The sequence below is a fragment of the Takifugu rubripes genome, chromosome 13, assembly GCF_901000725.2.
Source record: "Takifugu rubripes chromosome 13, fTakRub1.2, whole genome shotgun sequence".
Lineage (NCBI taxonomy): Eukaryota > Metazoa > Chordata > Actinopteri > Tetraodontiformes > Tetraodontidae > Takifugu > Takifugu rubripes.
In genome coordinates, this window is record NC_042297.1 from 9,178,545 (window position 1) to 9,319,046 (window position 140,502).

General features: G+C 42.2%; 1 protein-coding gene across 5 annotated transcripts; it reads right to left on the bottom strand.

Annotated features, from left to right (window-relative positions):
• Nucleotides 1–2,719: 2,719 nt before the first annotated feature.
• celf6 (CUGBP Elav-like family member 6) lies at nt 2,720–114,398 on the bottom strand. Of its 5 annotated transcripts, XR_003890496.1 has the most exons (14): nt 114,106–114,397; nt 106,314–106,396; nt 38,992–39,040; nt 30,030–30,158; nt 26,711–26,790; nt 19,340–19,513; nt 18,265–18,412; nt 17,008–17,157; nt 16,384–16,446; nt 15,719–15,799; nt 12,845–12,988; nt 9,075–9,222; nt 5,566–5,639; nt 3,362–3,418 (listed from the first exon to the last, which is right to left on the bottom strand). XR_003890496.1 is itself a non-coding variant. In XM_029846288.1 (13 exons), exons 1-12 carry the CDS (start codon nt 114,353–114,355, stop codon nt 9,095–9,097), a joined length of 1,479 nt encoding a protein of 492 aa, XP_029702148.1. In that variant the 5' UTR covers nt 114,356–114,396; the 3' UTR covers nt 2,720–3,418; nt 9,075–9,094. The 5 variants fall into 5 exon arrangements, 4 of the variants coding, with proteins under 4 accessions (XP_029702148.1, XP_029702149.1, XP_029702150.1 ...); XM_029846288.1 differs by lacking the exon at nt 5,566–5,639 and having other exon boundaries at nt 2,720–3,418; nt 114,106–114,396; XM_029846289.1 differs by lacking the exons at nt 3,362–3,418; nt 5,566–5,639 and having other exon boundaries at nt 9,085–9,222; nt 18,265–18,409; nt 114,106–114,398.
• Nucleotides 114,399–140,502: the final 26,104 nt, after the last annotated feature.

The window sequence follows — 140,502 nt, forward strand, 5'->3', positions numbered from 1 at the left end:
ACGTTGAGAGAAACAAAGACTGGATATGAGCTGCTCGTGGAACGTTTGATTGCCAATTGATTCTTTCAGCCTTGCACACATAGATAATAAACAGAAATGGTTGCAGAACATAGCTTTGTCTTTTAATTCACAAGAATTACTCTGAATTACGTGGAAGAAACAAGTGAATTGGATTTCAATGTGACGGTTATTAGTCAAGCTGTCCTATTGAAGGGTTGAATTTTGAATGCGACGACCTACTGTGCTTCGCAAAAATCCTTTAGCTTCGACCAATACTGTGCTTTACAGGTGTCCCAGCAGGGATTCAAGTCAGTTAAATAAAGCAGGAGCAAGCAATAGATAATATAGATTAAAAAAAAGACCTCTGTGGAGATAGTCGAAAAGAAGCACAGTAACACTACAACCCGCACCAGATGTTTCTCAAGATTTCCGTCATTACCAGCGAAATGAATGGGCATCAACCCACTTTTGAGCAACATTTGTTGCAATGTTTATGCTAATGGGAAAAAAAAAAAAAGGTTTCCTCAATGTCATCTTGTCCGCCTCTGTCTGTGAAATTAGTTTGCAAAATGAAACACCTAATATTAAAAACATTCCACCCCTCACCGTCTTCGCGTCTTCGAGTAAATTTTGCAGCATTATTGGTGCCAGGTCATCTGTCGACAGCCTTGCCAGGGAGTATCGGCACAAACATAATTCTCTCTAATCTTCCTTCTGTCACCCATGTGCATGCAGGGGACCATCTCTCCCATCGTTTGGTCCAAGTGATTATCGCAGTGATTTTTCACTTGGTTGCTGCTAATGTATAGAGGCTGGCGATTTCAGCATGATTAGCGGGAAAGGTGAAATAGCATGTCTAATACGGTGCAGGAGATAATTGAAGGGTAGTGAGCACAGACATTAACCAGGTTTGAAAATGGCGTTCCTAGGGGAGAGCCTTTGAATTGCTGGGCTTTGGAAAGGCATGGTTGACCTCTGGAAAAGGGGATGGAGGGAGGGGCTGACAGCCCAAATCAAGACCTTCTTATTTAATGAACAAAAGCACAACTCCAAAAAAAAAGAAAAAAGAATGGGACTAAAAAGAGTCTCATTGGCATAGAATAATTGGTTGTCAAGATTCCAATCAACAAAACGAACCATTTTGAAGCTGTTTTTTTTCCACAGATGAAGTCATTAGGTTTTGTCGTTGAAGCATCAGTTTAAAGGAAGTCAACATCTTATTTGGATGTTGCCTTCCTCACTTCACCTCCCCCCTCTCCTTCTTGCCTAGCCATGCCTCTCAATACCAGCTGTCAGTGCTCAAAGAGCTGGTGTACGGATGTAAGCTGGTTTTCAACAGAGAAAATTGGGAAGTGTTCAGAGTGCCGGAAGCAGATTCCCCCCCCCCCAGACTCATTCCAAACATATCGATCCTTTTTTTAAGAGCAGCCTATGTCTCAGGTTGTAGAAGAGTCAAAATAAAGGCTAGAGGCCTCTAAATCAAGACACGCTACTAGCGGAGCACTTGATTCCATTCGCCATGGCGGCGGTGTCACGAGATATATGCAAGCTGAAGGATGGTTGAAGTTAGACTGCCAAATCTAATTTAGATAAAGTATGTACGTATTTTAGTTCTCTCCTCCATAGGCTCTGTATTTATTATATGAAGAATGGATGTCAGGGAACATGTTAATAATGGGATTTCCATTATGTTTGACAGAGCTAAATTAGCTCTAAAAGCCTGCGCCCCTTTTCCATCAATACAACAAATTGAGTTTGTCTTCAGAGAAATGTTTGTTTGCATCTGCAAAGGCAGTTTTTCTCCATTTGGAGTTTCGCAGCAGCTCCAACAGACGCGTGTATCCTTGGCGTGTCCCTTGTACAAGTCCCGTTTCTTTACAATGGGTCTGCTTTGTTTTCTGACAGAATTCTGATGCCACGAGGAGCGATTCATCTGAATGCTGTTCATTCTGCTGGCAGTTTCAGTAGCTGTCCCCCCCCCCCCCCTTGATTCCATGCTGCATCATCCTTTTTGTCTCTTTGTAGAACCTTTCTCTTAAACAAGTTGAAGCTTCATATTTCACACCCCTTGTCACGATACAAAGGAACAAGGAAAGGAATCTGGAGTAGAACCTAAAGGAACGGGTCCATTTTGCTTGGTCTTTACAGTGGATTGTCGCTTCAACACAAAGGCCAGTCAGAAGCCAAAAAGATCTGCACCCTGTCCAGCGCAGACATTTTGAAAGTTCAGTCATTTTCCCCCATCCTCTTTCCTCCCCCCTTTGTCCTGATCAGTCTGTCCTTTGCCGTCAGAGTGCGGTGACTTGTGATGAGTGAGATATCCAGTGGCTGAACCTACATCCTGGAGACAGAGACTTGTTGCGTACAGGGGCAGATGAATGGTTTCTTCCCACCCTTTTTTGCCCTCCCCCCCACTTTCAGAACAACTTCAAGTATTTTTTTTTCTAATTTTTTTTTTAACAACAGCAAAGTTAGCAAATCTACATTATTTTTTTCTTTTAAGCTACTTGACTAACCTACAATCTGGTGCTAAATCAGCATCCAGAGCAAAATGTCTATACTACAATTCCATGTCCCCCCCCTCCTTTTTCCTCTTTTTTGTTTACACATTATTCCCATTTTCTTTTATTCTTACTTACAATAGGCCACTGGATATTGATTTAATTATTGTTTTTGACTACGAGTAACTTTTAATACTTGCAGCTACAAGGTAAGAGTTTTTAAATATATATTTATATATTTATATATTTATATTGATTTAAAAAGCGTTTAGTCCTTTGGTCCCTATTTCCTAAGGAATGATGCATGTAAATTATCCTGGATTCTCCTTTTCTCTTTGTCGTCGTGTTCTTCTTCTTTGATCCAGAGCTTGCCCTTTCACAGAGCACACCTGTGTAGGCACAAAAACCAAAATGGCAGCAGGCTGGTGTGTGTGTTTTGTGTGTTTAGTGTGTCTGCTTCAGTACTTGAGTCGGCATTTGCACGTATTTATACATGTACAAAGTTCCCCCCTCCCCTTTTTTTCCCCACCGCCCTTAATTGTGTGTGTTTGGTTTGTTATCAGTGTGTGTTTATCTACTGTATATCTTCTGTCAGTATGCATGCTTTGAGCATAATGAGTCTATAAAGGTTTTTTTTTCTCCCCATCATGTCTAAAAAACAGCAGCAAAAAGTTGGTCTCTGCAAAAACTCTTCTTCCACAGACGCCAAAGCAAAACAGGGAAAAAGAGGCATTTGCGAAGAAAGAAAGGAAGAAGTAAAATAAAAACAACTCTGGGATCCCTCGTCGAGTCACCCAATCTTCCAGCGGGTTTCCAGCAGGATCAAGGGACCACCCTTCCTTCATGATATGTAGCAGAGCAAGAAGTCTTTGTACTTTTACTGCACTTGTGGAAATAAGGTGTTGCGGCCCTTCATCCTGTGATGAAGAGAGAGAGAAGAGAAAGAGGGGAGAATAAAAGAGAGCAGATTCAGTGAGGCTGCAGCAAACATGCTCAGGGTTGCTGGCTCCTGGTGATTACACAGACTGACAGGCACAGCCAACAGCATGAGAAACAGACGGGGGAGAGGAAAAAAAGTGTGTCAATCAAAACCAGAAATAAGTGGGCTAAATGTGGGGTGAGAGATTTGTGTTTTAACCATATGGAACAGACACCGATACTGTGACAGCACTAATCCAAGGTGGAACTACTTTAAACTGATTAAAACTCTGCCAAGAAAAAGAAAAAAAAGAAAAAGAAATGCGCGCCCCCAAATTTTCCTAGGATGCCATTTATCTTATTGACTATTGAAAGAGAAACTGTAGAATTTACACTAAACGAAAAAAATAAAATCAAATGTCAATGAATGATTGGGACGTCCATGTTGTTTGTCCAATATGAGAGAAAATATAATTCCGCCCCCCCCCCTGCAAAAAGCCTCTAATTAAAACCCTATTCAGTCGGCCGTGCCTGTGTTGACTTAAATTGCTACCCTGTCGCTAAACGTGTCCACAATTTCCAAGCTTAAGAGCTTTGGATACAAAAGATACTTTACAGCCAATCCGCCCTAATATGTTGTGAGCTGTGATGTGGATGAAGAAAGACTACAAAATCACAGTAAATCACTCTCCTGGAGTGAACATGAAAGAGGCCTGACTTTGTGACAGGAACACACGCGTGAAAACTCTTTGTTCATCCTCTCTGTTGCTGTAAATGAGCCTGATACACTTTCATAATATCTGATTTTCCAACATGAGGCCCAAACATAGTAGGTGAAGTGTTGTTTATAAAGTGAGGACATATCCATCTCTCTCTTTCCATCTCTTTCTCTCTATCTATCTATCTATCTATCTATCTATCTATCTATCTATCTATCTATCTATCTATCTATCTATCTATCTATCTATCTATCTATCTATCTATCTATCTATCTATCTATCTATCTATCTATCTATCTTATTCTTGGAAAATGTTTATCCTTGTGAGAGGCTGAGACCCTTTTAAAAATGGACCTTTCTCAACGACTGTCAAAGCGGCACAAAGAGTCTGACGGTAACGCCAACAAAGAGGAAACTCGCTGCAGTTGTGTGAAAAAAGGTGCATTTCACACATGTGCTGCTTTTTGTAGTAAAGAAAAATGATTTCATTGGACTTTAAATAAATCTTGTGTTGTATCTTAATTTTGATAGATATGATGAGTATTTCACACGAACTCTGAAGCAAATCTGAGATAAATAACACTGGACTAGGCGATTCATTTACTCTGTTTCTGCCTTTAAACTGAAAGATTTTGAGTGTTCTCACAGAAGGAAACCCTGTCACGTGCACCCTGTCCGTCTGTCCCATGCTGATGTGCACCGTGTGGTTTTACGGTGGACAGATTTTGGCCATTTGGGGCTCCAGCGCTGCCAGCAGCTTTGCTTTTATGTTCCCTTTTGCGCCCTCATAAATAAATAAATGGGAAATGATTCCCATGTTAGACAAACAAAACAATCTTGCAGATGTACTCCCAGTGCAGATGGAACCACGGAAGGAGTGAAGTGTCAACATTTGCCTGTGCTATCTGCATGAACACTGAGATTTAATTGACTCCTTAAATACTGGGCCAGATCTTTGCTATGTTTATGAACTCCTATAAATACTGGATAGGTTTTGGACAAAAATTCAGATAAAAAAGACGGACAAAACAAAAAACAGCTGCTGTAAATTAACAGATGTGAATGCGAAGGAAGAGAGAAATAGACACTCCACTACATCCATACACATGAACCCCACAAGAGAAAGTAAAACATCACAAGGGCACACAGGACGATAGCACAAGGGTTAACGTCACTTCCAGTTAGAATCAAACCAACCAGTAAGCATGTCATTGACATTCAGTACAACAGGTAGCCAAGAGAGGCGTCGTTTTACTGCACAAACTGCCACTATTCAATAAGCAGCAGATATACATATATGTAAAGGAGGGCAGAATAGAAATAATGAGAGCTTTAGAGATATAAGTCAACGCCACGTCATGCAACGTAGTCACAGTCCCACCACATGACGTCATCCAAAAGAAAATGACACCATGGGTTCAACTTACAGCTGAGGGAACTTGGCCCCGTGACAGGTGTGTGTGGGGTGGGAGTGGCTATTGCGGAGAAAGGCCATCTCACACTGTGATTGGCCGTGTCAGGTTGCCAGGTTGGGGTGCAAAAGAAGGAGAGAAACAATTGGATTTTTTTTTTTTTCTGTTCCCCAAGTCATAATTCAAACCAGCCTCTCCATATTTGTTCCATACTCTCAGAATTGGCTCTACACTCAGGTTATTACAGTTCATTATCATGGAAACAAACCAAAGAAAAGACAAGTCAAACAGAAACGGCAGACAAATAATCTCAACGCAGCACGTGATGTATTTCCCCCCGCTCCTCTACGTCGTGTTGAAATGCTTTCAGGACGGAGACCTTCACAGGTTACAAAGTTCAGTTGATGTTTTTATGCTCTCCGCTGATAACCCTGAAGGCACAAATGCATATTTCAGAAACTTGTCCTGGCTACAATAATTGGATTTGCCTTCCATTGTTTGCTACGAGGGTGGCCCTACATTCAGCGGGGTTAGCCTTTTTGCATTAAGTTTATCTTTAAGACACAGAATGCAATTTCAAAGTAGCAAGGCTCCTGAGACCAGTGGAACAGAACGCTGTCTGATCATGTTTTTAATTCAAACTTCAAAGCAAAATTGTCTGAATTATGGAGAAAAAAAAAAAAGGGGGGGGGGGGGGGCTCAGGAGCTATCTATGTATTCAAGGAATCCACACAAAACAAAATCATTTCAACTTTCATTACTGTAATGTGATTGAATTTGGAAATTTGAAAAGTTACATGTGAACTTTTAAGTATAAAGCATTGAGAATGTGCAAAAACACTCTTTTTTTCAAATTTGTACCTATTTTCCAAGCCAGAAAACAGTTGAACCAATTTAGACCTGCTTTGCATGTAATGAGACAAGATTATTGTGAATCTTGAGAGGGTTAAAAATAATCTGAACCAGGGGCTTGATTTAAACCCTTCAGTTATTGTATCCTCACTTGTGCTTATTCAATAATGTTCTTGATTTTGGTATGTTGGCAAAAGGAAGTGATTTAGTAAGAGTAGAAAAACACTGAGATGGACCAAACTGACTTTAGACAAAGAAGACAGTAACAGACAGACAGGAACTCAAGCCCTCAATCGCACCTACAAACTCGTGGAAAAACTGAAAAAAAGCTGTTACTGAGGGAAAAGTCTGTGCACGGAAGCAGAGAAGGTCTCAGTGTCCTGTCACTCAGCACTATCACGTGATATTTCCCTTCACTGATGTGCTTAATCAAGCCAGGCCCATTTGGTTTTCTCCACAGGGTGTCTCCTTTGAAAGCTTCTCTTCAATTAGCAGAACATGACTCTATTCAAATGCTATCAGACGGGGGATAAAAGGGACATCTATCATTTGTATTGCACACCTCTTTCCTTTCACGGCCTTAACAGACTGCAATCTAAAACAAACAATTGATATTACCATGCTTTTATTTATGGAGGAAAATCCTCCGGGCTTCTGTGATTGTAATGAAAAGTTACTCCGGCAGTTGGGTGAAGAGAGCATCCATCTATATTTCACATTGGCAGCTACACTTTGTAACAGATGGGTACAGATTATTGGATGGATGGCGCCACGTGAAATAAAGCGCCTTTGCGGTATTTTGTATTAAATCTCTCTTTATCCAAACAACTATCTGGTGTGGGGTCCATTACACTCCCCTTCTTCATAAACACCCAGTCACTAAAACAGTTCCGTGACCCAGAAAAAGACACAGATCCATTGAATTTGCATTGACGACAACAGTTTCATGAGCAGTCACATGAATGTTTTGATGTGAAATTCTGACTTTTAACTGTTTGGGATCTCATTTGTTGGGGTTTCTATTTGATAGACATTTTCACAGGGTGCCTGTATGTATGTGCATGACATGGTTGGGCACTGGTTTGCCAAAAATTAGCTGACCTTCCATTAACAAGCCTTTATGCTTCTTTATTTTTTGCGTATGAATCAAACATAAAACTGCTTATATTCACGTAGGAAATCACTGTAACAATATTTGCTAGCTTAATAAAAATAAACGTCACTCCAGAAAGCTTCTTGGCTATGTTCTTATAGCCAATCACTTTTCAACCCTAAACGTCTTTGTAGTAATTCTTAAAACATTTTAGAATATTCCCAGTCCTTTGTTGCATCATCTCACCCTATATTTGAAATCTGTTTCTGGCATTTAATTCAAATGTTAAAGACTAAGAAATTTCAATGTTCAAGCTTGATAGCAGTGCTACTTTCAGTTATCATATCCTGCTTCTGTTTGAGGCATTTTTTATTTATTTATTTTTGTGGGAGAGTGATCAGGATGTTATGTTGCTAAGGCTAAGTGCAAACTAACAGGCCCACGGTAAAACCATCTGCAATATCATATTTTCACTCCGCGGGGATGTTAGCACCAAAAGTGAAAACGCTCTTTTCACATTTTAGTATAACTTTTCACACTGTTTCCCCAGTAGATTTGAGAAATCACTTTAATACTTAAAAAAAAAAAAATCTGTACATGTGCTAATTTTGGACACATAATTTCCAGTGATTCTGATAGTTGAATCTTAGCAACTGGACTGTTTGAATTGCTACAATTGAAGTACCAGAATTCCCATGACCTGGATGACTGAGAACCTTCACAGACAATTAAAGGTGATGTTTCCTTTTTAACAAAGGCTTTTGCTGTATGCTTTTTTTAAATTCTGATCAATGATGCTGAATATACTTTATTGTAACACACTTTGTTAGAACGCATCTCACTGCTTTCCCTTTTTATTGGGCAAAGAATGACATGACAGAAAAATGGGCTGAGGCTCTTGGCTTTTGACTTCAGTCAATTGTGGATGTTTCAATAACCAAATGATGCTCGTTATAGAGGCCCTTTTAGAGGTTTTTCAAAAAATCATTTTCACTCTGCACTTCGAAAACGGATACTTTGTTCAATCCCATTAGTGCCGATGCAGAAGGTCTCCTCAGCATCTTATTGAGATGCACAAGATTTTAAATTGATTTGTTATAATAATAATAATAATAATAATAATAATAATAATAATAATAATAATAATAATGTATTGGTAAGATGCAGTTATTAGGACATGAAAAACTGCTTATTCATCAAAATTCCTTTTAAACACATCCATGTTTGACACCCTGTGGTGAGAATAGGCGCATCCCCACCAAAAATTTGTGATACCGCCTCCGTGTTATGAACAAGTGATGCTCAATGTGCACTTTCCCATCATTACGTGACTGTTGGGCAGCATCTAAACGATGCGTCATGATTGAACTGCCTGGGTTGAGATCGGCCTCTCTAACATCGTTGGTGATGTTCCTCATACAACACAAAATTATTGATTTCATCTGAATTGAATGTCACGTGTAGGTGTGTTTATATGAAGTAGTCACGCTCTCTCTGACTGATTCTGAAGATTTTGCTGTAAACCCTGGCAATCTCATGGTCGGGAATTATTGGATCTGTTCTGTGAGAGTGACTGTACCTGGGTATACAGCAGAGGAGTCAGTAAGGTCTGTTGGCATCCTTTGGCCGCTTTAGCTGCACCTTCAGCCTCTTCATGCCTATCTGAAAGCCATTCATGGCCTGGATAGCGGCTTGAGCACTGGATGGGTTATCAAAACTCACAAAGCCTGAGAAAAGAACAAAGAACAGAAAGAGATGTAGACAAGGGAAAAATGGGAAAATGTAATAAAGGAATAACACATGGGAAGAGAAGAATAGGCAGAGATGAGAGAAAAGGCAAAGAAACGAAAGACAGGGAGAACAGACGGGCAAGATGACAGAAACCCAAAAAAAACAAAGGAAGAAAAGAGCCTTTTTAATACCCAACAATGACACAACAATAGACCTTTGTTTTCTCTTTTCAGCAGATTAATTAAAAACCTCTGACTTAGAAAGATTACAGAAAATATCACAAAGGCTCAAACACAGATATTAAAAATCAAACGCGGACGAGCTATTAGAGGCTGTGATGCTAGCTTCAACGGGGAACATGAAAGTGTGTAAAAAGGTATCAGATTAAAGAGCAGAAATGAGTCTCCTGGTTCGTGTGGATTTTCAAGACCAAAGCGATGTCTGTGCCACGCGAGGGTGCCACGGGTTTTCCTGTAGGTGCGCGTGAGCGTGTGACTGAGAGACGCGCCGAGGGCATGGGGGTCGTGACGGGATGCTGGAAGCAAGGTGTGCAGGACGGAGGTGCCTGCATCTCTGAGTTATCACTCGGGTGTCGGAGTGGAATGAGCCCACAGCTTTCCACATCAGGACTCCTTGCCTCCTCTTATCAGACACCTCTGTGATTGACGGCAGGAATTTTCCGCCTGCCAGCTGATTTGATCACACCGCTATGGGTCCAATTTAATTTGGGGGGAGAGGGCAGGCTTTTGTCAGTATGGGTGAGATAAGGCTGCTGCTTTTACAAACCCTTTAAACAAACTGAGCAGGGAACGGCCTGTCAGTTGGCAGTGATCCTCCTCCCATCGCTATCTGTGTCTTTAATGAATCTCCATACCTCACATTTACATCCACATGCCAAGAAGTGACGGTAGGGGTCAAACAAAAGGAGGGAAAATGGCATGCAAACCGCTTAATATTTGAAGCCACAGCCATTAATATAATGGTGAAAGATTGTGCGTTCACTTTAGCTGTGCTTTGATGACATGTTCTGCGCCTGTTGTTTCTCCTGATGGATTCGATAGCACGAGTTCAGAGTTTTACCCCAGCTGAAGGAGGTGCTGTCTCTATGACCAGGCTGCGGCCGTCTGGGTCTGCGGAAAGCCTATTTTTAACGTGTACATCTTTGAAATGACAGGCACAAACTTGCAGGCACTCTGTGCTAAAATTAAAGTAAAAATACAACTTAGAGCCACTCAAGCCTCAGAGGTTGTCAAAAAACACTCCTTTTGCTGCTAGAACCATAACAAGCTCTTCTCTTGAAGAAGCAAGTTGAGGTTCAGAGAGAAAATAATGCATCCAGGCATCGCAAGCAGAAATTACTTTAATAATAAATAGCAAAGAGCATAATTTTCACCCTATACTTTAGTTGCGGATACGTTTCCATATTCACAGAACTTTTGAAATTAACTTTCGGAAACCATATTAAATCAAATCTATCTATATGCTCCCAGATGAAAATAAATATAGTCTGAATGTAAATGCGGTATACAAAATTGCCAATAATACATTATGCATTTGTTTTGAGTAAACGATTTAATCATATTTCATTCATAGCCTTATTTTCATCCAAATCCAAGTGTGTAATATCACTGTTTTATCCCATTGCAAATAAATTCACTAGAGTGCTGCAGATATGTGTCGGAATATTAAATTGACAGTGATCCTTCCCTTAAGTCCTCCTCCAGTATATACCCTCTATAGGACTGTGAAGTGAGAGCTCCTCCGGGGAACTTTTTTAAAGATATACATCCTGTAAACACTTGTAACGTGATGTGTGATTATTGTCTGTTCTCAGAACCAGCCTGTTGTTCACTTGTTCTGCAGACATAAGGTGGTGGTAAAGTTAAGGTCTGCCAGGGTCATTTTACATAAACATTTCAACTTTCTGGACCCAGTGAAATACTGATTATGATGCATATAAAAACACCAACGGTAATTCAATTAGGGATTATTATTTTTAATGCAAGATAGTCATTAAAAATAATAATTGCTAATTCAATTGGCATTTTTTATTTGTAATGATTACATTGCATTTGCACTGTTCTGGGAGGCATTTCTTAGCTAAACTAAACATAAGGTCAGAGTACTGTTGGGAATACAGTCCTTTAACCAATAATTTAATGGTAGAAAAAACCCTAGCTATTATTTAAATTATTTATGTTCTTCTGCATGCTGATTATGAATTTGCATGTTGTGTATGCTCAATGGCAAAATCATGTTAATAAGACCAAAATTGCGCATATTTTTTTAAAAAAAGGAGGCCCCACTTCCTCCGAAGTCTGATAACTTATCCGTGTTCAAACGGAGTATCGTCTCCCTACTTTGTAACATCTTAAGCGTCTTAGCTAGCTTTTTATTAAACAGAGAGTAATGAGTAAAAAAATAAATAAAAAGGCACAAAAGATTCTTGGCTTTAATTGCCAAGATCTTCATTACTGAGCTTGAATAATAAACCGGTGAGACTGACGAGGTCACGTCCCTCCCTATTGTTGACTGACAATAATAGTGAGGGGCATATGTTTGGTGTAGAACGCACACAAAAGAGAGAGAGATGATCCTGAGATGGGTAGAATGAGATCTGTGAGCGATGAGGAAGCCTCATAGACAAGCCTTGTTGAAGAGAAACTGAAAGAAAGCCAATGCTGGGAGCCTCTGTCTCTCTTCTCGTCTGTCTCAAGGGTGTTGCTGTCCAACTGAATCAACTGCAAGGCCCACACCAGTCTATTATTATCTCTTTAAGCCCGTGGATTCCACCTGCACGCCTCCACCCTGATGAACTGGTTTGCTGTGTGGGAGGTAAAGGGATAGAATGGGGAGGGGTGCTGTGATGCTGCTGGGTTCCCCAGCCGGACCAGTAACATCATGGAGAAGATGGTAGATGAATATTGACTGTATTAGAACTGACAATAGGCCCACCTATGGACAGATGAATGAAGTGTGTATGTGTTGTCTATTTCACAGCTAAAATGGAGTTTTTAAAAGCAAAACTAATTTTGTTACATCCCGCCTACTGATTATTCTTTGCCTGCAGATCCAATAATAGTGTACAAAACAGGAATGTAAACTTTTACAGACTTCTGATTGGTCAGATAATTTGATATTGCCTCATTTCCCAACTTTTCATTCCAACCCCAGATGCAGATGGCCTCAATCACTAAACAATATTAGATCTAAAGTTAATTTAATCACAGCAACCTATGTTTTCCCTACTATACTCACTGTCTTTTTTTTTTTGTGTGTAAATAATATCCTCCGCTGTTCTGGCACAGATGACAAGTACAGCATTAATACAATAATCTTACCTGGATACACACAAATGAAGGGCATTTTTTAAGCATCGTTTTCTCAACTACTCAATACAGAACATTTAATGTGAAGTATTATATGTTACATCATCAACCTGTCGTGTAAATAAAATATTAATCAAAAAGTGTCATGACTTGCTTTGGAAAATGCTGCAAAAATTCCATTGCTATCACTAACATGATGTGTAAACACTATGCTAATGTGATGCAGTCCCCAAACATGTACACAAGACTGTTTAGATTGTGTATGCCTCCCCCCATCCATTTTACTCACCAAAACATTTGCTCTGATTAGTCGCTCGGTCCACAAAGACTTTGGCAGAGATGACGTTGCCAAAAGGCAGGAACATTTGCATGAGCTCTGCATCTCCGAACTCCTGGGGGAGGTGATAAATAAACAGGTTGCAACCTTCTGGCCCTGCCGATGAGACACAGAGAGCAAGAGATTGGAGCAGGAGTTGCCCAGTGAGATATGAATTGACCAATCAAAAAAGAAAAGAGAAAGCCGCTACAGCAACACAACAGCCACATAAACATACGATAATGATGGTGTAAATGCTGGCTGACATATATCTAATTATCCAGTGAGTTTGAACTAAAAAATACAAATAGAGTAGTTTTTCATTTCATAATACATATATAAGTGCAATCTGGCCTCATATATTAAGCTCACAGCATGCGGCCAAAAGTGCAAATATAAGGAAACAACAATCATGGATCAACACACAAAGGACCAGCAAAACAAAAGCTACTGAGTGAGAGTGCAGGAATACAGCAGTTATACTGAATAAGAGAAACTCTGAGACTGAGAAGAAGAGGCGAGGAGGAGGAGGAGGCAGAGCATACGCCAAGTCTTTGTCCCAATTACTGTGTGACAGTCGGCCTCTCTCCAATCTCTCTCCTTCCCTCCACACTCATCTACCCAGCTGCCACTATATTGTACAGGCCAATCTGGATAAAGGGGGAAAGGACTGAAAAGAGCGAGAGACCAAAGCATGAACGGCGAGAGGAAAAATGGGGGAAAGAGAGATGTGATGGACTTTGGGACAGTGTGCTCGCAGCTGGCTTCCTTGCTAGCCGTCTCTCCTGTCTCATTGCTCAGGGTGATAGCGTGACGAGATGAGACTGGCTGGTGAGAGCGCTGATAAGAAGGCTGCAGTGGCGTCTGGCTGTGTGCTGCTACGCCTTGGTGAGATAGAGGACACACGGGTTGAAACTGGGGAAAATTTATCTCTGTTTTATTAGGTGTAGGTTCGCGATAGATTCAGCGTTTAAGTGTGATTTGTTTGACAATACAAAATCAATCCGCTGCTGCGTTTCCACTAGTCTGGACTCTCCATACACATATTTAATACAAATGTGTGTGTTTGTGTGTGTTTCTATTTTCATTTCACAGCTGGAAAGTTTCAAAATGCACACCGATGATAAAACAATGACAAGAATTAATCTAGTTGCATTATTTATTGCTGTAATAAATAATATATCTGTGCAAGTCTACATACTTAATGTTTGTGTGCTTTAGGCTTTTGAGTCAAGGCTCAGTATGCTTTGAGAATACTTGATCTCTGAAGCACAGTAGGGATCAGACCTCTGGGTTATGCCATGTAATGAGCTACGTCTATAGTTCTTTATTTATTTATTTGTGTTCAACCAGGCTGTAATATATATACTTTGTGTGTTAAAACGAAAACTGTCTCGTTTAATAACTGCACCAATCAGGGAAACTTTGAATCCTCTGTTATTTATTAAATAAGTTACTTTTAAATGACACTGAAGCAGCGCACTGCTGACATCACTTGTGCACTCATACAGTCTGTTTCTTTAATAAAAGTAGAAGCCGCATACACAAGAGGATTATATGATCCTATTAAGTCGAGCTGGAGCTGTAATCAGGTGTTGATGTGGATGGTGGAAAAGAACATTAATGCAGGGTGAAAATAAAATGCTATTTACTGCAAAGTGATCTCTAAAAGCACTCTTGAAACCAGATGTTACTCAGGAGGTGATGTGTCAATCAAATATGTTGTGTTGCATTAATCATAAAGCATTTTATGTTTTAGTTTCATGTCAATATGTGTTTCAATTTGTTATTGTAGCACAATGTGGAATTTTTTGACCAAAACCTATATATGATGAGATGACATAAACCCAAAACGCCTATTCGGCTCACCAGTTTAGAGGAGTTTTTCTCGTCGCAGTCGCTTTGAGATGGTTGAAATTGTAAATTTCAGTGGGAGGTTGAAGCTGAGGTTTGAATGTGCCTGTTTATCCAGGTTTAGGTGTTGTTAAATGGCGAGGCTTTGGACTGCCAGTGGACTGAGACAGGCTGGGAAAGCAGCCAAAACCCAGAGGAGCCCACGACTCAGACAGGCCACAGGCTCGACCGAGAATAGCTCACTCCACTCGCTTGTCTGGGTGCGCCTGCATCCCCATGGCCTCTATTCTCTCTAATTATCAAAATGTTACAAGCAAGAAATAAGATTCAGGTTGTTAAATCCTGCTTTTGTCTTCTTTTTTCCTGAGCAAATAATGTGGTATGTGTGTTTTGGTTTGCTCCAGTTCTTTAGTACATTTCAACTTTTTGACCCTGACATGCACATTTTTGAAAAAAAGAGGAAAGCAACATTCCCTTCTAGGTAATCTCGAGTTTCAGCGTTCCTTTGTAGAATATTAATGCCAGTCCACACTGTCGCTTACAATCGTGTTGCTGAAAAATGGAGACTGACAAGTGGCGTCAAAAAGAGTGATTTACTATCATAGTATATCCTATGCTTTATTACATCTGATGCGGTGGCATAAGACAGAACACTACCCTAGGATTGGAAATAAATGATTATGCATGCGGCTAATTAATCTGATGAATATTTATAACCACTTAAACACATTGTAATGGACTGATTAAGCAGTCCAACACTGCAAGTTTGAATTAGTGCAGTTTTTGAATAATGACAGAGTAACTTTCCATCTCACTGCTAATGTTCTTCTCTTTAAATGGGGAACCTTTTTCTCACATTTTCCCCAGCCGCCCCCCCTCCCTCCCCCTCCCTCCCCCCCTCCCCTTGCTAATTCAAAGCAGCGCAGCTACATTAGAATGGAACATGGCAATTATCACCTTTTATCTTGGGTGGGCGCGCTTGCTCGCTCTTACCTTCCCTCTGTTGCTGGGGAATGATGGTTGGTTGCTGGGGGAACGCTTGGCTGATTGGCGCATAGGCGGCAGGGTAGGCTGCTGTTGCAAAGGGAGAACCACAGTAGAATATATCACATCTCCATTTTCATATTTGACTCAACAAATCTCAAATCGTTATTCCATTGTTCACTTTTCGTCCTCTACACGTTGCATAAATAAATGACATTATGAGTAGAAGCCGGCAGTCGCTTGGCTGTGAATCACTGCACAAAGAGTGCGGGAAAAGGGGAGTGGAGTGTGGTTCAATGAAGCAGGCACACAAAGAAAGAGAAGGAGACTTACAATGTGTTAATGAGAGCTGATGTCAGGCAGCAAGCCGTGGTTATGAGAGGTCTATGTCATCTCATGTGGGAGGCTATGACAGGTTCAGAGCCTCGGCCCTGGGTGACTTTTGGAATTACCGTTTATTTATTTATTTTTGTGGGAAGGTATATAATCGAGTCAACTGAAAATCCTTTTGCAATCCCAATGCAAAGTAGCCTAATCCATGAGGAAATTGGCTGGTCTGGCTATCTCTACCTGTCAAAGTGTCTACTGATGTGACAAATAGAAAGGCAGAGGGGAGAGGCAAAGGGACAGATGGAGGAAGTGAGAGAGAAAAGAAGATAGGAGAGACAGATCACCTGCGTAGTGTTGGACGCCAGCATAAGCCTGTTGGAGAGGGTCAGTCACTGTTGGACTCTGTGCTGCAGAGAGAAAGAAAGAGACAGAAGGAGTAACCAAAAAAATAGGAAAACAAAGGAGCAGGGGATGGTGGAGACAGAGGGATAGAGCACTTTAAAGAGCAAGAAAGAAACTGGCTTAGCTGTAAAGAGCTGATGGGGGTAAGATCACATAGGGAGCGGGGGAAATTTGATTTGTCATTTCTCAGTTGTTCGGAATGTCTGTTCACCCCAGATGTTTGCATTAAATATTAACAGCATGCCAAACAAACCACTTTGTAGTTCATTACAATTGCAGCTGCTTTTGCATAATGCAGGAGTGTGGAGTGAGTGCCTGTCAATTCTGCAAGAATCGGTCCCAGATAACATTAAGAAGCTGAGAACGACTCGAGAGCCATCACATAAACCATAATAGATTCATCATGATAATGGGCCTGAGCTGCTCAGAAATCTGCCAAAGACAATGTCGATTGACCCTTAAACCTTAAACACATCAGTTTCCATCAGCAAAGGATATTGTTAGAAGTTTGTAGAATGGTCGGATAATTCCTTTCCTCTCCCATTTTAAAGCTGTAATCTGCTCACCTGGATAAGGGTGAATGCCGTTGGTGTAAATGGGCTCAGAGGTGGGCTGCCCGTTACTTTGAGGTGGGAGGGCGCTGAATCCATTGACCCCAATAGGGGCAGCTATGCTGGGCACGGCTGCAGCGGAAATGCCCGGAGGTGTGCTGGTGCCTGCAAATACATACATAAATGCATAGATGCTGTATGTAAATGTTGGATTCCACGTTTCACATGCACAGTCAATCAAAAATACAGGTATAAATTAGCATGCACTCCCCCAGAGAGGGCTCACGAGCACAAAGGCACTCTGACCCCCCATTCAATGCCTCTTGTTACAGCTTGGTACCAATTCAAATTGAGCTAAAAGAACAGTTGGTGATTAAAATGAGATGTTGATGCAGGGGGAAAGGGACCCACCACACCACAATGAGGTGGCACTCCTAAAATAGTTGTACCAAATTGCATAAAAAAAAAAAAAAAAAAAAAAACTTAAGGGAAAAGGAGCCACAATGTTCAGCACAAGTGCTTCTTTCTTCCTCTGTGATTTCCTATGTCTGTCACCTTGTCTGTCTCCTTTTGGATTTTATTATTATCATTTTCCTTTCTAATCCGGGTGAAGGGCATTTAAATCAGGCAGGATTATAGCTGATACCTTGTATATGTAGGACCTGTGGATTACAAATGCCAGGTAGAGTGCCAAGCTTTTTTTTATTTAATACATTGCAATGACCTGCCTGCAAGCATTACGCCTACTTAGTGTCACACTATCAAAGCTCCTAGTGACACGGGCCAAAAAGATACTTCAGGATTATCGCAAACAAATCTTTGCTCCGGTATTGTATAAGTCAAGGACTCATCCATAGTCATCAAGTTGGCCTCGGTCCCAGAATACATACTTTCACAGAGGCATAGATGGAGAAACTAACAGAGGAAAAGAACCTAGAATAATGAGAGAGAGAGCAAGGGAGAGACTACACTGTGGTACCAATGAGTGTCAGTGAATTCAGTACATCTTTCTCCAATCATGCCTCACTCGGTACTCTGCTCTCGGCTTCCATTAATTCAACATTGGCACCATCTACTTCCTGGAGCCTACATCTTAAAAATGTAACAAGGGCAAAAGCAGAAATGTCCTGAATTATTATAGTACATGCAGCTTCTATAATTCTGCTAATGATGAAAATGTTCTAAGCCAGCATGGAGAAATGGGAAATGAATCCTCTATGTCTGTGTGTGTGTGTGTGTGTGTGTGTGGTTGTAATTTGTTCGTGTGTGTACCTGAGGATGGCGTCATAGGAGTGGCCACCAGCCCGTTGACATTGAATGCAGCCATTTGTTGCATTTGCGCGGCAGCAATGGCTGCCATGGGGTTCAGGTAGGACCCTTGTGTCGCTGCCATCAGAGCTGCTTGCTGTTGCATCATCTGCTGTAAAGTTCAAGAAAGGCGGGGAGATTCGAATGGGAGGAGCGATGGAGGGATAGACAGAGGAAAGAAGGCTGAAATAACAGGAGCAGAACATGTTTACACTCACATCTCTTTGATCGGCCCACTTCTTGTCCTTGGACAGAGTCGGCCTTTTGAAACTCTGTGCTCATACTGCTGCTTGTACAGCCAAAAGCAGGAGTTTGGGTGGTGAAAGTCTATTTTATTGACATAGTTTGAAAAGTGCTGGACAGAGTTAGCCCTAAACTCGTGCTCCACTGGGCTTCACACCTGTCAGTTTGAGTTGTTAGCTACTGGGAGAGTGCAAAGTCTCACTCACTTCTAGCTCCCGCTGTGACTTTCATGTGTAAATATATGAAATGCGGTTATGGGTTTGAAGGCTCACAGTGAAATGTGTAATAACCTCTTTTTAAAGCTGGATTTATCGTTACGTGTCCTCAAAACACATGGGGTCTTAAAGCCTACCTTGTGCACACACTGATGTCAAAATCCTTGTTTGTGAACATGCATTTAAGAAAGGTTTTACCTTCAGATGAGTTACAATAACGATTAACTGTTACAGAATAATATACTGTAGTTAATTAAGAACTAGGATATTTAGACATGTGTCTGTAGGTGAACGTCAGACAACATCCCTGGTGATGTGTAAGCATAACAGAACCCATGTTTATATGCATATGTGTCAGTAGAAAAAGAGTTTACAAACCAGTGCTGGGTATTCATGCATCGAAGACATAAAGATGATTTTGAATAGTGTTTGTACAGCATTTTCTCAAGCTTTATATTTTGAACAAAAAGGCTAATTTCTATGGCGATTCGCACAAGGATCAGGAGTATCACGCCTACAAGGAGAGATAGTGAGTTAAAATGTAAAATCACAACAGTTTTGTTTTCTTTTTTAAAGCTCACCGTCTCCTCCCCCGCCGGGCTGAGACTTACAGCATGAGAGTAGGCGCCATAGGCCCCAAACTGGATGGTCATGGGACTGAAAATGCCGAGCTGGCCCGCCATCTGGTGCATTCTGCGCAGGGTCCTTTCCTTATCGGTGTCTGCGAACTTCACCACCAGACTGGATGAGGCACCCTATGTGGACACATGATAACGAGGGGAGTTTGTGACTAATGCTGACATTTAAACTCTCAATATAATCTTTGCTGGTAGATGGGGGAGAAGAAGACAAAAAGAGCACAAGGCAACGTCAAATGTTCTGCAGGGAGTTGGTTAAGCTGGGATACATATATTTGAACTAACAAAAAACTTGTTCCAAAGATCTTTCTTACTATTTATGACCTGTCAAATGTGCCTAAACAAGTATGGCTGTTTTCGATGGTTTAAGTGCAACACTTAACACTATAAGGCTGATAATAACTGAAATGCAGATCATTTAGAAAAGCCCTGGCAATATGTTTTTGTGTATCTTGTTTCTCACACCACACAGATCATGTGTTTATTCATTGAATAGATCACTATGATCTGGTCTTCACCGCCCATTAAAAAGAAAAAAAAAAGATATGACAGATCTGTATCAGTATATCAGTCTTTTTTTTATTAAAACCATAAAAAACAACCTACATCAAAACAAACCATAAAAAGTGCTGATAAAGGGATTTGTTTCTCAAATAAGATGCATGACTTACATTACTTGCTATACCAGGGAGGCCGGTGGACAGGATTATGCATCACTCAAGATCACTATCATTGTTAAATAGAGTTGCTTATGTGAACTTTATTATTTCATTATATACACTGTGAACTGATTCAAACCAGTTCCCAAAAGAGTCCCAGTCCCTCACTGGTGAAGCTTGACTGAATACAGTACTGGGTAATTAGGTCCGACGTAAGCCTTTGGCATGTGCAGGGTGATGTATTGACTAATGGCTTTGCCTTAGAGCAGATACAGTTCCGTATTGATGTCCATGCTCCTGAGTTTGCATCCAATTAAATCATTTGTGAGACAAAGTCCAGAGTCAGTTCCTCATGTGACAGCCAGGCAAGATGAGATTGGGCGAGAATGTCCCTGAGTGAGTGAGAGACGGTGGGCTCGGGGGGTTGCCAGGCAGAGGAAAGTAGCCACAAACATCGCCAAGAAGACCAGGTTCCTATTTAATTACAGGTGGTGCATGCTGGGAAAGAGCGCAGGGCACTAACAGGCCTGAAGGACGCAAGTAGCCAGGAGCAGTCTGGATGTGATTAACATGATCATAAAAGCAATGACACAGCAAGCAAAAGAACTCGGTCATCAAAACCTGGACTTATCATTCACAAAATGTATCACCCCCAACAGGGTCAGTGAAAAATTCAGACTTTGATTTAGAATTTATTCAGTTCCTAAAACTCTGGGGGCTCAGTAACAGAGGGAACTTAAGCGTGGGTGCTCTTGTATTTATCTCTGTGTAAGAGAGTGAAATGGACAAAACCAGGACAACGGCAGGTCAACGTCTAAGCCCTAACAGGTGGTTGGAATATTGTTACCACAGAGAAGAAAAGCACAGAGAAAGAGACAAATGGTTGAGAACTGCACAATATTAGTGCCTAAGAACAGTTTGTCACTTCAAATCTTCCTCCATGCTGTTGCCCAGTAAACAATACACAGACTGTCCTGTTTTATTTATAAGTACCTCACAACACTTTACACAGGGACAAATAAGTCACATTCAGAGGGTGGAATTCCAGGGTGTTGTTGTGCTTTGTGGTTTGTTTAATTACCTCTATTTTATTTCTAACCAACCTTTGTAATATAGTTTAATGTCTCAGTGCCTGGAAATATTTTCCTCTCCAGGGTCGCTTAGGGAGGATTGTTGGTTCGTTTTATATATTGTATAGAAATAAATTAAGAATATTGTTATTTTTCCTACTTTTTATATTATTGACATGGTTTTATTACTGTTATAGTTGAAATGTAGTTCTTTAGAGATTTAGAATGATAATTTAACAAATATTTCAGTTGTAAGTAGGTCATATGACTAACCTGTGTGAAAGTTGCCTCGCAAATGTTCCATTAGGAGCATGTGCTGGGTGTACATAACTGTCAGGAGGAGGCTGGGGAATGAGGGAAGGCACCAGAATGGACCCCGGGGATCGTGCTTCTCAGATGGGATCCTATCAGAGTCAGTCAGCATCCCACCTCAGGCCAGTGGAGACCCATCTGGTTTTTTTCCCCTCAATGCCATTTCAATTAGTTAAATCAATACTCTGACATGGTGGTGTCTCAGTTTTCCCCCTTTTTTCATTTCATTTCCTCTCAACTCCAGACCCTTTCAAGCTCTTCCTCAACTTTGTGGACTGGCCAAAGATAATGTGCTGTTGATTTGATAAGGCTGGCACAGAGCAAAGTCAGCTCAAGGTGGGGTATCTTTGGGGTATCTGTATTTGTATAAGTTTATTTACAAGCTCATGAAGGACACATCATGAGGAATCAGCCTCTGAAGGCCTGAGGCTGGATGTACACACTGCAGATTGACTCAAGCGTTTCATTTTCACTGTCTGAGTTTTGTTCCTGCTGCAGCAACATCTAGGGAAGAGGCAAAAACTGCAACGCATACCACAGACGTAGCAACAGCAGCAGTGCTGCGAGTGCTACTGCTCACGTCAACATCTAGTACATTGATCAAAATATCCAAACTTAAAGAACAGAACCTACCCTTTTCCTCCGCCTGAGAATCTGACACCCTTTACACCTGGAGCCGATGTATTTTGAATAGATCGAAGGCCTTAACAGAGAAATCCTATTTCAGAGTGTGACACGCCTCACGGCTTGAGTTTCTACAGACAGAGTAATGTGTGGCCAGGTAATGAAGGGACAGGTGGCAGGAGACAACAGACACTGGATGCAAAGCAGCCACTCGTCAACGGTAGCAGAAAATCACAGGCTGACAAACAAACAGAATAATAACCTGTGCCAGCGTGACTCCTATACCTGGAGAGAAAATGAATTCACTGAATTTGATAAGGGCCAACAGGGAGCCTTCACTGTTGACAGGTACAACCAAGGAATTTGTCACAGGTTCAGAAAATAATCTAATTTCTTGCACAACACTTGACTTGTGTAAATCTCCGATATTGGATTTTATAGAGGCCACAAAATGCGCAGATGAGAAAATGCACAGTTGTAATTGAGGGATTAGAAGTCAACGGTATGAATAAAATGGCATTGGGCTTTCATCTCTCCTGCAGCACTGGCGTTAAGTGTGTGTAAACAGGTAAACAGGCACATTCTGATCATCCGAAGGGAGGATTAATTTATCCAAATTGAACATTAATAATGGAATGAAAATGCTGGTAACTGGACACATCTTCCAGCGGATTTCACTTTCCTGCATCCCTGCTAGCATCTCAGGGACAACGCAGCCTCTAGCTTGGGAAGCAGCAGTCAACAACTGTACGCTATGCTGGTCCAGACAGAGGCAGACCACTGGCACACATGCTCCCAACGAGACCTGCAGTTATTCAGCTGCAAGTCTGCTGAAATTTCAAAACCTTGTCCGGTGAGATGTTTGACGGTTATTTGATGTCATCTCATGTCACTCTGGAACTGCACCTTCAGGCACATGTGAGCTCGTGTTCCTGCCAGCGTGAGACGAGCTGCACTGCTCCCTGTCAGCGATGCTGCCACGCCAGACACAACACCGTCTGCAAGTTTGCCGTGTGTTGTCTGCCTGTGCCTCTGCCGTTTGAAGCTCCACCACCTGTGCCTCTGCAGCCTTACTGTAATTCAGCACCTGATCTATACCCAATCACCTTTTTAGCTAATTTTGGAACCACCTGCAATCTGCGATAAACATCAATTAAATCTATGGCCTGATCTATCGCCGTGCGCCCTTTGGCGGAGTCCTTTGCCCCGAGGCTTCATTGGAGTCTTTTATCTTGGACCAGCCATATTTTGTTGCAGGTTTTATTTATGACATGAGTATCTGTGCCAGGCAACACAGATGCTGCCGAGAGAACATTAAGAGTGAGAGAGATACCAGAGAGGGAACTCTTTGTTCCAGGGCTATCTAGACCTCACAGCTGGCGACAGGCAGTGAGCAAAGCAAGCCACCCTCTGAATCCTGCCTCCTGTTACTCTGTTGTGATGACATGTGGCTCTGATATGAACCAAATTAACTGCTTTCCCCATCGGTACCAAAGCCTTAGTTGGATACTAATGACCACCTTGCCTGTTAATCTAAGAGAAAGTTGGAGAGAGACATAACAGGTGCAAGGAGAGAGAGAGACCGATGCAGATGATAGAGATTACTCATGATCTTTTGGCTGGGCTTTGATCCGCCCCAGATCTATTTGAGGCCATTTATTGCCTCGGACAGTTTTTGACCATACGATCTAATCCAAGGGTATCTGAGTCTGCAGCAACAAAAATATACACTAAATGTGCAGAAACAACTTGAATTTGGCCATTTTAGATCAACACATGATAACAGCCCCAATGGAAATGAATAATGTAAATCTACTGGATGTAAACATAATTTGTTGATTGAGTCAATAAGATATTTGGAATTTTGTGCATTAATCTGTGAGCAACGTGATTATACTGTGGCTGTAGGCCACTGCTTATTAAACTTTGACCTGAGGTGTATTCCAAACTTGATTTAAAGTTTATTTTTTCCTTATTGAGCTCCACCATCACACAAACCGACTCCACCACTTTTTTTCCCTCCCATGCTACTTCAATGTAATGCAAAATGAAGTGGAATCAAAAAGATGTGTAAATTACATCCTGCTTCCAGGACACTATCTGGCTGCCAGGAAGCGTCTGTAAATATTTACTGCAGAACATCAGTGAAGTGTGTGAAGGTGTGGATGTTTGCCAGGGAGTGTGTGCTTGTGTGTGTCCAGCTGTAAAGTACTCAACACACACCCGGTGCTGACGGGGAAAAGATTCACAATTTATCAGTGATTTTACTAAAACATTTAAGTAGCCTTGTTTAAGCCTTGACATAAACATTTCTGATTGATAATTAAAGGTAATTTGACAGAAACTGCAGTTTTAGTGTCACAGCAAACATTGAAGGACTATTGTTATTCCACAAGTTCTGAAACCGCCTGTTTAAAATTTAGACAACAGCCTTATGAGCAAAGGTGTAAAGAACTCTAACCTTCTTTACACCTTTACTCATAACGCTTTTGTCGATTATCATCATCTATGAGTTATGGGATTTATACTGCGATTCTGTGGTTTCACTACAGCCATGAGAACAACAACATGAGTATTTTGTGTCCCTGTCTCTGAAAAATTAGATGAATAAGATAAATAAATACAATGAAAGCATTGTCAGCTGCAGTTGTCAGCCTGAGCATTTATTCTATAAAACCAGTTTATTACGGTTGCAGTGATATACCACTATAAGGAGCATCATCATAAAGCATATTTACAGCATATTGGAATAAATACTCCAGCTTTGGGTAGGGGGTCCCAAGCTATGAAGAACACATTTAGAAAAAGCTAAAAGTTAATGAGAGGCTGAAAACTGTCAGTGTGCCACATTATCCCAACGCACTGAGTGTAATGTGGGAATGAACAGTTAAGTGATCAAACGTGGTTTATTAATCTGACCTAATTTTGAAGATCCATCTTTGCTCTAGGGTGCTTTTCACTAATATCCACTCGTTAACCTCCCTTCTAGTCACTGTAATGAAGCCTCCTTTGATAAGTGTTTTCAAGCATTTCAGTGTTTCATACGTATTCTTTAACAAGGTTCTGCTTTGTCACTATCCTGGCCACGTTCATGTTGGGGATGTGAATGCAGTTTTCATTTCTGCTCTCACTCCTTGATGGTCATGAGCCTATGTTCAACATGCAACTTTGCACTTTCCCCCATCCCTTACAAATGTTCCACTTTCTTGAATATCATCTGCTGTATTATCGATGGTGCTATGGTTCGTTGTGCCATGCATTTTAATGCGTCGCTTTAAACCAGACTTCTTAAATATTAAAAAAAAATATTAGCTTTCCCCAGTCATCCATAGTATAATTCTGTATGATTTAATTTTAAATTAGTAAATTATGTTAAGAAGATATAAAATCATATGCGAGGAGTTTTTCATTGCCAACTGCAGCAGTTGTAAAGGGAATAAGCAACGCCACGATGAATGAAATCAGCCGTTAGTCACCTTGTAATTGTTGATGTTCCCAATGTTCTAGGCTGCACAGACGTGCACCTGTGTTTTAGTTTTTGCCTTACGAGCAGAAATGATTTACCACTCCCCTTTTTTCCCCCCTGTGGCTGAGAAAAACAGACCTGCGCTGCATCCAGACAGATGGAAATAGAACAGAATGTGTTACAAGTCCATGGCATTTAAATTGCTTCAGCATTAAGTTGACACACTGTCTTCCACTGTCAAGCCACCAATTTTACAGCAATTTTACTTTTCACGAGCAGGTAAAGAGAGCTTCTCAAAAGATTAATCCCTGCGACCTCCCTGCAATAGAAATATTTTAATCAAGTGATCGTAAGAGTCATTCTTTTTTTTTGTCCTCCTTCTTGGACTAAACTCTTCTGAATTTAAATGATTAATATCAATGGTAAATTGAATCACAGATGTTTGATGACATATTTTGTACGCATACAAGTTTTTCAAATTCCATGACTTTGGTTTGCACTTGATAGCGTTGTATTTACATATGCAGAACGTAGCATCCTGAAAACAATTTTGAGGATTTGCACGCGGTGCAAAGTAATCATATCATTATACGTCTGTAAATGTGTGCACTCTCGGTCTGTCTGCAGAACAAATTGGATACCAAGTGAAAAGACAGATACAGATACGCTGGGGTGCGCTGTACGGTACCAGATGCTGACTGCGGGAATCTTTTGTATGTGATAACGCTCGGAGAATATCAGCCAGGCTGTAGATTGACTTTCAAAAGAATCACTGTGCTGACTGCAAATATGTTCATTTCCACATACAATAGTAACTTATAAATATTATATTCATGATACAAAAACTGGATATTGCCAGTTTCTCTCTTACTTGTATGTTAGGCTTGAATTCTTGCAAAAAAGTATTCTCCCTCCAATGGCTCTGTGTGTGTGTGTGTGTGTGTGTGTGTGTGTGTGTGTGTGTGTGTGTGTGTGTGTGTGTGTGTAAAAGACAGCTTTAAAATGTAATTCTCTTAGTTGGACAGATAAAACAAGGGATTTTTGCTGTGAGCTTTAAAGTTCACAGTCAGCCTTGAAAAAAATCCCAAAAAATCCATCTGAGCTCTTTTTAGAAAAATGCATTCAAACAGCAAACGCAGCATCGCACTTGTTATTTGAAGCCTTGGAAAGTCCGGTTACTTACGGGCATAGTTTGTCCTCCGTGTAAGCTGTTGATGGCGGCCTGTGCTTCCCCGTGGCTGGAAAATTTGACAAAGGCGCAGCCTGTACACAGAGTTAAAGAGATAGATAGAAAGCAGAATGTCAGGCATTTCTTAAATGTGAACAGGAAACCTATTATTTACGGTAGTTTTCAATTGATGTGGTTTGTAATTATAATTCTGCCATTTGCATGTTCAACTGAATAAATCGGTCTAATTGTAGTGAAGGTTTTAGCTGCACAGAACATCCTGTCCCTCAGCCATCTCTAATTCTACCGCCTCCATAGTGGAGCAGAGAGCCAAGGCATTTACTATCCTGACTTGTTTGTGATTATTAATCTGTTTAATATTTACACATTGTGATTTGTGTGCAGTCACTCATAAAAGAGATTATGATGACAAAGTCGCAGTGTTCTAATCTGCCCATCTAACCAAATCTTTGCTGGCATGTAATTTCAGAAGGAAGGGGGGGCGTTTCTCAGGGGGCATTCAGATCATCTTAAAACTGTTGTATAACTAATGCACAAAAAGAAAAGTCAACATAAAAACTTGCCTGGAAGGAAATGGGTGTTGGCTGCAGTGTTCTGTTCACTTAACGAAGTAACGTTTGGGATTATGGGGAAGTGATTTAAGCACAATAATCATAATAATGCACATTTTTTGGAAGGTTACATTGTTTTAACACATGATTAAATGTGCATCCGAGCGTAGGCACAGATAGGCTCTAAAACAAAGACAAAGATTGTGAACTGAAATACGGCAGAAGTGAAGCCTAGTCATTTTCCAGAAACCATTAAATTAAACAGGAGCTATTTCTCTAAGCTTTATGGTCATCACAGACTGCATAAGGTATTCTGTTATATCCTATTCTTATCCTTGCCTTCAGGTAGCTCATGTGATAAGTCAAGAGATACCTAATTAACAAAGTCGTGGATATATTCTACCCCTTATTCATTAATTGAGGACCAGCAGTGTCTTGAGGACTCTTGACACAAAATGGTTGCATAATGTATAGTCCCCTGCATTTATTTGCACATCCCCAAAGGAGTCGCAGTGATCTGTTCGAATTACGTTCACTGATTGACCCATTCACTTCTACATCTCCCTAGTCAGCCTTTCAGGTCCCCAACAAACAAATTAACATTTTCCAGGATGAAAAAATCCTAAAGCCAAATCCAAGGGACACACGTTATGTCAGTGGAAGACAAAGTCGGGCTTTTCACCAGCATTCTAACCACGCAGTAAACCATAAGCAGCCGAACGTGTTCAGAAATGTAGCCGGGAGCAAAGGCCATGTGTCTTCTGTTCTGTCAAATGTCCTCCAAACATCTCGATCTACAGAGACAAACAAGTCAAAGAAGGCTTTGATTCTGTCACATCACTCCGGCACCCTTTCACTTCACTTGAACACCCCTCTGGGTAGAGGAAGGAAAGGTCTTCATTTGTTCAGCTGAAATGCGTTGGACTACTGTGTGCCGTTTGACTGCAAGTCTCCCTCTGAAGGAACAAACACGGTTAACCTTTGTAGTGGGAATTGCAAGGGGCCACTTTTTTCTCGCTAACACCTATTGCTTGTGTAAGGCTGTTGATTCCCAAACATGGCTATCAGATACCAGAGTCCTTGTGACCCTTGCATTTTGGCCCTCAGTCAGTTTGAATTTCAGGGCTGGGAATGCAGCGTTACGGCCGTCACGCCGGCCAAACAGCCACATCCAGTACAACATAATGCATGACTTTTGCTCATCCTGACCTAGAAAGAACTGTGGGACAGAGAACACAACATTTCAGAAGAATTGGAAATGCTACAGCCTCACAAATTACAGTGCAGCGAGTTGTTTTTTTCCTTCGTAAATTTGATAGCTTGGAATAAGTTGAAGAAAGAAAGACGGTATTGCTTTCAAGCGAATGGATATGCACTGCCTTTTGAATTCCCCGGGTAATAATATGTATGCATGAATTCCATCTCTCTGGATGGGTGACATTTATAACACAACTTAATTATAGACCTAAAAGCCATATCTCTATTTTTTTCTATCAATTTTTTGGGCTCTATTCTGCTCTGGCAGCAAGTGTTGCACTTTGAAACTACTTCGAGGAACAGCCCCATACAGACATGAATATTAAACTTCACTGACTGGAAAAGGTTGCTGAAAAGCCTCGAGGAGCTTAAATTTACATCAACAGGTATCAAAGCCTTCATTGTGGTGCTGCTGTCTCACTGAAATTAAGCAAACACCATCCCACTTGAGAAGGTTGGCAAAAAAATACCTCACAACAATGTGATACTTGCACTCCTCTGAAACGTATAAGGAGCCTGCGACATTAAAAATGCACTACGTTTTTCACAGCTCTAAAAAATAAAAAGAAGAAAAAGCAAAGCGTCATTTATAATCAGGACAAACACAACACTGTAAATGTATGGCATGTGCAAGCAGGAAACACAAGAGGACGAGGTGTTTGGTGAAGGAGTGAAAGCGTAAATGAGCGAGAAATCTAGTCCCTGTTTGACGCGACAGCGCTGACCTTATTCTATGTGCTTGTCAATCAGCTGGAGGCAGCTGAGCAGACAGGAAGAGAGGGAGGGAGAGACTATACAGGGGAAACAATCTAGAAAGGGGAGGGTGATGGGGGAGGGGGTCCATGGGCAGATGCAGAGCACGAGACCTGGGACTCAGAATGCCGGAACAGATGTTGACACAGATAGGTGTGCTGGTCGGCCTGCCTCATTCTTTGATGTACTGCTAGGTTTGCGCATTAACAGCGTGCCTTTCTCCATATAGAAGAGTACATTTTGTAGAACGCAAACTCAAGTAGAACTGACATGATCGGTGCTTGTACGGTGATAATGACGGACCACAGATATTATTAATTTAGGGGAAATCTCCAGTTGGGTGAGCGGTGGTGGCTGGTGGAGCCATAATCACACGGCGTGATTATGATGCAGCTAACGTTCAGATAAATGGTGTTGGTGGTGGATGAAGGTCTGAACGTGGAAGGAGTTTGTCATTTTTAGTTGGATATGTTTGGGCAGACAGTACAAAAAGGAGAGGTGGAGCAAGGACAAAATGTACCTGTGGCAAAAGTGGAGGGGTGTCAGAGGGAAGCAACAAGGACATTTGGAAGAAATAGAAGTGAGCATTGTAAAAAATAAATAAAAAATATGTGAATAACATCACAGATAGGCAGTGAAAAGCCTCATTTTAAATATTTCAGGAGAAAAAGAGAGAAAGGCATGCATAGAGAGAGGAATTATGACTGACAGACAAGGTGTAATAAAAGAGGCGGACGTGTGTGAGCTCTGACCCTTACTGGCCCCATCAGGCCCTCGCAGGACGGTGCACTCCTCAATCTGGCCGAAGGACTCAAATAGCCGTCGAACGTCATCCTCGCTCTGCTGCTTGCCCAGCATTCCCACAAACAGCTTCCTGTCTTCTGGATGTATCGGAAGAGGGGAGAAGGACAGAAAGAGAAAGGTGGAAGAGACCAGTCAGCAGTCTTCGGTGCAAAACTCGGCCCTTGGTGTTATTGCTGTCCATCTTAGTGTGGTGTGATGTGCCACCTCGCCTAAATTGTATTCCTGGTTTCAGTGAGCTTCTTGATTCGAGATGTGCTGTACTTTCACCTTAAAAGCACAGAGCTATCAGGCTACGTTACACAAGAAGACAAACCTTTAGATAGTCTGCATGCTTCACTGAGTCCCTGTGTGAAATGGGAGCACAGGACAGCACCAAGGCAATGGGTTTTCTCCTCTGAAGGTCAAAATTATTATCAGCAAGAATAACACCTGCTGCACATTCACTTCTCAATAAAGCGGCATTCTGCTTCACTCTGCATGTTTCATGCACACTAAGTCCAAAGGAAACCATACAAACTTAGTTATTTGACATGAATTACCTTGCAGCAACAGATTTTTAAAAATGCTGCGATGAAGCTCCACTGGAGCTTATCGACAAGAAACGTGGTCATTAATAGGCTACATAGCAACATACTAATGGACAATACCATTTTTGTGCCTGTTTAATTGTTTTACAAGACAGAAGTATTTGTTCTTCAAGAAAAGGAAGATGGGGGCAAAAGTAATAGCTTCTGTGCTGAGGTAATAGCTTCTGTGCTTGTCCTCTTACTAGCCATTTAGATTTACTAGACATCAGTAACATTGTGTTTTTTCTAATTTTACAGGCAAAGTGTTGCTCATATTTAAGTTTAAATGGCATCTCAACCCTGACCAATACACCAAAAACTGCATGCGGTCTCCTCCAGAGGGCACAGTGGCACAGACACATACTCCACCGAAAAGCTAAATTCTTGCAAGTAAGGAAACTGAACTTTTCTAATTAATCTTCCCAGTGCCCTGGCATTAGACAGAACATTCATCTTCTTAACATCTTCTGCATTATGCATCCCCTGTTCAACAGTGTTGTGGAATGAAATGGCTACTAGCACGAACCTATCGCCAGAGCTGATGGAATGTAGCAGGAAGAGGAAGAAGAGTTTATTGGAAATGACACTGTTGATCTTCAGTGTGAGTCATTCGACTGGTGGGGAATGGTGTGGAGCGGAGGGCGAGAGCATCACCTGGGTCTCGACAGATGTGACGCCTCCTGTACCTGCCAGGCCCCATTAGACGCAGCTGTTCTAAAAATAAAGCACCGGGGCTTCCGTTTTACAGCGAGGAAATGGGATCCTGTTTCATTCCTGTAAAGTTCAAATGAGACACGTGCCTGCTAGCCGCTTCGCCACACAAATGAGCACCTGCATAATCAATAAGGCCATGGTCTGTCAGGTCTCTGCTGCCGGAGTTGTAGCAGTCGTGTCAGTCCGTGTTCCTGTAGTCACGCCTCACACAGCAGGGATTCTCAAACTCACCAGCTGAGCCTGGTATTACTGCTCATTACAGTTCCTCTTCCCATGGAGCTCCAGGGTTGGAAGTGAATGAGAACCCCAAAGAGATCACCGTGGAGACAAACTGTTATACCGTCGACTGGAATCTTACAAAGAGTGACATGACCGCAGATGGATAGTGGGCATCAGCAGTGGAGCTGCATGGCTGTAAAGTCAGCTCTAAACAGCTGCTGGGACGAAATGAGCCTGACCCTTGTCCATGAAAGAAAAGGTGAAACATGAAATGAGGCCTGTTAAGAGCACACATGGCTGTAGCTCTTCCTTCCATCATTCAGGTGCTCGCAGGGGTGTTACTGTTACAACTTACAAAGGGGCTGAGTGCTTTTTTTACAAGCCTCCTGCAGTGTGTTAATGTTTTGGGACAGAAGTCTCATCGCAGCCCTGGCCCGAGGAGATCTAATGGTGGCTTTACAAGGCTAATTAACAACCCATGAGCAAAGTAATGAACTTTCCAAATGTGCTGGCAAACGCAAAAATAAATTACACCCGAGTGAAAGCATTAAAGGAAGTGTGCATATGCTAGGTAGTATTCCTGTGGGAGAGCCACGGTGAGAAAATGAATTTGGATCTGCTATCATTTCATTGCTTGACCTCAGTCTCCGTCGGCCCACTGCATGCCCCGGCCAGAGTATAGATTGCTATTAATTAGTTGTATCTTGCACCTGTGTCACGGCGGCTCTTTGTGGAATGAAGATCCTGTTCATTTCCTCATGGCCACTTCGTAACATTATGGTCATTTTATGAAGGTTAATAAATATCTTGTAATGCACCCTCTCCACAAAAGCACAAGTCCACCATTTGAAAGACTTATCCATTAAAAATTGGTAGAAGAGGGAAAAAAAACCTCAAGTACCTTCATGTATTTGTATTAAGAGGGGTGAGGACCCTCCTATGGAAAGATGAGGATGTAGAAATACAACAAAACTCATTAAGTTGACAGTTTGACCTCTTTGTACTTATCTCTCATTGAGAGGGGCTCATCTTATCCTTCTGCCAGTGCTTAGCCTCCCAGATGAGGAACATTGGAGCTCTGTAGCACTTCTCTGCTCTACTCTGAAGAGACCTTTCACATTCCAAACTTTCCAACCATGCTGGGGCTTTCAATAAAAAGCCCAGAGACTGTGTGTGGGTTCCAGCCATGAAAACTCCAGCACCTGCAATGAATATATGTCTAACATATTTCTGCGTCCTGCTTTAAAATGTCATAAGCAGATTCACAGATTAATTGAGGCCTATAGTAGCCCATTCACGAGAGTGGATGACAGCCTCAGCACACCTTCAACATCCCACCCTCTACATTAGATACCATTCAAGGCCATGGCAACAACCAGGGCATCCCCACCCTTCAAATCTCAAACCAATTGTGGATTTATCCAAATTATGGGATGTTTCAGGAACAATGCAATGTTGAAAAGACATGCTGTCTATAATAGTTTGGGAGCACATTTCTTTGCTGTTTTGTTTGCAACTCTGTCTATGTCTGATGTCCAGATATTCAATCCAACCAGATATTCAAAGGTAGAGTTTTATTCTGTAATAATAATATATATTAACTGTGCATCTGCACAAAGCATTTATATAATAAACTTGAAAATCTCAGTGCAGCACAAATGTATTTGAGTCTGGATCTTCTAATTTCCCATATCTCCATTGCTATTCAGTCCAGACTGCACACTGTTTATGTTTTTTTCATTTATTTTTAAGATAATGAGTCTATCTACTGTAGCCCCATGTTGATAAAAAAATATACATGATTAGTTCATATAAAATTAATTACAACAGGAACTCCTGGTAGACTACTGGGGATATTTAATCATTATAAACTAAAAAAAAAAGAAAGGTGATTATTAAACCTGGGCCTGAGTTCAGGTCCATGACAATCTTCCTTTCTTAACAGTGATAAGCATGCAAACTCACAGTTATGGCAGAAATTCTGTAAATTACATCTTTAGCCAATGCTCAGCTTTTCTTTTGCTGTATTTTCAACTTAAACATTACCTTGGCACAGTACTTGATATACTCAATGAGTCACATGTATATATCCGGTATCAACCGAGCCAATTAGCCTTTTATATTCAATAAACTATTTAATAGGCTGTGTCAATCAATCATCTTGCAAGAGGTAATTAAAATGTTGACTGTGCGACTCAGTTATCATTTATCTTAGTTAACGAAGGACGTGCAAACAAATGGTGGAAGGCTCAGTACGGCCAAAAGAGATACATGAATGGGAGCAATGGTTTTAAGTGGACCCAGTCATCAATATGTTTTTGTGTGTTTGCCATTGATACTTCCCTCCAGTGTAATCATAAGTTAGCTAAAACAAGAAATGCCTGGACAAAACTGTTTTTATCAATATTCCAGCTAAATAAATACCATGACATTGTACCATTGTTTAAATAGAAGAAAAATGCACATTTTCACTGAAAATTGATAGAGCTACTCCCATGAATGTGGAAACTGTAATTGATATCCTGCTTTGTGCTTGAAAATGATACAGGTTTAAAAAAATAAAATAAAATCAGTTGCTCCTTATAAAAATAGTGTTAAATATTTACAAGTATGGTGATTTTAACGTACTTTCCTTTAATTGCCCATTAGTTATGCATTCACTATTATCTGTTTTATGGAAGCACACTCTTCAGCACTGTAGTATAGCAGTAATGTTTGCATTTATCTTTTACACTGCACCAGATGAATAAATGAATGAATTTTACAGACTTGAACAGATAAAATGTCTGTGTAAAACTTTTCCCCTGGTGTGTCTTTGCTTCTCTGCGTTTACTTTGCAGGCACTGGAGCTCAGGCTGATGTTTGTTGAGGTTTCTTTCCATAAAGCTGTAGCCATCTGGCAGTATTTGTAATGCTTTAGTTGTTACCAGAGACGTACTCAACTTGTGTTTCTTCAAGTTGGTCCTCAAGTAACAGTAGAACAATTGGAATTGTGTGGAAGGAGGATAGCGCACGGTCGTATGAACTGTTTCTCAGCTGTAGGTGGTTCAAAGTGGCTTTTGGATGTTCTTTTTGTGTCTGTATTGGTTTTCTGCAGGTACTCCAGTTTCCTCCTACAGTAAAAAAAAATCAGTGTAGAGTGTAACTTGCCCCTGGCGGCAAGGTGTGTGTCCTGTGAAGGACTGGTGACCCATCCAGGAAAAAAAAAAAGCCTCCAAAAATGGCAGTAATCCTTAGAAAAATGATGCAGTTTGTAGGCTATGGTAAATCTGTTTTTACAGAAATGACTTAATCGCTAGAATCATTGACTCTACCCTTATGAGACACTCACATGTATTTAAATACTCTATTGTATTTGTAACTTGTGCTTAGTTCCTGCCCAGCTGACTGGAGTAATTAGGTTCCTTTCCAGTCAGATGGATGCAAACACTAAAAGTTTCTGCTAGTGGTCCCAATCTGTATGCACATGGGATATCCAATGTAGTGGGGGTGGTAAATGGAATCATAAGAGGAAAACCAGCCTTCGACTTGTCAGTTTATCACTCTTGATGAGAGGATTTAAGCTGCAGGCTGTTTACACCTTAGGGGGCATCCAGGCCATTGGCTCCAGCGTTGTTGAGAAGGTCTGAACTCTGGTATATATACCAGTACTTTAAAAAGAACATCAAAGAATTCCTGTGAGACTCTACCTATAGTGGCTGCTGACAAATATTTTAACTGCCTCTTTTATAGGAGAAATATGTGTGAGCTGGCAATCATGGAACTGTTTAATTTGAGTCACTGCCGTTAACCTTTAATTAACATCCCACATTGGTCATTGTTGGAAATCCCAAAATACTTTTGTCTGTCCTTGTAACCCCCCAGTCTTTATATTTCTCAGTGCATGCATATCAACTGCTTGAACGGCTCATTGTGACTTTCTGTCCGGAGGAACACAGGAATCTTTTGGCTTCATTTGCATGTAAAGTGAAGCATGCGCCACTGTGGGTGTGAGGCGCCTCCAGACAGCCCGTCCCCTGTGGCCTGCCAGACTTAGCCAGCCAGCAGCCCTCACTCTTTCCTACCTACTGGGGTGGGGCATACATATTGAGCACAGTGCTCAATATCTTGAAGTGCTGTCAATCTTTCCACTGTCCAACTGAGGTCAACCTTCTGAGGAGCAGCAGGTTGGCAAGGACAAATATGACCCATGCAGGAAGTCTCCCCTCAGCTAGACTGACAGACGAAAGGCACAAACAAGATATTAAAAGGCTCGAACTCAGCAGGCTTGCTGACTATTATATTCAGGGATTACAATTCTTATAAACAAGAAAGGTAGAGTAGTTGTTTGTAGAGAAATGCCCTGAGCATGTGAAAAAGACAATGTTGATGGAGAGGGCCAGGCATAGAGTGCTTTTCCATCTTATCAGAGTTAATAAAAGAAGAGGGTGTTACTGGCTGACCCACCATCTCCCTTCTCATCAGCGTGGGCTCCAATCTCACAGCAGTGGCTACAAGAGTGGGACCTAGCTCTAAGATTGTGTTTAGATAATGGCCATCTCCAATCATAGATAATCTGGCCTCATCTTTTCTTCACACTGACACAGCGCAGACAAGGTCAGGCGAAAAAAGATTCCTGGTGAGACGAGGAGGAGATAGGGATGAGTCGGCTCTGAGATGATTTACTACTGAGTTTCACTCAGCTGCCTCCATCACCCTCCGTTAACTTTCTCATCCTGTCGCCTCTTCCCCTCTCGCTCTTTTTGTCTTCCATCCCTCGCTTTCACATTTCTCCACGGGCCCGGTACTGAATCCTCGCGTCTCTCGCTCTATCATGCGCTTCATCTCTTCCTTTACAGCACACTGACATGAACATTGGACAGGGCTTGGGCCCATGGTGCAAACAGCTCAGCCATACCATCACAGCAGTGTTTATATTTGGAAAAAATACAACCTAAAGTGGAGACTACGTGGGTCAAAGCACAACAAACCAGTCTAAAACTCTAAGGATCAAGAAGGATTAAAAAGAAAAGTCTGAGAAGAAGCCAATGAGATGAATGCAAAAGTCAAGTACAGAAATTTTGAACCCCGGGGTAAGCGAGTTAATTTCCTCAAGAAATAAAGGTGAAATCAAAAATGAAAGAGAGATGTTCCAAGGAAGGGAAGTGTAAATTGCCTTAAACCCACCCACCCTCACCCCAAAAAAAGAAAAAAAAAAACACCATCAAACTAAAAGGAAAAACAAAGTAACAAATAAACTTCACACCAGAGTCAGAAAGATTGGATAGTTTAAAACAAATAAAAGATGAATAATTAAAAACTTTCAAAGTAACTAAAAAAAATAAATTAACATTTAAAAAAGGCAAATCATGCAACATGAAGTGTGAAATAGCCTTGAGAGATAGCAGAGGAGGAAAACAATTAGCTTGAAAATGTAGGCTTGCGACTCAAAAAAATAATACAATTAAAACATACTAACAATTAACAATTCAGAAATAATTAAAAAAAAACAACACATAACTGCACAGCATGTACACTACAAATAAGACAGACATATTCCAAAATGAAGAAAGCAAGGAATGTTACGTCCCACATCCCTGTCCCTTAGGTTTTGAGTAACTCTCGCGTTTGTCGCCGAGCAAGTGAGCAACAGATGAGCGTCTTTTGTTTGTTTTGAATCTCTAGATAGAGTTGGACATTGTTACCCATGTCCACAAAAAGAGCAGATGGAGAGAAGGTCAGCAGAGCCTGTAATAAAAATAGATGTAAAAGCTGTAAACCTCCCCTCCCATGCCCCATTCTCTCTTCGTAATCCCACAGAAAAATAAAATGCGATTTGATTCATGCTAATAGACACTGAGACATCATTCTGATCCACTTTGGCAAGACTGACACACTAGGCCCCAATCATTCTAGGAGCTCTGGTTTGATTCCTCCTATGTCCCCAGAGACTGTCTCTCAGGGCCGTTGTGACCAAAAGAAGGGGTACTAACATCGCCAAATAGAGTAATGTCTCTTGATACTTGTACAGGCATGCATTCAAGATCACTGCGCAGGTTCCCATGACAGGTAATTGCTGATTCCTGCTAGTGATAAATGTCACTCTTTTAATGGTACATATGCACCAGTTCAGACTGTGGTTTGACACCATAGAATCCCTCGTGAGACTGGTGTTCCTGACCAGTCCTCTGCCTCAAATTCAAAACTGAATCCCTCTCTTCCTTTTTTTCCTTAAGTCATCCTGCTAGGCTTTCTATTTTCCTTTAACCACCCTCCTTCATAGTAAATCTCATTCCATTGTCAGCTGTGATTGTAGTTTACTTCCCTGGCCCGTCTTCTGACTTCCTGTTGCCGTTAACACTCAATATCTCTGCTGGGGCCTGTCTGCTTGGTCTTATTTTATCCGGTGCTGTCCTCCTATATAGAAAGTTCGTCTGACAGAGTAGCAAGAGCTGTTCCAGCCGAACAACCCTCTGTATTTCATTCAAACTGGCTGTTCATCTCTCTTCTCCTCCTGCTGAAAAAAGGGGGTAGTAATTGATATCGGAACTCATCCATCGTCCCCTCTTAAGCCCCAAGATCCAATTTATCTTGGTGAGAATGCAGATTGGCTCTCACCAATGCCTTGTTGGTCAGACTTTGCCTGTTTTTAGATGGCTGGTAATTAAATGCCACCAAGACGAAAAAATAAGATCTGTGTGTGGGTGAGGAAAAGGACTGCCTGTATCCCACCCCATAAATCAGCTGTGTTGTGTCTCAGTCTGACCTAAGCGGTCTAAATCACCACTCTGAAACACAAGCACAAGGCAGACACAATGTGTCCAATTAGATGTAATTACTTTCATGTAAATCTTTAACTGGTTTAATCTGCAACAAAAGTGACCTTAGTCATAAACAACTCCTAAGATCCAGTCAATACTCACACCCTGCCGTCCACAGATGGAGGAAATAGGCCATGAGAATCCGAGCCTTTCTACGACCCAAAAATATGACTCTGACAATATTAAACCATATAAATTAGTATCTGACTTTGTAATTAAAGATAATTTATACCAGATGTGCCTCTTCCCCACTTTCACAAACACGGAACTAACTTCTATGGCTGTACCTCAATTAACTAAACTGCTTTTGGCATATTTACAGTAAAACTGATGTTTGAAGATTGTCGAATGGAGAGTCTCTTTCGCTCGTTTGTTCCTCTTGTCATTAAACCACCACCGGTAACTGTGAACTTGGGACAGTCGGCTGCTGGCACAGATGGTAAGTCAGTAGAAGCAAGTGACCTATATTACAGGCTACTCAACCAGCTCACAGTCTGTCTCAATTGAGAACCATATATTAGGCTGGAACAGATACAGTGTATTTGTATGTTTGTTTATATGCGTCATCTTAAAGGGGTGTGTACAGTGGAGACCAGGAGAAGGTTAATTACCTCCTCGTCCTTCGCTGTCAGCTGGCTTCACTTGGATGGGTCGGTTCATCTGGAGGAAGAGAAAGAAATGGGAGGACAGAAAAAGGAGAGAAGAAAGAGAAGGAAAGTCCAAGGTTAGCATAAAATGACAGCAAGAAGTGCTACAGTACTCAACTTAAAAGAAACCTTGAAATAAGGCAGCGGTCGTGATTCGTGAAAGTCCACAGTTTGGAGGGCTGTGTGAGCTCAACGCAAAAATCAAACAGTGGCGCCACAAAGGAGATAAATCTGTGCAGCAGTCCATGCCGGCGTGTTTAATTAATCCAGGGCAATGCCTCTAGAGATGCCTGAATTCCCCTCACAGTTCAGCAGTATTAGCACTCGCAATGACGGAGCCACACTGGGTGTCAGATGGCACTTGGAGATTAATGCCATTACATCAGCCACTCCCAGCTCCACTGGGAGAGGTCTGCTTAGGAGGACCCTTGGTATTCCTGTCCCTTCATGGCCCCAGACTCCGAGTCTCCAACTATTATTGTTCTTCTCCCTGACCCACAGAGATATCTCTTCTTATCCCTCTTTCCCATCCTCCTGTCAACCCCTTACACTGCAACTGGGAAGCCAAGCTGACCCGTCTCGTGCTTCTTCTTCCTCCTCCTCCTCCTCCTCCTCCTGTAAGCTATTGAGAATGACCAGAGAGTGGAGCAGGGAAACAGCTTGTGAAAGGTTAACAGTAAGGAATCAATAAACAACCTTTGCCGATCAATTCTTTGCTGAGGTGAAGGCAACACATCACCCAGCTAACAAATGAAAAAAAAAAAAACAACGGCAAAAACTACCCCGGTTATTTATATTTTTCTCTCCTGTAGATTTTGAACGTGAGATCATGAATACTTCTTATGCCACCTCCGAACAGAAATACCTCCTTTTTCCTGTGTCAAAGGTGAATGTTGAGAAACAGCCTCAATGACCCGTGGCTTCCCACACAATTTATATTTAAGCACGTTTTTCTGGCTTCACTCAGGGGTGAGTTTGTCTTTAACCGGGCTCCTCTACACTGGACCGTCATGAGGAATCCAGAGAAGATCAGTGAGTGTGTAACCCAGTGTGTGCTGAAGTCTCAAACGAGACAACGTTTGACAGCAGATGAGTGTGGCCAAGGACATGCAACATAAATGTTCAACATGTGTGTGTACATGGTGACAACCAGGAAATATATTAGGCTCATCTTGTTATATGCTCTGACACTGTAATGAAGCTCAGAGTGATGATGGGTGCATTGCAAAGACAAGTGCGTGAAGACTCTGAACACATGGCATAGACAAGTGCAATCCCACTCCTAGCTGCAATGTCCCTATAAATTTATCTGGTTTTTCAGTGGTAAAAAAATGGACCCATAAATAATCACAGTGAATACTTGAAACAGTATCTAAAAAAGCCTCAAACTTTGAATTGAAATGTTGCCGATAATTAACTTTCTGCTGACCTGAGGGTTTTCACCTTCATACAGTTGCTACCATGGAAACACACTAAAGCAAATTCATCATCTTACAAATTGGTACAAATTGGTACCACTGAACCACTGACTTGTGTGGAATATCCATACAGACATTATCCTTTCTCATGTTTCTGATAAACAGTCCTCAGAATTGTGCTTCATATGTCCGTTCGTGGGCCTTGACATTTGTGCAGAACATTAAAGACGGTTTGTAGGAAGTTAATGTTCGCTTTGTGTACATGCTCTGTGTTCAAATGTGACAGTCGAGGAGGATAGGCCAGGATGTGGCTCATGTTAGAGGTTTTAGGAGAGCCTGAAGTCCCTGTCCAGTGATCAGTCAGCTTCCAGGTCTTAAAGAGCAGTGGTCAGTTGGGAGGCTTCATTAGTAGCCCCTGAGCCACTGCAGCAACAAGAGTCATTAGACAACCCAAAAGTACACTCGGGGTTGCTAGGCAACAGACAGGCAAGGCAAGCTGGCCGTTGGTCTACGGGCTCTTAGCCAACCAATTGGCACTGCTTTTTCTTCTCCTTTATTTGGTCCAAGGAGGTCAAAGTGAAGAGAAAAAAACTCCCACATTCCCGCACATCCCACTTTCGGGTCTATGTTCAGCAAAGAGTGACAACGGGTTTGACTATTTAGTAAAGAGTAGTTCTGAGTTACATGATTTACGTGACTTTGCTGCACTTTTTAGACGTACTTTACCTACATTTTCTTGTGCAAACAGATCGACCTGGTGCTGGAATCTTACTTTTTACTTTTCTTTGAACTCCCACACTCGAAGTCCTCTCTTTCTCTCATTGACTCACAGAGGCACAAAAAGTCGAGGCTCAATAACAGCAGGTGGCTTAGGTGACATTTTAATCCCTTATTACTGAGTGCAGGATTAGCCAACAGATCAAGGCAAAGTTAATTATATGAATTCATCAGAGTCTGTGCGAGGAGGCACACTGCTCTCCCTGAGGGCTGCGACCCAACTACACAACCGCCACCCATCTCTCTGTGCACATGCACACATATTCTGCACACCAAGAGGACAAGTGACACCGTGTCCATCTCATAGGCCGGCCAGCTCCTCATTATCACTGCAATGACATAAAGCTAAGAAAACACATAGAGTAAAGCCTCCAGAGACATTGTAAAACAAATGACATCCACCAGGTTCCCATTGGCCCTGCAAAATGAAGTGGATAGACACTGGAGAGGAAGACTACAGGCTTTTTATCCCGCAGACATGTGGCTGCCGAGGCTGAAAGGAGTTCAACACCCCCCGTCTTACTTTATCTTTGTCTCTCTCTGCCCCTTTGGCCTCCAAAACCAATATGCTCCCACCACAGCCCCTTAATGGGTTGATCAATGCTGACAAATAGGCAGCTCATGCTGTCTTGCCCAGGAACTCACAGCTTTGTGTCTGCGTGCTGCTGCACTTAGAGAGGCCATCTCTCTTTCTCCTCATCACTTCCCCCTTTTTTGTCTCTCGACTTTCACTCACTTTTTTCATTCTCCATATATCCCCTCTCTTTCATGCTCTATTTCCGCAATGTCTATACATTCTTTTTTTTCAATCTCCACAGGCAAATCTATATTTTTCATTCTGTTATGATAAAGAAAAGTCAGTCGAAGTCAGAGAGGGGTGGAGGACCAACAGTGTGGAAGAGAGGACCTCGCTCACATTTCTCAGAGGAGGACTGTATATAACTTCACTTGAGTGTGTTTGCTTGAGCACATGTTCCACAAGCTGCAGAGAAAAAAAGGCAAGGACAATATTGGCCTTTGACCTTATTTTGCTATTTAATTTATAGATTATTTTTGAGACCTAGCTACTCAAGACCAAGAGGCAGTTCTGATGTACTCTATGCAGATGTTCATTAAAGGGACTTCCTGCACAAACTCACAATAGGCTGTTGTATTAATAGCTCTCAATATAACATTGGGGAATTTTATGGAAATTAGCTTCACTATAGTGTGGTTTTATGTTGAATACTATTATTTTAAGTACATCGTTTCACATGAAAGAAATATAGAGACAACCCTGCTCTGCTTCAGCCAGTGAGCATGTGTGTTGAGTGCAGTAAGATATTAATAGGTGGGTGTGGTGATGAATCATTACTGTGTGAGCCAGTCGCATTATTCATCTCATAACTTTGATCCCACAGCTGTGCCAATCGGACAAATATGGCTCAGCATGTAAAACCCAAGACAATAGCTCAGTTTGATGTAAAAAAAAATATAAATCTAATGTGGGAGGTCGATGGTGGCAAAGGCACAAATAACCAGTTTGTCCCTGTAAATAATTGCCAAAGGCAGATGATGAACTTTTCTAGGATATCACAAATGTACTTCATGTGTTAATCAGCAGCAAATCAAGTTGTGCATTCTGGTTGCTCTTTCGTTGTGCTTTGGTTGGAGATGCTGTAATTTAGCATTAATTTAGGAACAAACAACAATAGCCTTCCTGCCTTGTGAATGTCAAATTTTAGCCATAAGTCACTAATTTCATTTTACTACATGCTGACTTGTCTGTTGATGGGCAAAAAGTGGCTGAATGATGACCTTTTTTTGTTAATGCTAAGCTAACTGGAAACATTTGTTTTGAAGCAATGACCTTTTCAATACGAAATGTTGCAAAAAACAACCACACACAAAGAAATAATAATCATATCAGTTAATTAATTTCCCTGTTCTGAAGTTTCATCAGATGTTCTTTCATTTCACCTCACAAATAGAAAAGCAAATAGTTTTCAAGTCATCGGGAACCATCATCCTGATAAGCCAGCCATTGTTTGATGCCCTTCATTATCTTTTTGTGGTTTCTCTGCCTGTGAATTCACTGGAGCCGTTGATGCCATTTACTGCCTTTTAAGCCCAATTAAAGATTTTTAATGTAGACTGACTTTTTCAAAAGAGCCAAGGGGGATATATTATGCCAAAGAAACAAAGAAGCATAATTTCTGAAAGGGGCTGTAGGGACGCTTAAACCACCTGACCTTTGGCCACAGCAGAACTGTGCACTGACCCGTATCATTACCATCAGTGCCTTTGGAAAACTTGGGAGGTAATACGATTCCATTGAATGAAATTGACAATTCTGTCAATACTCCCTTAAAAGTGTTGCTCTTAGCTTGTAATTGGTTTAACTCTGTTTGTGGCTGCCTGGGTCATTATTTTAGGCCCTTTTTCATCGCCTATCCTCACATGCTTTCGCCCCCACAAATATGAAGGTACTAGCAAACACATAGAGGAGGCATATTCTTCATAAAGTGACAGTTTTCCATATGACTCGATTTAACGCTTAAATGAAAAAATACAGCAATTTGAAATACAATTACCGCACCCGCAAGCAAGCCATATCCTGGACAGCCTGCACTGTGCTATCCCATATTACTGTTCCTATCACCCATCGCTCAAATGTCAAGACATCCTACCCCTCAGTGATGTGTTCAAGAGAAACAGGGCCAGCACAGTAGGGATGAATCCTTCTCTCAAATTGCCGTGCGAGTTCACAGCAGCCCGTCTGCGAAGCTGGCAAGTGGGGAGAGGTTGGGCCTGCCATGTATTGGTGTAGATGGGATGGAGCTGGAGCGAGCGCATGCTGCACGTCTCCTTCGAAAACATATGAGGGAGAGCTGTGTCTTTCTCACTGCGAAGAACATGGAAAAGGGGCGCTGACAGCTCAGCGGAGGGTGGCTGATGGTGAAATGCAGCCTATTTTTAGCCTCCAGCCCGAGATCCTATTTTAGGACTTATTGTAGGAGGTTAGTTTGGGAAAGAGAGAAGAAAAACAACAACAAATGAACTGCTTGCTCGTATCCGGCTAACACAGTATTCCCCAATGTGATGCTGAGGTGTCACGAGGGAACTCTGTTTGTGTTTTTGTCTCTGTAATCTATGTCCCGTTCTATATAATTACCTGGCAGTTTATTCCCCCCAGAGCTGGATTTTGGCTTTTAATTTATCTCTTTGAATGCAGCATTGGCTTTATTGTCCACTGAGAGGACCAGCTGAGCACTTGTACTAAATTGCCCCACCCTGCGCCTCCCAGTCCAGACCAGTCTCATCCTGGGGACTGTATAGACCTGCCCGCATTCATAATAGCTGCTGCTATTTTTATTTTTACTTTACCGGTGCCCAGCAGTCCCTCTCAGAGGTGGGAACGGGGCAGACAAAGACAGAAAGTGGATGAGAAATCGAGCCATCATGCTATCCTCTGCTCCATAAAACCTCTGTTCTTCCTCTAACTAGAGATGGATTGCTGTGTAGATCACTGCAACCAATGGCCAGCACACTATATTACATTTATTGCCCCCATTTTTTCCTTCCCTATCTGCCTCCCTCCTCTTAGTGTGGATATAGAGGGGAGTAGGTTGGAAAGAAGGACAGGGGGTGCTGGGCTCGAGGTGCATCGGGGGAAGAGGGGGTGACGATTCGACACAGTGAGACAAGACTAACAAATTAGTCAAAGTGACAGGGAGTTTTATGAGGTCTGCTCTTGTGAGGCGACTGCTGCTCCCCCCTCCCTTCCTCGCTGTCTCTCTGCCTTTTTCTCCGGGCCGCAGGGACACCATGCCAGGGCAGGCTTATGTGTGTGTGTGGTACTGTAAATATGTGTGCGTTTGAAAATGAGGATAGCAAAGGAGACAGTGGAATAAGGGGAAACGGGGGTAAGTTCACACTATTTTCTTGAAAAGTGAGCTCAGAGTCCTGCTTTTTGGTGCCATTTCTGATGTGTATTAACAGCCATTGATAAGGAGACTGGGGACAGCTAAGAAAGGTACGGGAAGCGGGTCAGACTACAACTGTTCTGGAGTCAGGCTGGGTAAAAGGCTAAACTGGCTGCGAGTATAACAAGGACAGGGAGAATGATAATAAGTGGAGGGTAATGACACCTTGTGCATCTGTCAGATGTATGAGCACATCTCCTGCTTTGCTCCTCGCATAAACCTGGCGGCCGGGTCTGTGTTCCAGCCATAACACACCACAAATGTTGATGAGAGGAGTCAGCAGTGGGCAATCACAGAGCGAAGGAGAAGGGTGCCAGACCCACTCTGCTATGGGCAATGACATCATCTGAAAGCTGAGTGGCACACACACATGCAAACACTCAGTAACATATAGGGCAAAGAACCATAAAAGGGTGTGCAAGGAACAGGCAGCATCGTCGCTGATATGGAACTACAGGGAAAAGAATAACCAAATAAAGAGACGAGACGCATCTAAGTGAACGTTCAGAGACTTTTTTCTTCAAAGGGGTTCTAACTTTTATGCACTTGAATGCTTTAAAATAAAACATCACCAGAGGTAGAAGGAAAACAACACATTTGAACATTTTTGAAAGATAAATAAGTAAATAAAACAAGTCTTAAAAATGCTTTTACCAGCTAATGCATCTACTTTGTTCGAAGCGTTTGCATTTAGCGATGTTTCCATCGTAGACATGGGACAGCATTATATTTACAGCAAGCCATTGCCATCATCATAAGCACAGAATGTACATTTATTGATTACACCTATAAATACCCTCCAAACACACTGGCATAGGTTTATTAATTACTTTCAATGAAAATGCAATCCAAAATTATTTTCTCATATATTTTTCTCACTGCAATTTCATTGATTCCTCTCATGACATATCTGACATATACACTTCAAAAATAGTTTTATTTTGCCATTTATTGCTTGATATTTTGTATTCTGAAATATACGTTCTACATGCTCCACACAGCTCTTAAGCCTCTCAGCATTAAGATAACATCTCATGCCATACTCCGACTCAAGGACTGTTGATAATACGATACGCACACAGCATTACACACTCATCATGCGCACAACACATCACGCAGAGGAGCTGTGGATTGATAACCCTACACGCAAACACACTCTGACTGCAGATAGGAATGGAGGGCACAAGCATAAAGATGCTTATCAAGCAGACAGTATCACAGTGAAATGGTCTCATAAATAAATACAGCAGAACAAAGTAGGGGAAAAAAGATAACATGAGATGTATTATTGTTTCAAGCAATATTGGAGTCTTATAATGCACACGAGCCATGCGTGCTTGTTTGTTTGCAAAGACAAGTACATGTTCACACATGCACATACACGCACACACGCACAGGCAAGCAGTCCTGCAAGTATGCTCCGCGACGCTGTTAGCACAGAAGGCTGTTTGTGAAAATGATCACATCAATCGAAGTGATAGATAAAAGACTGGGAGCAATTGATAAAATGCCACAATTATTTGGAAGATAAATGGCTGAATTTGCTTTTGAAATTGGACTGGATCTCAGTGCAATGGAACAGAACTCATCATCATCAATGAGCCTGCCATTAGATTGCTTTCTGTCACGGGCCAATATGAGTCCGGACAATTGGATCCATCTGCTGAAAGGGATCAAATAGACCTACTCACACAATACCGGGGGTGATGTATAGTGACCACGTGTAAAACATATTACACTGCAAAAGCACAATTCATCATTGTGTTTGTTGTTGTGTGCACTTGGGTGTAACGGTAGCCATCACAGCATATGAGCATGCTCAATAGAAATGATTTGAGGCACAAGTGCGACATAAGAGGAAATAATAGTGCCAGTGATACAAAGGGGGGGTTGATACTTAACTGAAGCCATCATTTCATTTAATGTATTTGTGATGGTTGTAAAGAAAAATATGCTGTGAAGCTAAATCATTTTCTCACATTTTCAAAGACAGCATTCTTTCATTTGTTAGTGCTTAAAAACTATTTTGATAAGTTGCAAAAGAGAAAAATTGTGCTGATGTATCAGATGACAAATAGAGCTTATCAATATATATATATATATATATATATATACATATTTAGCTTTTTATGTTTGCTGTTGTCTGCCTCATAATAGCATGCTAATAACACAGCTGGAATGTTTGAGCAGAAAATACTTTAAGAAAGTATTGTGTTGACAGAGCTGTTTCTGCTGCCGGTGTCAGCGCATGATTGCGTCTGTGCACACGCCTGACTGTGTGTAAGAGGAGTCGAGAGGTATTACAGCAACTTGCACAGTCCTAAACCAACAAAAGCGTGCCTCATCAGAATGCGATGCATCTTTATCTGCAGGCCCATGCAAGAATGCAACAGCAGAAGGGGGGAAAACGCAGAAGAGTGTTGGAGGGGGACACATTATAAGAAGAATTGTGCTGGGAGGAAGGTGACAAGGGGTCCAGCGATTCAGAGGAAGTGTGTAAATTGTCTGCCATGAAGAGAAGAGAAGGCTGAATGATAGTTTATGGCCACTTATATGCCCGGAGAGAATATCAAATGATTTATTTATCTTTTCTCAATTCCTTGCCCATGGTATCAAAGGCATTTATTATGTCTTAATTTACATTTTAGCACTAATAATCATGAGCACATCTGCTTACAACTGTAGATCTGCCAGCAGGGATATTGTATTTTTGTCTATTTGGCTTTATTGTCATCATTGTGTTTGTTACGCTCCCTGACAGACCCTTTATCAGTTATTAGCTGCAGTTTCCTCAGTGTGCAGTACTCAGAGTATAGACTCTTCACTTTTGCTCCATAATGACAGAATTACAAACTAAATGTGCTCAACATTTTTGTCTCATCTACTTGTCAACTTCTTTCAGTTGTTTTTTTTCTGCTGGTTTAACTGTTCCCGGGTTGTTGTTGCAGAAGCTTGGGAACTAAAACACACAAGTAAAAAGACAAAAATACAATCAAACTTTCACAGTCCTAATTTGCCATAAGTAGGCTTCTGCTTTGATCTGGAAGCATGAGAATACAGTCTTTGTGTGTGATTTATAACCAGGTGGCATTGTCTTTTTCAGTCATGGGTCCACACCTCGCTACACTTGTGGTCAGAGAGGGTGGATGCTTCCACCTCATTTGCCCGTAGGGTCAGTATGTGGGGGCATTTATACTGGGACATGTGCTGTCAGAGGGCAGACCGCAGAGTGTTCCTGGTCCCTGCTGCGACAGCTAATTAGACTTGGACGCCATGGCTGGCCTGTCTGGGTGCATGTCACAGCAGGGCATGGCATTGGGTGTCAGTAGGACCGTGTGGCCGGCAGATCAGGTGCACCCACAGTGTTGTTCAGGGATATTCTGAAGCCAGGATCATTCACCATCACTGTGGCTCTCCTGTGGCCTCCTCTTTGGCCAGTAATTATGCTCTCTCACATCTATTAGTCCTCAATTTAAGCTAATCCACAAGTAGGGCCCTCCACCGACATCATGAGGTCTTATAACAAGCAGTGGTATTTGAGGAGGGGCCCTTTCAGAGCTCTGTGGGAACATCAACCCTACCTCACAGGTAATGCCAGCAGTTGTATGTTGTGTGAATCTCAGGGATTTTTTTTTTGTCTTGTACTTGTTGTCCAACTCTCTCTGGTCTCTTCTTCTTGCACTGATGTCATTAGGAGACTCAAGTAGCTCGTGCCAAAGCTTTAGTCGCTCCGGGCAGACAAGGAAGCTTAAATAGCATGGCAGGACGTTAACACTGCGAGGAGGAGGGATGGGGGCAAAATGTATTTTTGGGAGGGTTAGAGATCAAAGACACTAAGGAAATGGAATAAGACAGCCTAAGCCCTTTGGGGGTGTGTGTATTTTGTTGAAGCAGGTGACTCATACTAGATATGAGGAAAAGAAGGAAACTGAGGTTGGAGATGGTGACAGGGAGCTCAGCTGTTTGCCTGAACCAGCTGGGAGCACAGGACACCCCCCCCCCCATCCCGCCACGTGAAACCTTTCCAGTTTTGGGGATAATGTTTGAAATACAAAATAACACAGCCATGCACACAGAAGTGCGAGGACACAAACACCTGCATGACATCTTCCAAAATAACATGAGAACACTAAAATCCAATAGATTTTAATGGCTGTGATTCAGGACACCAAATGTAACACTAGCTTTAATGTAACTGCTGTTCCATGGGCGTTTATTAGACTCTGTGCTGGCACCTATCCAAGTTTAGATGCCTAAAGATTCACAAATCTATGCCATCATGTTTGCAAGTGACTCAAAACAAATCAGGATAAAATAAAGGCTTCATCTGCCAACATTATTCATATTTATTTCCAAAAGTGACCCATGTATGTTCACTGATGCATTTTTGTATTTGCTTTTATGTCTATTTTGCAAAATTATTCAGTTTCAATCAATAAGATCTTGATAAGATTTGATATTTTAGTGAAATTTCTTCCATGAATGATGATCAGATATTTTCTCTTTTACCTCTGCTTGGCAACTAAACTCTCATAACAATATAAAATGCTTCCAATCCCTCATTTATCGTTTTATACATCTTTGGTGACGAAGCACATAGCTAACTTTAATGACTAGAGACCACATAGTGGTAGTAGGGGGAAAGTATGTGAGAAACCTTCATTAGGATGGTGCAACACCAGCACAGTCCTGGCCAATTACTGCCCCCAAGAAGTGCTCGGGGCAGTGGGAGGCTTGTTCTGTGTTTAACAAAGACTGTTAGTGGATTATCAGGTCCAGTTGTGTTTAAACGTATTACCAGCACAAGAATGTTGGTGAGTTGCTTGTGAATTTAGTTAAATTAAGAAATTTGTTTAAGCCATTTAAGCACTATAGTTTTTCCCATGCCGCTCCAAGGCCAGTGAGCGTCACCCTTTAAAGACATTGTTACCCTAGGGTGAATGTGACAATATAACAATAGTAAATACAAAAGTGCAGTTAAAAGTTCATGGTCATGCTGGGAAGTTTACGTTTCACTTTAAATTTAGCAGCTTCGCTGCTGTACCCACAAGTTGCCAAGATCGCTTAGATTTAATCTAGACAATAAATTTCCTGGTTGACCTGTCATTGATTGACCATTGAAACACGAAAGAAAGCCTGAGTCACGACATTCACGGCCTAAAGAACACCATATGGACATATTAACAAGTTTTTACAAAGTGTCCTTATTTTGCACTTTAGAAATTTGGTTATGATGAGATCAAGAACTATGAAAAAAAGTGTTGAATGAAATGAGAGCTACGATTGGAGTGCATTTTTGTTTGTTTGTTTGTTTGTTTTGTCGACTTGCTGGCGTGTTTTCTTTGCAAACACATTCATGTATGTACGCATGCAATTTGTGTCAAGAGGTTTGGAAGAAAAAAGGGTTAATACACTATTTTCTCGCTCTTATCGGTGCTTGTAAAAGGATAAGGAGAGGAAAAGTGAGTGATTGGGGGGCGAGAAAATACCATTTGGGGGGTGAGCCAAGTGGGTCTGTTAAATGAGTGGATTCTCATGCAAATGAATGCTAATTTATGCACAGAAGGCAGTGGCAGCGCCTGAGGCCGCTTTGATTGGCAGTTGCAGGTCTGTGTGTGCTGAGGAGTGATGCTTGGCTCTGGGTGCTTCTGTGTAGTTGGGCACGGCTGCATCTCCATGTTCTACATGCTCTGGATCCACTGACTGCACACGTCTGTAGCCTAGCCTCTCCACCGGACTGGTCCCAGGGACCAGCAGGGCTCCCATCCAAGAAACTCTCCACACACCAAGAGCTCAGCTCAGCCAGTCTCTGTTCCTCCAGGGCCGGGAGCAGCCAGGGCATCATTATAAAATCAATGCCCCAGCTTCGTTGTGCCTGGCTCTGCGTCGGGGAGAAGGAGGGGCATCGTTCTGGGCTTGTTTGTGTTGATTCTAGGGAGTGTTTGTGAGAGGAAGAGGTGCCGAAGTGATGCTCTCCGTGCTCACTAATGGGCTGAGAGGGAGGCTCTAGGTCAGAGCCTTCCATTGCTTCAGGAGGCAAACTGACTAAAAGAACCTGCTCCTCACTCCCACACAGAGGGAATGTAAATGCCATTTGTTTCTGTGGCAAGGTATTGTCATGCAGAACAGGGTTGCATCTTGATAATGTAAACATAAATTCCTGAAAACAGCGATGCCAGAGTAATTGGGTGGTGGTTATTTATCTTTTTTTGGCATTTTTTGCCTGTTTTTTTATTTGCGAGCCAGAAGGAAGCAAAACAATTTTAGCTGGCCATGGATGGAGCCATTACTCTGTCTATTATTCATTCACACAGACCCCCAGGCCAATAGGAAAACACTTGGAAATCACAGACATAAAATAGAATATGTTCCCTAAAAATATATTGCCACATTTTCCACTAGCTCATAAATATACTCTCCTGTGATGAGGTTTCCTGGAATGAAGCATTCCTCCCCCCCTTCCAGTAACACACATGAACGATAGTCCTCATGCAAATGTGTTATCATTTCTACATCTCGCTCTACCGGGCAGCCACGCTGGTCCCACACATGTACACACACCCCTCATGTTCATTTGGCCACGTATACGAGGGTTCTCGCTTCACACGTGCCAAAGCAAAATGGGTATTTTTCAGGTCTGCAATTATACCCTCTGAGTGCAGGCGGCAAAATTACTCGGTTGGCACCCCAAGAACCCCAATCTCACACTCCCAGCACACCCCATCTCAACGGGAAATAAGGCAAAACCATTTAGACAGATCTGGAACAAACACATCCAAACCTTTTGTTTGTCACACCTGGGGACCACAAATGGATTCTCATCATATCGTAGATTGAAAATGTATGCTTATTTACACCAGCACCCCTTTCTCTTTCCCAATATTACATTCATTTTGCCAGCCGTAAAGTGCTCCGGTATCTACCCACGATTGTCCTCGCGCAACTAATCTCTCCGTTCCCAGCTGACTGCGGCGACCTGAAGTGATGTTCCCTCATCACCTGTCACATGTCGCATGGTGACACTGTTTTGGAATGGCGTGCTCTGCCTGCATATTTTATCTCCCCCCTTCGTCATTTTTGAAGCACTGAATAATACATCTTTTATTATATTATTGCAAGAGATTTGTAACACTTGAAACAGAATGCAATATGCAGTTTATCACCGTGCATGGTGTAGTCTGCTTCTGTGTCACTAGGCAAGAGGACAGGAAAAAAGGACAAGAGAGGAAACAAGCTCCTGTGACTACTGACAGTCCATCAGCCTCCCGGGGCAATTATTCTTTCATCTGAGGTTCTCAGATGCACAGGCTGGTGATGGCCTTGCTGTCTGTCGACACAATTAAACAGACAACACATCATTTTTAACATGCCTTTGTGCCTTTGGTATTTTTCAGTGCAACACGGTGATAGCGGCTCACTTGGCATTTGTTGGGTTTGAACATCGGTGGCCAAAATCCCGCGTAAGCACGTAACCTTCTGTGACATTTCTGTTATCAGACTGGTCGTCACATCACAGTTTTTGGTCATTTGTAGCAACGGCAACAGAAAGTGGCTCAAAAAGCTCATTAACCATAAGAGATAACATGGGTACCACAGTCTTTGAGCAATGCCATTTTGGGGGCTTTTTCCCCCCCCCCAAATTAGTAACCTTTGAAAACCTGGAAATTATTACTTTCATTTCCCATATTCTGCAGATTGGAGTAGAAAATCTAGTATTAGTAATAAAAAAACAAGCCTTAATCATCAACGCCTTTGTTTGCTGCCATAACTGTGGTGCATTTTGAAATTTAATTTCCTGAAGTACGGGGTCGAGAGCTGATGTCATTTTAAACTGAATAATTGAAGTGTTTTTTTTTCTCTCCCTATGTGTACGAGTGTCAGTGTTTGTCATTGACGATCCTTGTCCTAGAGATGGAAGGTGTAAAGCTCCTCTAAATGCCTGCAGAAAGCACTCCAGCCTCTATTGTTTAATTCGACGTGGAGGCGTGAGGTAAGCTAGGAGAGGAAATACATTTCACTGTTGGTGTATACCACTTGAGCTTATTCACTGCCTGGAGCTGTTGACCACATCATGTCAGGTTCTGTGCTAGAAAGGCGTCCCCACACAAGACTTAAATTGCATTTGGACCTTGGCTGGGGTGAGCAAACGCCTGGCCAGAAATCAATGGGAGAACACAAACCTCAGTGGATGCAGGAAAGTGTTGGCTTTCACTTTCACTGCTGATGAATGCCTGGTACAGTAATCAAACTACTGTAGCTCACTCAGCTTTTTCTTAGCTACTCTCAGGCAGATTTAGAATTTGAGAAGTCTAAAACACTTGAAATTTGCTCTGTAGTGTTCATTCTTTCTGCAACCAGGAGATGGGCGGTAGATTCCCAAAATTAATGAATATTCGGGATGAATGCAGATCTAAAAAGTATTTTGTTAACAGTCAAGATAATGGTAATGAATGCAGCACTAAGTTATTCATCAGAAATATTTTGGTTTTGCAAATGAACACATGGATTATAGCAGAAAATCGGAATTTACTCATCTGAATGAATGATCCACTTGAGGTAACCCTCCCCCCAAAAACTAGTTTTTAACATTTCATTAAAATCACTGTATTAATAGAAATGAGAGGTGTTTAGATTTTTTCAAGTGCTTCTCAATGTAATGACCGTATTAATACAACAAAACCAAATTATCTGATAATCTGAGCATCTGATTGGTTGGATGGATGAAAGGACATTAGCATGTTTTCACATGATGGCTGATATTTATTAAATGTGTTCCAGATGGCAGAGGTTACGTTTAAACCGTTGCGTTCTAGCTTCAGCTGAACTTTAAATGAAAACCTTTTTGTCTCAGAATTAAAAATAAATCAATGTAAATGGGAGCCAAAAATGTGAGTGGCAGCATGTGAAGCACGGGCTCAGTGGAGGAGAGCAGGCGATTCTCCTTCGAGAGGAGCGGCATCTGTTGCTCCCCTGCTCCAATGCTATTTACAGATAGCTGCCATTATTTACGCTTGATAAGATTCTATCCAATTTACCAATCCACGCTGTTCACAGACATCGATGCTGCAAACATTTAACAGGGAATTGAGGCTTGTCTGCTGGGGCATGAAGTTTCCGATTGAACATTTACTGAAACAAATATGAACATTTATTTCTGCTTCACAAACCCAAAGGAGTGGTTAACTATTGGCTTCTCAGAGTCAAAAGAAAATACCCAGAAAGGAAAACATGCAAATACCAACAAGATATATTTACATTACCTGTGATTAAGTTTTTAGTTACAGTGTAAGTTACAGTGTAAGTAACCTGTGATGTCTGCTTTTACTTAAGATATTTAAAATATTCACTTCTGAGTCACTTTGAGGACAAAAGCAAGGCCACCAAACTGAAGTGTCCCACAGGAGAGACAGCGTGCATAAGGAGATAAAGATTAAACAAAGCTTGCAGGCCAAAATTCCGCCCCCCCAGAATAATAGTCTCTCTTATTTCCTCTATCACACCTGAACTGCACACACCTCAAATGAATCCTTGTAGACTTTGGTGGCTGTCAGAGTGACGGAGTCGTGTTAGTCTACCTTCAATTATTCACAGTGAATATTCTCGGCTCGTGATTTTTGTAGATTTCGGAAATCACGCTTCTTTTTTCTGATTTCAGAAACTTCAGACAGAGGGAATTTCTTTGTGTATGTGAGAGAGGGAGAGAGAGAGAGAAAGAGACTATGAGAGAGCGAAGAAACAAAAGAAATAATAAAGAAATGACATTAAAGTGCTGCAGAAACAGGAAAGCGACAAGCAAACAAAGGAACAAAAAGGAGGAAGTGACAAAGGCGATGGGAATAGAATGAGGCAACAGAAAGATGGGTATTAAAGGAGGCACACTGAAAGCCAAATAAACACAGAAGAAAGAGAAAGCAGGAGAAAAGGGAGGACTCAGAGCAGCAAACAGGGAGAGAGAAGGAGGGGGATTGACTCTGGCAGCAAAAATGATCTCTATGATTGCAGTTCGCTTTGCAAATAACATATAGTGTCAGTCTGAGGCTGCTCCTAGCACCAGATGGATGGCTTTTTTTTCCACATAAGGGAGATTCAGATGCCAGCTGATGGGGAAGAAAACTAAATTGTCAGCTGTAAGAAAGATATAAGTTGACTTTTCAGACACACTAAACTGTCATATGTCAACCCGTCAGACTGAAGGGAGATTAAAACAAACAGCTATTTGCCTTTTAGGGGCAGAAATTCTGATGCACATTCCAGCACTGGCATCTGTCAGCGGGGTTCGAGGAGATGTCATCGAAGGCGCCTTCTTGGAGCTCTGTGGTTAAATGCATGCTGAGGAAACCCGAATACGTTTCAGAGGATTGGTGAAAGCTGGTCAGAGGTGTGCAAAAGAAAATACAAAACACAAAAAAGGAGGGCAATGGGAAGGACTGGGATCTTCAATACGGGTTAAATTATTCTTCCGTTGTTTTCTTCTACCACCACCAGTCCGCTGCCTACTGTCACTACGTTGTAGGAACAAAACACACACATAAGCCCCCCCCCTTTTTGTCTATTGAAGAAAAGCGTTCCACTCTGGTAGATTACGGTCGGCACGATTAAGATCTGTGCCTCACTGAATCAAAGAAAAGAGGGGGAAAAAAGGATGTGCTCTGTGTAACCTAAAAAGAGGAGACAGATAAAACAGATGAAATCCTTCCTTCACTCCAGAGCCCTGGGCTGCTCGGTGGGCGTGGCGATCCCAGTGCACGAGCAGCAACACTGGCTTCTCGCTCTTAGAATATCTCTGTCTTGCTCCATGTATGTTTTTTTCTTTTGTACCTCTCTCCCAGTGGGGAAGACAAACGTCTCTAGTGTCTCGCCGTTCCACGATGCTCATTCTTCAGTCAGATATTCAGAGTACAATGGTAGCAAAATGAATACATTTGTCAGCAATTTGCAAAGTATGCAACCAGCTAAAATGCCTCCATCCATGTTCAACTGCATGTTCACCCTTCATGTGGGACGTGTGGGGCCAGTCAATTTCTACCCAAAAATCTATTTACCAAACGCTTGTCTTTGGACTGTGGGGGGAAGTCAGAGTTCCCGAAAGAGAACCCATTCAAACCCGAAACCTCTCTGCGAGGCGACAGCAGCACGCGTCACGTATTTGAAACTGTATTTTTGTGTTTTACCTAGTCTGGTGGGGATGCAGTCTAACTACGTGTGAGCATATTGTAAGTTCAGTCACATATCAAAAATAAATAATGCAGCCCTTCCAGTTGGCAGAAACTGTTCAGACCTGCTGCTCTAGCTGATTTAAGTTATCTGATGACTGAATGTCAATTATTGAAATTTGTCATCCACATCAAGTGGTGGAATGTGCTGCATTGCTGTCAAAGCAAAGTTTCCACTAGTATCAACAGAGAAGGGGTCCTTAAGTAACCTCGTTATTACGCTGAATGCTAAAATCTCCAAGTCAAGAGGCGGTTGATTTTCACTCCCTCCCAAAAGAAACAACTCCTTTAAGGTTCTTTTATCCCTGCTCTGTAACTTCTTATTGAGTTGATTCCTATGATGAAATATGCCACTCAGTCAAGCCAACTTTGACCACAAAGACAGCATCATACAGCACGAGCAATAGAAGTGACTGCCTTGGTGCCTTGATCTGCCTTTGGTGTTCGGTGATGGTCAAAGTCACTTCAGGCTACATTGCGAAACGTCATTGTGCTGAAAGAAATAGTTCTGTTGCTCATATAACTGGGAAAAAAGGGATTTCATCCAACGAGGCTGGAGTTGGTGTACAAACACAGACTATTGTCACTGCTGTGATCTTCTGAAATGTTTTTAGGAAAGTAAGTAATTAATTTTGTTGGATTGGGAAGCAGAGGTTCTCCCCAAACCCTTTTTACCCAATTATCCTTCATCGCAGACTTTTATTTGGCTGCCAATCCTGCAACTGCTCCATATAACTTTTTATTCCTTTACTGTCTGCCTCTCTGTTTCTTCCTTAAAGCAAACACAATCCGCTTTCATTTTGTGTTAATATGTTTGTTTTTGTTCCTGATTCAATTCTTTTGGGGTTTGTTGCCAATTTTCAGCCAGCTTCTGCAAAATATCATTTAAAAAAACTACAAAATCTCAGAAGGATCTCCCGATGCTTCCATTCAACTGGCAAACCTGAGATTCTACTAAACTTGGCCAGAAGAAACACAACCGCTGGCTCTTCAGGATGGCGGCCGTTTGCTGCAGAGAATGGAAAGTAAATTTAAGTAAACTACACAAAGGTTGCCTTTTCCATCATCTAGTGTGCCTTTGCAGGTCATACAGAACCTTGATGATTAAATAGGGATAATTTCAGAACCAGTTAATTACTTGGGGAAGAATCAGTGACATTTCTGAGTATTTTGTGAACAATTTAGTGAAATGTCTCAGGCAGGAAAGGAAAGTTATCAGCCACCAAGCAGATAATTGTAAATCGTTAGTAAAATTATCCCCCTGCTCTGATTGCATTGCCATTGCCAATCACATGAACCTATTCCAAAAGGTCTAGTCTTGTAGAGCCCCCATTCTTCTCCCACTGCTTTATGGTTTATGCTTATGTTTATGGCTTTATGTACAGTCGTATTGTAAATATTTAATCTTCTGGCCATGTCCTTCATGAGCGTTAGAGATGTTGAGATAAACGCTGCACCCCTCAACTTACCTCCCATGTCCATACTACAAAGAAAAATGAAAAACAATCCTATTAACATTATCACTTATTAGCTGGAATACACTGCACGATTCTGGGTCTTCCCAGACACAAAATGACCGTCCTGGGAGAACTGTGGAGGCATCAGACATTTAGGATGACGACCTCACATTGTGACTGCATCCTCTAACCAACCAGTAGAGATGCAACAGGAAGTAAATGCTAAATACAATTACATGTGATTAAATACATACTTCCAACTCCCTTTGCAAAACATTCCAGTTCGAGATCTTTTCCCGAGCCAAGACAGAGTCCACATTGTCTTCTTTCTTCAGACTTTTTTTCTGTGCACATGAACGCATCTATAAAAAGGGTACGTGGCTTGTTCACGCACGCTGATGAGGTTGTGTATTGACTCACTACTATTCAGTAAGTCATCGTACAGTCCGTGCACATCAAACTAGATTTATGAGGTCCACGCCTGTCATGCAATGGTCTTATAAGAATAGATACATACAAGACGAGAATGACGTGTAATAATGTCTGATGATTTGTTTCTTCTTCAGTTGTTAACCAACCCCTTTCTTTGTCTGATTCTCCTCAGAATCTTAAAAAGCTGAAAGGAAAGTCAACACCTTTTCAAGGGGAAAAATTAAAACGCTTTCAAATTTATGGAAAACGATTCAACTTCATGTCCTTTTAGTGTATAAATGTTGAACATTTTGCAGATTTAGTTCTGTGCTTGTCGATAGTTCCTGCACTTTGGTCTTCTATTGAACACCGAGCTTGGAATCACGCTTCTGTAACATCTGCATTCCCTCCACCCACTTCCTTCTTCAGTCTCCACATACTCAATGCATACAGGGTAAAGGCTAAGTTAGCCTCGTCAATATTCTGGGTCCTGGTACATCTTGGACTAACAGGAACAAGCTTTTAATCAGCCTATCATGATTCACGATACATTTTTTTTTATTTGTCCTATTTATAACCATTTCTCTTCTCTGTACTTTTCCAGTTTGTGGACTTGTTTGTGTGCTGCTGGCTGCAAAGCAAATTTCCCTTGAACAATAATAATAATAATACAGACCATAAAGTTAAAGCACAGAGCAGAGGTGGTGATTGATGCATGAGTCTTAACTTCTCTGTTCGTCCTTCCTTTCACATTACTCTCCTTGTCTCTCACCAAACTCTCTTGATGGTGCTTTGACTCCACCCGAGAGGGTCAACTGAGAACTGTAATGTTTAGCATTTATTAAATTTCATACAAAACAAGACATTTGGGGGCCACTGATATTGTGCCTGCAATGTCAATAAAGATGCCCTGAAAGGTGTCTGGTAACAAAGTGTGACAGCACAAACCAAATGAAAGCGCTAAATATTTCCCATGTGCCAGCATATGCTTTGGTATTTAAATCAACTGAGATGATCCTAGCAGTTCATTAATGCACATTCAAAGGCTTTCTCATTCAGCAAGAAGTAAATACAAAAAAGTGCTCCTGGGTAAATACAATTATTAAAAAATGAGGAGAGTGAGTTTAGAGGTATACTCGGTCACCATTTTATCCTGGCTACAGAATTGCTTTCACCATTTGACTGGTAAAGTTATTTGGCTGAGCGATACTGTGAGGGCAATGATCTTCAATAAAGTCTACAGCTGTTTTACATGGAAAGTGACACTTGCCATTTACAGTGGGAGGTGCATCACATTCATGATGGTTTGACGAAAAAAAGAGAAGATATTCTGTAAGAACCTGGCAGATAAGAGCCCAAAGACAAAGGTGCTTTTATACCAAGACAGAAAATAGAACTCTCAGTAGCCAGATTATGGGTGGTTTATGCTTCATTTGGAAGTTAAATGGCATTTCACACTGAAAGAAACACAGCCACTGAATTAAGGCCAAGCGTGTGAGGATGATCATAATGTCCAAATAGCCAGAAAGTGCAGATGATGAGACAAATACAGCCTTGCCTTCAAGTAAGTTCTTATATGCCCTGCTTGTGCAGGAGTAGGATCGACTGTTCATGTTGTTTTTAGAATATTTACAGTTTATTGTAATTAAAGGTGCTGGGTTCTTTTTGGGTTTTTTTCCGACGCCAAAAACTCCCCAGCCCCCTTTTGGGCACTTCGGAAATGAGAATCCAGCATAGGATAGGGGATGGAGATAGAAGCAAAGATGAGGCTTTGCTCCCTAAAATGATGAAAGTGAAGGAGAATGCCAAGATGAAATAAGTAATAGAGGGGCCAGCAAAGGAACACCGGCTGTGGAGAGATTAGCCATTATTTGCCACACAAACACTCACGACTTGAGGCCAAGGTCAGACAAGCAGTCGGGCACAGCTGGAAGCAAAGGATGAACCATCCCAGCAGCAAATGGCCAGCCTTTGATCACGCCTGTCATTCCTGTCATGAAGGTGACCCACACGATCAGACCGTGGCGACTAGCCACAGCCGGACTGGATCCCTCAGCAGCAAATGATAGCTGGCATTCACTGTCTGTGTTATGTGGAAAGGTCCCGCTCTGAGAGAGATCAACTTTTTATACGATTATTAATATTAATTCTAACATAACAGTTTTCTTTCTTCTGTAGCATCACTTTGGTTCTGAGGACTCATCACAGCCACAGGCAGCATTAAAGCAGATATGGGCGGAACACAGCAGATCCACAGAAGTATGCTGGTGATCCTCCCATGGTTCCGTGTGCCACAGTTCCCTCTCCTCTTTAGTTTCCCCTTCTTTTCCTTTTCAACTATAGCAAAGCAGACTGACACTCAAGTTAATTAAGATTTTAATCCAGGGTGAGGGTGTCAGTGGAATACCACACAACAAAGACAAACTCAAGCCAATCAAGAGGGAACTAAAGAAAAAGGAGATTTGGATGTAGGCTGGATGACAATATCCATCTTTACTCACTGGGGTCAACAGAATCAGCCACTATGCTTAGGGATCAGAAGCCTTGAAAATCTGAGTCCATTTCACCAGTTCAATGCCCTCTACAGCTGAATATGACGAGTTCATTTCCAAACACAAAGGCATAATCAAAAGCCATGTCTGATGTTGTAAACAGGAGGAAACAAATTACCAAAGATGGTAGGGGAGCAACAATCCATGACTGACTCGAGGAAAAGGAGGATGAAATTGACTTGGAACCATTTGAATGGCTCAACTTCTTAAAAATTCTGTCACAACTCAACTCCGAAATAGGGCACTTTGATACAGCTGGTGTGTGTGTGCAGATGAAATGTGAGTGAGCACAAAAGCGGATTCATTTCCCGTGTTTTCCACTTATTTTTTAAATCAGATTTGAGAACCTTTATCTGTCAACATGGCCCCAGGTTCAGCGTAGCCAAGACAAAGACCTTCTGGGAAATGTGGCTGTGGTGAAAATACCAGCACAACTTCCCACTGGCCTGATATCAGATCAGGCGTCCTGCTGCAGGCGAGACAGGGCTCTATCCCATATTAGGAGGGTTCACCTAGGTAGCAGGGTGTGTATGGTGGAATAAGTGGGACAACTCCCAGCAGGCTGTGGGAACACTAGCCAATAAAGGATAAAAGAGAGAAACTAGTCCCCATGCTACCTTATTGAAGTTTACCTTTGTACCTTTACACTGAATTCCCAATTTGCTGCCCTCCCCATGTTTTATAACTCATACCATTTCCCCTCCACAAGTCTGGGGGCCACAAGAGGTTTTCCACATAAACATTTGGCACAGGGAGATAAAGGAGATCATGCTGACTGGTAGAAGAACCAAACGTCTGCTTTTCTTGGAAAATATGAACATATTCATTCGTGTTACAACCTTTTTTAGTTTCAACTACTCATCCAACTCCAAATAGAGATTGTACTCTTCATCCAAATTGTAACCCCACTTGCCCTGTGATTTACCTTTTATACCCTTGGGTAGTACGGAAAGCAAAAGCCATCTTAATGTAGTGTTGAATATGTGAAATGGACAAATTTGAGGACACGTTCCTCCCGGTTCATTAGACCTCAACAGACATAAGCCTGATAATACGCTGACCCACTCGGCTGACCTGAAAAACTCTAATCATATTTGCACTTCTTCCCAAACATAAGCACTTTAACTTTACTCAGATATGCAAATATAACTTCCTACCAGTCCCTACAAGACAAACCCTCACTGATGTCTTTTTTTCGCCTTCATACAGCCAGCTCAATACCTTTCCACTTAATATGCTGCCAAGTTAATCAACGTTGGTTGAATTCCGAGGGATCACAGACACTTTAGCTGCTGACGTGCCAGGCTTTCCTCAAAGGCAATGCCTGATGGATCTCCTGTGTTCATTATGGAGCGAAAGAGTTCTCTTTAATCAGCCTGGGAGTCACTTATCATAAGGATGCCTTGCCACACACATATGCCTGCGCTCGCGCACGGAGCCGCACGCTCATACGCAAACCCGCGCTGAAGAACTGTCATGGAGAGCAGCGCACGCGGTAATGTACATGCTGAAGGGCTGCGCACAGAGACAGTGCCAACCGGGCGTGTAAAGGAGGCAAAGGCTTCCAGTGTGATTACAGACCACAGATGTTCTGGTCCTGAATATACATCGCATTTTCCAGCCGTCAGGTGAAAAAGATAAATGTGGATGGATGGCACAGTGACTAATACGAAGAATCATTACAGCACTGTGGAAACACGCAAGCTACCATATCCAACCTCAACGAGACAGTCTGTGAGATTGTGATCTGGCGGCAGGCCGCGTTTAGGACTGAATAAATATTTGAAGTGTTGGGTACTAATGTTTGTCTGAGGGATGTAGATAATTTGCAAATCTTTATATTTGTCTGTATTGTGTGTATATCTGTCCATTTAGGTGACTGTAAGGGTGTGTGTTTATGCCAATCTCTTTGGATTGTGGACAGGCATACACTGATTTAATCATTCCCCAGGCAGCATGAGGGGAAAGCAGAGGAGGCTGTGAGGCAGATAGGAACAGACAAACACGACAAGGCAAAAAAAAGAGAAGCAGAGAGCATGCTTGCCCTGCGGCCAGCTCTGTTGCACATTAAACACCGACCTGTACTCTTACATTAAAGGTACGCATCAATGTGCGCATAAATACATAGAGTTAATATGTGCATGTGCTTTAACTTTCAGACATGCTTTGGATACAACTAAAACCCACACTGTGTATGTGTGCGCCACTCCAGTTACTGTTTGAACATATATGGTTCACTGCATGTAACCTTGCTGTTGTCAGTGTCTTTGTGCAGTTTGGATGGACATACTGTATACATCTACTCTCAGCCAGAGGTCACTAATGGAGAACTGGGTGGTAATAGGCCTGGCAGCTCAGGTTGTTCTGTAATCTCATCATGCTTAACTCAATAAAGTAAAGGTCAGTCTGCCCCCCCGGTAGAAGCTTGTCCCTGCTTTGACCTGCTGAGAGACAGAAGGCCTGGCACCACAAGCACAGGGCCTCTCGACGGAGACTTCTCTGAAGTTCTGTTTCTTTTTCTTGTCTTTGAAGCGGTACAGGCTCGATATAAAACACGCTTCCAGGTTGAGCTCAGTAATGATGTGCCAGGTATGTAGAAGTTGTTCTTAAACGAATGTTGAAGAATTTTCTGATTTTAGCTGCCTTTTAGGAGAAGGTTTCACATTCAGAAACTCCATTTTGAAATTCCATTTTGGTCAGCGACCAAATCATATCACTTCTTGCCCCACGGTTTAGACTGGTGCACTGAGTGTAACTTTCAAGTGAAAATTGTGACAGATAAAATGAAGGCTTTTATTGGTCCCCGCTGAACTTAACTAAAATCAGACAATTGATTAGAATTTTCTCTTTCTTCATTGTCTGTATCCATAGTTCAACAACAATTTTATTTCCCTCTGTTACAATGCTGGCTATAGTCAACAGATTGTTCTGAAAACGTCAGTTCTGCCGAAAGGTTTGATATGAGCTTTTCTTGTTGTTCCGCACCTCCTCCTTCACTCATCACGCGCAGTTCTGGCAGAACTAGATTTAGTGTTGTTGGGGAAACAGAGATCCATCCAGAAAGTAAAGTCTAATGTTCAAATGTGCCCATTTTATCCATGCAGTATATATTTTAGAAATAAAATAAATAAGTATAAAAACAGTTCCATGTATTTCCCAGTAATAAGCTGTGCTGGAGGCAGTTTTGACAGAAACAGTGTCAAGGATGAGTAATTCTCAAAAGCAATAGAGCTGTAAAAAAAATAAATACATTTAATAGTATTTTAAGGTATTTCCTCATGGGCTATGCCCCTGAATTATGAGTGTCTGACATGGCAGGCTTACAGGAGAAGGGACCAGCTTAAAGACTGACCTGAGTCTCCCAGTGAAATGCCTCTAATCAGCCCCGAGGGATAACATCCTCTCTGGGCTCAGGCTGAGCTGGGAGCCCAAGGCGGTCATGAGACTGACAGACTCTCTTTGCAGAGATCAATACCCCGTCTCCTTTTAAAGTGTGACACATGGAGAGCGGACATGGAATTTTTATCCAGCACTCCCCTTTCTTCTGTTTTTGGTGATATCTCCTGACATGCAGTGAAGGTGTGTGAGTATCAGTATGTGGATATGGGTGTTACTTTGGATTACATCAGCCTTATCTTCATTAGGGAGCACAGATGTGCAGGGCCGGCGTACATGTTCAATGTGTGCGGCATTAATGTGACGGGTTTGGGTTGGTTGGGTTCAACATTTGACAAATTACAGCAATTTGTTTGACAGATTTACTGCTTCTGCTGCATATGTTTGTTTCATCTGATTGACTCTCAAATGTCGCTTATTTAATGTATTAAGAGCTTAATTTCGTCCTGTTGCTGCCAAATATTAATATTAGAGAAGCTCCGGTCACATCTTAAAGCCTTTGTTGTTGTTTTTTTGCCCATTAGTCTGACATTGTATACAGAGAAGTTCCTGTTGGCATTACATTGTACAACTAAAAGGCCGTTGAGGTATCCATGACAATCGATAGCAGCTGTTTAGACAGTTCCCTAACAAACAGTAAATGTACAGCGTATTTGATTCCACAGTGTGTTTTATTCTTTAAAATTTCCCTGATACAAAGCCAATATCCTCCCACTAGTTATAGGGATGAATGGGTGTCTGGTTTTCACATGTAAATTAATGTAGCTACCTGATTTGACTGGAACCTCGACATTAACTACAGCGATTTTAAAGAGCAACTTATCAGCTTCTTACTCTTATTTATGACACTTCAAACATTTATGCTTTGGGCTGGTAGCTGAGGTTGGATTAAGTCTCAGCATTGATTACTTTAAACAGTTGTGTGTTAATGAAGAAATGGAAGAAGTTTTCTTTTTTCTCTTTCAATAAAACTTCTTGATCACGGAACAAGTTTGATGGAAATGCCTCAGCAACTTAGCAGTCCAGGCCAGATTCTGTTGCCTCCAGTTCCATCTGTCCGTCCCAAAGTCTCCACCCCGAATCAAAGAAATCTGAAATCTGCCTCTTTCATAACTAAAACTTTTCACTCTTGTTACAAGAAGTCACATCCATCTGGCCAAAAGGAAACTGGGTCCATCCGTAAATCACTCCAGACAAGGCAGCCAGAGAACATCAGGTCTAAATTAATAAATTGAAATGTTATTCGATTCATAGAGTAAAAACCAAATTTGCCCCAGACAAATGCAGTTTCTATGAAAAATGTAACTGCAATGAATCTTTTGATTTATCCACTTACTAAAATCAGGCCAACATTCTGACAGTCCTATTTGTTTTCTTTTGTATCAAACTGGCAACATCCCCTCTGGCTTTGCCACTAAGCCAGTTGTGTTAAAAAAATAAAAATAAAAAAAGTTCTGATGCCAATCTTCGTGTTACCTGAAGCAGGTTTGGTCGTTCCTCCTCTGCACAGCTATCTCTGCCATCCATCCCGTTACATCTGGCTCACTGAGCACAGCCCAGTGCAGTTCCATCGCTTGAGGGGAGGTCAGAATCTGAGTCCATCAGGGAAGGTGTTGTACATTCTGAGCAGCCTGGTTAGGCAAAGGAGCACTGAGGGACTTTAACTTGAGTCAACCACTGGTGGAGACATGTGTGACAGCACCCAGGCCTGGAGCTTTTCGGCTACCTATATCTGGGTGTCCAGTGACAATTCACAGACTGTTTCCTGGAACAAAACATTTGGTGAAAACTCTCCCTTTCCCTTTACTTTTCAATGTGCTCTAAAAAAATGCCGGTGGCAAAAAGTGGTAAAATGTGTGCTGCATGTCCATGTTGATAGACACACCACTGCATTAATTATAAATAATTTGGCTTAAGCTCTTGTCATCATTTTCCCCGTGGATGAAATCAACTTATAAAGATAATGAGCCCGCATGGAATGAGCCCTGCACAACTGACTGCCAAATGCGATGCTCTTGGTCCGAGTCCATGGACATAGCGACTGTGTTGCCATCACCAGTCCAACACCCCCAAATACAGGCTCAGGCACACTGTGGAAGCAAATGAGTGTTATCATAGCAAAAAGTGAAATCAGAATGATAAGTGAAGGCCTGAAGATAACGTGGCTACAGCACAGTCATGGGGACATTCAAAGCAGCTCCTCAGTGTTGACTGAATTACATTTTGATTCTCTCTGCCGTGACGTCACTCCCCACTACGGTGAACGTGAGACCTTGTCCATAAAGGCTGGTATGAAAACTGTTCAGCAAGTGGTTTCATTACATCATTATAAATTGTAAAAACTAGGTTGAGTTTAGTGTGGTTGCAGGTTTCAGGCCTTGCAGCAAATTTGCACATCCTGTTTTGATGCAGTTTAATGGTAAGTTTGAAAAATGCAATTTACAATTAGCACCCCAGAACGCAGAAATATTGGAAATTCTGTAAATGCCTTTTAAAAAGGAAAACTAAAATAAGGCACTGGTTTTAATATTTAGACCCTTTTTCTATGACCCTTCCATTTCTCTTCATCATCCTTGAAATATTTCTACAGCTTGTTGGGTCTCCGGTGGTAAATTCACACACATCTCTCCACATAAGGTCTCACAGCTGACAGAGTAAAAAAAAACAAAAAACAAGGCCTGGGGTAACCAGAACTGCCTCTAGAGCTCAAAGAATATACTATCGAGACACAAATCTAGGAATGGCTACAAAGTTTCTGCTGGGATCCCAAGGAAACAGTGGCCTCCATCAGCCTGTCATGGAAAAAATGTGGAACCACCAGGATTCCTGCCAGAGGTGAACATCTGACCAAACTAAGCAATGTGTGGAAAAGGGCCTTAGTAGGAGAAACAAATCATAGCTGTATAGATCCTGTGTCCAGATGGGACAAAGATCCAGGAGGTAAGCTCTCACAGTAGACAGAAGTCCGTCCTTACTGAAAGACTCTCTGTTCTGATGCATCCATGACTGAACTTCTCAGACTTCATTTTTAGCATTATGTTTTGAGGAAACCAGGCGTAATTTATCACCTGCTAAATACCATCCCTTCAATGGGAGCAGCATCTCTGGGGTTCTTTTTTTCTTTTATTTTTTTCCCAGCAGCTGTGACAGGGAGACTGGCCAGGGTTAAACAATAGCTGAATAGAGCAAAGTAATGAAAACCTGGTTCAGAGCACTCAGGACCTCAGACTGGACCAATGGTTCACCTGCCAGCAAGACAATGACCCAGAACACACAGGGGCGACTTAAGGGAGAAGTTTTTCAGTGGCTCAGTCAGATCCCTTACCTGAACCCAACTAAACCTTCCAACTGTGTATGTGAGAGGTCTGCTCTGTTGTATCCAAAATTATAGTTTGTCACATGAAATGGCAAAAACAGCTTGTAACACATAGTATTGTTTTAATGAATCACCTTAGTTAACTTCTATCATACAGTCACCACTTACATTTGACAAGATACACCAAGACATGTAATGGTAAAGCTAATCCTGGCTTCAAATGAAGGTTACTCCAACTGACTCATTATAAAAGAGCTTACATGGAATGGTTTATTTTTATAATGAAAAATAATCGGTTCATTTTTAAAATGCAATTAAAGTACACGTAGTAACTCTTCACATTAAGACTCTAGCTGATGGGTGCTGGAGCATGTAGGGGAGCGAAGTCGAGTGCAGCGATATGTAATAACAACAACAAGAAGAGCCCGCCGGCCCACTTGATGGGTTCGAGTGCAAGAAAAACAAAGAGGGACCTGTTAATAAGAACGGAGTGATTTGCTTACACTGCAGGAAGGAGTTTTTGCTTCAAGGAGACACTATGTGCTTGAAGCAGGGGCTTAAACTTTTGGTGTGACAGTTCACTAAATGTATACATATGCCTTTGATGTTTATTTTTCCATTCTCCAAACAACTAATAGAGAAAATTGGAATTTATCGGACACATTTTTTAATTGTGATTAATCCTACCCTGTTAATCTGATTAAACTGTTCAATCATTTAATCAGTCTAAAAAACCTAACAATTTCCATATCAAGAAGCAAGATCAACCATGCACGCTATAACGAAGGGAACCTGGGACCTGCATAAAAATGTGCATCTATGGATATACAGTATGTACCTGACTAATCGTGCATCATGCAAGAGGAAACGGGGAACCCAACTCCCTCTCTTGCTCTTGGCAAGAAAGAGTGAGCGCAAGAGAGGTAGAAGGGTCAACCATCCGCTGAGATGCTAATGAAAGAATAATAATACGGGATGAAATTACTGAGCTTTACCCACAATATCTTCTCTCATTAGCTCTCACACTAATGTTGCCATTTATGCTTGTGTTCTACACCAGCTCCCCCTAATTAGGCTTGGGCTTCTAAAAATAAACAGCGAACTAAATAGTGGCGTGAAAGTACATGCAAATCTGTTGATGTACAGGAATAATGGTGGGGGCTGCGGGGTGGGAGCAGAAGAGGGGTGGGGATTAGTGTTGCACTGTAGACTAAAGTAATTGAGTTGGGTGCTGTTGACAGCCAGGCACAGTCAGAATGCCCATGTTGTGGAACGCGATGCACGTATATGCTAAAAGTCGAAGGCGTCCTTTATTTTTGCGTACCATGTTACAGGTGTCTGTGGGGTGCTACTAATCTGCACCTGGGTGTGACAGATGCCCTCATGGATTTTCTCTCTGTGAAACAGTGTGGTCTATTGCAGCCGATATTCTTCCAAGGAAGAATACATGTTTTTGTTTTTTGTCTGTTGGTCGAGGGTGCTGGATAAAGGCTCCAGTCTCTTTCGGTGTGCTGGGTTCAAATCCCGCTTCTCCTATATGCTTCCCAACTTTTGTATTTCTTACATTTTCAATAATCACTTTCAACTTTTAGGTCTAAAATGAATAATGTTGTCCAAGGACGCTCTTCCCGGTACTTCCTGCTGCATATCTTTCAGAACACCCCAAGGTGACTATTTACAACAACACGAGAGGAATGAAAAGCAGCAGCACCTGAACCGTTAAGCTGTTGTTGATGTTTGCAGAGCGAAGTTCAGATTCGCCCCTCTTAAATGAAATCCCACATAAATGAAAATGGACAACATGTTGACAGTCACGATATGTGAGGGAGATATAGTGGAAAATACACTGGCTTAGAGCCGTTTTCTCAGCTAAGTGCTTGTTTAAGCAGGACAGGTGCAAAGCAGGGCCAGGCTCATCTTGATAATTCCTTTCTTAGCCTTGTCACCTCAGCTTTTCTACTTCAAGAATAACTTGATCTCTTGACATTGGCTTGACTTTTTTTTTCCTTTTCCTGCCTTCTATCATTTTAACCTTCACTGAAATTGAGTTTGTACCAGATAATTCTCAATGTGTTTATATTCAGTCCTTGGTTTATGCCTGTTGGCATATAAGAATTTGTCCGAAAGATTGGATTTACATATTTGACACTATTATTCAGGTTTGCATGTAATGTCCTTCACTGAAAATTCGAGTCAAGGTCTTAATACCGTAAAACAGGTACCCCATTTTATCAAATATATGGGTAATATAATAAAAATACTGAAGGCTCTGATGCTGACAAAGTTATGTGTTTACATCTTAGAAGTAAAAAATATAATGCGAGATCTAATGAGAGACTCTCTGGAACCACATTGTTAAGATACGTCTGTAGACAGGTTGCTTTTGCAGTCCTTTGCAGTGATTATGACACTACTCTTCTGATTTCTTTATCTTATCAGCTGAATTTCATCAAGCTGTCAACATTTCACAGTTCTTTCTATATTAGATCTCATTTGAGAGCCGTCGAGTTTGAATTTTGGTCTCTGAGCGGTTTCACCAGAGGACATCAAATCTTTGTTATGATAATTAGAGCTCGATGACATTATGTAGATGAAACAAAATGAATTCATGGGCCAAAGGAATGCACTTGGGAGGATGTCGGTATTTTCCGCTCTGAATGTTTAGCAGAACGAATGCAGCTAGATCAGAACTGGAATCAAAGCAAACTACAAAAGGCAAAACTCTAATTGACTAAAGATGGCTGTAAACTTATTTTCAAGGGACTCACACATCTATCATGGACAAAGACTGAGAATATGCTATTTAGGTGAATGTTTTAGAGGCTGAAACCTAAATTGTGCTTTGCTGATTCAACACTAGAATTACTCAACCCTCCATGCAACCAAGTAGTAACAAAGTTGTGGATGTTTTCAAAGAAAGATATGTGGTGAATAATTTCTGGACTGAACGCAGTCCATTTGGCATTGCTTTCAGCCCGGCTCTGTCCATTACTGCCGCTGAGTCACAAACCTCCACCCTGAGGCTGTCGGCACCAGTCACCCTTACGAGCATTCAAAACAACAGGGAATCATACTGCATAACTGCACACAAATGCACGCACGCTTTCTGTTGACTTCTCGCGCATAAAACCTGTGCACATACACCATTTGTGCTTTCGTTTTTCTTTCTGTAGCTCTATCGCTCACTCGCAAAGACACACAGGGATCCAGGCTTTTTATAGCGCTTCTGTGGGATGGTGTGGGCGGCACTATGGCAGCACTGCTTCACCGAGCTCAGACTGGATCTCAGATCAATATCCTGTCCCCTGCTGGCCGGCCAGTTCAGGCCGGACTGTCTGCCTCTGAGAGCCTCTCCCTGGGGTTCCATATAAGAAGAAAAGAACAGTGGCCAGCTTTAATTCAGCCTGTTGAAGAGCACAAATGAAATATCGTCTATCATTTGTGAATGACTATAATAAAGGAATAATGTTCCTTGTTTGTGTACTCGCTTGCCACGCCATTCAAACATACCAAATAGTCCATATAGTCAGAATAAACGTCATCCACACTTAAGGTGTACCATTGTACATCGTCTTTATGTATTATTATTAATTTATTCAGTATATAAAATGTGCATTTTTGTATTTTTTTTATCTAGGATGATGTTTTGACCACCTACAGAAACTCAGTTTGTTCTCAAAACATTTCAAGTTCTTGCCCTAATCTTGAAAACTACCAAACAGTCAAAACGTGCACCAAGACAAGGTGACACCATTCCTTTTTCACTCACGAAGATGATGTAGATGGTGTTGCCAACATTGCAGGTAAAGCTCTAACATCCTTTGTACAGCTAAGCTGAGCCAAGCTGTGGCGATCCCTAAAGCTAGTTGAACTCCTTTCACCACCCTGTCAACTTCTGATGGCCCTTCATGGTCAAGGTGACTTATGGGAACTGTCGGGCTCTGCGACATAGCGGCCAGGATTTTGCTCCCTGACAGATTACGGTGTTGGACAAGTTGCCACTCGCAGCAGTGTGGCTGTGATAGCTCTGATAATTGAAGTGCTCAAAGGTGGATGGGTTGAACAGATGAAGCCCTGTAACTCAATGGATCAATGGAATAATTGTGAGCTCCAGGTGATGCATCTAGATGAGCGGGGTGGAATGCTGGACCCCAATTGTTTTATTACTTTAACTCACCCCAATAGCGGGGAACAGTAAATACATTGTTTGATTTGGTACTGAAACATCTCATAAGATACTAGACTCATCGTCACCCTGGAATCTTTTTCGATTTCCCTGCTAATGGTCAATTCCAAACTTATTTCACAGATAGAACATTTCCGAGTCTTCCTGCTCAACATTCATTGAGTGACAGTAAACTGATTTCATAATTGTCACTCGTGCTGCTCGCAAGTCAATAGCTATGACTTTATCAGCAGGAAAACACACACTAGGTTTGTTCATGGGCCTAATTGAATTGGAATAGTGACACCCTGGTGCCATGCAAGCAAATTCATTTTTATCATTGCTCAAATGTCACCAGTCAATGGGGTGACAGGCTGGCCTGAGCACCTGCCAAGCCCCAACCCCTCTGAAAAATAGGAGCACGCACATCCTGGTGTTTAAAAATGATTTTGGTTCAGATATACCCCACCGAATCTCTACATTTACCGACATAACGAACGCGTTTACGACACTCTGTGTCATATACCGGTAGATACATAGGTTCTTGTCTCTCTGGAAATGGGCAGAATAGGACAAACAATATATTGTAAATGATAAACATCTATGTACAAACATGTCACTCAATCAGGAGGTGCACTGGGGCGGGACAGCATACAGGGGGAAAATAAGAATGATGAGAACTACTCACGTTGCATGGACAGCGGTGTGCGTGCAGCGAGGAGCTGGACAAATATGAGGTGATGAGGAGAGCCACTAGTGACTGAGATGATGATTTGTAACGTAATGTTTGTAGTTCTAATTTATGGAGTTCTCTGGAGAATGAGAAGATCAGTCACCATTAGGAGACGTATCCAACTAACTAACCGTAGCCCTACTGCACACCCCTACGGGTAATTCCTACTCATTCAGGCAGTGATGAAACTCAAACGAAGGTGAAATGCACAATGATGTGTTAAGAGAGGGAGATTTATTTCTGTCCTCAGATGTGATACTTTGGTCATCCGATCCAGGGACACTCATCAGAATAGGCTTAAACGTGACAAGCAACCAGTAATAAGAACGGTCTGGGTCACAATCGTGCTAACATGTCATAGGATGGTGCTATAAAAGGGTTGCACTTCATCATAAAGTGAAGAAGAAAAAGGTGAAGGAAGTGGCAGAGTCCGATGAAGAGAGATGACTGACGCCAGAGGTCGCATTCAGGCTGTAGTAGAAGAAGAAGAAGCAGAGCGCGCTTATAAAAGACCAAGAAGGACTTTAACAAAGTGAAAAATAGAGAATGAGACACCATTACTGGAATGGAATGGAAGCAATGGAGAAGTGGAGAAAAAAAACAAGAGGCAATCCAGTGAAGGGTAAAAATGTTCGGGCAGTAACAAAGTAGTAAGAAGGAGAAATATCCAATTAGCGGCAAGCCAGCAGGTGTGCTTTCTCTGTGGCGCACCCCTATCCTTGGTATGGGGTAGAGGGTGATAGGGGGTAGGGGGTGGGCTAATGCTGTGTGGGCCTTAAAGAGCAGGGAGTTGCTATGGCAACCGCCTGGCACACTCTGTCTCCAGGGAAACGGAAATGTCACAGCTTAAGAGGTCTCAACAGAAAGCGAGTGAGGAAGACAGAAGCAGAGAGAGAGGGGTACAGGTATGTGCGAGTAAATGCAGACGCAGGTTCGATGCATTACTCCTTACCCTCAGAGCAACGCTGTCACATTATCTGTGGAGTTCCTGTACAATCAAATTAATCATCTTCTGTCGCCTCCCCAGTCTTCCCACTAACCCCATAACTTAGTTTACAGCTCGAGCAGATGACAACGTAGACATAGATCTAATTGAGAGACGGTCCCTTAGTAAGAAACTGAAATCCAAGTCGTCCTACACTCGAGCTCAGAAGAGTTCATTGCCAGGCATTTGAGAGCTAATCAACCTTCATTTACTTAATCAAATATTTACTGTCATGAGCCGCCTGGGAGCCCAAGGGTGTGGCGGGAAAGCAAAAGCCTGTGTTGGCAGCATGTGGTGGGGGTGAATGTGACTGGTATTTGCCACTAAGCAATGGGATGACCCTTGAAATCACACATGACCAGGGCCAAACAGCTGAAAGCCCATTAACCTGAAAGGCCGCTGATTGCTTAACTATTAACACAGTCTGACTCCTTTCCTCCAGGGCTTGGCCTGTTTCACAGGTGCTTCAGTGACCCTCAAAATCTTGGATTAATAAGGGTAAACAAATGTTGTGTCTTTGTTGTGTCAAGGCCACCTCACTTACACCTTGAGTCCCTCCCACATTTGTTTGGAGATCTTTTGAATCCGTATTTAATAGATCTGCCATATGAGGTACAATTGTGCTCATTTGACATTGTGTAATCAAAGAGATGAATGTTGTGCATGTGCACGGAATGTGTGTAGCTCGCTGTCGTGTGAGGACGGAGGGTTCTGGCAGAAAGGATATGGCCAGCTAAATGGAGCATTTCTTCAGCCGGCTGCTGTGCGCCTGAGAGTGTGGCCTGGCCATGCTTAATTTATTTCCTCTTTTGTCGTTGTTGTCTCCATTCTTCGGTTGATTAAGCCAACCTCATGCAGCTATGCTCAACAGATAGCCTAATTGAGTACGACCTTGGCAAATGATACATCAGCCCTATCCTCCAAAAAACACCACCTGCACTATACGCCCATCTCCCCAGCCCATTACTCTGTGGGCCGCCGCACCAGGCACAACAAACATAAAAGGGGATTCGCTTCCTGAGCCAAAGTCATTTCTTGCACGACCTTTCCCACAAATCACCGCGATGACACAGGGCTCGATGGATCACGGAAATGGGACACATTTGTATCACTTAGACCTTTCATCAGATGCAAGCAGATACTCATCTATTATTCCCACTTCCATTTGCAACTTTCACCCCTCCGCCTGCACACGGAGGGCAAAAGAAAAGTGAACAAAACATTCCTATCTCTGCTCCATGCAGCAGCTGCAGCAGGCTTAAGCAGTAAAGAACTCTCATTAAATTTCCATCCCGTATCTGTGTTTAGATGGGAGCTGCAACGAAGGAAGGAAGGGGGGCTGGTAGTTTGTGTTCAAAGCGGCCCGCTGCAGAAGATCTGATGGCTCTCTCAGTCTAGTCTCTGGTGGGATCTCTCACAGGATACAGATGCCTGCTCTGAGATGGCTTCATACCTAATGAGTCTGAGCTCCAGCAGGGTTGCACACAAAGCAGCGCTGCCCTCGATTCTCTGTTTGTTTGCCACCATCAGCCCCACCCTCGCCGTCTCGCTCACTCAGCACTGAGCGATGTGCCTGCCCACAGCTAGTGTGTGACACTGATGTGTTTCTCAGGAGGGATGCGTATCCTGCAGGTAAACACCTGGAGGCTGAAAAATCACCCTCCAGAAACAGACGACCGGGGATGTGCTGTAGCCATGGACTGTTAACAAAGTGAGACTCATTCCTCTTGCTGCCTCGTCGCCTGCTTCTGTCTCGACACGGGCGCCGGATCACAGGACCCTGTCCTCTGTTGGGAGCAGATGGAGTAAATGTTTTGGATTAGATGTCTTCGACTTAAGGTTTCATTGTACTTCGGCAGAAATTGAAAATTTATAATAGAAATTCACAAGGTCCGCAGGGAATGTATGAACTGTTTAACCATGAAGGGAGGGTAATTGCTTGACTTGCCTGAAGATTTGATAGGAGGGTGTTAGCTAAATGGGCTGTTTCTCCACTATCTGGCACAGTTTGGAGTATGACGTTGTCGTATAGAGAAAACTCCAGTTCCCTCACAGGGAAGAACTTTACAGACACCGATATTTATTTGTTTTCATTGTTATTATGTCCTTATTTCTCATTTTATTTCTCTAAAAATATAACCTGAACAGTAAATCTCCAGTCAGCACCTTTGTTAATAGAAACATAGTCCCCCACCATAATTAAAAGTTTAAATTTGTTGATGATGCAGCAGCTTTCTTATGACTAAATTAGTAATTTTGCTCAAACCAAACAGGTCCTCAGTTTCAACAGTACAAATAACACACACTTGTGTCAATACCACACATCCATACGAAAGGTTTTTGAATCTATTACCTCATATTAATGTTGATTCCAGGTGTCCTTCTTTGTTTTGATAGAACCGGGTGATCTGTCTAGCCTCTTGCTAGGTAAGGTGTAGGTAAGGTAACAGAAACGGGTACCAGTTAACGGTCTGACAGCTGTAGTGCAAATGTTGAACTCGATCACTTTGTCGCTTGCACAGATAAGGAGCAGGGCAGCAATGGATGAACTACGTTCAACTGTAATTTTGGCTAATTACCTCATTGTCATTTTTTGAGCAGGTGGACATCAGAACTCAGTATCTAAGCACTACCTGCATCCCTGTGTGCCAGAAAAAAGTGGCTGCTTTGGTGACCCCCTAAAAGGGAAAGAGGCATCATGCCCCCTTAGAGCTATGTCGCATTTGGCTTGGAAGGATGGGGTCAGAACGTATTGATAAAAATAGGTTATACTGCCAATAAACAGTCTGAGAGGATGGAAATGGAGGTTAGCACAGTGAGTGGGGGGGGGGGGGGGGGGTGGAGTGGATTGACAGACATGTCAGCCTGTCTATCATCCTTGACCTGCTGGGAGATTAGAGGAGAGTTGTAGAGAAAAGGAAAAACAAAGGAATTCTGGTCCCGTCTGGCAATTATGCAGAGGTCAGTCGCTATTTTGAACACTTGAACTCTACGCTGCTGATAATTTCAATGACAGCATCCACATGAATTTTCTGGTCACATGGAAGAAAAATCCCACTGGGGGGGTAATGCACACGCATACTGTAGCTCGTTAAAATTTGACTTGAAAAGTCTTCAATGAGCTTCGCGCTCCAAGACAGCTTGCCGTCGGGGCTGCACAGGATTAAGTCCCTCAAGGCCATTCATACAAGACAAACTGCTCGGAGTGTAACATCCGCACCATTAATGCACACTACACCCAGGACCTCACATAGGCTGCACTCCTCCTGCCATTAGAAGCCTGCTTTGAATGAGCTGTCACCATATAGAACCTGGGTGTCTTAATCATGGCCCGACAGGAGCCAACAGTCACTGGGGACAGGTTTCGGTGGGAGAGATGATTTATAAGAACGAAGGAGCGCAGGAACCTACTCTTCTCCCACAGGAAACAGAGGGATTAAACAGTGAACAAGTGCTGACAATTGGTGGAGAGAAAAGGACACTTCTACATTCCTGTCTTCAGTTTTACCTCTGACAGCTGTCACCAGAGGTGGCTGGTTCTTTTTTCCTTACAGAGTCCACATTTATGAGCTGACTGAGTGGAGGCATTTAAGCAGGCCTGAGCTTTGGCCCCTCAGATCTTCTCTGCTTTCCTTTCAGGTGGGCTGTCAATTGGCTGATAATCTCATCAGGCGCCAAGAATTCATGACAGTCTGCACAAGCAGGGCCTAATCAACACAAGATCCTAATAACATATTCCTTTCACCACTCCCCGCCAATACGCCAGGGGATTTATTGAAAAAGCTTCCCATGGCTAACGATTTGCATATGGCCAATATTGCAAGACTTCATTAAACATATAATCTAGGATCACATCTATCCTCAGATGTTTGTAAATCGTATTATTGCTTTATCAAATTGGATTTTGCTGTTATTATTTTTTTACTTTTACAGGGTGTGGTGTCTGGCAATGGGATGCTGAAATTGGTGCAGTTCAATATCAGCAGTGCTGAAAAACGGGTTTGTTTTCATCATTGCAGCTGCAGCTACTCCAAAAGGCAGGTACAGAGTTTGGGAGGAGTCCACTGCTGGGACAGTGTTGGGGTTTAATCACATTACAGTGCAGCCTTAGGATGTGCAGAGGACATTGGCACATGAGGAGATGTGTAGGGCAAAGCGGATGCACCCCAAAAACAGGGAGGCCAACTGGCAGCACACAGACTGGATGGTTGTGTTTACAGTTTTAAGACACAGAGAAACTATTTCTGCAGAAAAGGTAATTAGCTGTGAATCGCCTAAAAGACAACAAAGAGCATAAAATGCTTCTGATGCTCATCCTTGAATTCTTATCTTTATAGAACAAAACAAAAAAGCACAAAAAATAAAGTCCCATGTCGTTTTTTTCTTGTCCTCTGATCTGCTCTCTATTCTCAACTGTCTATAGACACCTTCAAAACAAAACAAAAGGAAACAGCAAAGAAATCCTCGATAGGGACGGTCCAATAAAATAAGTTTTCCCTCGAAGTACTGAGAGAGTCCCGGGAGTTGCTGTGTCCACGCTGAGCGACTCTTCTCTCTGGGGAGCCGCTATTCACAAATGATGGAGGAGTAAAACACAAGACAGCTCAAACACTTTCTCTCATCTTTCATGCTCATCTCTGGTGCACACCGGCTTTGTTTGTGTCTTCTCATATTGCCACGCAGATGAAACTGCGACGAGAAGCAGAGAATTATGAGGCAGCCTGGGGTGTAAAGAGAGGATAGGACGCGGACGACGGAGCTCTGGGACTGTTTTCATTCGCACGGCTGTGAGAAGGAAGAGGAACAGCTTGTTAATGTGCTGCCCCCAGTGGTACCTTTTCCCCTAATACTTCATGTTCCCAAAAGTGTTTGTGTGTGAGAGCTTTCCATGCATATACTGTAAGTTCATCAGCAGAACCCACCTAGTGATCTGTGATGACCTATGAATGAAAAGGCTTTAGACCAAATGGATGGGAGTGGTAACATCTGAAAATATTGTCATTTTAAAGCTCCATAAAGTATGGGGGGCCAAAAGGACACTCGGAAAATAGACACAGGGGCATGAGTATTTGCTGACTAATTAGGTAGAAATGCTAAAAGCTCTCAGCTGTTAATTCTATCTATATGTCTGCTCCCTTGAGTGCAGAAAATGTTCAGTCTGTTAACATCATTATCCAAAAACGAGACAGAAATGGGGAAAGTCAGGGGGGAATAAGGCTTTTACCATCTAATGTCCAATACACCCTGACTCTCCACATATATCTGTTGTTGATTATTGTACTATTTACTTCTCTCAGTGCACAAAAAGCAGGGTTGGGTTAATGCAGATAGCAACTTAATGACTCCAAATCAGGCGAGATGCGATGAGTTGGGGGAAAAGGTCGATAGCATAGTCCGAAACCAGACACAAATCTATTAACTGGATAAAACTAATAAAAACAAAGATTCCGACTGGACGTTAACGCAGGCCAGAATCACACTATAAAGTTTCATACACGCTGTTAATTTGCTGTTGTTTTATATTATATTATATTATATTATATTATATTATATTATATTATATTATATTATATTATATTATATTATATATTATATTTGATACATTTGTGATGTTATGAAGGAGAACCAAATTAAAAAGAATGATTTATTTCTTCTTTTTTGAAATTCAGATGTATAAACATCAATGTAAGCATTATTATTATACTGTATGTTGAAGCTGAACAACAAAATCCCAGAATAATTAATTATCTTTGGAATATGACAGATTTGTTTACTTGCTATCTGCTGTTTAGTATCTGAACCGTGAATTCCCTGCTAGTCTCTGCAGGAGACATGAGAGAAGTTTATTTTGTAGACACAGGATTCTATAGGATTCTATCTGTGATAGACACTCATGTGTCTATCAGAGATCCATACATCTTGAAAGCCATGGACTGACGTTATCTGCATCTTTTGCTTTTCCTGTACCCACTCTAGCATCATACATTTTTTTCTTTTGTCCAAATCCTGAAAAATAAAAGGGGGAAATGAAAACACACCTTTTTCATTATTTTTTCCTCCATTCAAGTGCTTTCCAGCTGACTAAAATTCATATTTATGCTAATACCCGGCACCTCTTTCCGCCTCTCCCTCACATGGGAGATGGGAGCCAGGCTAGAATTAATGACATTGCATTGGCGGTAATGTTTTGCCGCATTTCATTAGCTGGTATATCTTTAATTTCCAATAAACACAGTAATTAGGAGAGGTATCCACGGAGACAGGTCCTGGCAGGCTGCTGCTGTGGTAACAGCTGTAAGTGAATCTGCACAGAGGTAGCAGCAGTCAAGGAGGACTTTCAGCTTAACCAAATCCTCCCTTGCAGTGGGAAGGGCCTCAATTCAATTATATGAAAATGAAGCCCAGCACCGATATTATAGCCAGCCGTTCACAAAAGAAGAGAAAAAAAACACGTAGATTGATCTGCAAAAAAATACCGTCTCCATAAATCCTAATATGATTTATATCCTAAAAAGCATATGAATATTTCAACATTCCCATGCAAAAATCAAAAACAGGCATAAACACAAGCCTTCATTTCACCTTTCTTTCTGCAAGCTCCTCCAATCACTTGAGCTTTCAAACCCTTTCTTTCAAAGAGGACATATATGAGGGAGGGGAAACATTCACAAAGTGTCCCAAAAATCAGGCCCTTGCGTATTACACAGGCGATTGCTCACTGTGAGCACAAAGGGCAGAAGAATGGATTAATCCTACACATTATATTCAAAAGAACTGGTGAGCTTCATATACCGGTACAGAGATGCAATTTACCATCCTGACCTTTCAATTTTTCAAACATTTTACATATCAACCCTCCCGGCCTGCTCACGCATTCTTTTGAATGCTGTCCCCCGATGCCAGTGCTGTTCTCATCTGAGGATTTCTTCGTCTCGACATGGCTTTAAAAACGCAGTGAGATAAAAAAAAAAAAAAAAAACACAGCAAGAAAGAATGTCAGGAAGGGTAGAGAGGGGGAGAATAGAAGGGAGAGAGAGAAAACAAAGGAAAACGAATTTCTCCCAGGGAGACGATACGGCCAGGTAACAAGAGCAGTAATGGAAGCTGACACTGCCTGCATTCCCATCTCTGACCTCCCAATTAGAGTGGCCTGTTTATTTAGAGGTAGACAAATACGGACACCACGATGAGATAACAGTCAGTGCCAGGTAGTCAAACTCATTCACCCATGTGGACGGCAAATGTGCTGAACCCAAGCTGAATGGCAGCAGTCTTGCAGGACCTAGAATGTTACTTAAGGATAGTGGAAAACTAAACAGGGCCTGAGCTTTAAAGAGCAGACAGCAGATTGTTCAAGGTGAAGCTCCAGTGTCGTACTTTCTTAACATGATACATTCAAAAACTTCCTTTCTCGTATAAGTGTGGGGGAAAGCAAGTTTTCTTATCAGCATTTTTGCTCCAATGCATTCAGACAAACATACAAATGACACTGACTTGATCTTCGTATTGATTCAGCCCCAAAATCTGTGTATTAACTGTGTATTCATTTGCTAAAGTTAATAACTGAGCTTGGAGGAATTGCTGTAACTACTCTAAAATGGGAGGCAGCAGCTTTTCCTTCCCTGCTTTAGTAGAAATATTATCTAGTAGAAATGGATGTTAAGTAGACTTCTAAAGAAAATTATTTTGAAATTTTCATCTGCTTCATGTACTTTGATTGGCGTTTAAAACCACAAACAAATTTGGAAGATCAGCCTAAACCTTTGATTCTCTTGGGTTTGGTCTAGTTTAAGTTGCATTGTCAGGCAGCATATGTGAAAAATGACATTCTATTCACAATTCTGAATAATGTTCCAGTTGGTTTCAAATATATGAGGAAAAATCCATCCTAATATTTTATAAAATAAGAAAACATCTGTGCTTTACGTTGGCTGACCTAGTCCTCGGCTCTTCCTCACTTCTGCCACCTCGTCCTTCTGATCTTCCTCTCTCCTGTTCTTCCTCCAAGGCTTGTACATCAGTAGACCTGATAGAGGCTTTGGAAAGGTCATAGCTCATTGGTGTGACTGCAGCAGCCTCTCCCGCTGCTCTCCATAAGATCATCCAGGTTAGAGGGGCCCCAAAGCTGCCTTGCTTCTCAGTTTGCTCCCAGAAGCCCCGAGCCCCGTCTGTTCTCCCAGCATGTGGGATCATAATGTCAGAGATCTCCATATCCCCAATAACAACCAGATCAACTCGGTACCATGTGCAGTGGTGTGATTAGCGACAGTGGCTAACAGGTCCAGCTTAGACCTTGCACAGAAGAACAATAAGAGTTGATGTCTCCATCTGCTGCCATGGCCTTCCCTTGCTCCCCTCACTAGAGACTAATTCAAAGATCAGTTCACTTTGGAAAATCCTGCACCTAAAGTCGAAAAAGCAGCCGGCTCAAGCCACGCCTCTTCACCCTTGCGTCTCAGCGGATCTTTGGGTGAACATATGGCCTGAGAGTCAACAAACTGCAGCGTCTCGGCAGGCTGGATTAGGGATTTTAGTAACAGGCTGTAAGGGAGTGGTGATGGGCACTTTGGCTGGAGCGCATCGTAATCTACCCAGCAAGACAGAACACAGATGCTGGGCCAGGCAGGGAGGCGTGCTGCCTTTTAAAGGGACATCACACTAAAGTCCCCCTTAAAGAATCACCTCTGATCATCCATGGAGAAATCAAGGAAAGTTAGTAAAGAAAAGGAGACAACTGAAGCATTTTCAGTGTATTAACAGCTGTAACCCACTTATCAACAAAATAGTAACCAGTTAAGTCCAGTCTCAGGATGGTTTCCCGCACTTCTTTTCCAGTTCCTTTTCTTTTCATATTTTCGTGTGGAGAAGATTTTGGTTCCCAAAGTGAGAAGATGTGATTGAAAGAATGGCTCCAGGAATTCTGCACTAGGGAGAACTTTAACGCGGGGCCCCAGCGCCTCTGCCAAAGCGAGTTAGCTTTACTTTGTTTCAGTGTTGATTAAAAGTGGAGATGGGAATTAGGTTTCGACTTTGTTGTGCAGGGTGGGGGTGGTGGTGGCAGCTGCACATTGGGATTATCTAAAGTGATGACAGTGCTGACTAGCGTCATTTGATTCACATTAAATAAAAGATTTCCCCGAATAATTCCGCTCAATGGCATCACACAAATCTGATTAATTGGTTTGGAAATTTCTTCAGCAAACTTTAATGCCATGAGCGACGATGTCGCCATTTGGTAACTGAGCTGGCGTGCTTTGAGAAGCAAGCTGACAATTGCAAATCATCAGAGCCTCAATTTTCAAATGAATAATAATTTTTTCAAAAAAACAAAAACAATACAGTCATTTTCTTCAGATCTCAGTCTGGCAGAGATTCTCCGGTGAACTTGGTCGACGCAACTGACGCGAGGAAGATTTTTACTCACAGCAAGAAGCTCCCTGAGCGTTTCATAGCTGCATATGTTGCTGCTTAAAGCACTGCTGAGATTTATGCTGTTGTCAGCTCACAAGGGTGCAATCAGGAATAAAGATCCCATAAACCCCTCTGATGTGTCCACAGGTACAACAGCATTGGGTTATTGCTCATGGCAGATTTAAAAAAAACAAAAAAAAAAACATGTCATGTATGTTTGTTTCTTGAAGTCAAAGGCAAACAAGTTAATTTTGAACTGTGTTTTGCGATCTACATGCATGAAATATGATTAAACCCCATGATATGACAAGTACACGAGACAGATGAAATTGCTATTGTAGCATCAAGAGCAAACACAGAAAGAAGAATTTCCAAGAAAATAAGGGCTTTGAAGGTTTAAAAAAAGCACATTATTTCATTTATTCAACTTGTCTGTGGGTTTTTTGAGTCGGTGTATGGTAAATTACAGCTTTTTGTAGGATATTTGTGTTGACTTTCTGCCACACCAGGTTAGCTTGCACATGTGTGAACATAACATGTGTGAAGACCTCTGGGACCCGCTCTGTCACCTGGCCCAGCTGATTTCACACCTGAAGTCACTTTTCAGCTGCATCCATATGTCGTGCAATACATTTTCTCCGTTTTAATTGATTTATCTGTTGGCCAGAGCGTCTTTATGGGGTGACTAACAGGTCACGGCTGACACAAATCCACATCTCTGCTGAGACAATTTACTTTTCCTGCAGTATTTTCATGGTGAGGTTGTCAGCTGTTACGCCTGGTTAGATAGTATCTGCTCAATCTGCCTGGCTCAAATAATACGGTCAGAACTGCACGCAAACAGAAATATCTGAGACAAGCTGCAGCAGTTTGATGACTGATGGGATAAGTATTTGCGTGAAGGCCAGGGTCTGACTGGTGTCTCAGACCTGTCTGTGAAATTGCAGAGTAGAGACCAAAGAGGTGGCACATATTGGGCTGAGCTCAGGTTGTGTTTTGGACTCCGGTCTGAACCCCCCTCTGGGTCTCTCGATACCCGTCCATCCCATTCCATGGCGTAGCTGCAACGGCAGCACTTCCCTGCCGCCTTCGCATCAATCCCCCGGCCAGTCGCACCTTCCCGCTCTCACTGTCGGCTCTTCAGCCAGTCAGCAGCTGCCCGACCACGCCGGGCCTGACAATCGCTTACCCTGCCAGCTTCAAGTCTGTCAACCTTGGGCCTGTCAAATTACTGTCAGCGTAAACAGCGGGGGAGAGAGGGTAGAATGGAAAGAGGGATGGGTGAATGTGGACGGGAGAGGAGTGGAGAGAGCAGGGTGGGACGTGTTGGGTTGGAGGAGATGGAGAGAATGTGACACCCAGTCACACATATGCACAGACACACACAAGCGTGCGGTCTGACATATATATCACTCTGGACCCATCTTCCTCACATGCTGGCACCCGCTCACTGCCATCAATGTCCCTCCCCCTCTCTTTCCCATCTTTCTTTCAGGTAATTCCCTTGGTCACATCAGTCCTACTCATCTCTCCATACTTTTCCTCCCCCCATTCCTCTCTTGGCCTCACTGCCACGCATGTTCCATCTCAATCCCCCAGTCTCAAAGCTCACATCGCTTTGATTAAAAAAAAGGGAGAGAGACGAAGAAGGAAAAAAGTAATAGGCAGAAAAATGAAATGACTTTCTGGGCCCTCACGTAAAAGTGTGGCTTGCTCTTCGAGACAGGCAATATTCCCTCAATTATTGCCACTCACAGAACCCTCTTTGGCAGTGGATGAAGTTTTAATTCCACGCGTCCAATAAAACGGATGCCCTGGATATAATGTGGAAATAACCTCTCAATGTTTCACGATTTGCATGACAGCCTACACACACGAGGCTGTTGCACGCACCGAGGGAGTGTTCTCACGTATTATAAATGAGCAGAAGAGTGATGTGCAGGTTTCATATTGATCTGACAGCTGGCCGCAGGCTCAGCTGTGAATACGAGACATCTTTTTTGCCCTTTAAGAGTCTATAATCTGTTAGTAGTTTGCATATTCAACACAAATAATCTGGACGTAAATGAACCAATAGTCCAATCATTAGATTAAGATTATATAAAGACATATTTGTGCTCCAACTTTAACATCCTCTTGATTTGAGTGATAGTGATGTTATCACTTTAAACATTTTCACTCAAAATTTAGCAAAAAAAACTACACGTCTTCTTCTGCCAATGCTAAACTGCATTATATTATGCTAGTAGGTTCATTCTAGCTACTAGGTAGTTGCAACCACTGCATATTGTGGTATAGTTTTATTTTATACTAAGCCATAGTCTAGCATTATTCTTGAGTGTTAGTTTAGTCTCTTTCTTCTTTTGACCTTGCGTGTTTGTAGTTAGAGTAGTTTGTTCTCTTTGCAGTTTCCCTCTGACCTTTACTCAAATCCTGGACTGATTTGTCATCATGACTAACCTCAGGCGCACGTCTCTGATTGGTCAACGGATGGGAGTGGCCCCGCTGTGCATAGATGAGTACTCCGATAATTGGTTGAGAGAATTGGGAGTCGTCAGCGGCCACTTTAACAGAAATGGGTCCAGCCTGCTGAGCTCCTGGCTCCTTAAGTGCCATTTTAACACAGTCATCCCCCTGCCTTTTAATTGCAGTCTGACTTTGAGGGCACTGACTTGGCTCTGATGATCCTCCATAGGTTGATGCGTGTGTCAGCGGAGCTGAAGCCTTTAGGTGGAGTCGTGCATTTCAAACTTTCGTCCCGATCACAGACTCATATGCTGTCAGGAGAAATGATTCTGAATCACACTGCGATCATGCTAGAGGGAATGCACATGGCAGATAATTTAACATTGTCTCTGAGAAGAAGCAGGGAAGAGAGGCTTTGTCATGGGCGTAGCTGTTTGGCTGTGGGGATCGATGGGCTTAACCAGCAGGGGCTGGGGTTTATGAAACAGGAAGAGACACAGGCAGGAGGTTAGGGCTGGGGAGAGCAGCTTGGAAATGCTTTATCACCACTACCAGCAAGGCACCGTCTCCTATCATGGGCACAAGAAGCTTTGGGGATTGAATGTCTGTGTGTGTGAGTGTGTATCACTGACTCCATGCAGGGACAGGTCTGTGTGAATGCACACATGCATGACAAATATTACATTACCATCCAGGGTGTTTCACATGCATGCTGACATTGTCTGATGCAGCCCGGCATCTGTGAAAGACCTCAGGAAGACTCTCTGCTATTGTTTTCTGCCATACGCTCCTTCACTCCAGCAGGTTCAGATAAAACCATCAGAGAGAAACGGAGCTAAACTGTCTGGCGGCAACACAGGAGAGGAGTTGGAGGCAAGATGACATGTAGGGGAAGCGGGATTATTCTACAACAGCGAGGAAAACAGTCGGAAGCAAGGAAAGGTTGACAAGATGCGCCGGTGCGCCCCAATAACATTGTCTAGCTAAAAGAAAAGGGTGTGTTTGTGAATAAGGCCTGGTAAGTGGAAGCGAATTGGTATTGATTTTGCCACATTTTCATGCAATCACACTTGGTGAATGAGTCAAATGGTTTAAATCTCGACTCGATCTTTATGTTGGCTGCAATTGTGCTGTTTTGTTTTCATTTTTCAGTTGCAAAATAAGTGATATTATGCAACACACAGTGTGACAGGATTAGTCCAGAATGAGCCAGATAACCTTTGGACCGTGTTCACGGCTGCAGCACAGGCTTAGTGCTTGTTGTCTTCTGACTAAGCGTTGCAATAATGAGAGCACAAAATGACAAATTAATCCATTGTGAGTGATTTATCACTTATGCTGACAGTTTTGGTCTGTCTGAAAATTCCATTCATTAAGTCAAAGCCGTCCAGTAATTGAGCCGAATAACTTTGCCTCGTGTCTTAGCCTTCTAAAGGAACGACGCTGTTGTAATTCACATTTAATCGGATCGCTTTGTTTTGGATGATAAAATATGTTAACTCGCATTATTATGACTAATAAGAGAGGCATAGCTCTGTAAGATTCCAACTCCAAACAAAAGGGGCTGTGTTTGTACAACAGATGCTAATCAGCCTGTGTTGCTGTTTACTGATTTAGAAAGACTGCTGTCTGATGCAGATGCTGCTGTCTTCCAGGGCGCTTATTATTTTTACCTTTCACCTGAATCACACTCTGTTCCCAGTGTTTTAATTAAAATGTGGTCTTCAGCTCAATATTTGGATTCGTTGAGGTTTAAGCTCAGCATGTGAAATTGAATTTGCTTTTATTTTCAGCTAAAATGTAGTTAAGTAAACAACTGCAGATGTTTTGTATAGTTCTGTCTTCCCAAGAATAATTCTGCTTCAGACTTTCATGGAACTATCCATTGTATAAGTGCAGCGTTGTGTGTCTGATATGTGATACACACAAGCTCGCTGTTTTCTGTGAAACTATTATGTTTTCCTTCATTGAGCCAATAAATGTACTGTGAAAATAAGCCTGGTGATACCTGGAGATTAAAATTGCCCTAATATGCAATCACTCATCCACAACCTGAAAACACCAGTGTGCCAAGAAACCTGTTGCATTTATTTATTAGCTTTTTCCAAATAAAGCACATTTAATGCAATTCTAATTATGTAAGTGCATTAATAACATGCAGGCAGTGCAATCGGTGAAGCTGGGTCAAGTAATCACTTTATCCAATTTCCGTCTAGTGTCGCAGCCTGTTAAAATGATATTTACATTCCATGGTAATAGTCTGCTAATTACTGTTTACAAAGATGTTGTTGGAATTGAATGTAAAATTGGTTTAAGACACTTTAGCCACATCAACCCTGGCATTTAATTTAGGAGCTTTACTTCATGTTTAAAAGCCATGCCAAAGTAGGCTATGATTTCAGACTTTGTGTTTCCTTTCTTCAAATCAGTCCATGCTGCGATGGGAATGGCGACATTCTGACTAAATGAGGCCAAATCAGCAAGTGTCTGGGCTGTCAAACCTGCCTCAAAACACAATGAATTGGTTCCGACGCCGACACAGATCATTTCAATATTTTTACACCCGACTCTCCTTTCCCCATTTAACTCTACAGGTAAAAGGGAATAACAACCTCGATGGCTGAATTGTTGTTGTTTAAGCCTATTTTTAGATGACTTAAAAAAACAAAACAGCAGTTATATTTAAAAAAAGATATTCTTAAAACATTGGGATGTTACTGCAGTGCTAATACCCCCCTCCCCCCCCCCCCCCCAAAAAAATAATAAAATAAATAAAAATAAAAAAAACAGCTCTCTGAAAATTCAGGTTTTCTAATAAGAGGGTATGTGGCTAAGCTGTTAATTTTAGGAAATCCCAGTGTTTTAAAAAAAAAAATTATAGCAAAAAGCAAAAATAATTCAGGTAAAAGCACAGAATGGTCAATGCTTTCACGTTGGTACAACATAATTTGTATAAATTAAAAACTTTTAGAAAATGACATAAAATGTTACCTACTTCAGACTATATATGTGAATTATTCCAAACAATGATGAACAAATACTCAGATCTACAGATTTCAAGATACTGAGGAAACTAATAAAAAAAAAATTACCTCCATTTCAGGGGCTTAGATGATGCTCAGACAATGGAAGCTCTGGATTCCAGGCACGCGTCTGATTACTTGTCAACGCGGGGAGAATGCTATAATAGTGGACGTAATGGCTAAAAGCGGGTTACCACATGTGCCTGTGTATTCTTTAGAAATGGGATGAGGTGTGTTGTGAGCTGAGAGAAGGGGTGAATGACAGCAGAAAAATGCCTGCAGATGGATTTTGAAGCAGCCATACATCCTCGTTAGACCTCCTGTCTCCCAGGGGCCGCAGCAGCCTCCTCGTCTCCAACATACAAAAAGACGCATTCCACACGAATGCACAATCACGTAGAAAGCCAAACACCAAATGTTCTATTCTGCCATCGCTGATTCGGTCAGCCTGAAACGAGATTTAGAATTCCTGGCCTGGTGATAGAAAACATAAATAGAACACTAGGACACATGATGGCACACACCAAGAGCAGGGTTTTAGTGTAGCTGATGCTTTTTAGCATAAAATTGGGCTCTGACAAAGGGGTAAAGCTCCAGCAAACAACAACAGGAGAAGTTGAGGATTTGTCCACATTTGACGTATATAATAAATAAAGTAAAAGTGTTGATATTATGTAGATAATTCCATCCGTCCTTCCTTCTCCTTAAGGGCAGTGAGGGCAGCATAAATAGTTCAAACCACTGTAGATATTTAGTACGTTTTATGACATCCCTCCCCAGCTTCACGAAGCTTCCAACTGTCAATTATGCGTTGTAATATTTAATTTGGAATCGTAATTCTTTCTAAAAAAAAAAACAATAATTAAAGAAATCTGTTGGATCTTCAGGTCACCTTCTCTAAAGCCCATGAGACACCCATCACCCAGCGGTATACGGTGGAAAATTGCCCCCAGCATCCCAGCAGACTACTGAGTCATAACCCCCCCAAAGAGTGCCAACAGAACTACAGTGAAGCAAACAAGGATATAAATGGCTGCTCCTGACAGCTTGCTCCTGCACTCTGCATTCATTACGTCTCATTTTTTTTTCCCCCAACACACAAAAGACCGCCATCAAACCGTTGTTGTGCGTTTATGACGGGCTTTGCTGCGCCGCCACACCGGCCTTCAGGGGCCCATGGCTTCCACAGTTGAGACAGTCAGAGGTCAGTAATGAATATACATGTGTGGTCTGCAGCAGGGAAGATACCGGGAGAAATAGAGCGAGCCAGGAAGATGAATATTGAGTTAACGTGCCGAGCTGGGAGAGGGCTCCACTCCCAGCTCCCCAGCCACAACGTCTTGTGCTGTTAGTCTCAGTCTGGCTTGTGAACATAAATATTTACACGGCCGTCACCATCAGGATTTATAGGACATTCTCCGCTCTTCACGTAAGAGACACATAAAGAATGCTTTACTCCCTCTGTTCTCTGCTCCTCTCTCCTTTTGCACAGTGGCCATGAAAGTCTTGGTTCCTCTGGGATGTCTGAGCAATTTCTCTCCCCCTTGTGTTGCCTACAGACTGCCCACAATGTAAATGTTGCCTTGTTATATTGACATTTCTACAATGTGCCAGTCCCGGTAACCAAGAATCAGCAAAATAAGTGCTGTAAAATAAAGAGTTTGGATATTTCCAACTGGTGGGCTGCTGAGGGAGAGGCAGCAGAGGCAATAAAACAGAGACAAAATACTTATTGCTTTTCTTTGTAAACCAGAATACTGCAGGCTAGGCCCACTGCTGTTTACTTTTGTGTATTTGTGCGCGCTTAATATTTGCAGCGGTAACTGGGATCCTCTCAAATGATGCAGCGTCTCTGACTTTTTTTTCCTCTTCTCTCACCTACGATCCCTCCTCCCGATTCCGGTCTACTCCACCGCTGCCAAATCTATTTTGTCATGTAACTCCACTGATAGGTTGGCATGTAATTAACTCCCTGGCATGCACAGCGGGTTGTCATTTGCATGGTAATAAATCTTTGCCCCTTAATGTAGGTGGTGGAAAGCGAACACGGCTGTGTGCTTCCCTTCAGCAAACATCGCTGTCTCACCCTTATCAACTTTCCTACTCCAACCTGTTGGGTCTGAGGAGCGTAATCTTCGTTTCCAGGTGGCAGACTGTATTGATTGAGTATTGCGGTTCATTTTTATGAATGCTTTTAATGGGGGAGCTGCGGCAAATTAAGTTTTTTTGATGACTGACTTCTATTAATCCCACAGTGCATTTGGGGCCTTTATTTATTTGTCCCTACAAGCCTTCTGTCATCCATTACTGAGTCATATCCTTTTGAACACTTTATCAATTGTGGGCTCATCTTTCCTGGAGATCCCTGGCTCTCGCCCAACTATTGCTTGTATACAGTGTATCAGCCAAAGCCGCAACGACCGGGCTGAGCCAAACAGGGTGTGTGTTGAGAGACATCTACTGTAGTCGTGTGTATATTTGGCTCCCCGGGTGCACATGTGCCCAGTAAAGAAAAGGGCTCGAGACGAGGCTTTTGGGGCACAGAAAGGAGGAGGGGAGGATGTGTGGGGGAAAAAAAGATGAATGTAGTAAATATTGCACTCATCTGTCGTGGTGCAGCTCTCCCATCAGGCCTAATGAGTGTGCTGGGGTGACTTGTCGGTTCACAGGCCTGATTAAACATAGTCTCACGATGGCCCAGGGGAGGCTGGCCAGACCTAAAACTGCTCCCTGTTCCCCTTTGCCATCCTAATGGCTCCCTCTGATCTAACCTCATTTATCTCTATCCCCCCCCCCCCCCACACACACACACACACACATACACACACACACACACACACCCCTCTTGTTTCCTTGATGCCCTCTATTCATGATATTCCAGACTGTCATTTGTCTTTCCTGTGTCTGTGAGTCCTGGTCCATTCAAAACTAAATCTCTCTCCGTCCACGAGCATGTTTGTTCAGAAGCGGTTCTCTAATTCATAATGAGGCTGAAGCTGAGGGATGATGATTAACTGCAAAGGGATCCAGGAACTGGATGAGATGATAAGACAGAGACTTTGATTTAGTTGGCTGTAAATTTGCAGAATCTCGGCAGCTCCTCATAGCCGTGGGCCACGTGGGGTCAGGAGTCGGAGACCCGCCGCTAAGATGCAGCCGGTGCATTTCTAATCTTTCTCTCTTCACTTTGATCTCACTACCTTAAGTTGAAGCTTCCTTAAATCACCGCCGAGATGTTTTAAAGGGTTGCAATTATGGCAAAATAGCCCTTCATTTATCAAGATCCTTTCATCTTTGCACGGATTTATTTTATGAAAAGTATCAATTGTGCCCAGCCTCTGTTAGAGCTCCTATAGCAGAAACTTATGAAAGTCTGGCCATTGTTCCAGCAGGGAAACAGAAAGACAGCTAATGACTTGTTTTGGCTCCTTCAGAGCAACCAGAAAACCTGGTCGGACAAAAATATTGCAGCAGAACGCCACAGACTCGACAAATCTGCGTTCCCCGTCAAGGTGGGCGTCAGTGTTTGGAAAAAAAAACACGAAAGGAGAGAGTTGATGGGTCAAGAAGACCAGGAAAATTGGTTGCGCATTGAGCATAGTTAGCGAGAGCTGCTGCTGATTTGCCGTTTGTGTACAGTTGCAGTACTGATTCAGGAGATGAAAAAACAAGAGTTATGACTCAGGCAGAGAGACCATGAGGGAATTCATAATGATGGCCAGAGCTGGTTTCAGCTATTGGTTAAAGCTTTAAAAAGAAATTCTTCCCTGCTCTCCTCGCTTTCACTTTTAAAGTAACTGCAAAATGACAATTTCTATAAGACAAGAACGGGAACATTTAAACTAATAATATGGCTGCCTTTCAAACAAGGTTAATAACCATGTTAGCAACTCTGCTTTCTCCAAAACTGGACCCAGAGTTTTTTGAAACAGTCGGTGGCAGAAATCAGAAGCAAGTTTGAATGTGTTGAATATGTTGGGAATTTTTAAAAAAAGGCTTAAAACAGACCTAAAATAAGCCCAATTGTCTATTGATTAGACAAAACCTAAAGAAGACGATAGATATAAAATGATCCATGTTCAAACCAGTCCATAAAATATTTTTCAATTCATATTTGCATTTATTGTTTAGTTATTGTGTTATGGAAAGTATTACTGCAGCTGTAGTAAAAACACACACACACACACACACTGAGCCACAGAGAAGTGGAACTCCAGCAGTGTGGGGCAGGAGAGGAGGCTACGGGGCCCTGACCACATAATCATCTCCTAGAGAGTGATCATCAAGGCCTCCAACATCACTGCACAAATACACCAACCTTGGACCCCTGGAAGGAAAGACGGGGGAGGGGTGTAGATGGGGGTTTCAGGGCAGGGAAGGAGAAGTGAAGTCACAAAAGAAAGAAGGTGGAAGAGGAAATTAAAAAGCGGAAAGCACGCTAAAAATTTAAGGAGGCTGAGCGAGAGAATGTGAGCAGCGTATCGTTAAAGAGAAAAACTGCAAAACAGAAATTGTATTTATTAGTTCGGGGTTGGATGAACGTGAATGATATCTGAATGTTATGGAAAAGATAGCTGGAGGAGAGAGAGTTCACACGGACAAAAGACTTTAGTCAGTTTGGAAAAGGAGAATGTTAAGAAAGAGAGTGGGCAACCGAGGGTGCATTGACAGGAAAGACCAAGCCGGGAGACGGAAACCAGAGAGATTATTTGTTTGCCGCTCATGATGTTGCCCGGGAAATGCAGCTGCTAGGATTATGAGCTGATTAGTCCTCCTCCATCTCAAAGCTGCCTCCCAGCTGAGCTGCCTCCAACCGCGTGTCAGCAGGCTACCTGGGACACGGTCTGATGAACTAACTCCCGCAAATGGATGCACAGACTTCCAATACATTCCGGCTAGCCGGGTTCGTCCGTTGCATCGCCAATACTTTTTTCCCTCAACATCTCAATCCCCGGCTCTCTGCTTGACTCTCGGTGTGTGATGTGGCAAGGTGCTGATCTCGGGCCTTATCTTAGCCTGCAGCTCCGCTCACACTCCTTTCTCCACCAGCACCTTATCTGCCATCACTGTCAATCAGAGCAGATCAGGGTATCTGCAGCTGACTCTGAACGGCCACCCACCTCCCCTTGTCCCTGACAAGCAGCCTCGCTCCCTGTCTGTCACCCACACTCACACCTCCACTCCTCCCTCACCAAGAATTATTAGAAACAAGAACAAGTGCAGTGAGTTTGCCTGAAGTTTACTTGATTGTGAATCAGGTTTGGATAATTTGATATTGCATCCTTGAATAACAGCTCAATTTTAGAATACAGCATCTAAATAAATACTCCAAATAAATCGTAGTAATAACAACCAATTATTCCCTCATAAATGAGATAACTGCATGAGGCAACAATACATTTCACTAACGTATTAAACAGGCTGACAGTGGTGAAGGTTGTTCTTTCATTAATCTTACTTGGGGTCATTTTAATTTACTGAAGTTCCCGTTCAGTATCAAATGACATCATCACAATGTGTGACTTGCTGATTATCGATGGCAAATGAAGAAACAGTGTCAACTATTGTAATTCTTTATTATCAGGGTGTCCAAACATCTCTTTAAGAAGCCTCCAGGTGATCCAAAATGCTGCAGTGAGAGTTCTGACAGGTATTGACAAAAGAGATCACATAACTCCTGTACTGGTGTCTCTTCATTGGCTGCCCATTAAATCTAAAATTTTAAAAGTCTTCTTCTGACCTACCAGGTCCGTCGAGGCCTAGCTCCATCCTACCTAGAGGAGCTAGTGACGCCTAATAATCCCAATAGACCGCTCCCTTCTCAGAATGCTGGTTGACTTGAAGTCCCCAGAGTCTCTAAAGGTAGAATGGGGGGCCGAGCATTTAGCTACCAGGCCCCCCTGCTATGGAACCAGCTCCCTGTCCAGGTACGGGAGGCTGACTCCAGCTCTACTTTTAAGATTAGACTTAAAACCTTCCTCTTTGAAAAAGTTTATTGCCAGTAATTCAGTAATTCTTTAGTTCCAGTTAATATCCTAGACATAATTATCATATTTAGAGGGTCGTCTAATTATCAGGTTAATATCTTAGTTATGCTGCTGTAGGCCGGGGCTGCCAGGGTCCAGAACCATGATCACCTGACAGGCCTCTGTCACCCCACTGGCTGCCCCTCCTCTCCTCTCCTCTCCTCTCCTCTCCTCTCCTCTCCTCTCCTCTCCTCTCCTCTCCTCTCCTCTCCTCTCTCTATCCAGCTGGCCATCAGCAGGATGGTCCCCCTACATGAGCCTGGCCCAGCTCAAGAAACAATTTTGATTGTAACAGACGGCATATAACTAAAGACTGATTGATTGATTGATCGTTTCAATGATTGATTGATTGATTGATTGATTCTAAGTAACAGTGTTTAAGGGTCTGAAAAGGTTAAAAAGAAAAGAAAAAACTAGGTGAGTGGATTTAATATCATGAGGACAAAATTGACAAATGATGACCATCACTTACATCAAACAAAACACTGTAATTTGAATTTGCTTTTTCCTATTAAAGTGCTGCTTGGTAACACAAAAAGACATTTTTCTATACTTAATTTTGCAGTACAGCCAGCGCTGACTTGGGAAGTTAATATGGTACCGGCCTGCAGCCTAACAGTTCATGTTTTACTGAGTTATTGAACAATTGTGAGTTTGCTTTTCTGTATTGACTTGTAGATGTTCCCGCACGCTTGTGTGACGGTTGGCTGCACACTTAAACTAAAGTTATTGGTGCAAACTACAGAGGATGCTGGGAAAGCCACATTTCTCGATACTGCGCACACACGCTAATCACGGGGACTAATCCAGACTGCAGGCATTTTTGGTTCACAACCTCGCCACAGGAATAACAAAAGGAAACGAAAAGAAAGCAGGAAAAAATAGCAAAAATCCCTGTTGGGTGGGTTGAATATTTTTAGATGAGGGCACTTTTATGTAGGGGCAGGTGTGCTCAGGCTCCCTAATGCTGAAGTAATTGTAGATAATGGAGTTTTAAGGACAGCTGCTGATGCAGGTTTAAGTAGGATTTGGGGAGAGATTTATAGTGGAAGGAAAAAAGTGGATGGGTAGAAAAGAGGTACAACAGAGCATAGGAATGTGAAGGCGGAGATGAAATGGAGATGGAGAGGTTAAGGTTCAGGCAGAGAGAGGTTGACTGTCAAAGGTGAGAAGTAAGAGAAAGGGAGGAATGGGAGAAGAGACTTTCATATAAAGGGAAATGGCTCTATTATGTTGTAGAAAAAAAGCTCTGTGATTGAGAGGGAAAGGGGAAAAACACGACCCAGTGCTCCTCCAGAAAAGGGGGTTATAGAGGGCACAAGCTGGATGACTAATTGGGGTGGATATGAAATGAGGCTTGACTCAATCCACACCCTTGAATCAACTCTGCCCTACGGTATGTTTCAAATGGGCTCCCAAAGTGGTGCTTTTCCATTGATTATACCCTTTCAATGTTATGCTTCAACTCCTTGTCGGAGAAATTTGACGGGCACGGGGAGGGGGGGCAAGAGAGGAATCTGAAAGAAGAAGTTGAAATACCGGTCAATGAGTAAGAGGGGTAAAACCACAAAAGTAGAAAAGCAGAGAGTGAGCAATATCATCTAAACAGATAGCATGAATGTGTTTTAAGAGAGTTAGAGAGAGAGGACAAGGTGTGTGAAAAGTGTGTTTGGCGTGCCGTAAAGGCGCTGGTGCGCGGCTCTTCGCCTTGCATGGCATCCACACTTTATGAGGTGTGGAGGAGCCGTTTCCCTCGCCCCTGTGGCCATTTTAATGATACAGTTTCAATTCGAGAAGCAGCCACTTCAGTCGGCACCAAGGACTCCGCTGCCTCTGGTCTGCGCACGTGCACACAGACATCCGAGTTTGCTTGTTAACGGTGGTCGTTTTTGAATTTTCCTCCATGTCACTTTATCGAAAACAGAACCGCCGCTGTCTATGTTGATATCAATAAGATGACGTGGTGTGGTGTACTTTAAACAACGCTTCCATAATGTGGCTAACTCTGAAAACGCACATACCAGCTAAAATGCGCCCGGTGCACACACTCCATTGACGCTCACAGATGTGCAGACAGAGGAGACACTTTTTTTTTTACCCACAATCCTCACCTCTCGCTGTAACCTCTCACAGAGGAACATTCTGCTGTAATGCAATATTGATCTGACAGTGTAGTGTTCACTTGTGCGCGTGTGTGTTGGTGACAGGCGTGACTGTGCAGCATGTGTTCACAGGGTGCGTTCGTGCGACCACGGTATACATTTGCGTGCGTGTGTGTGTGTGTGTGGGTGTGTGTGTAGGTGTGACAGGGATGTGGCTATGAGCAAGGTGCATGAAGCAAGAGGAAAAAGGTGTTAGCCTCGGTGCTATTTCTAACACCTAGCTGTCAGGTCCCCTCACTACAGTGGCAAGTCTGCCTGAACAGGAACCAGTGGGGGCCCATGTGCCCTAACTTTACTTTTCACTTGTCTGTCTCGCTCTATGTTTCCTCCTGTCCTACCAGGAGTCTTTTATAGGTGCAGCATTTCCAAATGTTCACGCAATACAGTTTGTACTCTTCCATGCACGTTGAAAACTGTCCTGAGCACACGCTGCCTCAGAAACAGTGCAATAAAAATATAAAAGAAAACCTCAACTTCTGTATCGTTCATAATAATACTTGATGATTTGACAAGACTTCTTCTCTTGTGGTCCAGCCACAGCCTGCAGAGAGGAAAGACACCAATATTCTTGTGGCACAAGGAAAGGAGCGAGATGCAACCGCAATAAAGGCCGAGCAACAGAAAAAAAGATGGACGTGTGCGCAAAGTTCACTTGTGGCTAATATGACATTTAACAAAAGCGTTACTTCCATTTTCTTTTGTCATCAGCTGAAGGGAATAGCAAAGGGGGACCTTTTCTCTGGATTTACTGTTATTAGGGGGGGAAAAAACACTGTTAGGAACTTTTTAGGAATTTGTTTAGAGCTCTTTTTGATAACGCTGCCTGTTGCATGCCCCCGTAACTCTCTGGTAGATAGTTCCCAATTGCATTGTTGGTTCTTGTAAAGAATTTAATGTGTCTCTTTGGGTGCTGCTAATTGTCACCAGATTTACCATTTTCTAAATTATTTTCCAATTTTAACACATTGAACATAAATATACATTTTATCTAAATCTTTTATGTGTTCAGAGGTCCACAGATAATGTTGGATTATTCAATCACGTATTCCTGAATTTGTCCACTGCGTTTGTCACAGTACAGTGTAGCAAGGTCTTCACACAATGTCCCAGTTTGGATTTGCTGCCGTCCTCTGCAAGATTTGCATGACAACTATGCACTATGCAATGTGTAACTTCAGAAATATTATGATACATGTGCTAAACATGTGAAATTATGTAAATTTAAGGTGCACAAACTACAACACAGTTCAAAAGGTGAACAGTGTAAATAGCCGGCTGTTCGGGAGCCTGATGGTTGAGGGACAGAGAGACTTTCTGAGTCTTGTCCTGCTTTTCAGACTCCTGTATTTCCTGCCTGGGGGGAGACGAGTGAATGGTCCATGTTGGGGGGGTGTGGGGTCCTTGATGCTGGTAGAGGCCTTGATGGTAGAGCTGCTGGTCCACACAGTGATGCAGCTGGTCAGGATGGACTCAACAACGCAGCTGTTGAAGACGCTGTAGGACATCTGGTGACTTGCTTCACCAGCTGTGTGCTGTTACGGGACCCAGGTGAGGTCCTTGCTGATGTGGACCCCCTCCCCAGATATTTAGAAATAACATGAAGTTGAACAGAAAATAAAATGGAAACATTCAGCCAGTGGCAACAAGAAGACCAGGGTGTAAAATTGTATCCAAATTATTTTAAAGCCATGTTATTCTTTAATAAAAACTAATTAAGCAAGAATATGGGGAGCACAGCTTGTGCTGAATGGCAGTATATGCACACACACGCACACACACACACACATTCACAGTTTATAGGATACAGATCCACTCACAGGAGCCCAGAAACAGCAGCAGTTACTCCCAGTGCAATAACATGCAGACTAACTAATGGAACCACCCACATGCCAAACAGTCTTTTTATCTCAGACACACGCGCACACATGCACACACACAGACACACACAAACAAAAAGTATGCACCCACAAACGCTTTCTTTTTCCTTTTATCGCAGCCCACTCATTGCTCGTTAGCAGCTACATCAGGTGTTTTTTGTTGCTTTTTTGTACTTGTCATGTGACAGTCTACATCTGCTCAGAGCGCACCACCAAAAATACTTCAGGCAACAAAGTCTTTGGAGTTTGACTTTCTGCCTGTCTCCCCACATACCCCCCCCCCCCCCCCCCATCCCCACACACACACACACACACACCCCATTCCCCCACCCCCCGCTCACACACCCATCTTTAATCGCCATGTAAACAAGCGCAAGGTCATTTTCTTTCTTAAACGAAGTGTGGGAGATAAGAGGAGCGTGGCGTAGTTAATCCTTTGGACACGCTGATGGAGGAGTTTGTCCTGGCAATGCTCGGGTGTTAATTATGCAAGAATGCTTCTCCTTCTGCGTTCTGATCCCTCGCTCATGATGGATCCTCTTTTCTGTCTCTTCTCTTACTCCTTCATTGTCAGCTTTCTGACACCGTCTCTCACTTTTCCTTTTCTCCTTCTGGGCCCCCTCTCCTGGAGACATGTTGGATATCCAATCATAGAAAAGTTCTCCATGATTGTGTGTGTGTGGGTGTGTGTGCTTGTTGAAAGGTCTCGGCCAGTCCACGTGTGATTAACTGCATCGTTTGATAGCTCGCGCTGCCACGGTGATTTGCTGAGCTCAATAGCACCGTGTTTTCTTCACCTCTTGTTTTCTCTGCGAACAAACAAGTGCAGATTGCCTGGACGTCTTCAGTGATTGCCAGAATGAGCCTTGAATTTGCAATGAAAGGCCGCTAACATACCTGAGTGGCAGAAGAGGAAAGACAGGCCCGGGACCGGAGAAGGGGAAATCAAGGGGGAGGATGAAAAACGAAGCCACTCATGTGACGCGTTTTTCAACGCAACTGTCACCATTTCGGGTTGTCTCAGATTGTCACTACTTAAAACAGGACTTGACGGGTACTCCTGTATTAAAAGCTAATTATGTGTTGTGTTTTTAGATTTGAAGCAGAGAAAAAGGATAGCTCTGTAAGAAAATAACACTTGAGTGATGACAAAGTCCCCAAAAAAAGGAAGAAAGACTCATCAAAATTACCACTTTTGGATCATTTAGTCATTAAGCCTGGGCATATGACAGATTAACTTTGTCTTTTCGAGGTGAGTGGTGATCTCCACAAAGTTAAAAACAAGGACACATGCAAAAGTGGATTTAAATTCAGTCTGAAAAAAGAACCTGTCCTTTTACTGAGTCTGTGTCACATCAGGCTTTATAAAAACCCAACTGACTCTTAATTTGATTGTCCACTTTATCTCAAACCACCATGACCTGTTTGACTCAGAACCCACACAGACAAGGTAATTAGAAATCTCTACAGGAATTTGAAAAGCTTATGATTTTTGTTGTTGTTGGTGGTGATTTTCCTTCCGACTATTACTGCAAAACAACCTGATCTTCCTGCAAAGGGATCTTTGATGTTTAATTGGTTTGGAAATGTCATATTCCAGCATCCATGCTAACTATCGAAGAGACAGCGATGCAGCCGGAGAGAAAAATAAAATAAATAAATGAACGCATCATTCTTAGAGGCATGACAGCCCACAGACCTAATTTCCATCCCTCTTCCCTATTTGTCAGTCTTTTCCTCTTCCCCAGTGATGCAGCAACGTTAACAATGCTGTCCCCACATTTACCAGTTCTGCCTCATTACGGCAAAAGAAGTGGATAAATTAGCACAGGAGAGCATGCACGACGGCGTCTGGCTACACCTGTCAGAGAGAAAAAGATAGCGAATATGTCGATCGGGAGGAAAGGCGCGAAAGAACCGCCCGACTTACTGTACAGCCTTTCCAGGCGCATTAAAATGAAACACATTTACTCCATCCAAAGTCATTACCCGTGGACACCTACACCTTTCAACATTTGAGTAACTTTCTGAACTTTCCTCCCTTTCACATCATCACTTTTACTTTGAAAACCGCTTCACTGTTTAAAAAAAATATCATTCTTCAAAGGGAAATGTTTTACGTCTTATAAAATTGTTAAGCAGCAGTAAAGGACAAACATAAGAGTTTGTTTTTCCTATTTTGTGGATTTATGGATGGTGCATTCGCTTCACTGTCACCTCGCATCTCAGGAGAGTTAAAATGTGCATTATTGTGTTCCTGTTTATCAATGCTGACAGGCGGCCGTAACCTGGCCAATAAGAAAATATACTGTACAAGCATAAATCTGATTTATAAGCTCTGACAGATGGATAGAAGCCATACAATTACAAAAAAACTCATGCAGAGAAAGATTGAAAAAGAACATGATATGACAACAAAATTATTAGTAAACCTAAAATGTGCTATCAAAGGGAAAAAATAATGGCTACATTGACCCGCAGTGATCATCTGTCATTACCCAGCATATGTGTACAGTATGTGTGTGTGGGTATAGACGTTTACCTTATGCAACTAAGAAATGGCGTATGTTACGAAACAATTGAAAAACATTCTCTTTTTTATGTTTAATTTTAATTTCATGGCGGGCGCAGTGTGGCTTTTTCAAACATTTTTTTCTGGTTTCCTGGTTTAATGGAATGACTGAACGATACACTAACCTCAAATGACGGCAGCAACAGTACAATGTTCTTTTATTTCCGACCAAAATAATTGATGTGAAAAGTTGCTGTTCAACTGTGGCTGGTAAAAAATGAAAAAGACAAACGGATTTGGAAATTACAATCTTCTGGACACAAGAATTCTCATGCACGGCGGGCCTTTAAAACGCTCCATCTCTCCTCTAAATTTGACCGGTGCCTCTGGCCTTCCATCCTTATGAGCTGCTGCAAGTTTTCCATTCCAATCGGCCAATTTGTGTTTGCATCCTGTTCACATTTACCCCCAGAAAACCACCGGAGTGACCACTGACGCGTCTGCCTATCTTTCCGCTTGCAAAGATTAACATTTGACGCTCTCCAAGGTTGAAAATCCCATCACATGGAACGTAATTAATTTTTGCTAAATATTCAGGGCCACAAGCCACATAATAGGAGACAATACCACATGCGTCCCTCGAATGTGATTCCATTCAGTCCCTATCGGCAGGACGGCCAATGCGGCGCGCTGCAGCGTGGTAAATGCTTTCAACCCGAGGGATTAGAAAAACAATGGCCCTTTTTAATTTCTTTTCTAAAGCAGGTAGCAGAAAGACAATGATACAGACGTAATTGATGATGAAGAGAGCAGAGAGGAGCCTAAGAGGGGTCTCTCGTCCGGTGCCTGCACCTTTTTTTTCCTCCATAATGGCAACCTTTCAGGGCCAAGCTATGTCGCAGAAGACAAATTGACTGGCAGTGGAACACAATCTGCTCCTTAAAAGAATGGGCAACATCCCAGTGTGGTCTGAGTAATTAGTTTAAACCTTTGCATTTTGGTATTGCGGCACCCACTAGACAGGAGCTCAGCGGGTTGGCTGGTAGCACCTGCACACAGCCCAAATACTCATCACAAAGCCTATAATACAGGATATAACGATTAACATGTTACTATAGTGCAAATGCTGCAGGAGTGCATAGGAAATACTATAGTGAACCAAGTTTCTCTGAGAAGTGAACAAATGTCTGTTTACTAGACCAAAAATAAGGGATGTGTCGGAGTCTGTTTGTAGACATAACTTTTAGTTATGTGTCTGTGCCCAGTGTTTGTGTTAAAGCACAAACGAGGTAACAACAGGAGGAAAAATGCCGCTTGCTCAGTCTCTCTGTGCAGCCAGACGCAGACATATGGTGGGTCTACGGCGGCCACATCTGTGACTTAATGTAGGGAGAAAGTGTCAAGAACACAGACGCGCTGGTCCATGACAGTCTGTTTAGTGACACATTCTGTAATACTGCTATTGCACAATCTCCAGCTGACCCACTTCCGTGTGACACGCGCGCTGAAGCCAACGCTCCGTGCTTTCCATGCACGGATTTGAGTGACGCCGACACCCTCAAGCCTAAAGCGCTTCACTCCAAAATATTTGGAATATTTTTCCCAGGTCATCCTTGTTGCACTTGGCTGCACAGGTCAGGTGGAAACACAAACACGAGGCATCACGAGCCCTCATACTTTTTCATCCACGCAAGACTAAATACCCAAATAGCGCAAGGCTGGAGGAATGAGCCTCCTTTGTTGATATTGTCACAGTTTGTGGCTGACATTTTCCCGAAAGTTGCACCGTCTGATTGCAAGTTATTCTGACACAGCCAGAACTTTCGCTTGGTCCAGACTGTTGCAGCTATTTCAATATCCACTGGCTGCTTTGTAATTAGCAAAGGAGGAATTGCAAAGAATGACGCTGAATAGATCCTCGAAGGCGCCACCCAACACGCCACGTGTTTCATAGAAACAAGTATAGAAACAGAATGAGCGAGAGTGGAAAAGATGATGGGAAAGAGAGCACGGTGGGGGGCAGGAGTGAATAAGGGACAAAGAGGAGCTGCATCTTTTTTTCCCCTCAGAATTTTTTAATTGGCTTTCAGGCTTCAGTAGCGCCCAATTAGCATGCTTGTTACATGAGAACACAAGGAGCTAATTGGTCTGAGAGGAGAAAAGTGACGTGGCCCCGAAAGGAGAGGGCAGGATTTATCTGAATGCTCCCAGTTCCGGCAACAGCAAGTTAGAGTGTTGTTTGACAAAATGTTTGTCAAGAGCTTTTTTGTTGCTGCAGTTACAGCATGCACTTTTCTTGCTACGTGCGTTTCCAGATGGGTTTAAAAGGTGGGTTTACGCCACTTTTTTGCAGTTACACAAACCATTAGTCCATTCTTTGTAAACTATTTATCCCAAATCTACATGCAGGAAAAAGGTCAATCATGTGGAAGACATAACCTAACCCGCTGTGTTGTGCGCAGGAATACGCCGAACCTGTGCACGAGCCCGACAGAGGAGCTCACCAAGGACAGGAGGCTGAATCTCTGATTACATTTAGAGTATGAGCTCTAGCAGCAGGATTGGGTGCACAGGGTATCAAGAGCTCATTATGCTCTTTACATGCAATTAATCAAACAATATAAACAAAGCTCGCCTCAGCCACAACAGACACAGACCCATTCCCCGTTGGCAACGGAGGCTCGGCGCTCGCAGATCAAAATTTAGTCAGTAAAGTGTATGAATTATGTAAAACTTAAGATTCACAGGCAATCTGGTGATGATGTAAGAGGCACAACACCCCACTGAGAGCACACAAACACACAGAAATATCTCTGGCTCCTCCCTGTCTCGCTCTCATGCTTTCCTTCTCCTCTGTGTTTGTGAAAATATATATGCATCATTATTGTGGGGAAAAAGAGAAATCAAAGCATGCTGCAGCAATGCACTTACCTAGAAATGGTATGTGCAAGAAAAACAGTTAAGGAAATGCGAGTGAGAAACGTGAGGGGCTGATCACATAGGTGTTTATGTTGGGAGTTAATCAAGCGGACATGATGTTATAAGAATTTCCTGGAAGACGACGTTGCGATGTTCAGTAATACCGTAAAAACACACTTCTCCAGATGCATGACACTGTGTTTGGGAAATCTCTGTGATTTTTTTTTCACCACGAAAGGATAAAAGTTGGAAAATATCAATGATTCTAAGAACAAACTCTTGACCTCTGACCCTGTCCCTCATCTGACAGTTCTGCAGACCGTAATGTAGCAGAAAATCAACCAAACTGGAAACGTGGGACAAGCACCACGAGGCTTTTACCGCCTCGGCTCTCAGCCCAGTAGAAAACTAATTTCCTTCTGACAGATGTCAGATGGAGACTGAGACATGCAGCTCGCACAACACCGGCCTCCCCTGTTGCAGACTAAAGCCGAACAGTCAGTGTGACAACACTTCATCAGCATCCCGTCATGCACGCGGTTCCTCTTGATATTTGGGTTGGTATTTTTTCAACTACCAGCCTGCAACTACAAGTTCGGTGTGAATAAACCACAGAGTACTGAATCCAAACTACACCTGGAAAATTAAACCCAACATTCCCTGTGATCCAGAGATTTTGCTGAGCTCTGTGTAAGTGCAATCTAACAATGGACTTGTTTTAAGGACAGAAAATAAATCTGCAAATAGCTGACAGCAGCAACTGCAGCAGCAACTGGACTGCACATCTGTGGCATCTCCAGTGTTTTGAAATGCCATTGGGAGGCCAGAATTATACCACAGAGCATCGCAGGCCATCGGGCCTCGACAACAACAATGAAGCCTGTTCAAAAATGTCACTTTTCTTTCCTACATCCCTCCATCTCCACGCGTTTTCTCTCTGGCTCTTTCCCTGGCTTTGTTTAATACACACGTCATCTATCTATCTCTCTCTTTCTCTCTCTCTCTTACACAGGAAGACGGAACATCTTTATTAGCTCTCCGTATGCAGGCTGTGCTCAGCCTGAGATTGCAGGACTGACTCCTTGCTGCGAGCTGTCCAGGGGAAATGTTTACCCAAACCCCAGCGAACACGCCATTAACCTTTTCCTAGATAGAAGACAAACAAGAATGTCCCTGCACGAGGGCAATAAAGACGCAAACACGTATCCGAGACCATCATGGCAATCATCTCATTATGAAGCGGTGGGAGGTAGTAACGACCCGGGGAGGCCGCTCTCTCAGGGTCTGTCTCACCGCAGTGTACCAATGTGCCTAACGTTCAGTGAAGTACCTATGAAATGCAGTGAAGTGCAAACAACTGATTAACCTAACAGTGATGAGCAACCCTCCCCCCCCCCCCCCCCCCCACACACACACACACACTCACACAATTTATCCAAGCAGTCCTGCTTCCTGTCTTTTCCCTCCTATCTCCTCCTGTCCCTCAATACCTCTCACCTCCCTGGAGATTGAGATGGATTTCTGGGGGCTCCGATTAAAGCCTCCACCTGAGTGGACGTGGTGGTCTGTAGCAAAAGGAAAAAAAAGAGGAGGGTGGGGCTTGTGCAGAGGGGTACTGGGAAGCCTGGGAGCTACCACAGCTAGGGGCATAATTCAATCAGACCTCGATAATTCCCTCGATGCGAGAGTTGAATCCTCGTCGCACACACCGAGTGCGGATAGACACCACAAGCTCACACTCATCCTCGAACGAGGGCCTCCTCCTGGGTGGGCTTAAGAGCCTACTACTGGGTTTGTTTTACCTGTGTCATTTGAAGAGGCCATTATTTTAATTGAAAAGTTACCCGTCCGCCAAAGGCAAAAACGATTGAAGGACCACAAAAAAAAGCAGTCAAGAGAATTAAAACAAAAACACCAGATGGTGATATACATGGTAAAAATGATTGTTTATACTTACTGTTTGATTATATGTGATAATGAGAGTGGGATTCCTCAAGGCAATTAGTGTCTGTGGCAGCCATATTGTGAGAGGACAGGAGAAGGACAGTGCAGGCTGTTATGAAGGTGGGCTTATCAAATATCTCTGCCAGGGTGATTAGTGTAATAAGACACTGCAAGGTGAGATAGGCCACTCGCAATCTTTAAGTAGTGTGTGTGTGTGTGTGTGTGTGTGTGTGTGTGTGTGTGTGTGTGTGAGTGTGTGTGTGTGTGTGTGTGTGTGTGTGTGTGTGCACGCGTGACTGTGCGTGTAGGAGGACAAAATCGGCACAAGCGTGATCAAGAAGAGGCTAAAAGGCTGGTTTAAAACAGAGCGAGTGACTCCCTCCATCTGTTTCCATCTGGGCGTGTTCGTGTTCTAATGTTGCGCTGTGTCCTCATGAGCCTCAGCATGTGTGTGAGAGCAAGTGTGATGTAATTCCTATGTCAATGTGGGTTCCCATGCCAGGCTGGCCGACCCCGGGGCCGTTAGCCTGTGGCAGCGGGTGTATCGGAGGCACTTACCCCTGGCAGAGTCTTCTGTTCATGGAGGGCGCTCTGGGCCTTCAGTGCTGACTCTCTGGCACAGTATGTAAGAAAGGCACATCCTAAAGTGTCCAGGAGACAGAAAGAGAGAGAGACTTATTCCAGCAGACAAGGACTTTGCAGCAACAGGGCGTCATTCTTCATTTACAGACGACCTTTGTGGTTGTGGTTTTTAAGAAGATAGCAATATCAAGGAGCAGGACCAGAAATATATTGTCTGGTGACTCAGGGATAACAGTGCTGAGAAGCAATTAAAATCAATGTTCAAGGTGTCATAATACTGTTAAGTACAAACCTTTTATAAAAGTATAGCTAAAGTAAGCTCTCAGACCAAATTGTCACTTTTACTGAATAGTTCTACAAAGTAAAAAGCACTTTAATGCTTTAAGTAGAAGCACACTCGAAATGCTGCACGTGAAAACAGCCTCTTGAAGGATGTTTGTTTTTGGAGATTAAGCGTTCCTGCAATCCGACCACAGATTTGTGATTCGACTGAAGTCATTCCAATTTACAACCATAAGACTGACTGGAGTTTTACAATCTGTTGCCAAAAACATGTATTTTGTAAAAATGGAACTCATATACTCTGCTGACAATTGCGACGTGGCTCTCTGAAGTTAATAGCTCTGTACCCTCAGAGAAAATAACCCTTGGACTCAATTCAGGATTCAAATTTTCACCATCTCTCTAAATATGACAACCTTTGAAAGTAGAATTACCAAATTTATGCATGTGGTCTTTGCTCAGAAGAACAAAAAACTTTTCCTCATTCTTTGTTTTTTTTTCCCCATACATGTCAAATGTGTTCCAACAAGTTATGTTTCTCAGTTCAGCTGGGAGATATCAGAAGTTTCTTCTCACAGTAGTCAAAATCCGTTCTTATTCCTTTCTTTGTAGCTTTTTGTTGTTGTTGTTGTTGTTGCTTCTGCCAATTGACTGTTGGCTTTTCTACGAGTCAGACATTTAAGGAAGACAAAACGAGTGTGCGTCAATAAATATGTCCTTAACAGAAAATGTGACAGGCCTTATTAAAGGTGAGCATTTGCTCCTTTATGAGTTTGGCAGTGCTGACAGTGGGTGACCCCCGCAGAAAAAGGTTCAGAAAAGGTTTTGCACTGTGCAGCATAATTTCCCATTACTACATGTCACACCTGCTGCAAAGGTTTCCCAGGGGAGAAGCCCCCCACCCCCAAGACACACACACACACACACATACAAATGATGGCTGGCATGTTACACATAACAGTCACCGCCCCCTAAAATCCCAGCAACGCACTCTGGCACCCGACCAAGAGCGCTCTCGTCGGCGACAACCTTCAACCGCCGCCGCAACCGAAGAGGAGAAAAATCACCCAGATGACACCAGAGCAGCGCACAGCCGAGCACAAAGTTTGGGGTAACACTTCTCACCCTTGGTCACATTAGAAAACTTGGGGACTGGACATGAGGCCTCCTGAGAAATACAAGTCTCCTGCCCTCTCCCTCTGATAAACCCTGTCACACAAACAGCACGACCAGAGTTCACCCGGATTCATAACTACCGTAATGCCCTACAGATTGCTGTTATTGGTTTTTTTAACAGAAACTTTCTGCGGCCTGGTTTTATTTTCTGAAACACAGGCAGCAGAAATCTCAATACTCCTTCCACACAACAGTTTCATGTCACGATCAGTTTCACTGCTCACCTCCATGATTGTTTCTCTTTCTTGTGTGATTCTAAAATCTGCCACTTCTCTTCGACGTTAATACCAACTCAAGAGTATGTTGATTATCAACTTTAACTTGAAATATTAAAATGATTACTAAGATTTTACTATGAACTCTGAATTGTGGACCATTGTGTTTAAGACAGTCCGGTAACAATTTTCTTGCATGCACAACACTGTTCGATGGTCGAGGTAGATATTTTGGCCCATATTGCGTGATTTATAGGATTCAGTCTGTGAAATAATTAAAACCATTTCCTCTTCAGCTAATTACAATAATAATTCAATGAGGTGTCACCTGCTTTTGCTTTAGGGAGTCCCACAATTTAAAAATATTCAGCTTTTTTAGTGTGTGTGTGATGTAAAAAAAAAAATGTTCCTGTTCAAGATTTATATGGTACATCTTTTATTGATATGGCTCTAATTTCATTTTAATTGCTTTTATTTTGTCACTTGCCCAGCGCTGTCTTACATTTTTATTGTTAACAAATGCTGTTGCCTTGGTTATAATTATTGCATTTAAATTTTCACATTTAAAATATATGTCATTTGTGCAAATCTAATTAAGGTATCCTTTAATTCTGATTCCTGTACTTATTAACAAGTATCTTTACAGATATGTATTTGGTTGAAGGATGTGAGTACTCCCACCACTGCTCTGATTTTATTTTAGGAGCACCAGAAGCCATCTGCCTTCTGCTGCAGAGTTGTCACTTCCAGAAATGTGAGAGTATGTGATTGTGCGTGATAGTATTATTGTTAAAGGGACTTTTGGCCTTTAATATGCTGGCCAGCTGGGTGGCTGCCTCTCCTTCCTGGAGCTGGTGGAAAATTGGCAGGACTTTGGCAAAACTTCATATCCAACTGTGGCAGCTTTGGAAACGCATTAAGCCCAAAGGAGTGAATGATTGAGAAAATCAGTGGTGGAACAGATGAGTGTTAGACTTTAAAAATATGAGCTGAGGCACACCAGTAATGTCTGAGGGGAGGTAACCAGGACGAAGCAGCTGGGAAAAGGTTAGGACTGACACCTCAATGTGTTAGGCGGGCTAACTGAGATAAGAATACCATGGCATTACACATACATGATAATCAGTCTATCTATCTATAACCGAGGAACTGAGCAAAGGTCTTGTAAGTCAGTAATAGATTCTATAGGACTCTAAATCTTCTTTTGTGAATTCTAGTTTGAGTTAGAAAAACATTAACGGAATCCTGGGGGAGGAAAGCTGCATTAAGTGTCAGGGAAAAAAAGAGTATGCGGTGCTTTAACAAAAGGACTCGTGGCTCCCTGTGATGAGCAGGTTAAGGGAGGTGAAAACAATACTTTGGTAATCAAAGGCAATTTAGCACGGTATAATTTTAGAGGGGGACAAGGGTTCAAGAAATTACACTTAAAGCAAATGAGAAAGGCAAATGGGCCTCTGCGTTATGTGGGACACATTTATGCTAATTACTTAAAAAAGTGTTTATATATGGAAATGAGCATGTGCTGACAATTGCCTGCATCCAAGCATTACGAGTAAATTGCACTTTTTTGAGCATCAGATACCTGTAATTGAAATGACTTCGGAGCAAATTTGTATAAAATTCCAATTCATTAGCACCCAGTTCATGAATCATGAGCAATTTGCTCTCCTGCAGTCTCCTCACACATCTGACGCGGGAATCGTTCATTAAAGTGGAGAAAGTGTAAATCAATTTTTAAAAAACTAAGGGAAAATTATGTAAAACACCTCAATGATGCAGAACGTGTCAGCCTGACCCTCTCTTGGGCATTGAGACGTAGATACGTCAACAACACTATTACCTGCCGAGCAGCTTCCTGTCCTCCCGTTCCTTCTCTCTCCGTTTGCAGCGGAGCCGTTTGGAGCGGTTAGCTGTCGGATTCGCACATGGGCCTCTTTCTAATGATCAAAGAGGTCATCTGTAGACTTAAGCTACAGCTGTCACTCAGCGTTCGCACGGTGTCAATCATTGTCCAACACCTCTACAACATTCATGCTGCAGAGAAAACACAGCACAGGCCTGCACGCGGCGCTCCGGGTTACTGAAAACTATCATTTAAAAAATAATAAAATTCACAGTAAACTACAAGGATCCGTGAATCAGGAAACACCAAATATCACCTCACTGCTGGTGTTTACTTTTGACATTTAAATGCTAAGGGGTTTTTTTTTCTGCCACTTTGGCAGGCTATTTATAGACAATTAAGCAGCACGGACTCACCGAGGAGGGGAGAATGGATGAGGATATTTAGCAACTCTTTGTATCTTTTCCTCCTGGCTGCGTGCTGCAGCTCAGACTCCCTCCTCTCAGCGTCAGAGACGGATTGATAGATAACACTACTCAAGCAAAAGATTTGCCCCCCGCTAGCATTCAGCATGTCTGAACAATGCACGCGTCCTGGCACCGGCACAAAGTATTATGATAATGTAGTGCTCAGCGAAAAGTGATGGATGTTAAACAGCACGACCTGGCTGCACCGCGCTGGCGAGCACCAATATTGTCAAGTCATCCCACACAGTATATGGCTCCCTGACGACATGCACGCTATCAAAGGCGCATCAGGATATAATCAGGCGCTGATCGCCACAGTGACCCTTTGAACAGGCACCAGCACAAAGCTGGAATCCCCTCAGCGTGTTCAGAAAAACCAAACTGTCCACAGACGTTTTGAGTAAAATAAGCAAGATGAAGAATTCTCAAAGCACCGAACATAATCTGCACGAGTTAGCTCCGAGCAAACGTGCGGAATATTCTGATCTGCTCTTAAATCCTTAATTATTGTGCAGTTCTGTGTTGCAGAAGCCAGACTGGGAAACATGGAGTGATGCAAATCACACATTAGGTATGGTTTACTAACTGATGCCAAGAGCCATACAAATCATCTCCCCGAAACAAATCAAATCTTCCTCAACCTCAAACCGAGCTCAAAGAGGCTTTTCAAAATAGCTGTCTCTGTCTCTGCAGCGAATCTTCATAAACTTTTTACTTTCAGGGATTATGGAGCTGATTAAATCCTCCCTGACTGTTCTGTGTCTCAGCTGTGAAAAATGTTTGCATTAATGTTTATGATGGAGAGACAAAAAATGTGGATTGGACGTATGACTGAAGTCGATGAGCCTCCTGTTCTCCTGCTATAACCGTGACCCATTTGCATATTTAGCTGTCTCTTCTAACCCACAATAGCTACAAAGTACTCCTGGACTCACATTTACATCAGTGTTTATCAAATATTATTCTTGCGATATAGATTAAAATAGTGAATCTTGGTCTATTCGGTAAGAACACCTATTTGTTTCAACAAGTGGCCATTTTTATTTAGCTGATACAGAAAAGTTAGCAAGTTGAGGTTGGGCAGTAGCACAACATTCGTTGGTGGGTTCGGTTGTGACATTTATGGCAATGTGATGAATGTAGGCACGATATTCTGCATCCTTTCAACTTTCTCTCGCATCATGGAAAATATATGGCTCTTACATTGCTTAACACTTTAATCCGGAGAAATCCATCAATTGTGCCCGGTTCCGGCTGCAGGCGCCTCCAAAATGAGATCCAACAAATCCAAATAGTCTCTTATGACGGTGTGTACAATATTTGTACTGATAACGACGGTGTAATTATATTAGCATTAATGTAGTCACAATCTCAGTTATTGTTGTTCATTCATCACCATCATGGATGCCGGAGCATGAGCACAGTGTTGCTGCTGCGGCTGCCGGTTCTTCATGTAGTTTTGGTGACACGACTGTGTCACCCTGCCAATAATGACTTTGTCTGTCAGCGGATTAGTAAGAGTTAATTGACTGGAAACAGCTGCTGCAGCTCAGCAGAGCGGCGAGAGCGACGCAAAAGCGGTAAAGATGATCAAGAAAAACCTACAGAAGGAGGTGAAAGACGGTGAGCGTTCAGCGGTGATCGTCGCGGAATCACACAGTCGATTTAACCGCCACCTCAGACGAGTTCGTTTTAAAGTGAGAGACTGATTTATGCCATAGCACCACATATTTTACGACTACAGAGTTCAGTCTAAATAGATGAAGGACTTTTGCAGTCAACTAATTAATTTCACCTTCATTCCCCCGACAAAAGAGGTTCTTGGTTTCATAACAGGCTTTCAGTCACTGGTCGGAACTACTCTTCTTGAGTGATGCGGCAGATGATGCACGAGTCCTACTTCTGTTGCGCTAACGACACTAATCCCATTTTCTTACTCGTGTACTGTCTTGCTTCAGTCCACAGGTATCGAATAATGACGCAGCATGAGGCATGAACATGGTCTAGGTGAGTGGCCAATAAGAAAAACTCATCCATATAATGCATTGGTGAAATCTCATTAAAAGTGCACACCGGTGCTCCCAAAGTGACTTTGAATGTCACGTGGAATGAAGTGGGCACAATGCATACATCTGAGTGGCCTTGGCGGAGGATGATTTGAACCGTCATATAGCCTGGCTTTGAACAGGATTATCCTTCCGGTGGCAACCACCCTCCGGAGTGTTGACATTCAGCGGTGCTCGAGGACAGGCGTAAACAGCACGAACATCAGAAATATTGTTTTAATCGATCACCGGGCTCCAAAGAGGAACACCAGAAAGAGGGAGAGCGGTGGCAGCGTGCGCTGGTGGCCGAAGGAGGGAGGAACAGGTGGTGTAGGAAGACCATCAAGGCTGCACACACACACACACACACACACACACACACACACACAGACAAAAGAATCCTGTGCTGAGCCCTCGCAGTCCCACACAGACATGATCAATAATGATCAAGAGCATGAACAGTAACGGCTAAGTTGCATATCACTCCTCATAAATCCTCTGTGTGAATAGATTATTTGTATTATAATTCAGTTGACTGAAATTCAATCCAGTGTGAGTATTTGTATGCATTACAACCTACACACCAGTTAACAACTAGCTACAAATAGATATCAATCAGAGAGAAGCAGCGGTGACGTGCAGCGCAGCCTTGATACGCACTCGCACAGCACCGACAGACCTGGAAGTACTTTTCTTTTATCACAACTGAAAACTGCCTGCGGCTTTGAAAATGGCCAAACAACACACCATTAATTCCGATTTTTTTTAAAATCCCAATAGCCTGATTAATAAGAGAGAATGTTGGTGTTTTCTTTTTTTTTTCTTTTTACACAGTAAAACATTATGTGAATATAGAAAATAGGTCCTATAATAAAAGCCGGAACTTTTTATCTAAAAAACCAACACTCCCCCGCCTCCTCTTCAACCTGCATTCATCATTATTACTATTATTAGGAGTGATCGATCACTGATTTCCCTGTCTAATTACTAATCACGCTCGTGATCGGAGCTCTTTTGTGGGGGGGACTAGAAGAGCAGAGAAGACTCTGCACGCTGTCTCTCAGCTACTATTATCCTGCTTTGTACTTCCTGACTGCATCCCGCCCACGGAGCAGCGCCAACAATACAGCTGCCGTGTAAATAGTGTTTTCCAAAGCTAATGACGTCCGAAAAAGTGGGCGACACATCGGCCCGCTGAAAGGTCACGGCAGCGTGCCAGCACCACCTTAATCACCGCCGCCGAAAGCCTGATAACAGTTTGCGTCTTCCGCTTCCGTGACAGCCTTTAGTTAGACCTTGTGGCGCACAAAAGGGGGCATTATTGTGCGCGTTATTGTAGTTTTTGGGGTAGTCAGGAATAGCACCCCACCACCCCGGCCTGTCCCGCCCCCTTCAGCACGAGATGCGATGTAAACACACAAAGGCGTTTTCAGCTGGATTCACGTGGACAAGGCAACAATTAACCCCGCGCTCGCGAGCCGACAACCTTCCACGTGCTCCCCCTCTCACGCCTCCTCATAAACAGCGCGTGTGCCTATGTTTGCGTGCGTGTCGATGCGATGCGTGTGTGTGCGTGCGCGTGGAGGGGGGAGGTCCCACTTTGTCCCAAAACATCTGCCAAATAACACTTTTTACGCTTTCTCCCCGAAAAGCGTAACCACTTGCTCGGGTTATCGCCCCGCTTGTGCCCATTCTTTGTGACATTTCTCTACACCGGTAAAGAGAGGAGAAATAACCAACCTTTATGCATCCCCGTAAACCTGTCTTTCAGTACCGTGAGTTCGTATATCTTTCCGAATTCCTCAAAGAGGGGCTTCAGGTCTTTTTCCTCCAGGTTTCTGGGAATCTGGCCGATGAAAAGCTTGATGGCGTCGTGGTCCTTCATTGGAATGGTGTTCTGACCGATGGTGAGTCCGTTCATCCTGCCGGCGCTGTTCGTGGTGCTGAATCCATTCTCCTGCTGCACTCCGTTTGCAGTGACTGTAGCCATCTTTCCTCAATGGGCCGGCGAGCAACGCTCTCTCTCTCTCTCTCTCTCTCTCTCTCTCTCTCTCTCTCTCTCTCTCTCTCTCTCTCTCTCTTTGCACTGTGCACACTCCCCCCTCCGTTATATCTTCCTCTCTCCCCGCTCCTCCTCCTCCACTCCTGCACTTCCTCCACTTCTCTTTGCTTGTTTGGAATCAGTCTTATTTATTTAGTTCTTATGCCCTATACCTGTTTTCATTTCTAAGAGCCCCAACACACACGTACACACACACATACCATTCCACTCTTTTTGTGACGTCAACTCGCGCTCCCGTCTACGGAATCCACCCACGGGCTCATTTACATAATGAGCACGACCAGGGCCAATGGGAGCGCGGGATAGCTAAAGGCCCCCACAGGGCAGAGTGAAAACGCAAACATTTGCGTAGAGCAAAAAGCTTGGGACAGGGGTGTGTGCAGCCCCTGCTTTCTGTCAGGTGGTTTATATACGTTAATAAAAGCATTCTTATAGAGGACATTTTATCTTAAAATTATCTCCACTGTGCTGGCAACAACACTGGGTATGAAAAATTTCAATTTCCAACATGGACTACACAGTATAAGTGTGTAACCTACTGCATTTATCTAGAAGAACACAGCATTAATGCTTCCCAGTCAGATCTTTAGTTTTTTTGTTTTTAAAGCAGCAGGGCTATTTGTGGCTCCGACCAGCAGATTTGAGACATGTAGCCACAGTCCTCTCTCAGGAGGAATGGTCCTGCTGGTTTTCACAGGTACTGTCCAACCAAGCTTTTTGACACCTGGAGTCCCAGGTGCTGTCTGGAAGGGTCGAGAAACTGCAGAGCTGGGAGGCTATTCACCCCACATGTTTTTCACTGAAGAGTCCTTTAAAAATGAACATTTGCAGCTTTCATCAAGAGCCACTTGAAATGCTGGTGTAGCCCCTCTCATTGCCTCTCTTTATGTTCAGGTCTGATTGTACTTCAATCAATGTAGATGTAAAAAAGCTTCAAATCTTAAGTTTAATTTGTTTTAATGTATTTCCCCCCAACATACAGTAGCAACAGGTTCTTTCCTGCACAGCTCACATGCGTGCGTTTAAACGGACTATTTGAATTAGAAAATGGAAGCTCAGGTCAGGTGCTCGGATGAAAAGCATATTCAAGTTAATAATTAAAAAGCCACTGTGCTGGAATACAAGGCACTGCAGGCTTTGCACTGGCGTGCTACGTAAAAACAAACGTGCTTCTCAGTTTCCATTATGCAAAGACAACGTGAATAGAGAGAAAAGCACATAATGACACGGCACTTTTAGACTTTGGTTCCAAAGCTGCTGCGTGTCGCTGTCCGTGGTGCTGACCTGGACCGCTCCTCTCAAACCACAGCTGCAGTTTGAATTCTTCCATGTCCGTGTGGTAAAAATGCGCGCTTGGCTCCTCTTTACAGCATCCAAACCTCTTTGTCCTATACCTCACACGCAGAGTGAACCGTTCAACAACAACCTCTTCAGTGGTTTTGTTATTCATGCAGGTGAACATGTGCACCGCCGGTGTTGTATTACGTGCACAGTGTACCCCGCACACAGACACGTCTAATTAGTGCAGGGGGGAATATAACCTAAACACAAGGGCAGCCCAGCTCTCACTGATATGAGTAATTGTTCTTGCTATGATGACATTTATTTAGCTCATCTCATGTATCAATAATCAATTGCAGCGTGTGCAGCAAAGTCAGAATAACAAATGATAATAATGGCAGCATGTTGGCATACTCTATCCATCTCTCTATCTGTCTATCCATCTATCTAAATGTCTATCTATCTATCTATCTATCTATCTATCTGTCTGTCTGTCTGTCTGTCTGTCTGTCTGTCTGTCTGTCTGTCTGTCTGTCTGTCTGTCTGTCTGTCTGTCTGTCTGTCTGTCTAACTTAGTTGACCACATTCTTTCTTCCCCACACAGTGATGCAAATTTGACATTTCAAAGCAATTTCTCTCAGCTGATCGGTGTTATCAGAGGGACAATCACATCTGTCAGAAATAAAAAGTGGGCAACCTTAAAAAAAAAAAAAATATATATATATATATATATATATATATATATATATATGAGATTTTTTTTGTTTTTTTTATGACTACCAGCTGTGATTGCGCTGATCACTTTAGATTTTTTTTTTTTTTTGCATGTGCACGTGCATGTGTGTGAGAGAGTGGGGGGAGGAGTCTTTGGGGATAGTTGTAATCTGAGAGAAACTAACAGTAACATCTGGCACTATGTTTGCTTTGTTATGAATATTTATTGTGTAATTTCACCGCGTCTTTGTAGACCATCTCATAAAACGCTTTTTTTTTCTTCTGAAAAGAGATCAAACTACAATGGGCCTCCCTTGTCAATGCCATCAGGGCCATTCTTCTACACAAAGACAGCTAATTCAGTGCCAATGCTGCTTATAGGCTTTATTATTGTAGTTTCCTTCTACTGTGGGATAGTTAACCTGCACAGCTGCAAAGACTGCCAGGAAGGAGGAAGCGCAGGTACCGCGTGATCTCTTCAATAATGCCTGTGCCTGAGCGTTGTCTTTGTTCGAGCACAGGCAAGCGTATCAGAAGGGTTGGACGGGCCTCTTCTTCTTGTCTGTGCCAGGCTCAGCACCTGTACGGTTGCACAGGGTCAATCTCTCTCCTTTCAGACAGAAGAGGAGTGCGAACAGATCCAGCTGTATGTGTGAAGTGTTGAGGAACTTGAGAAAAAAGGCTATGAGAGCCCAAAAACCCCTCGATTACCTAGTACACCCAGAGACAAATTATTTTAGAATTATTTTTGGAGAGACCCATTAGCGCTAAAAAAAAAAAAAGAGATGTTTTTAGATGGGCAACAACATTAAGAATCTGGTGGGACCGACGAAGAAGCATGACCATGGAAACCAATTCCCAGACGAATGCAAAAGATATTTAGCCCAAATATTTCACCTGATACAGCTGGTGGGTTTTTTCTTTTCTTTTCCAGACTGGGGTGAGGACCATTTCTGTTTTTATCACCCAAATTATTCACACCAGTGTCAAGGTGACTCGTTGGAATATCCAACTAGCTTCAAACACGACTAAAAATATAGTCTCTCAAAGGAGCAAAACCAGTGGCATAAGTCAACCATTGTGCAGAACAGCTTGCTGTCATGGACAATTCCTTTATACTGTGTGTTCATTATCCCCTTAAAGTGGGTATATAGAGTGGGCCAGGTGGAGCATAGTCATGCATGAACGTATTTCACTGTCTGTTTAGTAGACTGAGTCCAAAAGAGGAGCAGCATTGATATTCATGGTGCAGTCAGTATGAGGTGTGACAGCATTTTTTTGTGTGTGTGTGTGTGTGTGTGCGTGTGTGCGTGCGTGCGTGCGTGCGTGCGTGCGCGCGCGTGTGGTAATACCAGAGCAGCCTCAAACCTCAACTGCAGTTTCTGCCTCCAAGAGGGGCTCATTGTTCCCCTCGCATGGACCCTGTAAGATAAAGAGCCACTCACTCAGGAGCTATAATTTTCTCTTAAAGCACAATTCACTTGCCAGTTCATTTGCTTTTGTGCTGCAGGGGAAATGCGGAAGCGCTTGTTGGTCGTGTCAGAACGCCGTGCTGGGACAAATGAAGTTTTGCTCATTTCTGTTTTTGAAAAGGTAGATTGCATCTCTTTTTGAGCTGCCGCTGGTGTACCGTTGAGTGATAAGCACCGATTCTGCTGCCTGTTTAAAGGTCTTCCAGAACACAACGAAGGGAATACGGGAACAAAAACAAATAAGAAGTCAGGTAGACCGCAGTGAGTCATATCTCTAATCTCACTTTTTGACAACTAATGAATATCTGAAAACACTGCAGAGCCTCTCCTGAGCAGGGTTCACCTCCACACTGCCGCTGTAGACAGGCTGCTGCTGCAACCAGAGCAGGACTTTACAACAATGCTGAAAAATGGTCACAATAACACGTCAATATAAAATTATGTAAGGAGCAGTCTCGTGAATAATACAGAAGGATTCTAGGAGTCAAATGAAAGATCTTTAATGTCATGTAATGTACTACATATTCATGGGCCATACAGGCAGTCAAATTAATGTTTCTCTCTCAGCACCAACAAGTAAACAAATAATAAAGAGGTACTCTTGAGCAATGAGCTGGGCCCTATAAGGGGTGTACCTTGCCTTCACACATATGCAGCTGAGATAGGCTCCAGTTCCCTGTGAGCCAGAGATGGATATAGATATGAAGTAAAAGGAAAAAGATTAGGTATGTAAGAAAAATTGGCTCTATACAAAGTGGTGCTGGTGCAATTATTGTAATAATAAAGTAATTGAAATACTAAATAATACATTACAGCATTAATCTTACTGAGTTGTTTCACTTTTCCAAAAGTCATGATATATCAACTGTGCCGGCACACAAAGCTGCAACTATTAGATGAGCCTGGACGATAGAGACAAATTTATTAGCATACATGGCTTAGAAATAACCTGATTAATTTGAATTGAATGATTTTTTTTTCTTTGGAGAGTGATGACAGGAATGTTATTATCAAATGCAAATTAAGTGTATGTAACAAGACTTTCTCCCACTGTGAAAACCTTAAACCTTCTGAAACACAACCTGAAACGGACGTCAGTAACGAGCCCTTTACAGCCTCAAAGGACGGCTGTAGTAGAGCTAAAAAGAAAGGCTGGGTTTTAATTGTGGGGAACCATGACAAAAAGAGGAGAGCTAATGGAGCTTGCAGCTGGATATGCGTAGATCCTTCAAACAGATAATTGGGGAAGATACAAATCAGAGGCAACAGAAAAGTCTCGGGTTACAGTTACAATGTTATTAGAAGCTATCTGTAATTCACTGGTTCCGAAAAATCCCACCTGAATACGTGCTAATTTTATGGCCAAAGGATGCTAATACCATGCTTATTTGAAGTAGCAGGGGGCATTTATGACAGCTAATTTAGTCATTTTCATTAACTAAGAAAGTAACTCAGGACAGCTATCCACCCATGCAGGGGTAGCAGGGCCAAGAAGGTATTATTATGTCAATATTGCTCTGACAGTGTTGTGATTGGCCAGGGGATTGATGTAATTAACAAGTCACGAAAACAACAGCTTTCAGAAAACTCTAACCCGCCATTTTTTTAAATCACGACAGTGTGTATTTCTTCATTTTACAAAACAATAGTCCAACAAGGATTTACAGATGCTTGTGGGCTCTGTGGCAAACGAGAGAAAATGGAGCTACATGGTGAGACTAGAAATGAGGTTTACTTGGTGGACCCTGATAGGTGCTCAGAGGAACCAGTGGATGTAAATGCGATATTGAGAAGTGCTAAAAACACCAAAGATGGTTACCGGACTATTAGAGAACAAAGTGGCGCAAACGGGAAAGACTGGGAGTTTTTTTTATAGAAAGGACTGGAAGTGGTTCAATCAACTGGATGCTATTTACAGTGCCGACCTTTGGAGAGTTGCTTCGGCTTGGCCACAGAATTTTTGGGAACTAGAAAGAGGCTTGGAGCATTCTGATGCTTTCAGCATTTTCACAGTACTTATTTCATTCATGTGATCTCATGTTGAACACACATGTATATTTAGAAATCGTTTTTTGTTTGCAGACATTGAGCTGGCTAGTTAGCCACCATTGCTCCACTTGTATTTTGCAACTGATGAACAAGTTGTGTTTCCATGTCACATGAATCGGGATAGTTTCAGACTGCCTTTTTATGGAGATCCTGTCCAAATCAAAGAAGAACCATAGTGCTGCTGTATCGTACAATGTCGCATCGAACGGTGGAGAGCCGATAGAGGGTGGTGGAAAAGCACTTCCTGTCATAGACAGTTTGTCTCTTGAAGAGTCTCCCATGATAAATTGGCTGTGGGAGAAGGGACAGAAATGGAGCAGGTTAAGAAGACCCCGAATGATGAAGAAGACCAAAGATCAGTGAACTCTGAGTTCACAGGACCCGACCCTGGAACCAAGCCAGTTGGCAAGTACCTGCATGACTGGGACTTCGGCCATTGTGTCTCATCAGGTTCCTCCAAAAACAGACATGGGTCTGTATTCCAAGGGACTCATCACCCACAGGACAAACGGGGGTTGGGGGTTTTGTGCACTGACCAGCCGAAGAGGGAAAAGATACAGCTGGTTCTAGAATGCCAACTCGTTGATGTTGCTGGGAAGGAAGCCTGGGAGATCCCAACAAGGTTTACACTACAGCTCATAAAGCATCTATACATTTTCTCATGAACTATGTGAAACAATGTTTTATTCACAGATGAAGATTCAATCCTCTAACAACCTTTATTGGTCAATCTGGTCAAAACAAATTTCTGATTGTACACAAAAGAAAAAAATCTATCTTAAAACAAAATTATTCCAATTGTATTGATGTAGGCCCACTCACCTAAATATATAGCTTGGGCTCTGTAACCAATCTGCTCGAGCAGAACTGAACTCTTTTCATTGCTAGAGCTGCTGCAGGTGAGACATAGAGGACATGAGTGAGTCTGCTAATAGCTCCCACCACTAATACCCTAATATTCTACTAATAGCACTCTAAACTCCAATGTCCTGTCATCTCCATAACAAACAGAAGAAAGTAGCAGTATATGTTTTCACAAGTGAAGGGAAAACAGAATGGGCGACTGACAGACTGATGCAGAGTCTGCAGTGAGGTGCAGTGTGCATGTGCTGTGTGCACGTTTGTTGTGGCAAAGGCAAATGTTTTGGTCAGTCTGTGTTCCTCTCCTCACCTGTGGTCACCAGCAGTGCAGGTAGCGGTCCACAGAAGGAGATCAGAAACACAAGCTGCTGTCTTTCCTCTGAATAGTGGCTGGGCTCATTCTTAGAAACAGAATAACAAGCTCAGACATCCAAGATACAGTTAGAGTAGAGCTCCTCTATGTCGAGAGGAGCATCTGGTCAGGATGCTTGCATGATGTTTCAGCAGAGGGGTTTCTGGCACAAAAGGAATACCTTGAGGCAAGTCCAAGACAAGATGTTTCCTATGTGGGCCAGGAGCACCTTTGTTTTCTACTGGAGGAAGTAGGGGGGGTTTCCTACTTGTGTGAGTATATTGTGTTCTTTGCTTCATGCATGCACAGAGTCTCTTATTTCCCCTTCCCCAAGGCTGTTGTTGAAAAAACTTTTCACTTTTCTGTATAAAAGACTATATATGGATATATATTTTTGTCTTTTTTTCTTCAACGCTATGTCCCTCATAGGGAGGGCGCTGGAGACTATCCCAGCTGCATATGGGTGAAGCCAGGGTTCACCTCTGAATGAGTCGCCAGCTCATCGCAAGGCCTTATGGGCGCTTGCTCAAGGGTACCTCGGCAGTACACTGAGGGTGCCCTGGCACCTCCCCCCCGGGGCTTGAACCGAGAACCCTCTGCTTCTCTGCACAGTCCCTTATTTCCCTACAGACTGAACCACCACCGCCACCTATATATGTGGATATTTATGTCCATTATTTATAACGGCACTCCATATAAATTTTTAAAACCAGTGTCACAGGTGTTGCCTGTCTGGTGTAGAATCATGAAAAAAGGCAGTTTTTCCTTTAACTGCTAAACATCAAGGTATAAAGAATTTTCAGTCGTTTAACTGTGTCCTATAAAACAGTATTATTGTATGGAGTCTATTCAATGTAAAATGTGTCACTTTTAGCTGGTCTAGCTGTATCTTACTAAGTTGACGCATGCAGCCAGACAAACACACTGAAGCCCGGAAAAGTGCTTGCCTGCGTGGAATTTTAAAACTCTTCGGTACTAGTGAGACTGCAGCAGGACAATTACACCGCAGTTAAAAAACAAACACTCTGCCTCAGCAAAATGAGATGTAAAGCTTTATTGCCGTGCCTGTCATGAGAGAAGCTGACCTGTGAGTGCGGAGGTGGTGAGGTCAGGGTATGCTGGGATCTGGGGAGGATGAGCCTGAGATTTAAAACAACCCTGGGGTTCCTCAAGAGGGGAAAGTTTTCCCAGTTAAGAAGGGGGAGTATAGGGGTTTACAAGCAGAAAAACTGGAGAGTTCTCGCCTCTGTACAGTGTGTTGTTTGTGTGGTATTTGGAGTCTTAAGTACAAAAAAAATGGTTAGAAACACAACCGGGTAATAACCTCTCATCTCGTGACCGAGTGCGCCGTCACACTCGCACCAGCAGCCCATTGTCCTTAGCTTAGCACAACACTGGAGACAATTGGAAAAACAAAGGCTTGGCTTTTGAAGAAAAGGTGACAAAATGCATCAGACGCAAGTACTGACACTATAGAATCTACTTTTAATGGAAGAAAAATGACAAGTTGTGCAATGATAACATCCTGAAGCATGTAGGCAGACAGTGTTCAGGGTTAATATTCATGCTTATTAGAGCTGCAGACTCCAGCTTGCTGTTTATCTCACAGCCATGAAAGAGGTTTTTACTATTTACATGAAACAATAAGAAAGAATTCTGAGCTCATTTCTTAAAGGATATGATATAAAACATTACCGCACATGCGGGCTGATATTGAACACCCTTCAAGCAAATTACATATTAAAGTTACCAAGAATGGTAATAACCATTTCAAAAGAGTTTAAGGTGTCCTTCAATTTGCAGGACTCTGTGACATTTATGCAGATTGCCAAGCCTGAGCATGTCTGTTTTTGTAATGGGCAGGTTTTTATCTGTAACCCTCCGATGAATGACCTTTATTTGACAAAATCAAGGCACCTTTCTTTTATAGTGCAACCAAAGACAATATAATGGGTTTGGACTATAACAATTATTGGCATTTCAACAGCTTGATGAGAAGAGACATTTCAAAAGCTGTAGTCATGAGTGTCTTTACAATAAACACCCCTCTGAGCTTGTCATTACCAACAATAACATCAGTGCAATGCCATCACCATTTGAAAACATCAGACTGAAATTGCTGTTTCAATTTGCCGCAGCATGCTTTAACAGATGTTTTTTTGCATGTATGAAATTAGAGCAGAGTGAAAAATAGATATGCCACTGTGTCCTTGGATTTCATATCAATAGTTTTGTTTTTTTTTAATGCCAAGCAAAGGAAGGGGCCCCTGAAAGCACAGAAACCATTAACATTATGGAAATTAGTATCAGTTATCTGTTCATGATCATCATGACACAATAAAAAATCTAATTGTGAGGAAGCATGATTGAAAGATTGGCTTAGTAAATGCCAATAAAGAATATGCCCTTGTGCTTCAATGGTAAAAAAAAAAAAAAAAGTAATCTTCTCACTTATGGCAGTAATCTTCCAGATGATAGCTGCATGTAAATGTGCAAGGATCTGTACACATGGTGCAAGTCAAGAGACCTCAAACTGACAAAGCAACAGCAAGAGGTAACCACATTAACAGCGAATGAGACCAAAAAAACACGTTTGGGGTAATATGCTGCAAAATGTTTTTCTTTTCATTCTCCTTTCCGTTAACTTCTTTGTCACACATTTGAACTACCTCCCATGGAAGTAATGACTTTACTGCACCTTTACTGCATGATATATGGTTTTAAAAAGAATATTCAATATAGCTTTTTCTTTGTGCTGCAGTGACTTAACCTGCAACTGATTTAACTTGAACATGTGTGTTTTGATTAGCAGCCACAAATCATCTCTTTGTTTTGATGGATGTAATATACTAGCATATTTTCCTTTTAAATTACAAGGTAATAAGTGGTGGAAAGCACTTACACATTATTTTATTGTAATGCACAGGTAATATGCTGAAAATGCATAGTTGTCATGATAATCAAAGAAGGGAGTGAAATTATGTCAAATAGACCAGGAAATAGTACATTAGAGAGGCTCTGGGGAGAAAGGCTTCTTAATGTTATGACCATATCAAAGTTGCAGAAACCGCTGTTGTTAAAATCACCAACAATCTACTTATGGCTGTTGACTCTGGCCTCTTCACCATCTTCATCCTCCTCCATATGATTGAGGCCTTTGACACAATCTCTCCCGCCCTCCTGACAGCCTGTCAGGCATAGGACTATCAGACACTTCTCTTCACTGGTTTGAATCTTATCTGGTTATAGCCAATCAGTCCAACTCAAAACATTCAACTCGCAATTTGTCTCTGGTGTTCCTCAAGAGTCAGTTCTTGGTTTCCTACTGGTCAATACCTACCTCTCTTCTATTGGCAATATGTTCCAAAAATCTACCATGTAATTCCACTGCTCTGTAGATGACACCCAATTCTACATGTGCACCCCCTAGCCACTCATTCAGGTTCATCTTCCTCCATTCTACTCGCATCTGCTCATCTGTCCACATGGAGCTGAGAACCTTCAGCTACAACTCTCTGAAACACTCTGCAACCAGACATTAAACACTCAGATTCCGGTGGCTTAAATTAAACTTAAAACATACATTTTCAAAGTGAAGTCCTCTATTTAATGTGTTCATTCAGCTCTTGCATCTTATTGCGATATTATGCATTTAATTTCTTTAACCTATCAGTTTTCTGTGATTGTGTTATTAGTAGTGATTTGTAAGGTAACCTTGAGTGTCCTGAAAGCCTTTTAAAAACATATCATTACATCCTTTCAGTAATAAAGTAGTTTATCGAGAACAACAAAGCCTCTATTTTGTTATCTTTCTTTGTACTAGTTTATTTGATTTTGCACATCTCTCTGTGGTGTTTTAAAGTTTATTTTCTCAGTCTTTCTGACAAAAAACAGGTAATGTTCAGTTACAGGAGGCAGGAGATTACTTGAAAAAACCTCTGGCTTCATTTCTTTAATCCCATTTCCTATCTTTCCCACCACTATATAGCACAAATGCTTTAAATTTCAACAAACACCTTCCCACATTTCTGACTGGATGCTTAGACTGTGCAGCTCCTCAGAAAGAGCACTGGGAACCAGAGATCCCTCAGTCCTTAACAGTCCTCAAAAACCTTTAAAATCATACATTTTAAAGTGAATGGCCCTGTTTCCTACAGATTCCATCTACAGTATATGGCACCTCTATTTATTTGATTGCCACAGGCAGTAGCTTCACTGGATCTCCCCTTAGCTACACCAGAAACACACACACTCATTGCTAATAGGCATCAGTATAGCACCTCAGAGTTGTCATCACAGTCTATTTTTACTTTGGTGAAGGCCTGGCAGGATCAGCAGCACGGCTTTTGAAGTTCACGCAGCTGAGTCACAAACAGAGCTGCTTCACAGAGCCTACACAACTAGTTCACAAGCTGTTCTGTCGCAAACTTTGCCGTTCTATCACACCACTTTGGTGAGACAGAAATAACGTAACATGTTCTCAACTAAATCTATTTTTCATTAGCTTTTAGCACTGTGTTGCGCAAGCTGTTTGATATCAGCAGAGCTGTCTTTTGAGCTTTGGTGCCGCACATCAAAAGTCCTACAACTCTTTACAGCTGATAAAACCTTTAGAGGATCCTTTCTTGTATTTGATTTTGGGAAAGGGAAACACCAAGGAAAGATACGCATATGAACTAGTTTATGGAAGCACATGGATATTTGGCAGTCGATGCAACTGCAACTTTTAGATGTGGTGATGCTCCCACACAAAATGTGCATAAAGCTGCAAGGGGTAAAAGTTCCTCAACACCTTTAGTGGGAGGAGGTCGATATGCTGCCTGGCCTTCTTCAGAGTGGCGTTAATGTGATGAGTCCAGGACAGGTCATGTGAGGTGGTCACTTTGTTTTGTGCCCACACTTTCTACCTTAGCACCCCTGATGACAAGTTGATGAAAGTCCCTGTGCTGCTTCCTGCTAAAGTGGTTGTGATTGGGTGATTGGGCAACTGAGAAACATCCAACCTTTAAAATGCCGCTAGAAGGACACCCTGGCTATCTCACCTAACCTCCTCCCAGCACACATATTTTGATCAGTAATATATTAACAGTTCTTATGGTACTAGATCTCCAGTGTCTGTCTCTGTGAGGATTGGTGCAACAACATTAGTGTTGTTAGCAAATGATAATGTTGGACTCTGATGTGACCTCGCAGTCATAGGTGGCGAGGGGAATACAGCACATGGGCCCAGGGGGATCTGGTGTTGAGGAGGGTATGAGGTGATGTGAGGTATGTGTACCACCCGTGGTTTACTGCTCAGAAACTATGTTGTGTTAAATGCTGAGTTGTCATCTCCAAACAGTACACTTACATAGTTCCCTCTTATCAGTGTCCATGTGAGAGAAGGCCTTGTAGAGGAGTTTGTTCACATGACAAAAGGAAACAATGTCTGTTATACTAACAAGGACGCCTTTGCAATGGCAATGAAAGAAGGTTTTAGGGAAAACATTTTGTCCTGTGCTTGCAGCTTCAAAAGTCTGATGGTGGTTTTGAGGTTAAGGTTAAAATGTGGTTCAGTTAAGTTTAGTTAAACTTAACCCAAGCATAAGAGTGTGTCTAAAAAATTACTTCAGAGAAGTATGTAGGTGTGTGTTGGTGGTGTGTTTGTGTATTCTTTATATTTCCTCACAACACAAGTACAGTATGTAGAATTGAAATCCACCTCTCTTTAGATGTCGGAGGACCTCAGGGGCTCACTGTAATATTGTTATTTCTTTCTTATTGTCTAAGAATGTAATATTCCCTGTAGTGTGCTTCCATCCAATATGATGCGGTTTATTGTGCTGGAAGGACAGTATATGTTTGTTTTGAAGACTAAAGGATGGACTTTCTGTCTCTGAGGACACAGGGTTGGACATTAAATACTGTTTATATAAGAGCATTCTCAAATAAAGGTTTAAATGCTACATATTTCATGTGTGTGTGTGTGGGTGTGTGTGTGGGTGTGTGTGTGTGTGTGAATGAAACCACACCCTACAACCAATGGCCACATTTTTAAACCTTTATTAATTGTTTTCACTCTGAGTGAAAACCAGATCAAAAAATTGCAAAAAAACAACAAATAGAATTTTCATTAATTACTTTTTGATTTGCAGTAAACGTGGTTTTAAATCTAAGTGAATGTAGTTTCTGTATTACCAGCAAGGTTTCCTTCTGGTGGATCATTTGTAGTAATCCGGCAATAAATCTGGTTTCTATTTTGGGGTTCCGACAGGCTCTACCTGCCAGCCCCTTCCCAGACAGAGACTGGCCTAATGTCTGGACACACTGGCTTCGTTGAATTGCTCCTGCAAGTTAATAAATTCTGAACCATCTGTTTCCATACAGCTCCTTTCCATTACCAGGTGCCCTCCCCTCCTTGGACCTCGATCTAATTAACTGTCCTCTCTCTGCCTCTCTGTTTCCCCACTTCCAAACTGAGGTGGAAAAAAAGCTGTAGAAACAATGCTTACAAATGAAAAAGATGACTTGTTAAAAAAGAAAAGAAAACAAGTGATTGTGAATAGAAACAATGCAGTTAGCTGTCACTTTTATCATATGACCTGGTAAACATAGTATCAATAACATTGTCGACCTAAATCCAACGTGCGCGCTCTCTAAAGAGATGCTGATAAGTACTTGGGTTCTGTCTTCTCTTCAGAGATGAAGAGAAATTATCTGTAATAAAATGAAAACCCTCAAAAATTAATACAAAAAGTAGACAGCAAGGGCAGCATATGAAGAACAAAGGGAAGTGAGAAATGCAAATACCAGAGCTGTTAAATGCAGTAAATGCATCACAGATGGTGATTTAACAGAATTCAACATCCTAGGAAGAGACAAAAAACCTATCTGTCAGCCGTGAATTGAGAAATGTATTAGAGATCAATGAAATAAGTGTTTCTCGACAGTCTAAAGGATAAAAAAAAAATGGCATTGGATGGCTTTTTTATCAAATAAACATGAGCAACATGTTGTGCTCTCACGGATTCTTTGTTTGGATGGAGGCTGTTGTTGGGAGCAGAAATGGCTGTGGGAAGAAAAACAGCTCTCTGACATTGAAGAGACTTGCAAAGCCCACAGCGTATAAGGCTTTTAACTACATTTTGCTGTCACAATCTAACTGAAAGCATCTACCATCAAAGCCATTAGGGTGCCAGAGTGCCCCTGTGGTTTTGCCATTAGCCCATAATATATCGGCTACAGCATGCCACAACAGCACAGCAGTATCAACATACATGCGCCAAGAGGAGATTTGGCACATAAATAGCATGGCCAAAAGAACAGAATCAAGTTAGGCTTCCCCATTGTGGTGGAAATGAAAGTTATGTGTCCATATTAGGCTTTAATATCCTTGGAGAAGATGATGCCACTTTTTTATGGTAAGGCTGTTGACTATTCATGAAGATGGTGAAGGTGGCTGTAGGAGATGAGATTCCTGCTGTTGCAGGGAAAACTCTCGTAAGTCCAATGACTCATTTCCATGCTTCTACCTGTTTATGTGGTTCTTTATAGGGAGTACCAGCTGTGTGACCCAGAGGCCCACAAAATCTCTTCATAAACCTCAATAAGGAAGCATGGTTGTCAGTGAGAAAATAAGGCTGCTTCTCGCAGATATGGGCTTTTTACCCACTGGCAGCGATATTTCTGAAACATGTTGGAGGCATTCCATTTGCATGAATCCTATGCATATTACCTCGCACCGACCTGTTGGCTACCACGTGAATCCTCATCATCGGTTGCAGGCAGTAATAGTAAGTTACTGCTGCCTGTCATACAGCATCGTGTTGCTGTCATAATTTATGTTCACATGGTCGTTGTCTCCTGGCCTAGGGGGCATTTGGTTCACCTCACCCATTTCAGCTTTATGATGCTCGGAGAGCGGAAAACCCTACTAATGCCAAGTGACGCAAACCCCAGCATGGGCCAAGAAAGTCTCCTTCCAATGAAAGATTCATGCAGGTTGAATCTATGTAGGTGCGGAGGAACATGCGTGGCCTTCCAGTTGACAGAGTCAGAGATGTCCATCCGTAGACAGCAAGGAAGAAGAGAAGGACTGAAATGTTTTTTTTTATCATCAGCAAGGTCAACCAGAAGGGAATGGCCTTCATTTCAGTTTTCCTCCGCCTGTAGCAGGTCAGGGAGGAAGGGAGACTCTGACATGACCTCCGGCGAAGCGAGCATGTCAGAAACCACTGGAGTTTAGGAGCAGAACAAGTCCCAAAGAGGGAGAAACACGATTGTGCCTCACAATCAGCCGTGGAACACAGCCCTGTGCCAACTGGGCTGGGCCTTTGCTGAACCTCAACAGACATAGACCAACAGGAAGGGAGGGAAGGGTAGATGGTGAGGGATGCGGAGGGTATTGGGAGGGTTGTGGGGTGCGAGGTCATTCCATCTCACAGGGTGTTTTATTAATGTAATTAAACACGGGCAAGCTCTGTGGCTCTGCATCATACCTGACCTCCACAGCAGAGGGAGAGAAGGTAGGAAAAAAGACGGAGACAGACAGGTAAGGGGAGGGTGAGGGAAGAATGGGTAACAAGGACATCTGATGGGTAGGATAAGGATGAAACAAGAGAGGACGGAGCAAAGAAAGAGGGATGAAGAGAGATAAATGGGGTACAGAATGAAACGAATTCAGTCAGAGAAACCATTTGATGGGCTAACTGGGCTACAGGGGAGTCAAGGCATCTGAGGAAAAAGAAAGGTCAACGTCAGGGCAAAAAAAGTCTCTTGTAAAATGTGAAGAATGTCATGTAATCATATTAGATACAGTTCGGCATTATCATTATGCAAAGAGTCCAGGCCTGTCTTTAGAGTCTAAACACTTTGCACACACACTTTGGATAATGATAATCATTTTTCTTCCCTCTCTAAATCGTTTAAATATCTTTTTTTTTTCAAACAGAGTTGTCTAGACAGAATATAAGTGCTCCCAGCTCCAAACCCAAATAATCATGGGAAATCAAACCTTACAACATTTTCTAACATTAAATAATCATGGTCAACAGCATTCTGTCTCAAAAAAAAAATCTTTTCAATAAGTGCTTCATTGCAAAGGAAAGCTGGCAAGCATTATGGTCTGAGACCAGAGACGTCTTCAGCAGAAGTAATAATGATTCACAAAGGAGAATCAGGCGGCGAGCGTTCAGCGAGTAAAATGTCATCTGTAAGTTTGTCTCACAAAAGGACAAATATAAGGACAGTATACAGTCTAGCTGTCTTGTCTCATCAGGATATTTACAGTAGGTCATGGTTTTGTGTTCTCTGAGTGGTCTAATTCACTTTGTACCCCTCTCTCTCTCTCTCTCTCTCTCTCTCTCTCTCTCTCTCTCTCTCTCTCTCTCTCTCTCTCTCTCTCTCTCTCTCTCTCTCTCTCTTTGTGTTTACTGCGCTTGTTCCTTCAGTGTAACAATAATCTTTCTTTGCATTAATTCCAAACGTGTATGACCTTTTTGTGTGTTTTTGACCAATCCTCTAGTCTCACTCTATTTGAACTGTTTACAAAAGTTAATGAAAGTTAACGACCTTCGCTGCATCATTGACAAAGCTTTGTTTATGTAAATGTGTTTGCTAGATTACACACTCAATTACTGCGTACTGAAATTTTGGTCATTTAACAACCTTTTTCAAAACCTTTTCCCTATGTCACTATCATACATACCACAATATGCTGATAATGTGTTAAGTGCTTGTTAAGCATTTCATATTATAGTCTGATCTCAGGAGGTATTTTTAGTATGAAGGGAAACGATTTTCCCTGGGCGGGGCCCCAAAATAATTCAGTTTTGTGTGTGATTTCACTCTTGTTTTGCTTGTGGGACAGTCATGAGAGTTCATGAAAGCAACTAAGAGATCTACAAAACAGGTGTTACATTTGGTCCCAGGTTCTAATCCCCCATGTGTGGCGTTTGCTTGTTCTCCTCATGTCTGTGGGGTCTAAATTAAATTGACCATTGGTGTGAGTGAGGGTTTGTCTCTACATTAGCCCTGCAGACAGCTGCTACTTGTCTAGGATGGACCCCCCGCCTCTGTCCCAAAGTGTTACATGATGGATAAGTGGATCCAAATGATGCAGCTTGATTGTACCATCATCAACATGGACAAATGAAAACTAATAGAACTCATTTCAATATCATTTTCTGATAAAAGTTCCCTTCTTGATTAATTGAAGTCAATTTGTAAATGCATTCATTGATTATATTGATTCACATTTTTCACACAATCAAGCTGTTATGGGTTTGTAGCAGTAATTGCCTGTTGCTGCTGGTTGATGGAGATGTTAAGTGAGTTCTTGTAAATTTCCTGTTGTTTAGCTGATGCATTTAGCCGCAGCGAGAAAACAGTGCACAGTCACAATGTGCTTTTAACCCCTTATTGTATACTTCAATCACAAAGGTTGCACATTGCATGTGCTCGTAAATTTGTGGCAAATTAATATGATTAATTAAATGACAATATTATCTGTCTCCATCATAAAACCAATGCAAGGAAACCTCTTGAAAATCTGTCCAGAAAGCTGGAGCTCTGTTACCGGTCGGGACATTCGAGAAGCGGTCGGGTGTACGGACGAGTCGGCAAGAACTCACGGGGGCAAACGACAGCTTGAAGTACGCCGCATCACGATCCATTTCTCATCCCTGCGGTCCGCATTAGACGCCTTGTCACAGTAATTACATTTCTCTGCATTAATTGATGACTTATAACGAAAATAAGAGCTGTCGGGGAATGTATCAAACTACAGCAACAATAATTGCAAATGCAATAACCAAACAAATATAAAATGGACAAGAGTGAAGGGGAGTATTAGATGTGATTGATGAGGGAAGCAGTGAAACCACACACTGTGTATGTGGCGAAGAGCCTCTGTTGCTGTGCATTTGATAGGCTTGTTTAAGTTGCCTTCTCTTTCTCTCATTGTATGTGTGTGTGAGTGTATGGGAGATGGGTGCATCCAGTGCTCTGTTTTAGTATGGGTTAGAGCCTGCTTGGAGGGAAATCAGAGCAACTAATAGAGCCGGAGTGAGGAATTTGTAATCCGTGTGAGAATTGAATTACTATTCAATAATGCTTATTTCTATACACAAGAAGACATAATCCCATTCATCTGTGTGCCTTCCGGTTGTCATCAGTGTTCACATAACAGAATATCAATGCAGAAATATAGAATCATTACATTATCGATATGAAAGTTCATCTGTCCTTTGGCCTCTGAGTTCAGCTCAATGAGGTATATCTGTTTTTTTTCCCCAGGTATAAATATTTACAACTGCTGCATAATGGCAAAAACGTCATTTGAATGTATGCTTTCCTTGAGTGCAATGAAGTGAGAAACCATCACGGACTTAACGATGCAAGTGCAGAGTGTGTCCATTTGCACAATTAGTAATGCTACAACATACCGCAATTGTCTTTGCTTTGACTTGAGCGTTTATCTCTTTTTTTTTTCTCGCTCACTAATGCGTTGCCATCGACAAAGAGGAGAAGCGATGTACGGTGCAAAAATCGACTTTAACATATGAAAGAACCTTGACCTTTAGTTACTTCAGGCACACACCGCCATCTTCTCTTTTCATGCTGTATTTTCTTGGAAACTTTGAAGCAGAAATCTTTATGTAAAGGTTATGGCATATATTATGTATTGTTACAGACTGACATCTTACAGTCATTATCGCAAATGTGCCCCGCCCTGATGGCTGCCTTTTCCTCCTGTAAATTATTCTAAATGTTGCAAAGCTTTTCTGATATATGAGTAAACAGCTTAAGATGACCACAGTTTCTAAGTTAATACAATTTAAGGCTACATTCAAAGAGAAGAACAGGTGGCCCTGATTCTGATGTGCTTCCAAACCCACGTTTCGGTAATAAACTCTCTGAGGTGGGCAGAACATGCAGGAATTATAATCATGGTATTTAAAGATTGTATCAGCAATTTATTGCAAATAAAACCCCAAAAAAGCTTACAGATCTTTCCTCATGGAGTGTTAGTTGGTTGTCTCATGAGAGGAAAGTGAAAAACTCAGGTCCCCATAGGCCAATTACTGTCCACGTAGGCTTTGAGAAACATACATAAATGACAAAGTGGTCTAACCAATCAGAGGGCAGGATTGGGCTTCTGCATTAGGTTTCAAGACGGTTGAGGGGAGGGGCCAAATGACACGGCGTTGTTTTGAGAATGTTATGTTATTGCTCAGAATTGCTGATACAACCTTGAAGGTTGTAGTTTGACAAGAGGTGCTAGTAAATAACAGTAGGAGACCATACAAACAGTGACACATAATTTTTGTGGTCAAGACAGTTGTTTTTAGTATGAATGACATGCAGTCACAGGTAAAAAAACAAAAAAAAAAACAGCCATTTAGTGCACTGAAGAAAAAGCCAGTGGAGCATCATATGATGTACTGTTAGGAAGGTGAGGCTTTTATAGTAGGGCAGGCTTTTTACTGTGGTATAGTTGTTAAAGTTCTTTGGGAGGATTTGGTGGCACATAGTGAAAATATTAATGTTGATATCGGACATCTGAATCACTGTAGTCCTTTTATATGCACATAATAATATTAATAAATAAGTAAATGTATCCTCATATCTGTATGTTCATAGTAAACTACAGTAAAAACATGGCTAATCAGCAATCTACCACTAGGGGGGGACCCTCATTACTAAACCACAATCAAATTTAATTACAGCCCAACATCACGAAACAGCCTTTGCCTCACAGGGCTTTACAATCTGCACACGCGTGACTCCTTCTGTGCTTAGACCCTCAAACCAGGTCAGAAAAAAACTTTTATTAAAACAGCCTTTCCACTGATGAGGACCACTGATGAGGGATCTGTCTGTCTTACAGACCAAGTGCACGTAGAACATCAACATCAAGGATATATCTGTTTAAATCGGAGATATACTGTTCATATGTGTTTAGTCCACGAAGAAAGGTATTCCTGGTGATGGAAGAGAAGTCCATGGCCAGATGTCCCCATATGGAGCTCTGGCCCCACCAGAAATAGAACAGTTATTATCCTAAGCCTCTTATACAATAATAACATGAATGTGCCAGAAATGTGTTCAATTTGACTTCTAACAACAGATTAATGAGTGTCGCGCACAACGTACCGCAAAACAGTATTTTATGATCATAAAACTACTGCGTTGTTTCAGAGACTTAAAAGTTTTTTAAAAAAAATACATACTGTGTTCATGTTCCGTCATTGTGTGAGACATGTGACTAAAAAAAAATGGTTCAAGGCACCAATAATAGCTTTTAATTTGCATGAGTTATTCTGATTTACACTTATTTTTATGAAAACGTTGAAGAAGTCATGATGTCGCACTCTCGACACGTTTCATTATTACTGGAGTAGATACTCCTTGCCTAGCGGCATCTTTTTTTGCCTTTTTAATGTATATAAAATAAAATGCAGAGTTGTGGCCTAAAGACTGTAAATGCTGACTATGTTCATATAATGAACATGTTTATATCAGCTTTAGCCTGGGCTTTCTCTAATCTAACAATTGAATCTACAACTTCCCGTTAGCATAGATGGAAAGGTCATCATTAAATTAAATTATTCTTTAAAGGATTTGAATAACTTTAGGGTTTATTGGTTTTTGACAGTGAAATAAATGCAGATGAACATAAACATAAAATAATCACAGCCACACCTGATATCTGCATTTGAAAGAATAAACAATCCAATCTAATGAGCAGTCACTCGGTGGGAAAAAAAAGGATGCACCAGGAATATTAAACCCACGCTGGAGAATCTAGACTCTATATTGGAAGGCGAGATTTTTTGTGTAAATTGGAGGACACAACAGGCCAAAGTGTCCGCTGTGCTTCTAAGTGCTGTAACTGTAACAAATCAAAATGTTTTCAAATTGACCGTTCCTAAAATTGTGCTGATGTGCACCCGTGAAATTATCTTCTCAATCAAATAAAGTCCACTGACCTTGGCTCAAGTACGGGCAGCCGAATTAGGAATGCACTGATCAGCTGCAGTCAAAGTGTTGAAAACTTTCAGACTCAAATTAGAAACTAAAGAAAACAAAAGAAAACACGTTTTCTTTTCAATTTGGAAAAGACAACGGACTGCATGTACGCACACTTAGACATGAAATAGACAAGGTGAGGCAGGCTGATGTGCTGACCTTGGAGTGATCTGAGGCAACGGCTGCGCGTTAGCCCACATCATGCTGCTTACATGATGCACTGTCCACCACTGTTGAAGATGATCATCTGAAGTTTACCTCAAAATGATAAATGATCCAGGATTCTCTTTGAATGAGGGATGTTCAAATAATAATGGACGGAGGCACCGACTACAATGTGGCCCAGAGCTATTGGCTGAAAAATTCACACAGAGCATAATAATCAATTCAAGACACCCCCAGAGGTCATCATTTATTGATTACAGGGTTTGGATCAATGTGTCAAAGGTCACACAAAGGTCCTGCAAGTGCAGAACGACACTCTTCACTTGATTAATCATTGATTGCTACGAAATCCACACGTGAGAACAAAAATAAATCTCAGATAGTTGTAGGAATATTTAAATGTTCTTCATACTGAGTGTATTATCATACTGAAGGCCTTAACCTGGAGACCATCAGACTGAAAGAGGGATATTTTGAGCAGAAGACAAAGTCTGGCGTACAGGCTTCATAACATTTCTGAATAAATTGTGTAAGTAAAATGTGTATTTAGGGACTACATAAAGTATGCTAAAAAAAAAAAAATTCATCCCCAAGGCAATTCAGAAAATTAGGGAATGCATAACATCGGTCCCCTGCAGAAATTAGAGCTCGATGGTGTTCGAGGCCTGATGTTAGCTCTTCCACCACTTTAGCAAACCGGGCTAAATATTTAACGGTTCATTTAATTTCAAGTCCAGATAATGCAAACATTTAGAAATAATTTGAAGGTCCCAGTGATATCTTCAATATACTGCACTCGCCCTTTGAAGAAATTAAGCAGCAAATGTCAAATGTTTAGCAGGGACTACATTTCCTCCTAATTCCGAGCCTCTCAAACTTTACGGAGCACTTTTATGACTTGAAATGTTTCTGAATCCCACGCAGAGATTCCATCAAGCCATTCCAAAAGCTTTGTGGGCTCTGTTGTTTCTGGGGGGTAATTGTGGGTTCAGTGTTTGAAGACAAAGCATCTGAAGGATTTGCTGTGCATCCATATTGGATGAATCTGCGGAACACGATTTAGGAACCGATGGCAGCCGTTCAATGTCACTGATTTTTATTACTTGTTGCTGCAGTGGGACTCAGCACTTTGTGGAAAGTTTCGATTTTGTCAGAAAGCGGATGCTAACACACACGGACTTGGCTAGAAATCAATTAAACGTGTTTTTAATGTCTGGAGTCGGGAATAGCAGGTTTAACAATAACGGGCTGTATTATTTTGCATTTGCATTTGTTTATATTGTTCACGATGAATGAATCAATCAGCCCGGAAGCAGCAACAAAATTGAGGGTTTAAAAAAATGGAGAAAAAAATAAAGGTAGAAGACATAAAAAAAAAAAATGCTAAACTTGCAAACTAACAAAGTATCTGTGTGTATGAAGACAAAGTGCTGCACAATCCTATTTTTTACCTAAGCATCTCTGCCACACTCCAACTTCCCCCTCCATCCCTCCATGCCCCCATTCCTCCTTCCCTCTATCCCTCTCTCCCTCTGCTGTCACTTCAATGCTTCACTTGTCCCCCGAAATTGACCTCATCCCCGCCGTGAGTGTGGACGCCACCCCAATCACAAGCCCCTGGTTGCATAGTTATCATTAGTCATCACCTCCAGCAGCGTCTTGGCTCAGAGGGAAATTTCCTTCAGATTGGAAGCTCTGATTCATCAGACCTTCTTCTTGGTGATCTTCTCACTGCTGGGGCCGACTGTAAATGCCAAATCTCCTTCTGGCCTCAATAAACTTTATTTGTGCAAATTTTCAATCTTCAGTCTCTGTCTCACTGACAGAAATGAAGCCAGTTTGAAGATGGCATGACTTGTGTCCCAGGTATTTTAGCTCCAGGTTTCAGACTGCTGACCCTGCCAACTCCAAAGGAGAAAGATTTGAATCTAGAATAAAGTCCAAACAGTGACTCCAGCGGCATCAATATAACTCACAGTTATGAAGACACTTACAGGATGTATAGCATTTAACCAGCACTTTTACAGCAGGCGGGGAGGGGGGGGGGGGGTTACATTGCTGCACTTTGTTGGTTCTGATACTTAATTGATTTATCTTTTTACAAAACATTTTAGAAATTAACCTCAAGTGTAGAATTCACCTTTAACTAATGAACTGACTAATGAACACCTTTTTCAAACACCTTTTGACTTCTTAACATAGAGCTGCTTTTTTGGTGGCGTACCTGAAGAAATCTTTTTTTATAAAATCACTATTATTAAGACCATGTTGTCATTTCAACATCCAAAAGCTATAGGTTAGCTATAGCTATAGGTCATGGTTTCCTCTCCTCTCCTCTCCTCTCCTCTCCTCTCCTCTCCTCTCCTCTCCTCTCCTCTCCTCTCCTCTCCTCTCCTCTCCTCTCCACCAAGTAGACCAAGTAGACCAGTGATGTTATTTCTTGTGTAGTTTGTCTGATTCCCCCCCGTCCTCTTCTGTATTCATCTACAGGTATCGCTGACTTCATAGTTGTATGCTGACCTACTGACCTCCAACCCCGCTGACCCACCCAACCCGACTCTACCATCAGCTTATTTTAATTAATATAATGTATCTCTATGTTCTACCTATTATCTCCTCTACCTGTCCTCCCTCTTCTCCTCCCTCTCTACCCAGCCGGCCATCAGCAGGAGGGCCCCCCTACATGAGCCTGGTCCTGCTCAAGGTTTCTTCCTGTTAAAGAGGAGTTTTTCCTTGCCACTGTTGCTTGTTGCGGGTCAGGCCCTGGGATTCTGATTGATTGATTGATTGATTGATTGATTGATTGATTGATTGATTGATTGATTGATTGATTGATTGATTGATTGATTTAAAAACGCTAAAATGAGATTGAGTCAAAAGCATCCAAGAAAGACAGTAGTTCCAAAATTGAATTTTTGGGTTTTTAATAAATAATCAAAACATCATCAGCAAATTAAGAAATCCTGTGTTATTAGTCTAGTCTTTTTTATACCTGTAATATTACACTGAGGAACAATTTGGGGGAAAAAAAATCTGTTGAGTTAGATTTTTATGCTGATTAAACAAAACTAAAAATTGGCATGCTGATTCCCAAAGTGCATTCAGTTTTTTTTCGAGCGCATCAAGTTTTTTTTCTCCACAGCTTCCCTTCCAGATAAGCCAAATTCTACTGATTAGCTGTAGTAAGACTTGCCAGCTGATTACAACTGGACTCATCTCCAGCTACGAAGCATCTTGTTTTTGCAGTCACAATTGAGACAGTGCAGCAAGACGTGTGTGCAGCTCCCAATAGGTCAGTGCGCTCAATATTCTATCAGGGATACTTTGAACGGGATATCCTATAGTTCAAACTTGACATGATAAAGAAACATTGAAATCAATTGAGAGTTTTGGATTCCACACCCAAAAATTCGTTTTAAAAAGCTATCAGCCTTAACTCAAAAAAATCTGTGTTCCCCAGTGTTATTATTTGGGGTGATTCTCTAACTTATCGGCTCAATCAACAGTGTGAACAATAACTGGCTCAATTGGTTTGATGAAATCCAAATATGTTTAATATTCAATATAAGATCTCACAATGAAACCTATAGAGCCTTAATTTGTTTTTGTTTATGTGTCTGTTTTCAATTATTTTTTGCCAGAATGTGGGTAAAGATCTTATGATCTTAATTACATATATATATGTGTGTGTGTGTGTGTATGTATGTATATGTGTGTGTGTGTATATATATACTGTGTATATATAGTATGTGTGTGTGTGTGTGTATATATGTGTATGTATGTATGTATGTATATGTGTATATATATACATACACAAATACACATTTTCTTTTCCAAAGGTTTGTTGCCATTTTCTGTATGTTATCTAATTTTTCCATTTCTCAGTGTAACTGTTCAATTTTCATTTTTATCTTCTTTTTTTTCAAATTATGACAAGAGTCCATAATTTCCCCCCTTAGAGCCACTTTGCAATCATCCCAAAGACTTTGTGAGGACATTTCCCCGCTGTGTTTTAAATCTGGTCTTATTTGTTCTCGCATTGGACCTCATAGCCGTGTATTTAGCATCCAAATGTTCCTCCTTTTTTCAGTATTCAGTGTTACTTTCAACTAGATTGGTGCATGATGAAATACATCCATAGTCCCAATATTGCAATTTGTAACCCTACACATGTCCCTTTAAAAAAACAGTAGGAAATATTCAAGCCTAGAATAAACCAAATGTGGGTGAGACAAAAAAGTCTTTTTTAGCTGGATTCAATGTCCATATGTCTGAGGGACCTAACTCCCTCATCATTAGTATTATATTTATAGAAGCTTTCTCCTCCCCTGTGTAGCAGAGTTTTGATGTGAGTCGGTTGTAGTCTAACATTGAAGTCTCCACCACAGATTAGGGTCTAATAACTCAAAAACATGTTTTAAAAAGTTCCACTCAGACAATGGAGGAGCGCAGACATTCCAAAAAGTAACTAAAGCATCCCCGTAGATAGCCCTGGACCAGAACAAATCTCTCATCTGCATCTCTTTTCATATGTGCACTCAAAATTTAATTAAATTGAAATTAAGATTGTCATCCCTCTCTTTGAACCCAGTGCATATAAGTATAGATTAAATCTCCATCTGGTAAATTTACCATGTTCTGAATTTGATAAATGTGTCTCTTGGAGGAGAGCTCCATCTACTTCTTCCCTCTTTAATTTTGCCATTAATAACCTTAATTGACTTGGTATTTTGCATGCATCGTAACCCCTGTACACCTGGATATAAAAAGCACCTTGCACCCTTGGTGGTATAAGTAACAATAGCACCGACACAAAAATTAATTGCAACAAAACAATAAACATCATAACAAAAAAGCACATTGACTTCTAATAATGAGGCCTCTTCCGTGGCCCCGCAGCTCAAATGCGGTCTGAGGGGAAATCTCTTCCACCTGACGACGAGAGAGGGCTGACATTTATCAAGTGTCCTGACGATGGAATCTTTAAAATTGATCTTTGAGGCCGTGTTTATTGCACGTCTAATCCCGGTTTTTGTGGCTTCCACTGGATTGCCAAGAACAGCTGACTGATTGGATCCAAAGCTCGATTTTTCAGAACCTTCGCCCTCTCTGCCATATCTGCTGTAGCTGCCTCTCCCAAGTTTGGGTGGCTTGGTCAGTCGGTTGGAAGT

Bases quoted from the DNA above. Each gene is read 5' to 3' on its own strand.
- celf6 (XM_029846288.1), bottom strand. From the start codon at position 114,355: ATGGCTACAGTCACTGCAAACGGAGTGCAGCAGGAGAATGGATTCAGC. The intron at 17,158-18,264 runs GTACACACACGA...ATGTATTTGCAG, and splicing joins TCCTATGACGCCATCCTCAG to GCACCAGCACACCTCCGGGC. The intron at 16,447-17,007 runs GTGAGCAGATTA...TTCTCTCTGCAG, and splicing joins CGGCATTCACCCTTATCCAG to CACAGAGTCCAACAGTGACT.